The sequence below is a fragment of the Piliocolobus tephrosceles genome, chromosome 14, assembly GCF_002776525.5.
Source record: "Piliocolobus tephrosceles isolate RC106 chromosome 14, ASM277652v3, whole genome shotgun sequence".
Taxonomy (NCBI): Eukaryota; Metazoa; Chordata; class Mammalia; order Primates; family Cercopithecidae; genus Piliocolobus; species Piliocolobus tephrosceles.
Window position 1 is genome coordinate 101,601,831 of NC_045447.1, and position 144,179 is coordinate 101,746,009.

At 43.0% G+C, this 144,179-nt stretch overlaps 1 protein-coding gene across 6 annotated transcripts; it reads right to left on the minus strand.

Annotated features, from left to right (window-relative positions):
- Positions 1-6,177: 6,177 nt before the first annotated feature.
- SPIN1 (spindlin 1) lies at positions 6,178-101,977 on the minus strand. 6 transcript variants are annotated; one of them, XR_003306981.2, is made up of 7 exons: positions 101,765-101,977; positions 68,418-68,627; positions 47,727-47,775; positions 34,012-34,265; positions 28,197-28,430; positions 21,268-21,540; positions 6,178-6,235 (listed from the first exon to the last, which is right to left on the minus strand). XR_003306981.2 is itself a non-coding variant. In XM_026448552.1 (7 exons), the coding sequence occupies exons 4-7, from the start codon at positions 47,750-47,752 to the stop codon at positions 21,341-21,343; spliced, it is 714 nt and encodes a 237-aa protein (XP_026304337.1). In that variant the 5' UTR covers positions 47,753-47,775; positions 61,766-61,827; positions 68,418-68,627; positions 101,765-101,911; the 3' UTR covers positions 17,912-21,340. The 6 variants fall into 6 exon arrangements, 5 of the variants coding, with proteins under 5 accessions (XP_026304337.1, XP_026304338.1, XP_026304336.1 ...); XM_026448552.1 differs by lacking the exon at positions 6,178-6,235 and adding an exon at positions 61,766-61,827 and having other exon boundaries at positions 17,912-21,540; positions 101,765-101,911; XM_026448553.1 differs by lacking the exon at positions 6,178-6,235 and adding an exon at positions 61,766-61,884 and having other exon boundaries at positions 17,912-21,540; positions 101,765-101,911.
- Between the last annotated feature and the right edge of the window lie 42,202 nt (positions 101,978-144,179).

Sequence of the window (144,179 nt, forward strand, 5' to 3'; positions counted from 1 at the left end):
TCTCGCTAGTGCTTTGCCTGTACAGAGTGTGGATTCTTCAGCTGCCCTGCTGCTCACAGGGTCCAGCTTTCGAGGCTCCCACTGCAATGACTTCATCAGCTGGGGTGGTGACTTTCCGAACAAGAGAATGGGTGGCCCAGTCCCCTGCATTTGTGATGGCAAGTTCACATCCCTGTGAGGCCCTTGAATGAGGTGGCAGAGGGCATAAAGGGTCCTCTCTGGCGGACACAACTGCACGGTGTGACATAGCGGGGACACCTGCATGAGAAGACCTCGCAGAGAAGTCTGTTGGTGACAGAATGAAGACAAACACCAGTGCGTGTGCATGTATGCTGCGTGCATGTGCCTGTGTTTGACAAGGAGGAGAGGACACAAGGATACGAGCACGTATACATGACACACACACCACGCGTGACTCTCGCCTCCAGCGCTGGGTGAGGCCAGGCTCCCTGGGCTGGCCCTGCCCTTCTCCTGGCCCTCTGTCCCTCTAACCAAAGGAGCTACAGCTACCTGGCCCAGGGCCTCTGCCCCTTCCCTAACCCACTCCTCCCGCTCCCTGGGTCTCGCTGCAGTGTCCCCTCCACAGGTGGATCTTTCTCCCCAGCCTCTGTCAGGCCAGTTTAGCTCAAATGGTGCCCTATACTATTGGCACTCAGCATGTTTTGCATGTGGAGCGAAGCAGCCAAATCTCTGTTACATGTATTTGTCTAAGGGTTCCCACGTGTGCAGCATAATGAGGAGTGTGACATTCATCCCCCCATGGCTCTGAGCATCACGAAGGGCCTGGTGGCTGCCGCTCAGTGCTGGCCAGGTGGGCTGCTGTAGAGCCTTCGGTGAAAGTGGATGGGCCCCGCCCCTCCTTCCTCTGCCTGAGGACATCCAGGTAAGACCAGCTACAGAGCTCAAATGTTTGAAATGACCGCAGTGAGGATGAAGCAGTACACTGTCGCCCGGGGCCTGAGTCAGGAAGAGGTGAGAGCCTCAGACAGTGGCTTGGACATTCGTGTCTCTCTCAACTTTGCTGTTTCCAGAGAAACCGGCCCGTCACTCTGCAGTCCAGTCCTGCTGTGGCCCCATCCACACAGGCCTGCTTTGCTTCAAGCCTATCAATACATTGCTGCACTTAACTTTACCCCAGCTCCATCCTTCTCCCCAATCCTGGAAGGGTTGTCTCTTCCTGTTTCCTAAAGATGCCAGAGGTTCTCTTAGGGAGCAGTCTCCCTCAGTCTCACTGTAATGGGTCAATAAATCAGAGGATAGCCTTGTCCCAGAGCAAGCCTCTGGGGCTCCCAGTAAGAGTCTCAGCTCAGATGTCACCTCCCCAGGATGTTTGAGAATGCACATCCCAAAGTACCGTCCCCACCCTGGGCCCGCTGCCCTCCTGTCCATCTTGCTTGTGACTTGCTGACTTACTGTCTTCTTGCCAGACCATGAGCCTCAAGGGCCAGCCCACATCCCACTCACCGTGTACGCAGGACCAGAGCAGAGCCCAGCACACCGGAAGGCCCCAGTAAACCCGGAACTGTTGGGCACATATGAGGGTAAATGGAGCTGTGGAGTGAGGAACAAGGGGAGGAGGCGCAGCCTGGGGGACACAAGGAGTATGGCAGCCACCTGTGTGCTGACTCGGCTATCCAGGCCACAGTGTGAATCTGTTCAGGTCCCCAGGACACAGGCAGCACCAGGTCAGGATGCTGGCATGACAAAGGGGCTGCAGCCTTTGTCCTCCAGGCTAGATCATGGAGATCTTAAAAACGGAGAGATAATTGACACACTGTAAAATTCACCCACTGAGAGCATTATTCAATGAGTTTCAGTAGATTCACAAAGTCAGACTGCCGTCACCACCAATGATCTCCAGAATATTTTCATAGTCCCCAGGAGAAACCCCAGACCCATTGAACAGTTACTCTCCCTTCTCACCTGCCCCTCCCAGGCCCCAGAAACCACTAATCTACTTTCTGCCTCTACAGATTTGCCAATTCTGGACATTTAACATCAGTGAAGTTATATGAAATGTGGCCTTTTGTGACTTCTTTCACTTAGTACTTTTTTTTTTTTTTTTTGAGACAAGGCCTTGCTCTGTTGCCCAGGCTGGAGTATAGTGGCATGATCTCGGTTCACTGCAACCTCCGCCTCCCGTGTTCAAGAGATTCTCCTGCCTCAGCCTCCTGAGTAGCTGGGATTACAGGTGCACACCACCATGCCTGGCTAATTTTTGTATTTTTAGTAGAGATAGGGTTTCGCCATGTTGGCCAGGCTGGTCTCCAGCTACTGTCCTTAGGTGATCTGCCTGCCTCGGCCTCCCAAAGTGCTGGGATTATAGGCGTGAGCCACAATGCCTGGCTACACTTAGTACATTTTTAAAATGCATTTATCTTGTAGGATGTATCAGAATGTCATTCCTTTTTATGGCCCAAATAAAATTCCATGCTACAGATAAACCACATATCCATTCGTCAGCCAATGGACAGTTAGCTTGTTTCTGCTTTTTGGCTACTGTGGATAATGCTGCTGTGAACATTTGTGTGGATATGTCTTTTCATTTCCACTGAGAAGAATTGCTGGGTCACATGGTAATCCTGTGCTTCACTTTTTGAGGAACCTCCTGTTTTCCACAGCAGCTGCACCACTTTATTTTTATTCTTTGAATCTTTATTTTATTTTTATTGTTTGAGACGGAGTCTCACTCTGTCACCCAGGCTGGAGTGCAATGGCGCGATCATGGCTCTCTTGCAGCCTCGACCTCCAAGGCTCAAATGATTCTCCCACCTCAGCCTCCCTGGGACTACAGGCATGCGCCACCACACCCAGCTAATTTTTGTATTTTTTGTAGAGATGAGGTTTTGCCATGTGGCCTAGGCTGGTTTCCAGTCCCTGGGCTCAAGTCATCTACCCACCGTGGTCTCCCAAATTGTTGAGATTACAGGCATGAGCCACTGCACCTGGCACAGCTGCGCCCCTTTGCGTTGCTTCCCACCAGCAGGGCAGAAGGTGCCAATTTTTCTACCTCCTTGCCAGCGCCTGTTACTGTCTTTTTCACTAGAGTCATTCTAGAGGGTATGAAGCAAGTATGTATACATATCTTTTGAGAGCAAATCTCTCTCTCCTATCATCCCCAAATTTTAAAACTCTTTCAGTGACACATAATAATAAACAGCTTCCAGCCGGGCGCAGTGGCTCACACCTGTAATCCCAGCACTCTGGGAGGCCGAGGCGGGCAGATCATCTCAGGTCGGGAGTTCGAGACCAGCCTGACCAACATGGGAGAAACCCCGTCTCTACCAAAAATGCAAAATTAGCTGGACGTGGTGGCACATGCCTGTAATCCCAGCTACTTGGGAGGCTGAGGTGGGAGAATCCCTTGAACCTGGGAGGCAGAGGTTGCAGTGAGCCGAGATCGCGCGATTGCACTCCAGCCTGGGTGACAAGAGCGAAACTTCATCTCTAAATAAATAAATTAATTAAATTAAATTAAATAAACAGATTTGAATGCCCCACAAGTGTTGTGGCTCAAGAGGTGTAGACACATGGATGAGGCAGACCAATTCCTGCTAAAGTGACTGTGCTAGTTATTTACCATCCCTCTGCCTCAATTTCCACATCTATAAAAAGGAGACAGTAATATCGTTAAATGAGGAATTAATGAGATGACATACGTAAATCATCCTGAAAAGTGCCTGAAAACAGTAAACTGTCATTTCTTCTTATTACTTTGAAATAAGCTCCTATTAGCGACAGAGATACTTTTTTTTCTTTTTTCTTTTGAGAAAGAGTCTCACTCTATCACCCACAATGCATTCAGTGGTGCAGTCATAGCTCACTGCAGCCTCGACTTCCTAGGCTCAAGTGATTCTCCCACTTCAGCCTCCCAAGTAGCTGGGATGACAGGCACACAGCATCATGCCTGGCTAATTTTGCTCTGTTTTGTTTTTTGTAGAGACAGAGTCTTGCTGTGTTGTCTAGGCTGGTCTTGAACACCCGGCCTCAAGTGATCCCCCTGCCTCAGCCTCCCTAGTAGTTGGGATTACGGGCATGAGCCACTGTACCCGGCAGAGCAACTTCATTTGTTGCAGCAAATTAGAAACAGCGATCCACTGGCTATTGTGTGATCTTATCAAGGGATAAAGAAAACAGTGACAATCTCAAAGACAGCTGGTGGGGTACAGGGCCCCAGTCAGAGACCCTCTTATATATGTGACTGACTTCAAATCGTCGCATTGCTGAGCAAGTGGAGCAAGATGGCCTGGAGTGATCTGAACAGAAGCCACCGGAAAAGTCATACTCAGAGACTAAAGGGAGAGGCTGGAGGAGGCGGACCACAACCTTTCAAAGTGTGGGATTTCCCATGCATACTAAGGAGTATTAACATTTAGCTAAACAGCTTAAAGAACAGCAATAAACAGACGACCCCTAGGTTAAGACACGGAGTACTGCTGGCACCTCGCCTGCACTGACACAAGAGCTACTGGCCACACATGGCTATTTAAATTAAATGAAATAAATCTTGTGTTTTTTTTTTTGAGACAAAGTCCCGCTGTTTTGCCCAGCCTGGAGTGCAATGGCGCGATCTCGGCTCACTGCAACCTCCGCCTCTCTGGTTCAAGCGATTCTCCGGCCTCAGCCAACTGAGTAGCTGGGATTACAGGCACCTGCCACCACACCCGGCTAATTTTTCTATTTTTAGTAGAGATGGGGTTTCACCATGTTAGCCAGGATGGTCTCAATTTCCTGACTTTGTGATCTACCTGCCTCAGCCTCCCAAAGTGCTGGGATTATAGGCGTGAGCCACCACGGGGGAAATATAGAGGGGATCCCCAGTCACACCAGTAAAGTGAGAATATCCCTTGAATGGCAGCAGTGGAACCTCACATGGAGAAACCTTGTGACCAAAAGCACACACGGAAGGCATTAGAACAGCAAAAATAAGGTGCTCCCTCCAGCGAGGGATTCCAGTAGAAGAGAGCCTTGAAACCCACACGAATTGTTATCCCAAACAGCCTCCCAAACAGCCTCCGTAACATCTCGCCTGCAGACTATCCCCGCCAGCATCTGCTCCTGGATGGCATTCTGCTTCTCAAATGACTTTCCCTTTCCCCGCCCCAAAGGCCTCTGACATGTTTGATCTGTTTCTCCCTCAAAGTCCAGGGACTTTGGCAGGAAAGGATTAAACATACCTTTTGTTCCCTCCTCTCATCCATATCCATTTTGTACATGGGAAGGAGGCAGCACAAGGGAACGTGAAGAGCCAGGCCTGACTCTCAGGCGAGCCCCATGCGTGGTCTGGTGTCGGTGGACGTGCTAGGGAGTGCGCCCGGCCCGGTGCAGGACCTTGATGAGATATTTTTCCATATAAATTGACCCTGGTGCTGGGCTGACTTGTAAGATCGCCTCCATAGCTAATTTTTCTCAAAAAAAACTTTCAAAACACCCCACAGAACCACAAATGTCAGATGACCACCACTGTTTCTGGCCCTCCACACTGTCACCTATGTGCTCTCACATTTGCTCCAGCCAGCACATTTCAAACATGTGCGGGGCATATATGCACGGAGCAAGGACAAACGAGTTTCTTCCCATCCCCAAAGTGGGCTCTGGAAGGTTCTTTGCCAGAGCCGGATCCTCACAGCAGTAGCCTGAATTTTTTTTTTAGATGGAGTTTTGCTCTGTTGCCCAGGCTGGAGTGCAATGGCATGATCTCAGTTCACTGCAACCTCCACCGAGGTACTTCGTTGAGCGCTTGGTCACTCGTGGGCCTTGCTGCACGGTCTCGCTCACTCAGCCCTGTCCCCTGCAGTGCCCACAGGCCGAGTGACAAGCTGTCTCCTGGAGCGCATCTCCGTGGCTGTGCCCGGACGCCCAGCTCAGCCAGCACTTGTAGCTTCTTTTCTTGTGTTCCTGCTCTTGATCTCAGCCACTCCTCCTGCGCTTTTCTTTTTTTTTTTTTTTTTTTTGAGACGGAGTCTTGCTCTGTCGCCCAGGCTGGAGTGCGGTGGCCGGATCTCAGCTCACTGCAAGCTCCGCCTCTCTGGTTTACGCCATTCTCCTGCCTCAGCCTCCCAAGTAGCTGGGACTACAGGCGCCCGCCACCTCGCCCGGCTAGTTTTTTGTATTTTTAGTAGAGACGGGGTTTCACCGTGTTAGCCAGGATGGTCTCCATCTCCTGACCTCGTGATCCGCCCGTCTCGGCCTCCCAAAGTGCTGGGATTACAGGCTTGAGCCACCGCGCCCGGCCTGTGCTTTTCAACCAGAGCTTCGTAGCTCATGACAACCTCCTCCTCAGGATCTTTTGGTTTTCACCATTTTCTTTCCTAAAAGGGAAACCTTTAGCTTTTCAGGACTTCAGCCCTGTCACTGGTCACCAGATTTTACCCAGAGCACCATGGAGATCAGGGCCCCCCCCAACGGCCACTGCCTCAGGCATTCACCTCATTCAGACACAAGTGGATATCCTACCACACAGGCGCTGGGTCTAGCCCCAGGGCTTTGAATGGAAGCAACATGCCACCTGGGAGCTTGTTAGCAATACAAGTGCTAAGGCCCGGCGTGGTGGCTCACATCTGTAACCCCAACACTTTGGGAGACTGAGACGGGCGGATCACCTGAGGTTGGAAGTTTGAGACCAGCCTAGCCAACATGGTGAAACGCCATCTCTACCAAAAATCCAAAACTTAGCCAGGCACGGTGTCATGCGCCTGTAATCCCAGCTACTTGGGAGGCTGAGGTAGGAGAATCACTTTAACCCAGGAGGCAGAGGCTGCAGTGAGCTGAGACTGAGCCACTGCACTCTAGCCTGGGAGACAGAGCAGGACCCTGTCTCAAACAAACAAAAACAGAAAACAAATTCTAAGGCACCAGCCCATAACCACAATCATAAACTTCTTCCCACACTTTCCTTTTAGAATTCATGTCTCATCTCAGGATAAGCCTACGCACTCACTGAAGAGTCAATGTAAAAAAACAAATGCACAGCAAGGCCCCGTACTTTTGTGTCACCTCAGAGCTGGACAGGGGCTGACGCACCACTTGGACCAGTGCCCTCACTAAAAAATTAAGTAGCACTTAATACACTCCAGCCTGGGCGACACAGCGATACTCCATCTCAAAAAATAAAAAAAATAAAGACTGGGGAATAATTTGTATAAGAGAAAATGGTCATGCCAGCCAGCAGCTAATTAAGTTACATGATACCTAGCTAGTTGCCGACTCCCAACAAGCAACCTGAGGCTGGCTGACAGCTCTTTGCCCTGCAATCGTGTCTCCAAGAGGTGGTTAAAGTAGAAGCAACCAATTAGACCCTGACCGGCCTTCCCTTCTACCACTCATTCTGCTACAACATTAAACCGGGACAACGCCGCCAAGGCTATAAAGCCAGCCTGGTCCTGTAGGAGTCAGATTAGGCTTTTCTGTCTGTAAACCTGTGAGGACCTTTTCCACAGTCCTCCTGACCATCCACAACAGAAGGATAACCATGGAGAGGTCCAGCCTTCCGCTTATGCCTCAGTGAGCACCATTTCTCCCACTAGAAAGTAGCCTGAGGGGTGGCCGGGCAGCACGGGCTCCAGGACAAGCAGATACCTTGACTTTCTGAGGTTTAAGAGTCATCCTTGCATCCAGCTGATGGGTTGATTATCAATTAAGAACTGCATTTCCTCACCAGGGACTATAATCCTCGCTGGGCACCAGGCCTGGACTACTTCTTGGAGCTTACAGAGGCCTCTGTAGGTGACACCACCAACACTCAAGCGGCCTGTAACACCAATCATCACATCATAGGAAATGCTATTCTTAACCAACTCCACGCTCGGCCAGAGAACCACGATGGAGGGGACCTGGGGTGCCTTGATAGCACAGCTGGAGGTGCCCCTTAACCACAACCTGGGTCTCAGCACCTGAAAGTCTGATGTGGAGACCAATCTAAAGACTGACTGCTGAACTTGACAGGAACTTGCTCAGAGCATTTCTTCCATTGCTTAAAGGCACCTCAGGCACCATATCAATTAACTTCCTTGTTTTTTCAATTATGTACCGTCATACGTTTCTTTTTGGGGGATTTTCTTCTCAAACTCACTCAAACCCAGAATGTTTTCACTAGATAGTACTTCCCAAACACTGATGACCTAGAACATAATCTGAAAAAAATTCTTCATGACATGAGAGTCTTAAAATTGTTCCTTTAAAAACTAAAAAAAAAAAATGCAGCACAAAATTATACCATCACAAGAATCCTCAATAATAAGTACGACAAATTTACTTTAAGACATTCCGGTTTTGGCCGGGCGCGGTGGCTCAAGCCTGTAATCCCAGCACTTTGGGAGGCCGAGACGGGCGGATCACGAGGTCAGGAGATCGAGACCATCCTGGCTAACACGGTGAAACCCCGTCTCTACTAAAAAATACAAAAAACTAGCTGGGCGAGGTGGCGGGCGCCTGTAGTCCCAGCTACTCGGGAGGCTGAGGCAGGAGAATGGCGTAAACCCGAGAGGCGGAGCTTGCAGTGAGCTGAGATCCGGCCACTGCACTCCAGCCTGGGCGACAGAGCGAGACTCTGTCTCAAAAAAAAAAAAGACATTCCGGTTTTTACGAAGTGCAAAGGCAATTGATATTATGGTTAGTTATGAAAGGAACTTTAAAGTCCCATTTTAATAGTTTCCCAAAATTCTATGAACGTTTTTTGAAATCCATTAAATCCCACAATATGCCCATCGGAAAGATAAAGCTGGTATTTTTTCCATGGAAGTAGAGCTCAGAACACAAGACTTTTAAGTCGGTGATTCACCCAGTTCCTTTAAGACTGTGTCCAACCAGAATCACATCAGCACCTTGTTCCCCTGTTCTAATTTGACACTGTTAACTACAGCTATTTTTAAACGGTAGGTAGAAAAAAAAAAAAAACATAAAAATGATCTTAGGAAATTTTATAGTATAAAGACATAGAAACTAGGAAAGGTTTTGGATATTTTTCTGTGGAATGTGGAAGGAAACTAAAACTTCATCTTTCAATTCGTGATAAAACTACAGAATAGTGTGCGCATAAAACATAAGTAGTAGTAGATACAGTGCCTGACAAGCCAAAGGTCTTGACCATAGCTGAAGGAATCCTGCTGGAACACAAATCCTGTGCATTTGTGTGGTTCTGGGGCAGATGCAGAAACGGCCTTGGTGGATTCCAAAGTGTTAACATTCTGTCTGCTAATACTCAGCTAGGAGAATTATGACTGTAAACTGAGAATATGCTTCAACTGGTATTTTACTTTTTATTTTCTCTTCCTGAAAGCTACACCAAAATGGCCATCTTTAGACCTAAACTCCCCAATGGATCATCACAGAACACCACAAGACCTAATGCCTTCATCAGCTTGACGTTTCTAGTCCAAAGTCCAGATGTCATTATTAGTTTTAAGACACCAACAGTGCAAAGTGCCTAAACTAAGTGAGCAGCTGGGTGCGATGGCTCATGCCTGTAATCCCAGTTTTTGGGGGCTGAGGCAGGTCACTTGAGGTCAGTCGTTCAAGACTAGCCTGACCAAAACAGTGAAACGCTGTCTCTACTAAAAATACAAAATTCGCCAGGCATGAGGGCGCATGCCTGTAATCCCAGCTACTCGGGAGGCCGAGGGTGAGGACAATCACTTGAACCTGGGAGGCAGAGACTGCAGTGAGCTGAGATTGCACTAGTGCACTCCAGCCTGGGCAACAAGAGCCAAACTCTGTCTCAAAAAAAAAAACTGAACAATGGAAAGCTTATCACTAGTCATCCTTAGAATAGACACAAATGATTTACAGACAACAACATGTTAGTGGCTGGGCGCGGTGGCTCACTCCTGTAATCCCAGCACTTTGGGAGGCTGAGGCAGGCGGATCACCTGAGGTCGGGAGTTCGAGACCAGCCCGACCAACATGGAGAAACCCTGTCTCTACTAAAAATACAAAATTAGCTGGGCATAGTGGTGCATGCCTGTAACCCCAGCTACTTGGGGGGCTGAGGCAGGAGAGTCACTTTAACCTGGGAGGCAGAGGTTGCGGTAAGCTGAGATCATGCTATTGCACTCCAGCCTGGGCAACTAGAGTGAAACTGTCTCAAAAAACAAACAAACAAACGTGATTCGAATTATGTTGCTAGTTTTATGGGCAATGTACTGTCACTGAATGTGACAAACTTTGCAAAACCAAATTAATCTTTCCAAAGTGTTTTAAAAAAAAAACAGGAAATCACACTATTATTCTAAATAAAGAAATCAGAAGGTCAAACATGTTAAGAAAATCATGCAAGGAAAGAAACTAAGGCACAGAGACATTTTGAAAAAGAGAACAGAATGGACTCCAAAATCCCTGCCTAAGGCTAATTCTTATCGGAATCTCAGTCCAACTGTCACCTGGGACGGTACTCCCTAAATCCCCCCAAATCACAACCATCATATAACCTCAGGCTTTTTCTGTTTTGAGACAATGTCTCACTCCGTTGCTCACTCCTTTGCAATGGCACCATCTCGGCTCACTGCAACTTCAGCCTCCTGGGTTCAAGTGATTCTCCTGCCTCAGCCTCCTGAGTAGCCGGGATTACATGCACCAGCCACCATGCCTGGCTAATGATTTTTTTATTTGTAGTAGAGACAGGGTTTCACCATGTTACTCAGGTTGGTCTCCAACTCCTGACTTCAATCGATCCACCCGCCTTGGCCTCCCAAGGTGCTGGGATTACAGGCGTGAGCCGCCACACCCAGCCTGGCACATTTTTATAATGTAACAGTAACCACAAATTTTAGGAGCCATTTCTGCTAACTGCATCTCTGAAGATAGGTGGTGGAACACCACATCAATTTACATTTATCTAGGAAGAAAGAATTATTCAACGTGACAGTTTAAAAATTTGTAATTATTCCTTTTGGCCCCAACCACCATCTTCCAGTAATTTGCCAAAATTATAAACACAAAAGGGAAGAGGAGAGGCACCTGATATATTTCCTCTAAACCTTTTAGAAAACATGGATTTGTTCCTTCGCCCACATATACGCGTACCTGTAAGGAAAGGTGATACAGTAGACATTACGGGAATGGGTACTGCTCAAGGAGGAATGTCCACGTTACCATGGCAAAACTGGAGCAGTCTACAGTGTTACCCAGCATGCTGTTGGTATTGTTGTACACAAGGTAAGCGCAAGATTCTTAAGACAATTAATGTGTGTATGTATAGAGTATACTGAGCACTCTTAAGAGCCAGGATAGCTTCCTGAAACTCGTGAAGGAAAATGATTGGAAAAAAGGAGGAAGCCAGAGAAAGATGCCTGGGTTCCACTAAACGCCAGACTGCTCTACCCAGAGAAGCGCACTCTGCGAGAACCAATGGAAAGGAGCCTGGGCTGCTGGAACCCAGTACCTATGAATTTATGGCATAATAGATGTTTAAAAAATCATAATCAAATGGCAAAGAACTTTCTAAGGACAAAATTATTTATATCCACTTTGTTCCATAAAATATTTTAGGTGGGTTATGAAGTTATTTATATATACCCACATTTTAAAAATATACTAGAAGAAAACATACACTTTTGCTACTATATAAATAGCACTGAAGCCAATTTAAATTGGAACTGACTTGCTTATAAGTTACAATAAAAACTTGAATACCGAATGTGGGTGCCTCACGCCTCAAATCCCAGCACTTTGGGAGGCCGAGGTGGGAGGATCTCTTGAGGCCAGGAGTTGAAGACCAGCACGGGCAACACAGAGAGATCCTGTCTCTGAAAAATCAGCTGGCTGTGCTGGCACCTGTCTGTAGTTTAGCTACTTGGGAGGATCACTTGAGCCCAGGAATTCAAGGTTACAGTAAGGTGTAAGTGTACCACTGCACCCCAGCCTGGGACAAAAAGCAAGATCCTACCTCTAACAAAACAAAACAATGCTTGGAGATAAAACATGTGAAATTCCAGTCTAAAGAAGTTTAATTAAACCTTCACCTGCAGTTACACTTTCTTGTATTTTGTATTTTTGAGACAGGGTCTCCCTCTGTTGTCCAGGCTGGAGTGCAGTGGCGTGATCTCGGCTCACTGCAACCTCTGCCTCCTGGGTTCAAGCAATTCTTGTGCCTCAGCCTCCTGAGTAGCTGGGATTACAGGTATGTGCCACCACACCCAGATAATTTTTGTATTTTTAGTAGAGACAGGGTTTCACTATGCTGGCCGGGCTGGTTTTGAACTCTTGACCACAGGTGATCTGCCTACCTTGGCCTCACAAAGTGTGGGATTACAGGCATCAGCCATGGCACCCAGGCAACACTTACATTTTCTAGACTAGAGGTCTAGAATGTCCCTTAAATTGCTAACCCTTTAGGAAGGCAGCCTACTACCTTCACTTTCTCGGGACCAAAATATGCAAGTTTTCTTGCCATACTATTGACACCATTGCCATACTATTTCTTGCCATGCTATTGACACCCTCTGCCATGTCACAAAGCTCCACATGGTAGAACATACAATGATCCACTTGCCTTTAGAAATCACTCCTGCAATCTTGATAGTTATTTCTTTTGAGCATACATTAAGAGAATGAGATTCTGTTGGAAGTGATAGAGCAGCTAGCTTTACTTAGAATGTGAAGACCAATGTTATAAATCCATACCAGAAACTGAATTAGTGATGCAATGTCAAAAAAAACAAAAATTTTTTTTTTTTTGGAGACAGAGTCTTGCTCTGTTGGCCAGGCTGGAGTGCAGTGGTGCGATCTCACCTCACTGCAACCTCCATCTCTCAGGCTCAAGCAATTCTCCTGCGTCAGCCTCCCAAGTAGCTGGGATTACAGGTGTGTGCCACCACGTGTGGCTAATTTTTTGTGTGTATTTAGTAGAGACGGGGTTTCACCATGTTGGCCAGGCTGGTCTCAAACTCCTGACCTCAGTAATCTGCCCACCTTAGACTCCCAAAGGGCTGGGAGTACAGGCGTGAGCCACCGCGCCCGGCCAGGACGTCCAAAAGTTCAAGGTGAATTTTAACATCTGCAAATTTCTCCCCCTAGAAATATAATCAACTTTTAACACTTTTCCAAAGATCAACTATTTCAGGTTATATTTGAAAGAAAAAGACTAATTAAATACATCATGCATCTAAGGCTTAAAGGTAGAAACAAAGATAACGATGGTTACTTTTCTGTAGTATTCAACAGATAAACTTTATTGGGCACAACTGTCTGTTTTAAAAGAATGCAGCTTCCCTCTCTGCATGAACACATTCTGAAAGCAGACCTGCTATTTAAGTCACTACTCATCTAGTCATGAGCTTAGACTGCAAATTCCAGCCCCATGTTTTACAAATGAACTAAGAAGACAATTTAGTGCTCATGAACGCTAAGACAATGCAAAAGCAAACGTAAAACACAGATGTGTCCCTCTAGACTGGGCGCAGTGGCTCATGCCCACTGCACTTTGCGAAGCCAAGGTAGGTGGATCACCTGAAGTCAGGAATTCGAGACCAGCCTGGCCAACATGGTGAAACTGTTTTTATTAAAAATAAAAAAATTAGCCGGGTGTGGTGGCAGGCACCTGTAATCTCAGCTACTCGAGAGGCTGAAGCAGGAGAATAGCTTGAACCCAGGAGGTGGAGGCTGCAGTGAGCTGAGATCATGAAACTGCACTCCAGCATGGGCGACAGAGCGAGACTCTGTCTCAAGAAAAAACAAACAGATGTGTCACTTTATTCATAAAAGTTAGATGTACAGTCTTCTCAATCAGAATGAAGTAGAAAACGTGAAACATACTACTAAACTTTTAACACTGCTTATTACAACTTTTATGTATGCTAGAAGATGCTAGTGTTCTAAAAAGATGTAACAACTAAAATCTTCCTAAAAACAAACATTATATGACAAGCAAAATCGACTGCATGGAACTGAAAGTGTAATCTCAAACATCAAAAATAAAGCCAGCCGGGCGTGATGACTCACACCTGTAATCCCAGCACTTTGGGAGGCTGAGGTGGGAGGAACACTTGAGTCCAGAAGTTTAGGACCAGCCTGAGCAACACAGTGGAGAACCCATCTATGAAAAAAAGAAAGAAAGAAAAAACAAAGCAAAACATGGTAAGGCCTTAAGTGACGCCCAATGACGACAGGCCAGCTGAGCGGCGGCACGCCCTGGGCCAGGCATAGGCCTGCACTGTGCTCACTGGTCTTTGACACGCTGCCCTCCCCTAAAGGACTGCTCTGAAAATGACCACAGTTTTGTCCTTAGTAGCATCCATCAGATTTAGATTAAATTAAGAATCTAGTGGCTACTTTAGATTCTAGTGCTTAAAGCTACTTTACCACAGTATTACAGAAAAACTAGAAGTAACATTTTGTTAAAACCAGGTCCCCAGTACATAACACAGAGAGTAAACACAGTGCAGGATAAAGACTGACTTTAGGAACTGCTGATGTCATTTCTCTAACAGTCGTCAGACTTTTCTACGAGAAGGCCAGAGGCTCACACTTGTATACACAACGTGCAGGTGCAGGGAAGACCAAGGAAAGCAGCTATCCAATTTTTTACAAAGCCATACAGAGACAAGTTCAAGGAAAAAGCTTTAAGAGTTATTTTCACAATCTGTATGTGAAGACAATTCACAATGCTGCCACTCAACCCTGGGTTGTTAACAACTGTTAACCTACGTTAACATCAAGGTTGGTTTTGTTTTGTTTTGTTTTCTATTTTTTTAAACAGAGTCTTGCACAGACTCTGTCGCCCAGGCTGGAGTGCAGTGGCACGATCTGAGCTCACTGCAACCTCCGCCTCCAGGCGGCGTTCAAGCTATTTTTCTGCCTCAGCCTCCTGAGTAGCTGGGATTACAGGCGTGCACCACCACACCTGGCTGGCTTTTTTGTATTTTTAGTAGAGACGGGGTTTCACCATATTGGCCAGGCTGGTCTCGAACTCCTGACCTTGTGATCCATCCACCTTGGCCTCCCAAAGTCCTGGGAACAATAGGCACGAGTCACTGCGCCCAGCCCAACATAAAGGTTTTTAAAAGACTGTCCTTTCACATTATAATGTGCTTCAGTAATTCCAGCACCGAAACAGACAATTTTAAATGTATATATAATCTTCTTACCCTATTAAGGATTTTAGGTAGTTTGTGTGGTACACAAAGCTCTTAACTTTCCCCCCAGAAAGCATATATTGAAAATAATGAGAAAGAGGATGGTAAAAGCAGAGCCAGGAGTAAGCCTACGCACTCACTGAAGAGTCAATGTAAAAAAACAAATGCACAGCAAGGCCCCGTACTTTTGTGTCACCTCAGAGCTGGACAGGGGCTGACACATCACTTGGACCAGTGCCCTCACTAAAAAATTAAGTAGCAGCCAGGCATGGTGGCTCACGCCTGTTAATCTCAGCACTTTGGGAGGCGGAAGCGGGTGGATCACCTGAGGTCAGGAGTTTGAGACCAGTCTCAACATGGAGAAACCCCGTCTCTACTGAAAATACAAAACTAGCTGGGTGTGGTGGTGTATGCCTGTAATCCCAGCTACTCAGGAGGCTGAGGCAGGAGAATTGCTTGAACCTGGGATGCGGAGGTTGCGGTGAGCCGAGATCGCGCCATTGCACTCCAGACTGGGCAACAAGAGTGAAACTCTGTCTCAAAAAAATAATAACAACAACAACAATAAACAAAAATAAATAAATAAGCAGAAAGAATGCCAATGTCATGTTTAGGCAAACTTATGTGCCATGACATTTTTCAAAAACCGTCTGCTACTTGGTTTACCAACATCAATCATAGGGGAAGACAGAGACTCTAGGAATGGCTGGAGAAGTAACTTAAAGACTCAATGAATTCTCTCAACTCCACATGCTGCCTAAAAACTTACAAGTACATGACACAGAACAAACCAATTACTATAAAAATTAAGTATAAGATTGTAGATTATGAGCAAAAGAAATCTAGGCTTTTTAAGTCTCCTGTGTAGTTAAAAAAAAATAGGTTTATGAAGATATTACTTTCATGATTTATTGAAAGTGTCTTTAAAATATAAAGTTAGCTAGCTAGGTGCCATGACTCACGCCTATAATCTCAGCACTTTGGGAGGCTGAGGAGGGTGGATCGCTTGAGCCCAGCAGTTCGAGACCAGCCTTGGCAACATGGCTGAAACCCTGTCTCTACCAAAAATACAAAGATTAGCCAGTCCCATAAAGCAGTCTCAAAATAAATAAGCAAATGAATATACTTAAAAATTAAAGTATCTATATTCTTGTGATGAAACATTTTTTAAATTTCTTCAGCATACTTTCTCTCCAAAAAGACATCGTTTATTTACTTTTTTTAGTTATGGAAAAAAATTTTTTTTAAGTTCCGGGATACATGCGCAGAACGTGCAGGTTTGTTACATAGGTATACGTGTGCTATGGCGGAGACATTTATTTTTTAAGCACAAAAACAATTTTGGGTTATAATTCCTAGTATACAGAGACACAGATGCCTACATTCTAATGACTAATATAAAACCTTTTATTTGGCAATCTGGAAATAATCACTTTTTAGATATTAACTTATGAAATACGGTTACAGAAAATTATTCACAGAAAATATTACACTATAGATGGATTACTCAAATCACTCCAATGAAGTAATTTACTTGAGGTGTTCATAAAGCAGCTCAGAGTCTGGGCACAAAATAGAGATCTGAGTCTTCATTTCTCTGTAATGCTGCATGAGATACTCAATCTCTGCCCCTTCCTCAAAAGACTGTTAAGAACAAAATAAAATAGCGTGGAAAGTGTTTGGCAAGGTACTTATTAAGCATTTATGAATGCTTTATTAGTATCAAATGCTTTTGTCATCACAGTTTAATTGTACCAAGAAACAAAAATTCTCCAACAGAGTGATGACTGCTTTAAATAGGGGAGTTGATTCATTCGTTTACAAATACTAGTCATCAACTTTCAAACTTAACTTTGTTATATTTTTGGAGCAATGTTTACAGAGCTGTACCCATGATAGGTACCACAGACAGACAATGAATAATCTACCTTCAGCAAGGAAGGTCAGAAAATCCAGACTCAAGAGGGGCACCTGTGCTTCCCAATGGCTCATCTCCTCCCTAAACTACAGACTTCTTCCACCAAAGCCGAAGTAGACCTTGTCTTCAGTCCACCTCAGTAACCTCCACGGTCTTGGGGCATAGACACTGCACTGACACAAACCTAGAAGGCCGGTGTCCCACAGCCCAAGTTTGCACTCATCTCTCACCAAGTATCAACCATTCTCCCAAAAGCAGGCAAATATCCTGGACTTAAGCACGAGATCCTTTGGCCAAAATGAATTGGGAAACATTAAAAAAAAAAAAAAAAAAAAAAACACTTAATTAAAACATGCCATAAATTCCACTTTTTACCTCATTGATTAAAATAATCAAGAAAGATAAAACATACATAGGTGTTAATATTAGGATGGTGCAAAAGCAACTGCATATTTTGCCACACAAGCAATGGTAAAACTGCTATTACTTTTGCACAAGCCTATATTACTTTCATTTTTTTATATCTTAGCATTGAGAAATAGTGATTTTTCACTATAGAATCCCATTGTTTATTATTTAAATATGAGTAAAAGCATTATAAGAAATATTCAAAGGATATGAAAGTATAAAATACACATTATTCAATTCTATTTAAAAGAATTTTTTTTAAGATCTTGTAAAGTTGAATTTTATCAATGTCAAACTGCAAACTTCAATATTTAATATATGTGTGATATTGATGATTGCCTCCTCTTCTTTCAGGTATTATTGAATGTTATCAATCAAATAAAAATTCTATTTCTTTCTGTTTCTATGTATATCTGACATTTACATGTGGTGAAAAGGTTACTTGGCCCAAAAACTTCTCAGAATCAAGTTTAACACATCACAATTTGCTCATGAGCACAAACTTTACAGTCAGGAGTTGCACATAAAGGGTTTATTTTAAATGTTTTAAGGATAAGATAGAGTTACATCATAATTATAAAAATTACTTACAGAATTAACAGATTTATATTGTGTATACTTCTAAATGCAGAGAACAGGGAACTGTCTACACATTGTATAAAATAAAATTAAAATTAAAAATGAATTCAAGCTTGAAAGATGAGGTCATTTACCTAATTTTAAAATGTGAACACGAAGACCTCTGACCTGTACACATTCATTCCAACTGCACTAATGATGGAAAACACAAAGAGCGCAGCATTTCCAAGGAACCACAGACATTTCAACCATAATTATTTTGTTATAATAATTGTTCCTGTTTTGTCTTTGGAGAACTTTCATTTTTTTAAGACAATCAGCTTAAGAGTGTTTTCAGGCACTACAATTTGTGACAATCGGAACAGTCTTCTAATGGGTCTACAGTGTTCAGAGATTCAAGCCCAATGCACTTCGTGGTTTGGCACATAAAACGATAAAAGAAACGAAATCTGATTTAGAAGTAACTGTGATTTTTTTTTAAGAAAACACAGTCCCTTCAAATGCTGCATGACATTTACAACTGGAAAATCACCTTCTGTTGGCACTACATTTGCTTCACCAGTGCATTTTTATCCTAAAACCACTAAAACGGCACAGTAAGCAAATATACAGGAAACTGAAAACAAATAAAAATAAAGAAAACAAAAAAACCTAAATATCTTTAACATGCAATTTTAGTCAGTTACATTGAACATTCTACTTAGAATAGAGCATGCAAAAAAGGATGGTCTGCTTTTAAGATTTTTCTCTGAAGTTTTACGTGGCAGCCTGACATCACACACGCACGCACACACAATACAATAATACTAGAGCAGGTAAATGAGAAAGGCCGATAAATTTTATACATAGATTCATGTCTTGTGTTGTCACAAGTCCCATGATACTTTTGGAAATTAATGTTGAATTCCTGGAACAAGGAACCAACATTCAGATACCAGAAAAATGCAAGCAATGCATGCAGATCTGACACGTGAGCCTAAAATGAAGCCCAAGATACAAGGGCTTGGGAGCAGAATTAGTCACAGCGTCATTAAGTGTGGTGTAAGCCACCAAAAGAAAGACAGAACGGGGGAAAATGGGGAGAGAAAAAAAAAATCTTCCCTTTCCCTCAGCCCTAAAGGCAATAAATGGAACAATGATTAAACTCATCGTCATCATCACCATCATCATGTTGCATTCATCTAGAAACTGGGAGACCATGTGGTATAAAAAAAGTCATCGAAGTTGCTTGCAGAAAAACCACAATGCAAGTCATTAAGTAATGCTAGAAATGTCTCAATTGACCCAACCCTCAAGATACTTCAAAATGAACTTTATTTTTCCACCCAAAGTGACCGGCCAAGTTCTGCACAGTCCGTGCATGCTGGACACACTTGCAAACTCCTGCGCTGTAATGTCAGTCTGGACTCCGGGAGCCAGGCTCAGCTTCGAGATTTACATGCAGGGACTCTTAAAGAGTCAACAGGAAAACACATAGCAGATCTGCAGAATAATACCTGTTCACACACGAGAAGCACCTATGACTTGGGTATCACAACTGCTTTCAGAAGCTTGTCCCTGGCTGCCCACAGTGAAGCACCAGGGACAGAGCGACTGCAGATGTGGACAGAAAACTGAGGTACTGTGTTTACATGGTGAGTGGTCGTTACCATCCAACAGCACAAGGCACAAAAAATGGGCATCAAGCAAACCATGCATAACGAGGCCTGGAAACCATCAAGAACAGCCACAAAAGAGGTCACTCGGACCTCTGATTCAAACTTTTGGTGTCTGAGTGATACGCATGCACGTTTAGGCTCTGCCCAAATATCAGGGAGGATTTCCAATCTCCACAAGAGACTGGTTTCACATATGGCCTTTCTCCTGGTTGTCAAACCACCAGGGTTCCTCCAAAACAAAGTGAGAGCAGCTGTTTTGCTGACCAACCAATCACACTAGCAGTTCTATTTCAGTTTAAAACAACCTTGCAGGAATAAACCACATAAAGACTGCGTGGCTAAGGGCTGCTATTACTTACACCCACCAAGCGAACACAAACGGCTGGCTCTTTCTTCTATGGTAACGCATCACTGACATGCAAACCCCAAGGGGCCACTGAATGGAATGAATCCACATTAACAGCACACCTGGAGCAGGAACATGCACCCCACAAGGTGTCAGGAGACTAAGGTGCTATTTGTCTAGACATTCTTTGCGAGGAAAAGCCAGGGGGTAGGGGAAAGGGGTGGGTTGAAAGTTTCTGACCATAATCATACATTAGCAATGATAGTAATAAAAATTTAAAAGTCCCAGAGAGCTTGTTAGAAGGCAACAATGCCACTCAAAACTTATACTTCCAATATAAAAGCATTGTATTCTTCCAGAAACTTACCCAAAACACACAAACCAGTGATGTATTGTTGCCTTTTAAATTCACGTACTGAAATCCAGATTACTGATTTGTACACAATATACCACATGTGCTGTCCAAAATACACCTACATTACACTGTGTGGAACAAGAACCTGGGCTTTGCTAAAAAGAATTTATGATTAAAATGTAACCAAAAAAAAAAAAAATTCAAAGCTTAGAATTAAAGGTAGCCTTTTACCCAGATTTTTCACCAGATTGTAAAATTCTAATGAGTCATTAACTGTTCACAAGGAATTCGTATTTGGACTTATGGTTTAAGGGCTCCAGATTGAAAAGGTGCTCTGAACTTCTGATTTTTTGAAACAAGCTGAAATGTTCCCATATGCTTCCTGTGCCCAAAGTTTAATTTGAAATAAAGAGCAGTAATATCGTAACCATGACTGACTTGGGTAAAGCACTCCTGTTAAACTCAAGAAAATTACGTCACCCCCATACTAAAAATCCACAAAGAAAAGACTGCCAGTGGGGTGTGTGTGGGGTGTGTGTATGTGTGTGTGTGTGTACACATGTATCTGTGTGTATATATTATATATGTATACACACATATAGATATAGGTAGATACAGATACATATATCTCAAAAAAGGCAATAACGAAAACATCAAACTATGCTTGCATTGTGGCGGCAGAATAACAGGGTTAAGGTGAGGGGGAAAATGGTTAAGATCTATTACAATTTTAAATGACTATGATACTAGCTTAACTTTTACCAAACTTGCCTGTAACTCCCCTCCAAATAGACAAGACTTCTTTTAAAAGAAAGGGGTTCTCCTTACACAAAATGCTTTGTGTTCACATCAATCTGTACTATTCAGAACAAAACCAGTTCTGCTGGCAGAGATTGTGGGTTCGCAGGGACATGTAAGCTTTCATTAAACTGGAAAGCAATCAAGTCTTTATGTCTACAAATAATACATTTCATAGTTCCACAAATTTGGCAGAGTTTGTGATGACATCTAGGATGTTTTCACCAAATCGTAGACATAAATATGGAAATCATCATCAAACTTGATGAAATAGACGGAGGGCTTGGCTTCTACTTGATGAATGACCATGCCAGTCCTTTTGGAGCCATCTTCTTTGGCATATTCCACTTGTTTGCCTACCAGGCTGTCCACAACTTCTCCTGGTTCCCTTTCTGCTGGAGGTGAATCATCTATATTTAAAAAAAAAAAAAAAAGAGAGAGAGAGAAAATTTCTAAATCAATTTTTAGATATAAATCAACTCACATATTTATTTTCGTAACTTAAAAAAAAAAATTTAAATACTCTGAATTCAGGATTATCTAGACCAGGAGTCAGCAAACATTTTCGTAAAAGACACGGCAGTAAATATTTCAGGCTTAGGGGCATATGGTCTCTGTTCCAACTGCTGAACTCTGCGACTGCAGCACAAAAGCAGCCACTGATGATATGCATATAAACAGATGTGGCTGTGTTTCAATAAAACCTTTTTTCATAGTTTGCCGACCCCCATCTAGATATATGAACAATTTTAAAAATCATAACCAAAAATTCATTTGGTCCATGTTTAATTTGTAGCTGTAATTAAATGAAAATAAGTTTGAGTGGCTTTGAAATATAATTTGAAAGCAGACAATTCCTACAGGGATTACTGAGAATATGGTACATATTTAAAACGCCTAAGTACCATTGGTTTACTCTGAATCTTTAAAGCCTCTTCCCCCTCAACTTCACTGCATTTCACATCATCTTCCTAACTCAGTTCCAAAATTTAAGTTTTCCATGCTTTAAAAATTGGCACTGAATGAACTTCAGCCCAGGACAAGTACAGGGGAATCTGAGGATGGCCCAGGCATCTGTAGTGCCTAAAAGGTCCCCAAGATTAATGTACTGCTTCTGGCCTCTAAGAAAACACACAGCAACAGCAAATCACCACCACCAACAACAAAAAACAAAGTAAAAGAAAAAAAGAGAGGGGGCTTGCTAGGCAGTTACAATTCTATTTTAAGAAACTGCATGGGTTCTGAAAAACTCAAAGCTCTTCCTCACAGTAGCAGGTGGCCTTCAGGTAGGGAAACCAGAGGCTCCAGCTACATAAGACAGTCCACGTTATCCTGGCACAATTGGTAGCAACGCCATTTTACTCTCACAGGTATCCTGGTGTGGACCATATAACGTGCATGTATTAACAGAAGTCTGCCTCTTTGGTTACAATAAAATTCTCTCACTGAATGACAATCCAAAAACTGCTACTGTGATCTCTGGTACTAAGAGTCACAAGCAATAAAAATAAAACATCTGAGCATAATCAGTTCTTTTAAAAGAATAAAATATAAGCTGAACTCTTTTCTTTAAAAATTATCTTCCCTTAAGCAGTATCATCACATACTGTCATATTTTTATGGCACTTTCATGTTTACAAAGGAATTTCAAATACACGATCGCACATAAATTTTATAGTAACTGAGCTAATCAAGGGAGTCATGTAGAGGCCTGTTTTAGCATCAGAGCTGGCACTCGAACAAGACCCTTTCAGAACTCATTAGATCAGAGCACCACCACTGTTTCTAAAGGTAAATACGCTTCCACAGCGTGTACACGCGCGCACACACACACACAAATTTAAGTTTGGAGAATTAACGGAGAGGGAAGATCAAAAAATGGTTAGGAAAAGTGATGGAGAACTGCAGACACCCTTGCATTTCCTATGATTAGGTTAACAGTACTTACTCTACCCATAAAAAATGTTCAAGTTACCTCATAAAGGATGGAGAAATGCTTTTTAAAGAAATGTTCTCATGACAAATTCCTGAGTATATAATTTGAATTACCCCTTTATAACAAATGTACACATTTTTTTTTTCTTTTTGAGATGGAGTCTTGCTCTTGTTGCCCAGGCTGGAGTGAAGCGATATGATCTTGACTCACTGCAACCTCCATCTCCCGGGTTCAAGCGATTCTTCTGCCTCAACCTCCCAAGTAGCTGGGACTACAGGCACCCGCCACCATACTCGGCTAATTTTTTTATTTTTAGTAGAGACCAGGTTTCACCATATTGACCAGGCTGGCCTCGAACTCCTGACCTCAGGTGATCTGCCCGCCTTGGCCTCCCAAAGTGCTGGGATTACAGGCATGAGCCACAATGCCCAGCCCCAAAATTTTAAAAATATGTATCAAAGAAGTAGAAATTCAAGGCCAGATGAGCAAATTAGTACATTAACTAACTTCTTCCTAGGAAGAATTTTTTTAAAAAAAAGAAATAGAAATGACTGACACATGGCTAATGTATGGAGAGGGCGTATCAGTTACATCTGTCCAAGGCCAGAGGTTCATGTGTTTGAAAAAAGGCCACTGAGTAGTTTTTAAAGGAACAAACTTATCCAAAAGCGAAATTAAGAAAACAATTCAATTCATATGTATAATAGCATCACAAAGGATAAAATCCTTCGAAGTAAATTTAATAAAAGAAATGCGGGGCCGGGAGCAGTGGCTCACACCTGTAATCCCAGCATTTTGCAAGGCTGGAGGCAGGAGGATCACAAGGTCAGGAGATTGAGACCATGCTGGCCAATATGGTGAAACCCCATCTCTACTAAAACTACAGAAATTAGATGGGTGTGGTGGTACATGCCTGTAATCCCAGCTACTTGGGAGGCTAAGGCAGGAGAACTGCTTCAACCTGGGAGTCAGAGGTTGCAGTAAGCCAAGACTGTGCCACTGCTCACCAGCCTGGCGACAGAACAAGACTCCATCTCAAAATAAATAAATAAATAAATAAATAAATAAATAAATAAATAAATAAATAAATAAATAAATAAAAAGTGGCCAGGCACAGTGGCTCAACCTATAATCCCAGGACTTTGGGAGGCCGAGGTGGGTGGATCACCTGAGGTCAGGAGTTCAAGACCAGCCTGGTCAACATGGTGAAACCTCGTCTCTACTAAAAATACAAACATGAGCTAGGCGAGGTGGTGTGTGCCTGTAATCCCATCTACCCGGGAGGCTGAGGAAGGAGAATCGCCGGAACCTGAGAGGCAGAGGCGGCAGTAAGTGAGAACAAGCCACTGCACTCCAGCCTGGCTGACAAGAAGACTCTGTCTCAGATAAAAGGAAAAAAGGGGAAAGTGAAAGTGAAAGGAGAAAGGAAAAAGAAATGCAATGTTTTCAAAATACTGTTGAAATCAATCCACCAATCAATGAAAAAACACCCCATGCTCATGGATTAGAAGACTTGTAAAGTCTTATTAACATTGTTAAAAGGGCAATAATACTCTTCAAACTGATCCACAGATTCAACACAGTCACAGTCCCTATCAGAATCCCAGGGGACTTCTTTGTTCTGACAAGTTGATTCTAAAATTCATATGAAATTGCAAGGGACCCAGAATAGCCAAAACAATCCTGAAAAAGAAAGCAGGTGCCGGGTGCAGTGGCTTACACCTGTAATCCCAGCACTTTGGGAGACTGAGGCAGGCAGATCACTTCACTCCAGGAGTTCGAGACCAGCCTGGCCAACATGGCAAAACCCCATCTCTACAAAAAATACTAAAGTTCGCCGAATGTGGTGACACATGTCTGTAATTCCAGTTCCTTGGGAGGCGGAGGTTGCAATAAGCCGAGCTCGTGCCACTGTACTCCAGCCTGAGCAACAGAGTGCAACTGTCTCAAAAAAAAAAAAAGGAGGAAAAAAAAAAAAAGCAGGACTCAAACTTTGTCAACTGATTTTTTTTTTTCTTTTTTTTTGAGACGGAGTCTCACTCTGTCGCCCAGGCTGCAGCGCAAATGGTGTGGTCTCGGCTCACTGCAACCTCCGCTTCCCAGGTTCAAGTGATTCTCCTGCCTCAGCCTCCCAAGTAGCTGGGATTACAGGTGCCTGCCACCATGCCTGGCTAATTTTTAGTAGAGATGGGGTTTCCCCGTGTTGCCCAGGCTGGTCTCGAACTCCTGACCTCGTGATCCACCCGCCTGGCCTCCCAAAGTGCTGGGATTACAGGAGTGAGCCACTGCGCAACAAGGATGTCAAAACCATTCAATGGGGGAAAGAATAATCTTTGCAAAAAATAGTGCTTGGACAACTAGATAGGCAGTCACAAGAAAAAAAAAAAAAAATGAAGTTGGACCCTTACCTTGAACCACAAACAAAAATTAACTTGAAAATGCATCAAAGACCTGTAAGTAAGAGCTAAAACTATAAAAACTCTTAGAAGAAAACAAGGGTAAATCTTTATGACCTCAGATTTGGCAAACGATTCTTAGGACACAAAAAGCATTCTCAGCAAGAGAAAACGTAACTTGGACTTCAAAGTTTAAAACTTCTGCGCAAAGAACATCATCAAGAAAGTAAAAACAGCCCATGGAATGGGAGAAAATATTTGCAACATATATCTGATAAAGGTCTTATATTTTAAAAATTGTCACAATGCAATAATGAAAGATAATTCAATTTAAAAATGGGCAGGGGATATGAATAGACACTTCACCACAGATGATATAAAAAGGGTCAATAGGCCGGGCATGGTGGCTCACATCTGTAATTCCAGCCCTTTGGGAAGCCAAGGTGGGTGGATCCTTTGAGGTCAGGAGTTCGAGAGGAGCCTGGCCAATATGGTGAAACCCCATCTCTACTAAAAATACAAAAATTATCTGGGCATCGTGGCACGCACCTATAGTCCCAGCTACTTGAGAGGCTGAGGCAGGAGAATGGCTTGAACCCAGGAGGCGGAGGCTGCCAGTAAGCTGCAATCACGCCAATGCACTCCAGCCTGAACGACAGAGCAAGACTCCATCTCAAAAAAAAAAAATTTTTTTTTTTGTTTAAAGGGCCAATAAGCATCTGAAAGATGCTTAACATCATTACTCATCAGGGAAATGCAAATCAAAGCACTTCACATCCACTAGGATGAGATATCACTTCACATCCACTAGGATGGCAAGAATCAAAGTCAGGTAACAGTAAGAGTTGGTGAGAATGTGGATACATCAGAACTCTCATAACACTGCTGTTGGACATGTAAAATGGTCTTTTTGTTTTTAAAATTAGCCTTGCAGTTCCCCCAAACGATTAAACATAAAGTTACCATTACGACCCAGTGATTCCACTCCTAGGTATGTACCCAAAAGAAATAAAACATGTCCATACAGAAACTTGCACACACATGTTTATAGCAGCATTATTCATAAAAACCAAGAGGTGAGGAAACAACTCAGATGTCCTTTCCTGGATGAATGGCTAATCAAAATGTAGTATATCCATACAATGCAATTGTATTTGGCCATGAAAAGGAATGAAGTACTGATATATGCTACAGCGTGAATGAAATCTCAAAACATGCTAAGGGAAAGAAGCTAGCACAAAGGACCTCACACCATACAGTCCATTCACAGGAAAGTCCATAACAGGGAAACTGACACATCAAGCATTACTGGTTGCTTAAGGTTAGGGGGTTGGAGGAATAAAGGACTGACAGCTAATAGATACAAGGTTTTCTTTTGAGGTGATGAAAATGTTCTAAAATCGACTGTGGTGAGGACTGTACATATCTGTGCATATATTAAAAAGTACAGAATTGCACATTTTAAATGGACTAACTATATGGACTAATATAGCCGTAACGGCTCACACCTGTAATCCTAATACTTTGGGAGACGAAGGCTGGCAGACTGCCTGAGCTCAGGAGTTTCAGACCACCCTGGCCAACATGGTGAAACCCATCTCTACTAAAATACAAAACAAAACAAAACAAACAAAAATTAGCCAGGCGTGGTGGCTGGTGCCTGTAGTCCCAGCCACTTAGGAGGCTGGGGCAGGAGACTCGCTTGAGCCGGTGTGGCAGAGGCTGCAGTGAGCCAAGACCACACCATTGCACTCCAGCCTGAGCAACAGGGCAAGACTCTGTCTCCAAAAAAAATAAAAAATAAATAAATAAATAACACAATAAAACTTTTTTCTAGGCCTAACGAAATTAGCCCAGGTCACATCCTCTTCTACCTTACCTGTGCGAACGGACTAGTTGTGGAAATAGCTAATCATCTGTCTAAACACTGACTCTGTACTCCAGCTGGTACTGAAAAGTTCTCCCAATTAACTGTTTTCTGAAATCGATGTTCTCTAAATCAGGAGCCCCGGACACCTGGGCCACGCTGCACAGCAGATGGTGACCAGTGGCAAAGAGAGCACTGCCACCTGAGCTCTGCCTCCTGGCAGATCAGCAGGGGCATCAGATTCTCATAGGAGCATAAACCTTACTGTGAACTACGCATGTCAAGAATCTAGGTTGCGTGTTCCTTATGGGAAATCTAACGCCTTCAAAACCACTATCTCCACACCCAACACCCCCAATCCATGGAAAACTGTCTTCCACGAAACTGGTTCCTGGTGACAAAAAGGCTGAAGATTGCTGCTCTGAAGTTCAAGTATTTACAGATGAAATAATCAACGTCTTGGGGTTAGCTTCAAAATAATTGCATTGGGGGGATTAATAGATAAAACTAGACAAGCAATGAGACAATAACCGTTAAAGCTGAGCAGGGGTACACGGGGATGTATTTTACTGGTCCCTATTCCATCATGTTTTTAAATAAAAGCAATAAGTAATATGTAGTAGTGTTAATTATAAAAAAAACTTGTATCTTATTATAGAAGTCAAGCAGAACTGATTATCAAATATTTTATCTAAAATTCATGACAACCGGATGAAAAATTTCAAAGGCTGTCTTTGTGCATGACTAAAAGAATAATCATATATCCAGAAATAAAAATGTATCTGCAAAAGAGCCAATCAAATATCTTGCACTAAAGTTCAAATCCCTTCTAATTACCAAAAATAAAAGTTGCCAATATATACTTACTGGAATCAGGCATAATGCGAAGGTCGCCTTCTTTGTAATCATCTAAGAGTTGGTACATGTACAAGACAGGGTCTTTCTCATAGGTAATGTAAAACCATGTGTTCATGACAGGTGCACGTGCTAAGACCATTCCCCTCCACTCATCTTTAGAACCATCCTCTGTCTCAAACATATGTTCCACTGCTTTGCCAATCATTGTGTCTGCCAAGTGTGCATCGCTGATTCGAGATGTTGCTGGGGATTTAAAAAAAAAACCAAAAAAAAAAGTTGACAAAGCGTTTCACTGATTACCGACTATGAAGACTGAATCTACGAAAGGCGGCTACCTGAAATTTTGTCCATGCAATGTATTAGCAAGCATCAGAATCTGGGAAAGCTTTAAAAAGTACAAAAAAACCAAAGACAAACTACTGGGCCCCAGCTCAGAGATGGATTCAACAGGAATAGAAGTATTTTGTCCCAAGTCGGTTAATTGAAAAAGATATGATTTTTTAAAGAATTTTTCTGGACTCATCTGCTCTTGGTTCTGTACCCAAATCAAAAGTTTCAGTAACTGTTCATTCAAGGTACAAAATATTTTTTGGTACTGTTTACTTAACAGTTAAATTTTGAGATAATTTCAGACTTACAGAAGAATTGCAAAAACAGTAGAGTTCCTGTATACGGTTCACTTTGCTTCTCCTGTATTAGCATCTTACATAACCACAGAACGTTTATTTAAAACTTAGAAATTAATCTATTCAAGGCACAGAGGTTTTTTTTTTTTTTAAGAAAGTGGTGTTTGTTTTCCTTCAGTCTTATTTCCATTTTTTATTAAGGAATAGGTTTTTACTCTCTTGCTCCTACAATCTTATCCTTCGCTGCAACCAAAGTAATCACTGTGTCATTGATACCACATTGTGTGATTTAAAATGTTCCCATGCCTTTCCTTCGTAATTTGAAAAACAACCAAACTGCTCACCATGGCCCCCAAGCCCTAAGCCATCATGCCTCTGCCCTTAAGTTTTCCCATCTTCCTCCTCATTGCTCATGCCTTCTCTACTCGGCTCTTCTTCCTCTCCCATTAGGACACACTCTCCTCTGCCTGATGGCTCTTCCCCACATCTTCAGAAGGCCAGTTCCTTTTGGGGTTCTCCTCACCAACAAGGTAGCCCCACAAATGCCAGTCACATTACCCAATTTTACCTCTTAGTAACATTCACCATGATCTAAAGTTACCCCATTTTATGCATTTGTGTACTTGTTAGCTGCCTGTATATCTCAATGAAAGCAGAGACCTTCCCTTTCTTGTTTTATACCTAGATCATAGCAGGTCAGTATTTTGTATGATTTAATCAGATGCCCCATATTGGGAGCTCAGGTCTCTGAAATGATAGATTAACAGTCCTAGCCCTTAATACTTTTCTAATGAGGTGAAAATTATCACCTTCATCTTTTTAACACTGGAAAAACTATGAAGGATCCTATTGGTTTTAAGATTTCTCCAGTCCACAATTTTAGATAACTGTCTCCATACAAAATTAAAAGAATTTTCCTTAAAAAAAAAAAAAAAAAACAATTAGCGACAGGCACAGTGGCTCACACCTGTAATCCTAGCACTTTGGGAGTCCAAGGCGGGCTAATCACTCAAGCCCAGAAGTTTGAGGCAAGCCTGGGCAACATGACCAAACCCATCTCTACCAAAAATACAAAAAGTTAGCCAGGTGTGGTGGTGCAGGCCCCTAGTCCCAGCTACTCAGGAGGCCCAGGTGATGAATCACCTAAACCCAGAAGTCCAGGCTGCAGTGAGACAAGGTGGCGCCACTGCACTCCAGCCTGGGCTACGGAAGTGAGGCCCTGTCTTAACAACAACAAAAAAAAACCAGTTAGCACTCCTATTTTCCTCATTCAACAGAGTTCTATTTCTGTTAAATCAAAAGAAACAAAAAAGTTAGATTTTCTTGATAAATGTATTGCTATTCAATTTTATCAGCATACCCTAAACATACATGGTTGGTTTTCTTTAAGTATGCAGTAATAATAAAAAACTACATAGAATTCCCCCCATGTACGATACTAAAAAACCCCCACTAGTTTCTTAGGGCCAGTAGATCTCAAGACTACTAGATCTCAGAACTCCATTGCATTCTTAAAAATTACTGGCTGGGCACAGTGGCTCACACCTGTAATCCCAGCACTTTGAGTCCCAGGCAGGAGGACTGCTTGAGGCCAGGAGTTTGAGACCAGCCTGGGCAACATAATGAGATTTCATCTCTACAAAAAGTTAAAAATTAGCAGGGTTCTGTGGTGCATGCCTGTAGTCCCAGCAACTCGGGAGACTGAGGCAGGAGGACTGCTTGAGCCCAAGGTGTTGAGACAGCAGTGAGCCCTGATCATACCATTATACTCCAGCCTGGGTGACAAAGTAAGAAGTTGTCTCTAAAAAAATAATGAAAACATAAATAGAAATTACTACACACCTAAAAAAAGTATCTGTTTACATAGATAATGCCTACCAATATTTACTACTTCAGAAAATAAAAAAGATAGAAACATTTAAAAATACCTATATATCGATGTATTTTAAATTAAAAATAACTATTTCCTATCAAAAGATAGTAAGAAGAGTGGCTTAATTTTTACATTTTTGCAAATCTCCTAATGTCTAGGTTTTAAAAAGAACAAGCAGATTCTCATATCTGCTTTAGCACTCAATCTGTTATGATCTGCTCTTTCGGTTCACGTATAAAATCCAGCCTCTCAAAGATATGATACTGAAAAGAGTATTCTAATTGTCTTTCAGATAATTCTAGATATTCTTATATGAAACTACAAAAGTCAACAGTTAGCTCCTTAAAGGTTAGTTACAATGCAGAATCCGAAACCATTAATAAATTTGTCATACTATTACATTAAAACTCATGTCTCCAGAACATATAAAGAATTCCCACAACTCAACAAAAATCAAATAACCTAATTAAAAAATGGTGAAAGGACGTGAGTAGGCACTTCCCCAAAGATGATTTACAAGTGGCCAACAAGCACATAAAAAGATGTTCAACATCACTAATCACCAGAAAAACAGAAATCAAAACAAAATGAGGTATCATATCACACCCATCAGGATGACCACTACGACAAAAACAGTAAATAACAACTGCTGACTATGGGATGGAGAACTGAAACCCTTGTGTACTATAGGCAGAACTGGAAAATAGTACAACTGCTGTGGAAAACAGAGTTCTACCTAAGAAATCAGAATTACGACATTAAAATTAAAATTATAATTACCATATGATCCAGCAATCCCACTCCTGTGCCTATATCCAAAAACACTGAAAGCAGGATCTCAAAGAAATATCTGCATATCCATGTTTACAGTAGCGCTAGTCCCAATTTTACATGGTACAATTTTACATTCTACCAAGAGGCAGAAACAATCCAAATGTCCATTAATGGGTGAACAGATAAACAAACTGTGGTATATAGATACAATACAATGTTCTTTCCAGCCTTAAAAAGAAAGGAAATCCTGTCACACATTACAACATGAACGAACTCTGAGGACATTATGCTAAGTGAAATAAGTTATTCACAAAACAAATACTGTGTGATTCTACTTCCATGAGATATCTAGAGTAGTCAAATTCATAGAGACAGAGTGTAGAATAGTGGTTGCCAGGGGCTGGGAATGGGAGGAAAGGCATGTTGTTTTGTTTAATAGGTAGAGAGCTTCAGATTTGTAAGATGAAGAAGTTCTGGAGATCTGTTTCAACAATGTAAATGTACTTAACACACTACTGAACTGTACACTTAAAAATGGTTAGGACAGTAAATTTTATGCTATGTGGTTTTTTTTACAATTAAAAAAAGTAGTTAGTCTTGCACTTAGAATAGCTCTTTCACCAGTGCATGATCTGGTACCATGCACTGTTCATAAAGAAAATACTGTGTTCACTAAGTTATGCAAATATTCCAAATAGAAAGTGGGAAACTCCACTGTGTAACTGAGAAATAAAAGAGAGTGAAAAGCATGAATTACAACTTAACAATATGAAAATATTTCTGACCTTGCAAATCTCCTAAATGGGCTTCAGAGAACCCAAGGGCCCCAGACCTTGCTTTGGGAACCACTGCTCTGTGACATCACATGCATTCTGGCTGACTGACTTTTTCCTCCAACTTTAGCTTAAGAAAAACATAATTTTAATTATACTCTAATGTACTGTCTGAAGCAATTGCTTCCTATGTAAAACGTAAGTGAAGAGCAAGTAATTTTTTAGACTAAAGTAGGTTGATGCCAAAGTAACTGCTGTTTTCGCCATTACTTTCAATGTCAAAAACCGCAATTACTTTTGCACCAATCTAATACGATATACTAAAATTAATAGCAACTATTAGCTGAATGAGGCACATACATCGCTGATTTACATAAAAGCTCTTAGATTTCTTTTTATATTGCTTTACTGTTTACAAAATCACTATTGTTGGAAACTGAGATAATCCCAAACTATGAACAACATGGAACCCTTAGTCCCATCACCAGATACTTGTATAGTTTCTATCCTTCGATGACAAAAGGACCAACAACCACAGGTCACGCAGCAATATGCAGGAACCTTCAAGTGAGCTACCTGTCATCTCAGAAGGGGCAGAGACTAAAATTCTGCTGTTAAGATTCTTAATATGTTAAAGTTTCTTACGTGAGAAATGGATTAATGCCATGATCAAGAAGAAATGTAGGATGCGCATCAAGAGGAAGAGCAGGGGTTCAGTCACACTTAAGAAGAGATGAGAATGTTGAAAATAACAAAGATTTAATATCACTTTTAGGAGATCTTAACGGAAGATTTCTTTGAAAACTGAACCATATTTATACAGATGAGTAAAGATTTAGCAGTTGATATCTAAAGAGAAGATTAACAAAATAACTTGCTACTAAGGCAGAATTAACTTCCTAAGGAAACTCATTATATCCCAGGGACACAACGGCACAGTCTGAAGAAAAACAAAGCGAGGAGACTGAACTAATTTCTTCCTGTGACAATTTGATCCCAAAATTCCTACCTAGATATGCTGAAGCTTTATTATTTAATGGTATAGACTTCTAAAGACAATTCTAAAACTACAAACCAATATTTTAAACCAGAGCAGCATCACTGTAATAAGAAAATATTTCAAAATAAATGCTTCAAAAAAAGTAGTTATTAGTTTGGGTGTATCCCACCCTACTAATAAAATCAGTAATTTATTATTTACCTTAGACCTTATGCCTTAAGGAACACTTGCAAGGCAAAACTGACATTGCATGACATTTAAAAAGAACCATTCATTTCCACAAACATTCTTCAGTCAAGCTCTGTGTATAATAAAGATCACGTTTTGGTTGCTTAAATTTTGGCTCAAAGTCCAATTATCATTTACATTGTACACAATCAAAGATACACTTTCACAGAAAGATTCTAAAAGAAATGCACAGCATTCTCTTATCTTTTGTATCTGATGAGATTAACACACAGGATATTTGAGCTACTGATAACCTTAGCCATCAGAGTCCAGAAAACAGTGAGCAAAAATGTTAAAAATAACCATATTATAAATTATTAGGTGGCAAACTTCTTGGGGGGAAAATACACATCTCTATATCCCTCACACAGTTCCTTGAACCGCTTTGGATCAATTTTTGTGGTTTTCGGTGATTTAATATAATGTTTATCAAGAGGGGTGCTTGTGTTCCAATAAAAGTGAAGTATTAATAATGTAAAGTAATTTAAAAAGCATCCATTTCAATATCATTTTTAAAGCATATAATGCACAAATTATAAAAAGAACTTACCAACTCTATCAGGGAGGACTTCAAGCGCAGAAACTCTTTCATCTTTATTAAGTTCTAGTCCATAAACACAGTCAAATCCATCGTATTTTATAAGATACAAAGAAGGATTTACAGGCACCTGGTCCAGAACGGTTCCTTTCCACTGGGTAACAGGGCCATTCCCCTCTTTCCACCCATGCTGAATCCTGCAGCCTACGATGTTCCGCCGGGGCTGGGAAACAGGTTTGCTCGGACCCACACTGCTCCGATGTTTTCTGTATTCACACATATACACACATAAGGTATTATCTCAAAAGTATGCATGCCTAGAGCTAACATAACCACTGGCTAGCATGATCTCATTACAGATGGTCCCAACATATGTACAAACTCATGTTTGCCACATTCCTGCTTCAGGTGACTCAAGGTGGTTATCTTCTACCCCGTACCAGTGGTGGTGAGTAACATGGTATGTTAGTAATACCAGCTTGTTGTGCACTTCAACTGTGTACAGGCAGAAAAAACTACTAGTCAATAGCAACTTAAGCCCTACCATTAAGCATCAGGTTATCAGCTTTCTGAGTTTATTTTAATTCAATCAACTCAAAATTATCCAAGTTAATTAAAGAAGGACTGATCCATGAAATACATGTTATCAATAATCACACAGGTATATAGCTTTATATAATATCCACTTCAAATTAAAAAGAAATGTATAACTATTCAATCTCACCCATTCCCGTGCCCAAATAATTCTGCCTGTACAGGCCTAACTATAAAAATAAACTAGACAATTTTCTATTAAACTGAGGTCCAGACTAGCTTATATCAATGCACTACAGAAACATTACTTGTCTAGGAAACACATAATCTTAAAACTGAAGTTTATAACAAACAATGTAATATTACAAATTTTTGAAACATCAAACTACTTTTTTTTCTGGTTTATTATTAGCAATTGAAAAATCTACATAGAAAGTTTATAAATAATACACCTGGCTCTTGATACCAGGAAAAAAATCTTCATTTCACCTTGAAACCTTGGCTTCTTGGATGCAAGCTGAAGGCCAAAACCAAGACAACAGATGCTGATATATGCTGAGAATGAAAAGAGCTGAAAGGAATTCCATTCCCACAGTTTTATGGGTATAAAGCTCTCATTTCGTACACTATGAATAAAAGTGACTAACATCTGATATATAACACAAACAAGTTTTAAAGAAACAATTTATTGTAGGTTGTAATAGTTAAAACTAAAATTACGTATTTTCTAAATAATTTACTCTAGACCAGTAACATAAATTTAGCTAAGTCAGAGGGGAACAGGCTATGAGAGACAATAAGGAGTACTTGCCGCAGAAGGGAAGCTTCTCCCCTGGGGTGAAAAACTAAGCAAGGAGACCTGAACCTAATCAAGGAGACTGGGAAGGAGATTCACAAGGCTAAGTGCAAGACTGTAAGGCCAGAAAACTCAGGTCTGCCTAAGCCCCTCGGGACTGTGCGAAAACCCAGCAAACCTTCCTTCCAGAAAGTCAAAGCCCCTCTGAGTACACAATCCTCACTGACCAGGACAGGACCACAGGGTAAGGAAAGCAGGATTCAGGCAGAAATGAGGGTGGCAGGTCTCAGAAAGTATGACAGAGGTGGCTACATAGAGAGGTCTTAAGCTAGGAAAGCTTTCCTGGAATCCTCTCATTTACACGGGTCTGGAAGCATCACAGTTGGACAACATACGAAAGTATTTTGAGGAGGAAAGAGACTAACAATGTGACAGATGTTCTGACAGGCGGGAGAAGGCCTCAAAAACAGGCTCGTGAAGTAGATGAAAACTACTATCGAACACTGAGCAAATGACAGAAGCCACAAAAGAGAAACTGTGATGATTAATTTTATGTGTCAACTTAACTGTGCCACAGAGTGCCCAGATTAAACACTGTTCGCGGGTAGGTCGGTGCATTTATATCAGCAGACTGAACAAAGAAGACGTCCTCACCAGTGTGGGTGGCCATAATCCATTCTGTCAAGGGCTTCAATAGAACAAAAGGTAGAGGAGGGAGGAATTTACCCCTTTTTCTTCCTGCTGGCCTGCCGGAGCTGGGACATCAGTCTTCTCCTGCCCTTGGACTGGAACTGACACCACTGGGTCCCCTGGTTCTAGGCCTGCAGACTGAATTCCCCTTCCAGCTTTCCTGAGCTAGCACTCCATGGGACTTCTCAGCTTTCAAAATAGCATAAGCCAATTTCCTCTTAATAAATCTCCTTCATATTTTATCTATTTCCCAACGGTCCTATTTCCCTGAAGAACTCTAACATAAGAACATATATCAGAAACGGGAAAGATGAGAAATGAGATCGCTAGACAAGATGTGAGAACTACCAAAGTAAAGAATAATTTGAAAATTTTTTTTCAGAAATTAAGACTAGAAGAACATGAGAAGAAACAGACACCATGGGAGCATATGAGGAAAGTGGATGATGAAAAGGGGACAGATGTGGACAAAAGCAAAAAGAATTAAGAGATAGTAACAAATATTCCAACTTCTATATAATAGAAGAGCCTAAAAACTAAAATCAAAGTTCACAGAAGAGAGTACTAAAAACCGTAATTCAAGAAAACTTTCCTGAAACAAAACGCTTGAACATACAAATGCACCCCATGGGAAAACCCAGAATGACTGGCGCTAAGGCATATCCAAGTCAAATAAACGAATTTTAAAGAAAATAACACCCTTTGGGCATTTACACAAAAGGACCAAATCATGTGTAAGGGACAGACTCAAAATTTGACAGCAACACTCTATGCCAGAAGGCAACAGAGTAACAAACTTAAGGTTCTCAAGGAAAAGAAAATGTGAGCCAAGGATTTGTTCATCAGCCAAGAATGCACACTGACCTTCGAGTATGAAGGCCTCCAACAAAACTGTAATGAACATGTCAGAAGGCAGGGGACACTGTTTTTATAAAGTTACATGACAATGAGCTTCAGATAATCAAGGAACTCACAGAGAAGGTTCGGCACTGAGAGGAAGCAATGAATACATTTAACTGTACAACAAATGGTGACAAGGAGAGACAACAGTGTGTAACCGTTATCTGTTCTGATATTTCAAATTTAACACAACTCTCAAAAACAGGAGGAAAGAATATGTAAAGTAGAGTAAGTATAGTGAGTGCCTTATAAAACTTAGATCAAAAAAATAATTTAAATTAGGATTGTAGAGAGAAAGGAGATGACAAAGAGCTAAATTCAGTATTGTTCACAGTAAGGAACCTATATATATATATGTAAAACATAAAATAAATAAAAAGTCTGTAACTTTACTACTCAGAGATAGAAGAAAGTTGATTTCTAGACAACTGCATAATCTCTAGGAATATACAATAACATCCAATTGGCCTCTTCAGAAAAACAGCTGGTGAAGGAGATTACATTTCCACTTTAGAATACAAGAATCCTTTGTAGTAATACTTTTTTTCTTAAACTGACAACAAGTTACATATCTTCTTTTGATTTCTAAGCAGAAGATCCAATGAGTTACTCCCTGTACAAGATCGGGCTTTCTCCATATTTAGCGCAAAGGCTAAGGTTAGTTCCCAAACCTCACTAAGGATACAATTCAGTCATGTGTCCCATTTTGTAATTTACACAGACAATCCATGATTACTACCAAAATTATAAACAAATACAGCATCTTGACCCACATGGTAGTTAACTTTGTGTGTCAAATTTGGTTACACCACAGTACTCAGATATGTGGTCAAACACTACTCTAGATGTCTCTGTGAAAGCATTTCTTAGCTGGAATGAATGGGATTTGGATCGCAGACTATGAGCACCAGCAGACTGCCCTCATAATGTAGGTGGACCTCATCCAAGAAAAAAACTGGCCTCCCCAGAGAAGGGAGGAATTCTGCCTCCAGACTGGCTGTTCATGCTACAGCTTCAACTCTTCCCTGGGTCTCTAGATGGTTGGCTACCCTGCAGATTTTGAACTTGTTCAGTCTCCCAAATTGCATTAGCCAATTCCTTAACATAAATCTTCCCCGCTTCCCTCCCCATGTGTTTCTCTCTCTCTCTCTCTCTGAGGCATGAAATTTTCTACCCTTGATTTTCAAGAAAACCAACATAAACGTGACCTATGACAGCACAATTTTTTGTTGCCGCTGCTCCCTCCTACACTTGTTAGCAGCATTCCTCTGCAAATGGGAATTATCTGCAGTCGCTCCTGATAATGGCTAGAATCACATGTCAGAATAAGCAGTTTTTGTACTAGACATCTCCAAGGAGCAAATAAGGTCTCTTCCCTCTCGAGCATTATACAACGGGCTTGCATCTTGCCAGTCCCCCTCCTCAAACCGGACTGGGGTCCTTTAATTCTGAGGATGCATATTCCTCCCTTTTGAATTGATTTTATTTCCTCATCTTCTTATTAAGAGTTACCTTTTGCTGTAGTAAATGATACCATGAGTCTTATACTTAACATTTTGTTCTGTGTTGTCTACCTGTCTTCTGTTTTCCTCACTTTCCTCTCTTCCTATATCTGTGCCACTAGAATGAAGTTTCTTTTCACTAAAGCCTTCAATGCAAACGATGTATCTTATTTCTAGTCTTCCAGCAATTATCTTTAATGTTCCACATATTATACCTAAACTTTCATTTTTCTATTACAATCTGTGATTAATCAAAACCTATACTTTTCATCCCCCAACCAAAGCAACACTAAAACCAAACAAGAAAAAGTCTTTAGTAAAAGAAGAAAAACTTAAAACCTTACCTGCCTAATTCTACTGTATTGCTGAAATGTAGACTTTTCTTCCACAATGATATTTTTCATTTTGCTACTATAACTTTTTAATTTAGAAACAAGAAAGGTTTTTTGGTGGCTTTCGGCGTAGTATTTTCATTTTTTTCTCATGTATATTTTGTCTTTCTAGATACATCCTCTGGTAATTCTTTCAGGTAAAGTTCAGAAATACAAACTTGCTAGATTTTTGCAAGCCTCAAATTATTATTTTGCCCTCATCCCTGAATTGCCTATGTATACAAATCAGGTTCAAAATCTTTTTCCCCTCAGTACTTTGAGAGAGAAAAAAACTTTCACTGTCTTTTATAATCTAGAATTACAGACGATAAAAACCAATCTGATCCTTGTGTTCCTTTGAGGGGCAATTTTCTCTTCAAGGTATTTTATTGTTATTATTTTTGGAGGGAGTCTCACTCAGTCACCCAGGCTGGAGTATAGCGGCGCAATCTCAGCTCACTGCAACCTCCACCTCCCAGGTTCACATGATTCTCATGCCTCAGCCTCACTAGTAGCTAGGATTACAGGTGTGCACACCACACCCGGCTAATTTTTGCATTTTTAGTAAAGACAGGGTTTCACCATGTTGGTCAGGCTGGCTCAAACTCCTGGCCTCAAGTAATCCACTCCACCTCAGTCTCCCAAAGTGCTGGGTCTTCGAGGAGTTTTAGAATTTTCTTTGTTCCTAGATTCTAAAATGTCACAAAGACTTGAGACATGTGTTTTTAATTATCCCTCACAAGAAGTTGGTCAATCTAAAGACAGCAGAGCAAAATTTTCACCCATATGTAGTCTGGATTATTCTCCTCCTCCAATCCCTTTTGGACTGTCATTAGACAAATGCTAGCACTTTTAGATCAATCCTCCATGATTCAACTGCCCTCTCATATTTTTCATCTTGAAGAAATCTTTAGCTCAATTGTTAGTGAATTAAGTAAACTCTACTTTCAGCCTACTGAATATCTTGCATAATATTTTTAATGTCTAAAACCTAGTTCTTTGTCTTCATACCTTGAATGGTTTTTCTTCTCAATGAACATGCTTTCTGATATCTAAGTTTCATTTTTTCCTGATTCTTCTAGTAACTCTTTAGGATCAGGTCTCCTCTGTTTTTTACACATACATGGTGATTCCTGGCTTGTATTTCTGTTTTGACTAGTGACGGTCTTTTATGTGTTTCGTGCTCTAAGATGCCTCATGATTCTTGGTGTTCGTATTTGTAGATGCAAGTCAAGATGAAGTGGCATTTGTAGATACAACGTATGTCTTCAGTTCAAGTCAGACTCTCTGGCCTCTGAGCAGTAAATGCAGGTTCTGATGACAGAAGCCACGACCCTCATAGCTATACAGAGGCTAAGAAGTGACGGGTATCTTTAAGTCAGGAGGAGGTAAGCTGAGCATCTTCTGTTCCAATGTCAATTCTGTACAGTCAGTTTTCTTACCCTTTTAATATCTGGTGACTGTACCCAACCCATTCTATCTCTGATCCTGGCAGTAATCTGAATCTAGTTTATTTACTTTTTGGCACCAGAGTTCCTCAGTGGAGTCTTTGTTGCTATCTGCTTGAGATCTAGAAACTTCTTAGTGCTCTGGTCTGCCAGCAGGATGACCTTTTTATATTAACAGTAACAAAAACTTAGAATTTTGATAATTTCATCATAATTTTACTACAAATTATGATGAAGTACTATTTTCTATCTGCGTATAAAATGAATAAAACCTTTCTAGTGATTAGTTTGGCAATATCTGTCCGAAGTCTTACCATTTGGAGTTTCCATTGTTCCAGTGAGTCCACATCTACAAACTTATCCAAAGAAAATAATAACGGATGTGCACAAAGATATTACTAACGGGGGAAACTAAACATATAAAATGTTTAACAATAGGCCCCATTAATTTAAAAGTTCAGAGCGTATCTCTATGATGAACTATATACGTATTAAAAATCATGAAAAAGAATTTAATTTTAAAGAAATGAGGTCTTGCTATGCTGCCCAAATTGTCCTCAAACTCCTGGGCTCAAGCAATCCTCTTGCTTTGGCCTCCCAACTAGCTGGAACTACGTAGGGGTGCCTGCCACCATGCCCAGCTAATTTTTAATTTTTTGTACAGACAGGGTCTCACTATGTTGCCCAGCCTGGTCTCAAACTCTGGGGCTCAAGCAATCCTCCCACATTGGCCTCCCAAAGTGCTGGGATTAGAAGTGTGAACCACTGTACCCAGTCTTAAAAACTTTTCATTTTAAAAACCCACAGGTGTAAAACATATGGCCACATGAAAAATTTTTACACACAATCCTTACAGGTATGTAGGAAGAAGTTTTTAAAAATATACATTAAATCATTAACAATCTCTGGGAGATGGCATTATAAATAAGTTTTCTTCCTCTCTGTTTACCTGTTTTTTCAAAATTTTCTACAACTTAAGTATTTCACTTTTGCAGCCACATAAAACACAATTGTTTTTTCCGAGACGGCGTTTCACTCTTGTTGCCCAAGCTGAAGTGCAATGGCGCGATCTCAGCTCACCACAACCTCCGTCTCCCGGGTTCAAGCAATTCTCCTGCCTCAGCCTCCCAAGCAGCTGGGATTACAGGCATGTGCCACCACGCCCGGCTAATTGTGTATTTTTAGTAGAGATGTCATGTTGATCAGGCTGGTCTCAAACTCCTGACCTCAGGTCATCCGCCAGCCCTGGCCTCCTGAAGTGCTGGGATTACAGGTGTGAGCCACCGTGCCCAGCAAATCACAATTTTTAATTACTGCTACATTCATGCAATGTGTATACTAATTCGGCAAGAAATTTATATAAAAACAGATTTGCATATTTTAAGGATGGCAATTCCTACATTTATTTCTATTGCCTTTTTGTGATTCAAGAGCAATTCTTCTTTCAGAATGTAACTTTGTCGTTTCCAAAAGAAGGATTAAAGAATATCTGTTACAGATACTATTTCTGTCCAATTTTTTTAATGAATAACTACATTTGACTGAAAAGGCAAAGGAAACAAAGGTAATTTTCCCCTCAAGGCTGAAGGCAAAAAACGAGTTATTTAATAACATACTAATTGTTAAATCTGGAGTCCAGCTTTCCAATTACGGGACCTTGAACGCACAAGCTGCTGAGCAGCCAAAGTTCACAAGGCAGAGTGTTTAAACAAACCGAGACTGTGCTCACTGCTAAGAGCACTGAACTATGGAAGCCGTTAACAAATTTATTTCAGTTCTTCCAACTAGTACCTACTTGAAGACAGGTTTAGATACACTAACAATATCTGATATTTGATGTAGATTACTGAAGCTAGGTGAGGAATGCCAAGATTTATGATATACTATTATATATTTTTCTGTATATTTAAAATCTCCCACAGTAAAAAGTTATTTATATACGGAACAATTTCCTAAAAGATATTTTAATTTCTTATCACTTATTAGTTCTAAAAAATAATTTTAAAAAACTATTAATAACAAAAGTTAAAGCTTACTTACATGAGCTGAAATAGTGTATATAAAAGCAAACTACTAGGAATTACTAGAAAGGAAATAAAATGACCAAACACCCTTTGGTCATATCTGGATCATTCAGTCTAAGAATACCCCAAATAGAGTAAACTGATTAGCAACTTAAATGTGATTTAAAATGAAGGTTCTTTGAATATAGTGATTTTAATTTAAATACTCTCTGGATATGTATATTGTTAAAAGCCCTTCAGTCTGTTTTATTTTCTTGGAAAAGGTGTAAAATATTCTTACTCTCATTTATCAGTTACTAACATCCCCTCACAGGGCAATACTGTAAAACAAATATCAAGATACTTCATTCAACCTGGGACATCTTAAAATGCAGTCAGAATTAAACATCTATAACCTCTTTTATTGTTTCATAACTCCAGAAGCTATTTCTTGAAACAATTCAAGAAAAAAAATAAAGTGATTGAAAGGTATTTAGCATCATTAGGGATAAGCTGGTATCAGTGTAACAGCTAAAAACACTTTTCTTGTAGTTTCAATGTGAGTAAATGGTGAATAATTACACAGCACTACAACCACCTTTCACGGCTATAATTTTGTGTACTAATTTCCAACCACAATTTAACTTAGTTCTCCAATGTGCTTAAGATACCATTCCAGGGCGGGCACGGTGGCTCACGCTTGTAATCCCAGCACTTTGGAAGGCCGGGCGGGTGGATCACCTGAGGTTGTGGGTTCGAGACCAGCCTGACCAACATGGAAAAACCCTGTCTCTACTAAAAATATAAAATTAGCCGGGCGTGGTGACACATGCCTGTAATCCCAGCTACTCAGGAGGCTGAGGCAGAAGAATCCCTTGAACCAGGAGGCGGAGGCTGCAGTGAGCCGAGATCGTGCCATTGCACTCCAGTCTGGGCAACAAGAGCAAAACTCTGTCTCAGGGGAAAAAAAAAAAAAAAAACATTCCAACAACGATTTAGGCCAGTGCTCCTCAAATTTCAGCATGCATGTGGATCATCTGGAGATCCTCTAATGAGACTCTCCAAATCAGCCCCCAAAGCCTCTTGGATTCAGCAGCCTGAAGAGGAACCAAAGAATTCCTATAAGCTCCCAAGTGCCAAACTGATGCTGCAGTCAATCCACGAACCACACCTTGGGTAGCACTGATTTAGAACATATGTGTTCATGTTCCCAAAAAAGTAAACTGAGATTGTAGGAAACATTATGTACTCTTCTCAATACTTCAAAGTACCATCACTTTGTGCTGAAGTCTTGTGTTGAAAAACCTGTTTAGGAGTGCAAAAGGCTTATTGGGGAAAAAATAAGACAAATAAAGAAATGGAAAGGAAAGGAAAGAAAAAAGATCATCTTTTTACCTAGACTCCCTTAATGGCTTGAATTAATTCCTATTCCTAATCAGCATTTAAATATCTAATCTTGGTAGCCAATATTTACAGACATCATACATGTTAAATTTTCAACAATCACAATTCTACCACATACCTGTAAATGCCTGTCATACACTGTATACTAGGTTGTAAGACTTAATTCCTGATACTCTTGGTCTATTTGGTATTGTTATAAAGCAATTCTCCTACTCTGGGCTATGGTAGATTTTAGAAGAAAAGACCGGTTAAATCAAGATAACTTTCTTTTTGCAAGATGCAAACCAGAAAGAGAGGGAAAAACCTGCTTTGCTGGTAACTGTTATTCAATAAAAGTTCTATGCCAAGTACTGTCATTTCCCAGATTAAAATGTCAACAATAAAACAAGATAGATCCTAAAAAAGTCAGTTCTTCATCCACATTAGCATGGTTCCTTTCACTACTTTGTCTACACACTGTGTACTTCGGGAATACCAGAGATGTCCACGGCAAACATTCCAACAGCTTTAGGGCCTCCAAGTGCTACTCTCATTGCTGGCATGAATGACTTACTGCAAGGAGATTAAAAAGCATTCAATGTTCTGACCAACTTAAGACTGTAAACACCATGGTGCACATAGATGCCCGCACCAAGAGTTACCCAGTCTTCATGTTCACGACTGAAATAACCAATTTCTGAGAAGAGAAAGCAAAACGTGCAGTTCAGTAAATATGGCATGGTACTTAATAACATGGGCTCTGGAATCAGACTGTCCTATTTGAGTCCTAGCTCAATCACCTACTAGCTGCATGACCTTGGACAGGTTACTTAATGCCTTCATGCATCAGTCTCCTCATCTGCAATAAGGGGTCATAGTTCCTACTTGACAGGGCTATCATGAAAACTACATGAGAACACACCAGGGACAAGGTGGAGTACAACGACATTTTTGCCAGTGACTAGTATTTGTGTCTTATAAAATGGGAGGGAAAAAAATCCCTGGAAATACCTCTATTTAGTGTTTAGCAGATTCTAGTCCACTTTCTAAGTTGGTGAAAAATATACCAAAATCCAATCACCCCTCTCAACAGGTAGCATGGAATGGAAATCTATTCCCTATTCAAATTGCAGGATGGGGGAGGGAATTTACATTTGAAAACTGAAAAGTAGTAATAAATTTGTCTTAGACACCCCCCAACTACATTTTCCCTCCAAGATGTACTTTTAGGCTGGGCACGGTGGCTCACGCCTATAATCCCAGCCCTTTGGGAAGCTGAGGTAGGTGGATCACTTGAGGTCAAGAGTTCAAGACTGACCTGGCCAACATGGTGAAACCCCATCTATACTAAAAATTCAAAAATTAGCTGGGCGTGCTGTGGCTCGCCTGTGGTCTCAACTACTTAGGAAGCTAAGGCAGGAGAACCAGTTGAACCTAGGAGGTGGAGGTTGCAGTGAACCAAGATTGCAACATTGCACTCCAGCCTAAGCAATAGAGCAAGACTCCGTTTCAAAAAAAAAAAAAAAACCAGATGTATTTTTACTGCAAATGTTTGTCCCAAATCATGGACAGCCCAGAAAGGTGTATCCACCAGTTCCACCAAAAACACTGCAAGGTTCTCGGCCTATAGGAAAAAAACAAGCTTGCTTCCATTTTCTTAAAAAACAAAAACCCAGCTATATAATGTTTCCTGTGTGGTCTCAGTACTTCACACCAGACTCCCTGAACCTTCCTAACACCTTCAGGGACAGGTGCTACTGCTCACTCAGTGCAGTTCTGTGACTTTTCCCTCAAGCAACCAGAGGTTCTTTCTTGGCCCCCCAATACTGACTTGAGAAGAGACAGAAGGGGTGGCCACCGTCACTGAGCCCCAGTGTCAAGCCAGGTGACCCTTATTCCTTGCAACTCCCGTGAGTCAAAAGTGGAGAAAGTGAAGGGGAGAGGGATGCTATAGTTCTGTGTTTTTCTATATTTGATTTTCATAAAAATTGCATTTTAGAAAGGAATCTATGCTAAAAAGCTGTAAACCTCATTGTTCCAGTTCAATACCTTGATTTTAGACAGGATTAAGCCAACCTTAGATACATTAAGGAACTTCCACAGGCCTAACAGCCAGACTCCATCAGGCTTCCTAATTCGCCTGGGAGAGCCTGCCTCCCGACCAGGCAGCCTCTTCAAAGCTCCATGCAGCCATCCCTGCTCACTCCATGTGAAAACCATTCATAATCATCATTCATGAATGCAGAAACTTCTGTTTCAGCCTTTCCTTCTACCCATCTTCAGATTCACACTGAGAATAGGAAAACGGGACTCACAACTTTTCCTTTCAGTTTCTCCCTTTTGCTAGAGTGTAATATGCTCAAGGCTTCCAGTCCTCAAGACAAGTATGTGTGCCTGTGAAAGCACTAAATCAAGGTCCCCAAATGTGGAACATACAGGATGAGAGACTTTTTCAGTTACTATGCATATGAACTTCAGGTGTTTCGTTTCTTATGCTTTAGGGAATCCAACCTATGAATTAATGAACAGTATTGCCTATTAGGATGAGGCAGATGGAATCTTACTGCACAAATAACACGCCCAAGAGCTCAAACCTATTAATATCTGAAATCCTAAGTAAATGAACTTTTAATCATAGATGATTAGAAAGTATGGAAAAATGATTAGAATGCACAATAATATTCTAAAAGCCTTTAACTTAATTTGCAAAATCTATTTTGAATGAACTGTTCTGGTCTTGCAAAGTTAAGGTTTAACTTGCCTTTGTCCCCATTGTATTTAAGTTTTTCATCATTATCTAATATTTATGGCTTACATTTGTTTTTATTGTTATGCTTTATTTGTGGCAAGACACAGCTTAGCATTTATAGTAATTAAGTGATAATGAGCAGAAACATATCACTGGATATGGCAAAACCATGAAGATGATGAGCACATGGATAAAATTCGAGAGACTATTAAGCCTCAGAGATACAAGAACTTACGTAGCTTACCTCCACATTTTTACTTTCCAGGTAGTTTCTTATGCTAAATATTACAAATATTTGTATTATGTATCACGTACACATTTTGGAGACTTTTGTTTGGTCCAATCACTAACAATTACTGAAGGGCATTCATCCAGCCCTTCCCTGATACCCAAGAGGCCTCACATCCTCTTCAGCTATTACAGTGTGGTATCTAAGGGGCATACACTTTCAATACCAATATTTTGGGGAAACATGTTTTAAAGAGTGCCTCACATGGTGCTAGGGTCAAGGAGTGTCTTCTCCATATTTAATCATCTATGACTAAGAAGAGTCTTACAATCAGAACAGATTGTTAGAGTGACATTTCCAGTTTGTAATGGCATAGTCACCAGTATAGGCTAGACAGTTGTGAAATCAATTATATATAATAAAGTAAAAGTGAATATTATAATTGAAGACATTAACAGAATCTTAATTTTCTTTTTTGGATGTAACTATGTCACACACAAAAAAAATTTAGGGAAAAAAGTGGCTTCTGTAAGCTGGTATTTATAGAATTTGGGATTGAGAACACATTGTCAGTTTAAATACATGGCTACTGCATTATCTTTTAACATGGATATGCTTTCCCTAAATTCATAAGCTTTTCCTTCATATGAAAATGCTATAAAAGAGTGAGCGTGTGACCACATTAGGCAGGCCCTCCCAGCATAAGACATGGTCTCTGCCCAAAAGGAACTCCTTGTCAAACAGTGGACCAAGACCAGGAGAGAAAGCCTGCACACAAGGCCCACACAGGCATTACAAGAGAGAAGAGGGAAAGGTTCACCATGCACCTGCCACATTTATTACAACAGTTTTCCTTCCATTGGCCCAGTTCCCATTAAACTGGAGATAGATCATGTCCCAAAGGCTTTTAAAGGCTGAAGGGTAGAACTGGCACACTTCAGCCAGGCCAAGGGGAAGGGAACAGAGAAGATGACTACATACTATTCCTCATCGCACACTACATCTCCTGTGAGCTAGGAAGCCCCCAATCACAGGGGAGGGCGCCTTACCCAGGTGATCTTCTTTGCTGCGTAACAAAAGGTCACAAAACACTATTCTAGAACCAGTTTCAGAACTGCTTACTTGTGAGATGTCCTCTTCTTCATCATGTTGGCAGATACTCCAGCATGGCCTGTAAGAGAGATGCACATACAGTCGATGAAAACCAGATTTAAGAATACCTCAGAAGGCAGGAAATCTTAACTTCTGAAAAACTGCTATACAGAACATGAAAAGACACCATTACCAGCAAACATGTAAGAAAGCCATTTGTTTACTGAACTTTTAAAAAGGAGATACACACAAGAGATTCTTGAAAGACAAAATAGCAGAGGCAACAGTTCTCTAACCCCTCAAATCAGCCATAAAAGCACAAAACCAGAATTGCATGGACAAGAACTACAAGAAAAACTAAGTGTCAGTCTGGTGTGGAGGCTCATCCCTGTAATCCCAGCACTCTGAGAGGCCAAGGCAAGAGGGTGGCTGAGGCCAGGAGTTCGAGACAGGCCTGGGTAACATAGCAAGACCTTGTCTCTACAAAAAAAAAAGAATGAGCCAGGTGTAGTGGTACGCACCTGTGGTCTTAGACACTCAGGAGGCTGAGGTGTGGGGAACACTTGAGCCCAGGAAGTCGAGGTTGCAGTGAGCTGTGTTTGTGCCACTGCAGTCCAGTCTGGGTGACAGAGCAAGACCTTGTCTCAAAAAAACAAAAACAAACAAACAAAAAAACCTAACCGGGCACAGTGGCTCAGGCCTGTAATTCCAACACTTTGGGAGGCCAAGTTGGGTTGATTACCTGAAGTCAGGAGTTTGAGACCAGTCTGGCCAAGATGGTGAAACCCTGTCTCTCCTAAAAATACAAAAATTAGCCAGGCGTGGTGGTGTATGCCTGTAATCCAGCTACTTGGGAGGCTGAGGTGGGAGGACTGCTTAAAGCCAGGAGGCAGAGAGGTTGCAGTGAGCCAAGATGGCACTACTGCACTCCAGCCTGAGCAACAGAGTGAGACCCTGTCTCACAAAAACAAAACAAAACAAGACTAAGTGACAATCCTAGCCATAAAGTCCTAAATGGTACAGAACTGTCTTACTGTCATAAACAACTGAAAAACAGGATGAAATATATGAAACACCTGGTTTCAGATGCTGGCCGACAGGCAGCACAGGTGTGTGGGATCTGGGAGCAGAAAATACACATGGGGAACCCTGCACAGGCCCTGACCTCATTCCTGAAAGCAATTTTTGGGCATGGTGTATGAAGGGGGAACCAAGAACACTATCCTTTTACCATGTCGTGAGTCAGTCTGGAGTTGGGAAGGGTGGGCTGGCTGGAATTTGTGGAACTACACGTGGGCAAGAAGGGATCTACTCAGAAGGGAAGCTCAAGAAGTCTGCTTTTGGGGGTGGATGTCTTAAGTCTTTGGCTAACACAAACCTGCACATAATTCTGAGAAGTCACCAAGGGACAGTTGTCCACATTACATCGTCACCTCTTAACACTTGGGGCAATCAATAAAAATGGCAACAGATGGCCCTAACTAGGAACTATGAGGAAGCCTGGAACAAAAGCTCAGCACCTGCTTGCCAAAATAGACTCCAATACTCTCTAAAGGGCATCAACAAAGTCCCAACACTCAACAACACGAGGTTTCAAACGTTCAACACCAACAAAAATTATTAGACACAAAAAAATTAGCAGATTGTAATTACATAATCGAGTTGGCTATGAGTGAAATAAAGTATTTAGCAGGCAAGGACATTGAGAACATTAATAAATATGTTAAAATATTTAAAGGAAAATAAAAATACTTAAAATACAAAATGGAAAATATAAAGAAAACAAATGAAATTAGTGAAAAACACACAATCTGAAATTTAAAATTCACTGAATGTGAGATACAAAGATCGTTGACTTTGACACACAGCAATACAAACTACTCAAAATAGCACACAAAGAAAACCTGGAAGAAAATGAGCACAACCTCAGTGACCTTTAGGACAATATCAACTGGCCTAACACATAGGAAAGCAGAATCCAAGACAAAGAGTAGAGAGAGGAGTGAGGGGAAAATATAATGGTAGAAAGCTGTCCAGATGTGATAAAATGCATATAACCACAGGGCTAACAAGCTCAGCAAAGCCCAAGTAAGATCAAAAACAAAGGAAACCACACCAAGGCACTTCATCATCAAATTTCTAAAAACCAATGATACAAATAAGTTTTTTTAAATAGCTAAAGAACAGAAGATACATTAAATATAGGAAAACAAAAATAAAACTGGCTCCAAAATTGATGTCAGAAACAACGTAAGCCTGAAGACAGTGGAATAAATCTTTAAGGCGCTAAAAAATAAGCAAACCAGGCTGGTGCAGTGGCTCACGCCGGTAATCCCAGCACTTTGGGAGACTGAGGGGGGCGAATCACATGAGGTCAGGAGTTCAAGACCAGCCTGGCTAACACAGTGAAACCCTGTTTCTACTAAAAATACAAAAAATTAGGTGGGTGTGGTGGCGCACGCCTGTAATCCCACCTACTCGGGAGGCTGAGGCAGGAGAATCGCTTGAACCCAGGAGGCAGAGGTTGCAGTGAGCCAAGATTGTGTCACTGCACTCCAGCTTGGGCAAGAAGAGCAAAACTCTGTCCAAAAAAAAAAAAGCAAACCAACTTACCTATGGACTTAAAATGCTATATTCAGCAAAAAATACCTTCTACTTGCAACACATTGATAATTAAACTAAATGGAAACAGTCTAATTGTACCAATTAAGACTATAAAGGGAAAAGCCAAACAAATTAGCTTCAAGACAAACAATGTTACCACAAATCAAAGGACAATTCCAAATTCTAAAAGAGTGAATTAATTAAAAAGCCATAATAATCTTAAATGCATATGAACTCAATTACAGAATACTGAAACACATGAAGTAAATCTGACAGAAAGACAAAGACATATCCATAATTATACTTAATTATACAACTCTCTTCTCTCAGCAGTTGATATAACAAGTGGATAGGAAAATCAGAAAGATTATCATGAATATGCCAATCAAAAAAATAGAAAAATTTAAAAGAAAATCAAAAGGAATATAGAAGACCTGAACAACCTGAACAACCAACCTTACTTAGTAAAGAATACTAAACCATTAACACCAAAATAGTTTTCCAAGTTCACAGGGAAACATTCACTCAGATACATACTTCTGAATCATACAGGTCTCAGGCGGAGCATGGTGGCTCACATCTGTAATCCAGCACTTTAGGAGAGGCCAAGGTGGGCGGATCACTTGAGGTCAGGATTTTAAGACAAGCCTGGCCAACAAGGTGAAACGCTGTCTCTACCAAAAATACAAGGGGGGAAAAAAAGAAAAAAAAAAGCCAGGCATGGTGGTGGGCACTTGTAATTCCAGCTAAGGCAGGAGAATTGCTTGAAACTGAGATGTGGAGGTTGCAGTGAGCCAAGATCACGCCACTGCACTCCAGCCCAGAGCAAGACTCCATCTCAAAACAACAATAACAATAATAATAATAATAAAAGTCTCAACATGTTTAAGACAATACAATCTGAAATCAAAGTTTACAGTTCTTCCATGGAGACTAAAACTGGGAGATGGGCTGACTGCCAAGAACCGCTCTGCCCACTTCACCCAGCATGTTCACACGCACTGAGACGTGGACAGAAGCTCAATAATAGCTAATGGGTGAAGAATTAAGCATGTGATGGCCTCAAACAGCGAAGACAAGATACAGACTGGAAGCAGGAGCAAGTCTACCTGAAGCATCCCTGGAACATGTCTGGTCTTAGAGTAGACAAGGATGGAAGGAGGTAAGAAATGAAAAAAAGAGAAGTAAAAGTAAAAAGTCTTTCAAGAGCTATTAGAATTGCACCAGGTGTCAAGAACCCTTTTCAATCCCCAACATACACACAACCCCACACTGGATGTACTGAGTGGTGGGTTCTAGGAAAGGGTGCCTCAAATGCTAAACATCCCCCTATGTCCCCAGAGTCAACACTTCCATTTAGAAGAAACAGAATTTTGCTATATATCACTCAAGAAAAGGTAAGCCATTCATAATCAAAGAATTGAGAAAAATGAAAGTGAGCAGCACCACTACCCCTGAAATGATCTGAGATCTAAAATGATTATAAAGAATTGGCATCTCCAAGGAAACTGAAGATATTATAACAACAGAACGGGAACAAGAGTCCATGAAAAGGGAAAGCAGCTCCTGAAAATTAAAAAATAAATAAAGAGAATCTGGCATTTAAAAAGCTTGCAAGTTAACTAATTTGTCCATAAAAAGTTAAACAAACTAAAAAAAGCAGCAACTTCTTCGACTAGTCAGCGAACTAAGGTCACAAGACAAACTGTCCGCAAAACTGGAGAGACAGGCAGAGACAGAGAATCACAACTTACTAGATCAGAAACCTCCACACAGGAACCAGGGCCATGGTAAGAAAAACCTAAACTGCAACCGACATCGCTGGAGAATCAGCACGGGCAAGTCTGACAAAAACTTCAGGGGTTGGGGACTGTCTTAAGAGGACCCCCACACTTTCCTGAATTTTTCCTCTACAAGCTGGAGAAGCTGGTCAAGCCATCCTGTCCCACAAGGGGTGGGGATGGGGAGACTGAGAAGCACAAGCAAAGGTCACAACCCAGGGGTACAAGCCTCATGAAAAGATTGACAGGCAATCATAGGACTACAGACTGCTTCCCCTCCCCAGTACACCTTACCACCACCCTGCTAAAGACCTATTATTACCACAGCTCCTCTTACCCAGACATCATGTGCGCCTTTCAACAAGAAATCACAGGCTTATTGAAATGCAAAAAGTAGTATTAAGAGACAAAACAAGCATCAGAACCAGACTCAACTAGGCAGGGAAGTACCAACTAGGTCTGTTAATTCGACCCAGACCAGGAATTTAAATGAACTATAATTAATATGCTAAAGTCACTAACGAGTAATACAGACAACATGAAAGAATAGATGGGCAATATATACAGAAATGGAACTTCTAATATTCAAAGAAAGCTATGAATAAACACTTTAACAAAAGCGAAGAATGCCTTTCAGATACAGGCTTATTAGTAAACTGGACAGGACGAACCAAAGAACGTCTGAGTTTAAAAGCATGTTAATAGGAACTTCCAAAACTGAAAAGCAGAGAAAAACCCCTGAATATCCAAGAACTATGGGACAAGTACAAAAGGCATAACTTACACATTATGGAAATACAAGTAGGTAAAGGAAGAAAGGAACAGAAGCAATGTAAAGCAAAGACTGGGGTTTTTTTTTTTTTTTTTTGAGTCTTGCTCTGTCGCCCAGCCTGGAGGGCAGTGGGTATGTACCATCTCGGCTCACTGCAACCTCTGCCTCCCAGGTTCAAGCGATTCTCCTGCCTCAGCCTCCCAAGTAGCTGCGACTACAGGCATGTGCCACCCCAGCTAATTTTTGTATTTTTAGAAGAGATGGGGTTTCACCATGGTGGTCAGGCTGGTCTTGGCCTCCCAAAGTGCTGGGATTACAGGCGTGAGCCACCACGCCCGGCCAAGACTGAGATTTCCCAGAAATTAATGCCAGACACCAAACCACAAATCCAGGAAGCTCAGAGAATGCCAAGTTGAATAAATGGCAGAAAAAAACTACACCAAAGAGTATCATATTCAAACTGCAGAAAAATCAAAGGTAAAGAAAAAAAAAAATCTTCGCTGGGCATGGTGGCTCACACCTGTAAACCCACTGCTTTGGGAGGCCGAGGTAGGTGGATCACTTGAGGTCAGGAGTTTGAGACCCACCTGGCCAATAAGGTGAAAATCCATCTCTATAAAAATATAAAAATTAACCAGTAATTCCAGTTACTCAGGAGGCTACAGCAGGAGAACTGCTTGAACCAGGGAGGCAGAGGTTGCAGTGAGCTGAAATCAGGCCACTGCATTCCAGCCCAGGTGACAGAGCAAGACTGTCTCAAAAAAAAAAAAAAAAAAGAAAGAAAGAAAGAAAAAGAAAAACATCTTGAAAGAAACCACCTTACCACAGAGGAATAAAGAATTGTATAAGACTTCTCCTCAGAAGCCATGCAAAATAAGAAGATAGTAGAGGGAACTATTTAAAGTGTTGAGAGGGAAAAAACTACTAAACTACAGTTTTATATCCTGCAGAATTACTTCAAGGGAAGGAGAAATAAAATACTTTCTCAGACAAACAAAAAGTGATGAAATTTTTCACCAGCAGACCTGCCTTGTAAGAAATGTTAAAAAGAAGGTCTTTAGAAAGAAGGAAGCCTGGCGCGGGGGCTCACGTCTGTAATCCCAGCACTTTGGGAGGCCAAGACGGGCGGATCACGAGGTCAGGAGATCAAGATGATCCTGGCTAACATGGTGAAACTCCATCTCTACTAAAAATACAAAAAATTTAGCAGGGTGTGGTGACAGGTGCTTGTAGTCCCAGCTACTTGGGAGGCTGAGGCAGGAGAATGGTATGAACTCAGGAGGCAGAGCTTACAGTAAGCCCAGATGGCGCCACCGCACTCCAGCCTGGGCGAGGGAGCGAGACTCTGCCTCAAAGAAAAAAAAACAGAAGGAAAATTTAGCTGGGTGTGGTGGCAAGCACCTGTAATCCTAGCTACTTGGGAGGCTGACGCAGGAGAATTGCTTGAACCCGGCAGGCGGAGGTTGCAGTGAGCCGAGATCGCACCACTGCACTCCAGGCTGGGCAACAAAGCAAGACTCCATCACTCCATCTTTAAAAGAAAAAAAAAAAAGAAGGAAAATATAGGTCAGAAGCTCAGATCTATATAAAGGAAGGAAGAACATTAATGAAGAAATAAGTGAAAATAATATAAAATCATATAATAACATACAATATACAATTACAATAAAAACATATTTATAATAAAAATAGAATATAAAAACTTTTTTTCAGACAGGGTCTCACTACTCTGTCACCCAGGCTGGAGTGCACTGATGTGATTATGGCTCATTGCAACCTCAACCTCCCAAGAGTCAAGTAGTCCTCCCACCTCAACCTCCCAAGTAGCTGGGACTATAGGAATGCACCATCATGCCTAGCCAAATTTTTTTAATTTTTCGTAGAAATGGGGTCTCACTACATTGCCCAGACTGGTCCCGAACTCCTGAGCTCAAGTGATCCTCCCACTTAGGCCTTCTAAAAGGCTGGGATTATAGGCATGAGCCACAGCACACTGGCCTGGCCTATTTTTCTTAATCGAGCAACAATGTACGTACACACACACACACACACACGCACAAAATGAATGGCAGTGATGATGATACAACCAGACTAGAGAGAGAATTAGGAATACAGCCATCCCTCCGTATCTATGGGGGACTGGTACTAGGACCCCCTTCGACACCAAACTCCAAGGATGCCCAAGTCCCTTACATAAAATGGTGTAGTATTTGCATCTAACATAGGCACATCCCCTCCCATATACTTTAAATCATCTCCAGATTACTAATAATGCCAAATACAAAAGCTATGTAAATCATTGTTACAATGCATCATTTAGAAAAAAATGACAATAATGTCCTTGTTTATAGTATAGGCATAATGATATTTTTCTGGATATTTTCAATGTGTGTTTGGTTAAATCCACAGATGTAAAACCCACAGATGCAGAGGGCCAACTAAATTTTATCATTATAAGGTACAAGGCACTACCCCTAAAGCAATATAATGTTATTTCAAAGTAGGTTTGGGGAGGCAGAGTTTTTTTTGTTTTTGTTTTTTTTTTTAAGGAAAAAGAGGCCGGGCGCGGTGGCTCAAGCCTGTAATCCCAGCACTTTGGGAGGCCGAGGTGGGCGGATCACGAGGTCAGGAGATCGAGACCATTCTGGCTAACACGGTGAAATCCCGTCTCTACTAACAATACAAAAAACTAGCCGGCCGAGGTGGCGGGCGCCTGTAGTCCCAGCTACTCGGGAGGCTGAGGCAGGAGAATGGCGGGAACCCGGGAGGCGGAGCTTGCAGTGAGCTGAGATCCGGCCACTGCACTCCAGCCTGGGCGACAGAGCGAGACTCCATCTCAAAAAAAAAAAAAGAAAAGAAAAGAAAAAAACGGAGAGGAGGGGAGGGAAAAGGGAAGAAAGGGAGGGAGAAAGAAATGGAGAGGCCAGGCGCGGTGTCATGCCTGTAATCTCAGCACTCTGGGAGACCGAAGCAGGTGGATTACCTGAGGTTAGGAGTCCAAGACCAGCCTGGCCAACATGGTGAAACCCCATCTCTACAAAAATACAAAAAGTAGCTGGGCGTGGTGGCGTGCACCCTGTAGTCCCAGCTACTGGGGAGGCTGAGGCAGGAGAATTGCTTGAACCCGGGTGGTGGAGGTTGCAGTGAGCTGAGACCACGCTACTGCACTCCAGCCTGGGCAACAGAGCGAGACTCTATCTCAGGAAAAAAAAAAAAAAAAGACAGGTAGAAAGGAAGCGAGAGAGAAAAAGAGACACAGAGAAAGAAAAGAAAGAAAGCAGACTTGGATTACTTGTAAATGTATATTGTGAACTACAGGGCAATCACTAAAAAAGTTTAAAAACTTAACTGGCTGGGCACGGTGGCTCACGCCCGTAACCCCAGCGCTTTGGGAGACCAAGGTGGATGGATCGCTTGAGCTCAGGAGTCCGAGACCAGCCTTTGTAACATGATGAAACTCTATTTTTAAAAAATTTTTAAAAATTAACAAAAAGTGGTCGGGCGCAGTGGCTCAAGCCTGTAATCCCAGCACTTTGGGAGGCTGAGACGGGTGGATCACCAGGTCAGGAGATAGAGACCATCCTGGCCTACACGGTGAAACCCCGTCTCTACTAAAAAATACAAAAAACTAGCCGGGCGAGATGGCAGGCGCCTGTAGTCCCAGCTACTCGGGAGGCTGAGGCAGGAGAATGGCGTAAACCCGGGAGGCAGAGCTTGTAGTGAGCCGAGATTGCACCACTGCACTCCAGCCTGGGCGACAGAGCAAGACTCCGTCTCAAAAAAAAATAAAATTAACAAAAAAATCCTTGATATGCTAAGAAATGGAAAAAAAGTGGAATAATATAAAATGCTCAATTAAAACCACAGAAGGCAGAAAAGAGTGGAAGGCAAAAAAAGGAAAAAAAGGACAAGGGCAAAGAATAGACAACAGTAACATAAATATGACACAGTATTACTCCACCTACATAAATAATCATTTTCTATGTTACTGATCTAAATATACCAATTAAGACAGACTCAGAGTGGATCAAAAACAAGATGCAACTTCATGCTAGATACAAGACATTCACTTTAACTATAAATACACACACATTTAAAGTAAATGGATAAAGAAAAGATACAGCTTGCTACCAATAATCAAAAGAAAGTCGGAAGCTATATTAATTTTAGAGAAAGCAGAGTTTGGAGGAAGAAAAGTTATCAAAGATAAAGAGGGGCATTACATAAAACAAAGGTGTCAACTCTCCAAGAAAACAGAACAATCCTTAACGTGCATGTGCCTAAAAATGGGGCATCAAAATATGTGAGGAAAAAAACTGACAGAACCATAGGAAGAGACAGATTAACTCCACTAAAGGTTAACTCCACTAAAGGTTGAGTATCTCTTATTCAAAATGCTTGGGACCAGAAGTGTTTCACATTTCAGAATATCTGCATATGAAATGAGGTATCTTGGGAACGGGACCCAAGTTTAAACACAAAATTTGTTTCATATAAACCTTCTATATACCCCCTGAAAATAATTCTACGTAATATTTTAAATAATTTTGTGCATGAAACAAAGTTTATACTCACTGAAGTATCAAAAACCAAAGGTGTCACTAGCTCAACCCATGTGGACAATCTGTTATCATCATCATTCCTGACACTGAATTTATATGCTACCAACAGCAACCATTCTCTTACACTAATTCACATACAAGTTCTTAACAGGAAAAAATATAGCATACCATTAACACAGTGAAAAAATAATGTGTTCAGGATACCTAAGCAGCACAGTAGCAGCGCCAGAATACCTATGTCAGCTATTAACAGCAACAACAAACAACAGCTTGCCTTTACTCTCCACCTACAACGCTGTGTTTTGTGTGTTTTATTTTTTTAGATGAGAAAAAATATCAGAAGCAGTTGAGGCACCAGAAAGTGGGTCCTTAGGAATGAGCAAGCATTCTACTGGATGGTTTTTCAAAGTGCTTCCTCTAGTCAACTGCCTCATGAACAAGTTTTTATCTTAAGTTTCTCTTTGATAGTATAAATTGACATGGTTTCTTGCTGTGTTACAAATGCACCCTGCTCTAGTCCTCCAATAAGCCCATCACACATTTTCCCCATGTCGTCAACAGGCACTTTTTCTTTAGTATTAATGTCATCTTCATCACCCAATTGTGGAATCACATGAGTTACTCAGAAAGTTTCAGATTTTGAAGTATTCTGGATATTAGGTTTTTGGATTAGGGATGCCCAATCTATATTATGGTTATGGACTTCAACATCCTTCATCAATAATGGACAGATCCAGAAGACATAAAATCAGTAAGGATATGGATGAACTCAACAAGCACCATCAAATCTATCTGACTACAGATCAAATCTAATCTATATATTTGATCTATAGTCAAATCTAAAGACTACTTCACCCAACAGCAGAATACAAACTCTCTCAAGTTCACATGGAAAAAACACACCAAAACAGACCACCTTATGAACTGTAAAACACAGCTTCACAAAAAAATACAAATCATATAGTATATGCTGTCATACGACAATGGAATTAATCTAGAAATCAGTAACAGAGAGATGCCTGAAAAATCTCAAAATACATGGAGATTAAACAACACATTTCTAAGCACATGGGTCAAAGAAGAAACTGCAAGAGAAATTTAAACATATTTTGAAGTAAGTGAAAATGAAAACATAACTTACCAACATTCAGCAAAAGCAGTGCTTACAGAGAAATTTACAGCAATTAATGCATTAATTTATAGCAATTAATAATCTTTTCTTTTTTTTGAGACAGCGTCTCGCTCTGTGGCCCAGGCTGGAGTGCAGCGGCATGATGTTGATGCGCTGCAACTCCCACCTCCCAGATTCAAGTGATTCTCCTTCCTCAGCCTCCTGAGTAGCTGGGATTACAGGTGCACGTCACCACGCCCAGCTAATTTTTCTATTTTTAGTAGAGACAAGGTTTCACCATGTTGGCCAGGCTGGTCTTGAACTCCTCACCTCTGTCTCCCTTAGCCTCCCAAAGTGCTGGGATTACAGGCTTGAGTCACCATGCCCAGCCAAAGAAAGATCTAAGGTCAATAATCTAAGCTTCTTAGGAAGCTAGAAAAAGAATCCACGGTGAGGAGAGGAAAATCAAATTATAAAATTATAAAATAAATTTTATTTTTTTATAAATAAAACTATAAAAATTAAAGCAGAAATCACTACAATTGAAAATCAAAATCAATAGAGAAAAATCAATGAAACCAAAAGTTAGTTGCTTGTGGAAATGCAAAATGGTACAGCTGCTCTGGAAGACAGTTTGGCAATTTCTTGCAAAGTAAACATACTTTTAACCATAAACCAGGAGTTGTGCTCCTTGATATTTATCCAAGCATTGAAAATATCCCTACACAAAAATCTGCACAAAGATATATATAGCAGCTTCATTCATTTTGTTGTGTTGTTTCCTTTTTTTTTTTTTCTTGAGACAGGGTCTCACTCTGTTGCCCAGGCTGGATGAAGGGTGGTAGCATGATCAGTGCTCACTGCAGCTTCTCCCTCCTTGGCTCAAGCCATCCTCCCGCCTCAGCCTTCCAAATGGCTGGGACCACAGGTGTGAGCCACGGTGCCCCACTACTTTTTGTATTTTTTGTACAGATAGGGTTTTGCCATGTTGCCCAGACTGATCTAGAATTCCCAGGCTCAACAGATCAGCCTACCTCGACCTCCCAAAATACTAGGATTACAGGTGTGAGCCACCACCCCAGGCCTATAGCAGCTTTATTCATAACTGCCACAATTTAGAAGCAACCAAGATGTTTCTTCAGTAGGTGAATGGATAAACAGGTGCATCCAAACAGTAAAATATTATTTGGTGCTAAAAAGAAATGAACTATCAAGTCATAAAAAGACACAGAGAAAATTTATGTGCATATTAATTACTAAGTGAACAAATCCAATCTAAAAAGACTCCATACTGTATGATTCCAACTGTATGCCATTATTCTGGAAAAGACAAAACTAGGGAAACAATAAAAAATCAGCACTTGCCAGGGGTTAAAGGTGAGAGAGAGAACAATGGGAAAACAAGGGATTTTCAGGGTAGTGAAACACCAAGAATGAACCTTAATGTAAACTATGGACTTTGGGTGATAATGACACGTCAATGTAGGTTCATCAACTTTAACAAATATACCACTCTGTGAGATGGTGGGGGGGGGATGGGGGAGGGTATGCTGCAAATTTGTGAGGGAAAGGACTATATGGGAACTCTGTTATTTTCCTGAGTACTTAAAACTGCTCTAAAAAAAAAAAAGTCCGTTATCTCTTTGCAACTCTAAAACTGTATCAAGCAAGATCATAAGTTTGAAAACTGTTAGTCTAGACTTATTCTTCTGTCATCAACGCTGAGCTAGAAAGTCAGGCGCTGTGGGGCACACCTGTAGTCCCAGCTACTCAGGTGGCTGAGGCAGGAGGATCACCTGAACCCAGGAGCTTAGTCCAGCCTGGGAAATACAGTTAGACTCCTTCTCTTTAAAACAAACAAAACTGGGCCAGAAAACAGTAAGACAAGAGAGTAGTATTGTCAATATTGAAGCAAAATGATTTTGAACTCTGAACTTCATACCTGGTTAAGTTATTAACTGACAGTATACACACTTCTATACACATATGGGCTAAAAATTATATTTCATATACATCTTCTTTGGAAGTTACTGAAGGGTACATTTCAGGAAATAAAAAAGTAACATAAACACACAGGATCTGAGAAACCATAGATATAACCTAGAAGAGCAGAAGGTTCCAGTAAGACTTATGTGATACAGGCTGACAGACCCATTCAGGTGGGAGTGAGACACCAGGGACTCGAGAAAGGCTGTTTCCAAGAAACTGACTCCACGCAACGGAAGTCTAAGAAGGTAAATGACCCCTATCACAGATTAAAGGTTAATAACTGATGTTAAAAAAAGTTTATGCAAGTAATGAAGAAAAATAGATGTAATATCAGAGAAAGGAAGGCCAAGTAGGCCCTTACAAGCCAAGATCACAAATAAAACTGCACACAGACACCGTTTCTCACCCACAAGACAGACAAAACCACATATTTGACAACATATGTCACTGGCAAGACGGTGAGAAGACAGAAACTCTTTACATATTTTATTACTGGTAAGAATGCAAAATGGGCCTGGCACCACGGCCCACAAAGCTCAGGAGCTCAAGAACAGCCTAGTCAACATGGTAAAACCCCATCTCTACAAAAATACAAAAATTAGCAGGGCGTGGTGGCATATGCCTGTAGTCCCAGCTACTTGGAGGTTGACGTGGAAGAATCGCTTGAGCCCAGGAGGTTGAGGCTGCAGTGAACCCTGACCATGCCACTGCTCTCCAGCCTGGGTGACAGAATGAGATCCCATCTCCAAAAAAGAAAAAAAAAAAAGAATGCAAAATAATACAGAATTGATGGAGGGGAATCTAGTGAGCTCTCACAAAATTATACGTGAATTGAAGATCTGACTCAATTCTATTTCCAGAAATTTATCCAGTGACACAACACCAAGACACACTGACAAAGGTAAGCTTTTTTTTTTTTTTTTGAGCTGGAGTCTCACACTTTCACCCAGGCTGCAGTGCAGTGGTGCGATCTTGGCTCACTGCAACCTCCACCTCCCAGGTTCAGGTGATTCTCCTGCCTAGCCTTCCAAGTAGCTGGGATTACAGGCACCCACCACCATGCCCAGCTAATTTTTGCATTTTCAGTAGACATGGGGTTTCGTCATGTTGGCCAGGCTGGTCTCAAACTCCTGACCTCAAGTGATCCACCCGCCTCGGCCTCCCAGAGGGTTGGGATTACAGGTGTGAGCCACTCCGCCCAGCCCATTGTAGCTATTATCTGTAAGAGCGGAAGAGTAGAAACAACTCACATGTCCAGTAATAACGGATACCAAATGAATATGGTACAGCCACACAATGAAGTACTATTCATCTGTAAAAAACAATGAGGAAGAGCTCTACATACTGCTAGAGTGGTCACCAACACACACTGTTAAGCAGAAAAAGTAAAGAACAGTAAGTTAATGGGTACTTATTAACTGGATACTGTTATCAGTTTGTCACTAAAAGGGGAGTTATATCACCCATCACTGACTTCCCAGAGGAAAACAGAAGATCCTTTAATATATAGCTTTATTATATCTATTTGTTAAAAGAAAACAGAACCGTAATTTATAAAATAAACTATTCTATGACTCTAAAACAGTTAAACGATACTAAACCATAATATGCAAGAAACAAAATACAACCAAAACTGTTTAACAGAGACTTACTCAGGCACATGTTCCAAAATAAGACCAACTGTTTTAAATGAACTTTGTGTACACTCAGATGCTCCAATGATAAAGACCAATGTCTGATCCAGCAGCTCATCTGGATTAGAAATTCTAAACCAATCCCCATCTATATCATACTTCCTGACTTCCAACCCTATGACTCACTCCTCCCCTTGAGTTCTCACTTAACTATTGATAAGTTCTTGGAAACTGAGACTTTACACAAAACAACATAAAGCAGGTCCTCGAACACTGTCAGTTCAATGTTCAAAGTTGTTTCCTTGTAACACTGGAAAAACTGGTTTTGTTTTCCTTAAAGTCACAGTTTGCAAGAACTTATGGACAACATTAAGTGAGAACTTACCATATCTTTCTTTCTTTGAAAATTTCACTGAGAGTCCACCAAGGTGATACTCTCCTTGTTGCTCACTCAGCTCTGTATGACAGACAGTCGTCTCTGGGGATGCAGCAGGTAAAGAAATATGACTACATAAACTTAAAAGAGAAATAAGAAAATATGAGAGATGAGTGATCATCATCTATGGAGGACACGTGATAATCCATCTCCAAAGAAAACACTTCACAGACTCCCCAGTAAGGCAGGAGAAGTCCAGGCAACAAGAGCCATATCCTCGCAGACAGCTTGCCATCATCTTGGTGCCTTCCTAGAGGAACATCCTAGGATCAATAGACTCAAGGAAAGCCTCCAAATGAAACAGAAACTAATAGCAGAGACACAAAGAAACTCATAAGCAACAAGGCTAATACTAGAAAGGCTGTTTAAAAAGCAATTTATCAGCAGGCACAGTGGTTCATGCCTGTAGTCACAGCACTTAGGGAGACCAAGGCCAGTGGATCACTTGAGCTCATGAGTTCAAGACCAGCCTGCACAACATGGCAAAACCCCATCTGTACAAAAAATACAAAAATTAGCAGGGTATGGGGGCACTCACGCCTGTAGTCCCAGCTACTCAGGAGACTGAGGTGGGAAGATCTCTTGAGCCTCAGAGGTTGAGGCTGCAATGAGCCAAGATCATGCTACTGTGCTCCAGACTGGGTGACACAGTGAGACCCTCTCTCAAAACAAACAAAAAGTAATTTATATCCCCAGAAACATAAGCTACTTGTATCTATGAAATAAACAAGTATGAGAATAAAAAAGCTGGGTGCAGTGGTACATGTGCCTATATTCCCAGCTACTTGAAAAGCTGAGATGGGATGATCTCTTGAGCCCAACAGTTTGAAACCAGCCTGGGTAAAAGCAAAAGCGGGAGGAAGAGGGAAGGCACTTAGAAATTAAGTTGCTGATTGAAATAAAAACACAAAACAAAACAGAAAAGGTGGGAAAATATAAAGTCAATAAGCTTCCCCAGAGAATGGGAAAACGTGCCGGGTGCAGTGGTTCACGCCTGTAATCCCAACACTTTGGGAAGCCGAGGCAGACGGATCACAAGGTCAGGAGTTCGAGACCAGCCTGGTCAACACAGTGAAACCCCAACTCTACTGAAAGAAAAAAAATAACAAAAAAACAAAATTAGCTGGGCATGGTGGCATGCACCTGTAATCCCAGTTACTCAGGAGGCTAAGGCAGGAGAACAGCTTAACGGGGGAGGCAGAGGTTACAGTGAGCCAAGATCATACCACTGCACTCCAGCCTGGGTGACAGAACAAGACTCTGTCTCAAAGAAAAAAGGGGGGAGAAAAAAAGGAGCCAGGGTGGCTCAAGCCTGTAATCCCAGCACTTTGGGAGGCAGAGGCGGATGGATCATCTGAGGTCAGGAGTTTGAGACCAGCCTGGGCAACACGGTGAAACCCTGTACTCTACTAAAAACACAAAAAAGTTAGCCGGGTGTGGTGGGGCATGCCTATAATCCCAGCAACACGGGAGACTGAGGCAGCAGAATCGCTTGAACCTGGGTTTCGGTGAGCCAAGATCGTGCCATTGCACTCCAGCCTGGGCAACAAAAGCAAAACTCCATCTCAAAAAAAACAAAAAAAGAAAGAAAAAATGTATCATAAAAGGAAAATACTGCAACCTTAGCTAAAATACTAAAAATGGAGGTTAACACCAGTGGAAAACATGTGAAAAAAATTTTTTACCATATACCTGAATAGTACTTGTTACCCAATGTCATTAGGCATAAACTGCGACTTAGCAACCAGTTAAATTTCAACATAATTATAGATAAACAAGTTATTTTCAAAATGAAATTCCTGATATGGTGAATGAGATAAAGAAAATATAAAATTATTACTTTCAAATTTTTCCTCAATCATTCACCCTCTATGTTAAAGACAGGTACTGGGGGTCATGGCAGATGTTGGAAGTTGCCTATCCAATCTATTTACCACTGTAGCAGTTTTAAAACATAGCCACAAATTCTTTGCTACTTCTCCCATCAAGTATAGTGTCTATGCTCCCTCCCTGGAAACTTGGTGAGCCTTTGTGACTGCCTCAATGAATAGAATGCAGTAGAAGTGAACCTGTGTAAGTTCCAAGACCAGATAAAGGCCACACAGCTGTAACAGTTTCTCTTAGGGATACTATCTGGAAGCCTCCTTTAAAGGTCCCCATAAGAAAAGAGATGCCCCAGGAGGCCAGGTGGCTAAAGCTCCAGGCTATTTAAGTTCTATCAGGCTATGTGAGTGAAGAAACCTGCCTGAGGGCATAGCTGAGCCACCTAAATCAACTCTAAAATGCCTACCTGGGCTTCTTGCTGCCTGAGACAAAACCGTTTTTTGGTGATTTTTCTTTCATTTGCAAACAGACACATTGGTAACTGATACAGGGACTTAAAAGCAGCAGAGCATTTGCGTATGCTAACAGGAAGAATTATTAAGACTCTATTTTACAAACAATACGGATCCCGGGGTCAGCAATCTTTCCAAAATAGGGTATACTTCTGTAATACTGTGAAATATATATATTTGGCCTTCCTCCTCCTCTTGACTTACAGTTTCCAATACCCTTGGCAACTCCAGAGTGGTAAGTGTCTTCCGTTTGCTAATGGGATAACCAAAGACAGCTTCAGGATGGCAACTGGTCTCTAGTAGGACCAAGGAATGACTTTAGGATCAGAACTTTCAACCACCCACTGTTACAGGACAGGGGCTGAAGGCTGAGTTGATCATCAATGACCACTGATGTAATCAATTATGCCTACACAATGAAGCTTCCATAAAAACCCCAAAAGACAGGGTTTAGAAGAGCTTCCAGATGGCGCAACACTATCTGGAGGTTCCTGGAGGGTGGTAGATGCGCCAATGCCCCTTTCTGCATGCCTTGCCCTGTGCATCTCTCCTTCTTCCATCTGGCTGTTCATCTGTATCCTTCGTAATATCCTTTACAATAAACTGGTAAAAGTTATGTGTTTCATTGAGTTCTGTGACTTGCTCTAGCAAATTAATTGAGCCAGGAGCAGGGCTGTGGAAACTCCAATTTACAGCTGTTCAGTCCAAAAGTTCCAGAGGCCCAGATATGCACCTGAACTGGCATCAGAAGGAAGGAGCGGTCTTGTGGAACTGAGCGCTCAACCTGTGAGATTTGATGCTGTCTCCAGGTGGACAGTATCAGAACTGGATTGACATGAAATGGTCTGCTGCAGAACTGCTTGGTTGCTGATGGGAAGCAACTCTTCCCCTTCGCACATTTGGGTGACCAGAGGTACTGTGTTGTATTGAATTACATAAGAGAATAGGTGGAGGCCGGGCACAGTGGCTCTTAAGTGTAATCCCAACACTATGGGAGGCTGAGGCAGGAGGACCGCTTGAGCCCAGGAGTTCAAGACCAGCCTGGGCAACACTGCGAAACCCCGTCTCTACAAAAAAATCAGCCAGGCTTGATGGCACACACCTGTGGTCCCAGCCAGTCGGGAGGCTGATGCAGAAGGACCGCCTGAGCTCAGGAGTTCAAGGCCACAGTGAGCTCTAATCGAACCACCATACTCCAGCCCATGTGAGAGAGAGAGGCCCTGTCTCTTAAAAAGAAGAGAGAGAGAGAACAGGTAGGAAAAAGCACTTTGGTTTGTTTTTCTTGTATCTTCTTACACAACATTAAAAAATAAACTCACGGTCTCTTATGCTAAAATATCTAACACGCCAACTAGGATTTACACAGAACCTATTTTGTCTTTACGCCTATGCCATATGCTATTTTTAAAAAATTAAACAATAAGAAAATTTCAGATCAAAGTACTTGTTAGGATTAACAATCTCCCCCTTAAAAAAATAAAATCTCTTGGTTACTTCCTTCAGTTACTTCTGCCATATTACACTTCACTTTACTCAGCCTGCTAGGTTTCTCACAAGATGACTTCAACATCGATAAAGAAAATAACAATGTTCACAGCCATGAAAAATGATGAAATCATGTCCTTTGCAGCAACAAGGATGCAGCTAGAGGCCATTTCCCAAGTGAACTAATGCAGAAAGAGAAAACCAAATATTGCATATTCTCACTCATAAGTTGGAGCTAAATCTTGGGTTCATGGGGACATAAATATGGAAACTATCAATACTGGGGACTCCAAAGGGAAGGAGGGATGTAGTAAGGGCTGAAAAACTTCCTGCTGGAACTAGTATATTCACTATCTGGGTGACAGGATCAATAGAAGCCCAAACCCCAGCACCATACAATATACCCTTGTAATAAACCTGAACACAGACCTCCGAATCTAAAATAAAAATGGAAATTTAAAGAGAGAAAGAATGTTGAATCTCAAATGCTGTATGCTTACATAATATGAACTTTGGAAAAGGAATTACTATTTCAAATGACAGAGACCTAGGAGGTTTCACAAGTCAATAAACACCTGACAGCAATTTTTTCAATTAATGAGAAGAAATAAAAGTATCTTATTCTAAACATTATGATCAATAATAATACTATTAGAAGTGCCAGGGAACTACCTAAACATTTGACTCACATCTCATATAGTCCTTAACCCCAATAGGTACATTAATAGTCCTATTTTTTGGCCAGGCGCGGTGGCTCACGCCTGTAATCCCAGCACTTTGGGAGGCCAAGGCAGGAGAATTACTTGAGGTCAGGAGTTCAAGACCGGCCTGGCCAACATGGTGAAACCCCATCTCTACTAAAAATACAAAAAATTGGCCAGGCATGGAGGCGCATGCCTGTAATCCCAGCTACTGGGGAGACCGAGGCAGCAGAATCGCTTGAACCCAGGAGGCAGAGGTTGCAGATCTCCTGGAGCCAACATTGCCTGAGCGACAGAGCGAGACTCCGTCTCAAAAAAAGCAAAAGAAAAAAAAAAGTCCCATTTTTTTAGATGAGAAAAACTAAGGCTCAAGAAGACTAAGAAATGTATCCATCTTTATACAGCTAATAAGGGCTAGGATTCTGAATAAGCTCTCATATACCTTAAACATCAGTCATCACCAATCCAAATTAATCTTACTGACAAATATTAAATACTTAAATGAATATTATCTTTGTAAAACAGAATCTAAAATAAAGACAAGGGGTACTTAGAGATCTTAATTCTCGTGGTTTTTCTGCAACGGAACTCTCAATACTATAGTAAATAAACAGAAGAAATTGTTCTAAATCACTTAAGTTTGTACTATTAATAATAATTTTTATAGAATAATTCTGATTCATTTGTCAAAGAACCCTAAAACGTTACGACAGACTTTTTTCAACATTCAAATGTATGTCTGAAATGGAGAAGAATGCTTTTCAAGTCCCAAAGAAAGTGTGACTTAGCTATTTTATAGGGTATCCTATAAGATTTTGTTTATCTTTATGGGGGGGGGTACACTAAAAATCAGGAAAAGACTAACTTCTATTCGAGTTATGCTAGCTATGTGCCACAAAAATAAGATTAATGTAATTTTTATTAAAATTTCCATACCAGTACACTTCTTTCAAATAAACACAAGAAATTCCAAGTTTATCTTTCTTCCTTAAAGCTGCTCCAACTCATGTCACCTCACTTTAACTCTTTCGAAAAGAACTCCTTTTACTATATTCCTATTAACAGATATTTACAATTCATTTGCTAAATTTACTAGACATTTACAACCTGCTAGAAGATTATACAGAAATTTCATGTGACTACTTCCCTTTCAAGAAACTTAAATCTGCTTAATATATGCATATGTGTATAACATACTAGAAATGACAGTTTTTCACTAGCTATTATATGAAAGTACCCAATTTTACACTTGTCTGAAATGTATGATATTAAAATATATATTTAAGTATGTGTAGAACCGCAATGCCTACCTGCATCAGCTCTGGACCGCTGGCCAGGTGTCTTTCCGAATGGGGTCTTCATTCATCTGTATTTAAGTGAGCAGCAGAGCTGCTGGACTAGGGTGAAAATTCAATATTCTCCAATTTGAAACTTTTCACAGAATGTTAGTGTTCTCATTAATCCACCATCCAAGTGTCTCTTTTACAAGTCCAGCAAAAATACGTGAAATCACAAGCACTCTGTAAAATAGTGAAACAGTTCATTACTAGAGTATCAAGAGAGCAAAATTATGCCTAGTGAGCCATTAAACATAAAATTTTAAGCAAAAGTATTAGCTGAAGTGCATTTTGTCCCAAAGCAATTAACTTTATTTCCTAAGACCTGGGTTCTTAGGACATGACAAAGTAGAAAGGAGAAAAAGAGGTGATAGACTCTTTAAAAAAAGAAGCCTGGGACATGTGCAAGACCCAAAAGTGAAGTTCTTCCAAGATCAACTGGAATACAATACAGCTGCTGTCTGGCATCCTCATTATTATCCTAAAGCATCCTGCTGCTAGAAACCAGAAAAGGGTGGATGCCGGGATTTCACAGAAGATTTAGACAGCATGGCCCACCTCTCTAATGGAACACCAAGAACCGGAGTATGGGGGTGGGAGACGGGGGTGTGAGGTCACTGGGCAGGCAGAGTGGAAGGACAGCATGGGGGCAGCACAGGAAATCATGTTCAAGACAGAGTAACAGCAAGGCTGAAGATCAGCAGGCCAGGGTCTTGGGCAAGAGAAAGAATTCTAGCCAAACACGTCTCTACGTTTCCCTTTCTGCTCACAAGCTTCCAGAAACTAAAGAAGATCCACGAATTTCAGAGGAGTCTCAAAGAAAGTTTCTCACCCATGCAAATGTCAAAGTCATTTTATGGAAGCAGTGTTATCTTTTATTTATTTTTATTATTATTTTTTTGAGACTGAATCTTGCTCTGTCGCCAGACTGGGATGCAGTGGCGCAATCTTGGCTCACTGCAACCTCTGCCTCCCGGGTTCAAGTAATTCTCCTGCCTCAGCCTCCGGAGTAGCTGGGACTACAGGCTTGCACCACCACGCCCAACTAATTTTTGTATTTTTAGTAGAGATGGGATTTCACCATGTTGGTCAGGATGGTCTCGATCTCCAGACCTTGTCATCCACCCGCCTCAGCCTCCCAAAGTGCTGGGATTACAGACATGAGCCACTGCGCCCGGCCAGAAGCTGTGTATCTTTTAAACCAAATTTAGTTCCTAGAGATATAGCAGGTCTGTCTCACCACTCAATGATCTAGAGAGACTAGGCCTAAGATGAAGGCTATCAGGACAACTGGTTGCTTACTTGCCTTTCCCTGAGAGCCTATCCAGCTGCCACATCAAATCTCATATCCCTCTTTTCCCTCATTCAACTCTCTTCCCACTCAGACCTGTCGAATGGGCCCCTATCACTCTCTTGCCCCAGCCTATCCAAACCTCTCCAGAAGGTAAAGTCGTTCTTCAGTAAAGTGCAGTCTACTTTGACCTACCACCAATAGCTCCCCGCAAAAGACGGTTGTATTTCTCACCGCATACCCTGGCACAATCTCTCCTACCCCAATCCTCACCCTAGAAGCACATGTCATAACACTAGTCATAATAGTTATCCCTTTTTGTTACTTTTCTACCTGTTAATCTTCCACCAGTCATCTGCACACATTTGTTGAAGATTATGTTATCGGCTTTACTTCTTTTCCTCCATGATTCTCATCAACATTCTTGGCAACCTCAACGTCCACACATATGATTCATTCAACCTCCCCTCTGGCTCTTAGACACCCTCCCTTTAAACCACTTACCCTACACTTCATCTATGCTCACAGTCCCAACATAGACCTGCAATAACCCCAAAACCTTTATTTCAAGTATCTCATACTCAAAACCATCTCTGATCATTCCAGTTTTCTTACACTGACACTCCCATTCCAACAATTCTTTGATGCAACCAGTACCAATCTACAGCTTTACTGTTTTTCCAGTATCGCATTACCTCCCTCAGGGACTAACTTCCCTCATTACTCTGCTTAGATTTTCATGGATGATCAATCACATTATGATGATGATTATTCCATTGCTTTTCTCAATTCTCTTGCCCTTCTCTTCTTGTCACTGTTGTATGGCAAAACCCTAACCCAAATCCCCTGCTAGAGTGATTACAACGTAAAGTGGCTAAATGTGGATGAAAAACATACACAAATTTCACTTCAAATTTGTAATCTCATATCTCAAGTGAGTATTCAACAATACTAACCACAGCCTCAGCAGATAGGCTTGCTACTGGCTAAGAAAACAGAAGCAAAGAGAACTACTCAACTACTCATAACTTCACCACCAAACTGACTGATCAGTACCCTTCGTCTCCGTAATAAAAGATGCACTATCTCTGAGCCACGTTCAACCATGTTACTTGCCTAATCAATCCCATCCTTTTTCTCTGTATACATTTACCACTAGCATAGTTCCATCAGCATACAACACATGATGTGAAGGCCAGGCGCAGTGACACACCTGTAAACACAACACCTTGGGAGGCCAAAGTAGGCAGATCACTTAAGCTCAAGAGTTCGAGACCAGCCTGGCCAACATGGTGAAATCCTGTCTCTACAAAAAACAAACAAAAAAAATTAGCCAAACGTGGTGGTGTATGCCCTTAGTCCCAGCTACTCGAGACGCTGAGGCAGGAGAATCACTTGAACCCGGGAGGCAGAGGTTGTAGTGAGCCAAGATCACACCACTGCACTCCAGCCTGGGTGACACAGTGAGACCCCATCTCAAAAAATTACAATAAATAAGATCAAGAGCTTTTTATAAAAAAAAAAAAATCATGATGTAGGCCGGGCACAGTGGTTCACGCCTGTAATCCCAGCACTTTGGGAGACCAAGGTGGGCGGATCCGGATCACGTGAGGCTAGGAGTTCGAGACCAGGTCTCTACTAAAAATAAAAAAATGAGCCAGGTTTGGCGGTGCACACTTTTAATCCCAGCTACTTAGGAGGCTGAGGGAGGAGAACCGCTTGAACTCGGGAGGCAGAGGTTAGAGTGAGCCAAGAATGCACCACTGCACTACAGCCTGGGTGACAGAGCAAGGCTCTGTCACAAAAAAAAACAACACCAACAAAAAAACCATAATGTAGTATTTCCCAATTTTAAAAAACCATGACTCTACTCCCTTTCTGTGCTCTTTAGAGAACGACTTCAAAGATTAAGAAAAAAAAATTTGTTTGAGATTACAGGCATGAGCCACTGGGCCCGGCCAAATTAAAGAAATTTTTAAACTACATAAAATCAATTTATCCTAACAAATTCATTCGATCAAATGAGAATTTTAACTTACTGATATTCTGAAGTGTGCACCTTTCTATCAGATTTAAGCTTATCTTAGCAATATTTTCTGCTGCTTTCCACTTCATTAAAATTTCAAGTTGAACTTAATAAACTAAAAATTTAAGACAGGAGTTGAAGGAAGAGTTGCAGTGGGGGAAGGATACAAGGTGGCTATTTAAATAACATTAGAATGCAAAACTCCAGATAAGAGCCCTTCCCTCGGCTGGGTGTGGTGGCTCCCGAATGCAATCCCAGCATTTTGGGAGGCTGAGGTGGACGATCACCTGAGGTCAGGAGTTCAAGACCAGCCGGGCCAACATAGTAAAATTCAGTCTCCTCTAAAAATACAAAAATTAGCCGGGCATGGTAGTGCGCGCCTGTAATCCCAGCTACTCAGGAGGCTGAGGCAGGAGAATCGCCTGAACCCGGGAGGTGGAGGTTGCAGTGAGCTAAGATGGTGCCACTGCACTCCAGCCTGGGAGACAGAGCAAGATTTCATTTCCAAAAAAAAAAAGTCCTTCCCTCATGATAAGATGTAGTCTAAAAAATAATAATAAAATAATGACCCTGGTTTTGTTTTAACAGCTGCCACGTAAGGCTTTCAAAATTCAGATGAACTAGAGCTTTCCTAAAACCAATCCCACTCTCCTTTGACTGGAAAAGGCTAAACTTAATTTGCTCAGGTTTGTTTAAAGATATACCATATCTTTAGCTTAAGTTATTCTACTAAGTGATTAACTTCGTAGATGAAAACTGAAGGAAACAAAAAAAAATTAGGTTCAGAGTTAGCATTATTTCTAGGTTAGCAGAACCTTCAAGTGTTACGGAAAATACTGTCAAATGGAGCTTAATTATAAGACCATTAAGAAGAAGGTCCTGCATTCAGAGAGACCCATCAATAGTTCCTAAAACCATCAGGAGAAAGGCTGCTGGAGAACAATAACTGTATGGTATCAAAGGATCGCTCCATAAGTTACCTGTTAATTATAAAGGGGAAAATGTTGTTGCTTTACAATTGAGCAATCTTGACCCTTCACTACAATAGAACGGAAAGATAAAACAATTGGGCATCATTAAAAGGGAATCAACTTCCCTTTATCCACTTCTTGTGATATGACAAAGCAGACTACATCACTTATAAAATACTCTTGTTTTACCTCCAGGTGAAGTGTGGCAATATATTAAAAAAAAAAAAAAATCTAGTCAAGCTTTTAGATCGAATTTCTAGTTTATATGAAATACAGGTGATGCAGAAGCAACTTAGAACAACACCATGAGGAAACAGACAAATTAGTAAAGTGGACTTCGCACATGAAAAGTGGGCCATACTCTTCAAAAAGTCAGTGTCAAAAAAGAAAAATGGTAGACATACTGCCCTAGACTAAAAGAGACTAAAGACTCAACAATAAGACACAATGAATAAACCACATGGTTTGGTTGGGGGTTGGGGGTATGGCAAAAGCTACAAAAGACACTTAAGGCCAGGCACAATGGCTCCCGCCTGTAATCCTAATCCTTTGGAAGGCTGAGTGGTGGATCACTTGAACCCAGGAGTTCAAGTGATCAACACAGTAAAGATAGCTGGGTGTGGTGATGCACATCTGTAGTACCAGTTACCAGCTATCGGGAGGCTGAGGCAGGAGGATGACATGAGACCAGGAGGTCAAGGCTGCGGTGAGCCATGAGCGAGCCTGGACAACTGAGGCCCTGTATCCAAAAAACAACAACAACAACAACAACAACACACACACATATATACATTTAAGACAACTGGGGAAATTTAAATGCAGACTAAATATTAGATATTGCAAGCTTATCGTTGAATTTTAAAAGCACAAGGACATTGTGGTTATGCCTGAGAACGTATTCTTTGGAAACACATGCTGCAATGCCTAAAGAGGTAGACTTGCAATTTCTGTAAGTTAACTTCAAATAATTCAGGGAAAGAAAAGAGTACATACATGAGGGTTAACATAAGTATCAAAAGACAAAATTACAATAATGTGGTTTAAGGATCTTAAACAGCTTTATTTGCGATTCTAGAATCAAGCAACGCTTTGTTCCATAAAATAGAATGAGCATTCCAGTGAGCAGAGTAGAGGCTACATGTACAGACACAACAGGCCTGAAGAAAGCAGAAACAAAGAACTGTGAAAATAATTCAAAATCAAATCTGCTGGAAGTTTTTTAATTATTTTCAGCCTTAAAGAAATGTGATAATGGGACCTGAGTCACATGACAGGCAGCTTTAGTCCTCCGATTATAGATCAGCCTTTTACCTACACTGTTTTGTAAAATGTTGGAAAAGACTAATGGGCTCCAGAGAAGACCCCCATCCCTCTAAACTTAATCTTCACTGTAGATTAACTTCCTTCTCTTATACAAAGACACTAAGATGGAATGTTAAATAAACTCTTTTAAATTGGAAAAGGAAAAGAACTGTAACTAATCAAATTGCTATAACTCATAAACCAACCCTGTATGGAAAATGTGGCAATCCTGTTAAACTTGTTTTCTGCCTAAATAAGCAAGACCTTAAACTTTTCGGCTTCAGAGGACTAGCTGGCTCTATTCCTCTGGATTCTGTGTTACCCAGTTGGCTGCTCTCAGTTTTGCATTTGAGTAAAACTCTTGTTTGTTTTTTTGTTTTGTATTGCTTTGTTTTTTTGAGACGGAGTCTTGCTCTGTTGCTCAGCCTGGAGTGCAATGAATGGCACGATCTCAGCTCACGGCAACCTCCGCGTCCCGGATTCAAGCTCTTCTGCCTCAGCCTTCCGAGTAGCTGGGATTACAGGTATGCGCAACCACATCTGGATAATTGTGTAATTTTAGTAGAGACGAGGCTTCTCCATGTTAGTCAGGCTGGTCTCAAACTCCTGACCTCAGGTGATCCGCCCACCTCAGCCTCCCAAAATGCTGGGATTACAGGCATGAGCCATCGTGCCCGGCCTGAATAAAACTCTTTTAAACTTGACTGTGATCCTTTTGATTATTTCAGGATGGCAGAACAAAAAGCAGATTGGTCATTTCAGTTACTTTCCTTGTAAGGAAGGAATGAAAACACAGGACAATAGAGAAATAACTGATTGGGAACTGCATTATCATGCCAACTGGAACTGTCTGGTTTGAGAAATTAAGGCTATTCCTCTCTCCTGATTTCTGGGAAGGTCCAATAACACCTCAGTTTGGTAGTCTGGAACCATGAGTGGCTCCATTTAGATTTTAGTCTGGTCTATTGTGGCCTAGTGCAGGAGATTAGCTCAAAACAATGGCACCACCTACAATTTTTAATCAACATGAACATGGCAAAATCTTTTTTAATGTAGGTAAAGAGCACATTAGTGTTCACTAATGTTATTCTTTGTACTTTTATTTCAGTTCAAATTTTTTAGAAATTAAGAGAAAAAAGATGCTGGATTTTCCTTTGCTAAGTCTATCTTCATTAAATATAGTTAAGTACTGTTATAAAGTTTCAGTGCCGCAAAATAAATAGCACTCGTATATAAAATTTTCTTTTTCTTCTTCTCAGCAAGGCAATTTACTCCTATAGAAGGGTGCGCCCTCACAGATGGAGCAATGGTGAGCATACTACCTGGACAAGGGAGGGGAAGGGGTTCTTATTCCTGATGTACGTGGCCCCTGCTGCTGTGTCGTTCCCCTATTGGCTAGGGTTAGACCACACAGGCTAAACTATTTCCAATTGGTTAATTTAAAGAGAGTGACGGGGTGAGTGGTTTGTCGGGAAAAATGGTTATGGCAGAGCAGGAAATCAGAATGAGTCAGGGCGGAGAATGAGTCAGGGTGGAGAATGAGTCAAGGCAGAGAATGAGTCAGGGTGGAGCAGGTAATCGCAATGAGGGTGGGAAAGGTTGCTTTAAGAGGAAGTTAATTTTAAAAGCAGAAGGCAAAGAATTGAACATACTGACATATTGATTCTTTGAGGAGAAATTCAGAACTCATATCTAACAGTATCCAGGCTTGCAATTTTTCTAATCTTAAAAATGTGTCATGAACTTAAATTCTGAAACTCAAAATTCTCATTCTATAATAATCTCAAAGGAGATCAAAAAATTCTCCAACTACTTACCAGAAAAATGATCGTTCACTGAGCACTCTCTATGTGTCACGCACTCCTCACAACCGTGAGGAGGATACGTACTATAACTATTCCATCTTGGAAACTGAAAAACTGCAGCACAGACATTAAAGTAACTTGGTCAAGGTCACAGACTGCAACTAGCATTGTCGAGATACACTTCCTATTTAAAAATAAACACTTAGATTGCTTCAATAAAGGAATATGGTTATCACGAAATCAATGACCATGTATTGTCTCCAAAAAGGCTAAAACATGAACATTTCAACATTTCAGATATAAAAGCAGTAATCTCAGGAAGTAGAGTCATATCAAAGTATTTGTTGCCTGCTGCTATCACTGAACAGTGTTATTTACAAAGAAAATAGATTCCTAAAACTATTTACGCAAAAATACTAAGTTCCCAAATCTTAACACCAGAACCACTAATGAAAAAGTATATAGGAGCACTAATAGTGAAACATGTCAAGCCCAAACTGAAGCTTGGGCTGTCAACAAGTTGTCCTAAAACTGCTGTCTCGGTATGTAACAAGATCTAAAAAAAAAGAAAAAAATGGTTGTCACACAAGGTTAAACATGTGAAGAAATATATACTTTGATTTTCCATTTCCTGGCACCCAAATTCCTAAAACTCTAGGAATCCCAGTGTCTTTTTTATGCTAATGAGATGAATGATGGCTGATGGCTTCTGGATAGCCTCAGGAAGTGGCTTGATTGCCAGGGGAACCCGCCCGTGGTGAGAGGGCTGGAACTTTCAGCCCTACCCTGGGAAGGGGGGCGGGTAGAGCAGAGGGCTAAAAGCTAAGCTGATCACTAGTGGGCAATGACATAATCAATCATGCCGGCTTACTGAAGATGACAGAAAAACCCTAAAGGACACGTGCAGAGAAACTTAAGGTTAGTGAACACATGGAAGTACTGGGAGGGTGATGAGCCCAGAGTAGGCAGGGGAGTTCCACACTCCTCCTTTGCCTTATGCATCTCTCTTCCATCTGGCTGTTCCTGAGTTGTATTCTTTATTATATAATGGTAATCTAGCAAATACACTGTTTTCCTGAGTTCTGTGAGTGATTCTAGCAAACCTGAAGGAGGAATCACAGGAGCCTCCAATTTATAGCTTGTGTGTCAGAAGCACATAACATAACCTGGACTTGGCTGGGGCATGGTGGCTCATGCCTGTAATCCCAGCACTTTGCAGGCCAAGGCCAGCAGAACACTTGAGGTCAGGAGTTCAAGACCAGCCTGGCCAACACGGTGAAACCCCGTCTCTACTAAAAATACAAAAATTAGCTGGGTGTGGTGGCATGCACCTGTGGTCTCAGCTACTGGGGAGGCTGAGAGAGGAAAACTGCTTGAACCCGGGAGGCGGAAGTTGCAGTGGGTCGAGACGAGATCACACCACTGCACTCCAGCCTGGGCAACAGAGTGAGAACTCCATCTCGCAAAAAATAAATAAGTAAATAAATAAAATGAATAACCTGGACTTGGGATTGGCATGAGAGGGGGGATCAGTCTGGTGGGATGTGATGCTATTTCCCAGTGGACACTCTCAGAATTAAGTTAAACTGTAGGACAACCCACTGGAGTCATCAGAGAAAATGAGACACAGATAATGTAGAGAAAACCCACACACATTTGATCACAGAAGTGTTGTGCTGAATACAAGTATAGAGAATAAGAATTTGCTTTTCCTTTAAAACATAGTGGGGATTACATGTATTATCACAAACATACGAAAAAAAATATAGCTAAAATCTGAATACAGGACATAGATATTAGATATGAAGGGCTAATTAGCTTTCTTAAATATGGTATGTAGTTACAAAGAATAACAACCTTACTCTAAGAAGTGTCATGATGTTTGCAATTTAATGAGACTTTCAAATGGTTCAACAGCAAAAAACAGAGCAAAATGTAAGCAAATTAAAATATTGATACTGGGTATACAGGTTGGGTCACTGTGCTATAGTTCCAACTTTTCTATGTGTAGAAAATTTCATTTACGGCCAGGCGCAGTGGCTCACACCTGTAATCCCAGCACTTCGGGAGGCCGAGGCAGGCAGATCACCTGAAGTTGGGAGTTCGACACTAGCCTGACCAACATGGAAAAACCCCGTCTCTATTAAAACACAAAATTAGCCAGGTGTGGTGACGCACTTATAATCCCAGATACTCAGGAGGCTGAGGCAGAAGAATCTCTTGAACTCAGGAGGCAGAGGTTGCAGTGAGCCGAGATCACGCCACTGCACTCCAGCCTGGGCAACAAGAGCGAAACGCCATCTCAAAAAATAAAAAAAGAAAAAGAAAGAAAATTTCATTTAAAAAGTTTGGGAAAAAAACAGCAGGGGAAAGGACTAACTAAGTTTAGACCTAGCAGCAGCATCACAAGAGTTTACCAGTTAAGTTTGTAACTAAGACATCATTATTAAAAGTAGACAAATGCCAGATGTGGTGGTATGCATCTGTAGTTCCAGTTCGGGAGGCTGAGGTGGGAAGATTCCATGAACCAAAGAATTTGATGCTGCAGAGAGCTATGATCAAGCCACACTGCACTCCAGCCTAGGTGACAGAATGAGACCCCATCTCTAAAAATAAACAAATAAAACAAAAATAGGGTAAGAAAGGATGGTTTAGCAGAAAAGAAATTTTAAAAATAAAGAGGAAAAGACAGCAAAATATCTGCAATTCCTGAATGTAGATGTTGAGTTCAGATATTAACTGCCTGTTTCAACTTTTCTATGTTTGAAACGTTTCACAACAAAACTTTAAGGGTCAATGGTTTTAGGTTTTATAGTTCTGGAAAGAAAAAACACTCAAAGCACAACTCAAAACCTTCCTAGGTAACTACAAGAATTTATTAGATATTCTTGGGCTGGGCGCAGCGGCTCATGCCTGTAATCGCAGCACTTTGGAAGGCCAAGGCGGACAGATCACAAGGTCAGGAGATCAAGACCATCTGGCTAACACGGTGAAACCCCATCTCTACTAAAAAAAAAAAAAAAAAAAAAAATTAGCCAGGCATGGTGGCGGGCGCCTGTAGTCCCAGCTACTCAGGAGACTGAGGCAGGAGAATGGCGTGAACCCGGGAGGCAGCGCTTTCAGTGAGCTGAGGATGCGCCACTGCACTCCGGCCTGGGGTACAGAGTGAGACTCTGTCTCAAAAAAAAAAAAAGTTATTAGATATTCTCATTTAAAATGTTACAAGGGGCAGGGAGGGGCTCACACCTGTAATCCCAACTTTGTAAGAGCAAAGTGGGAAGATCACTTGAGTCCAGGAATTCCAGACCTTCCTGGGCTACACAGTGAGACCTCATCTCTATAAAAAATTTTTTAAAAAATTAGCCAAGTGAGGTAATGCACGCCTGTAGTCCCAGCTAACTGGGAGGCTGGGGTGGGAGGATCACTTAAGCCTGGGAAACAGAGGCTGCAGTGAGCCAGGATGGTACCACTGCACTGGGTGACAGAGCAAGACCTTTCTCAAAAAATAAATGTTACAATGGATGAAGCTAAGGACGATGTTCTAGGGGCCTATGGTGTAGGTTCTGCCTTTAGCTGAAACTTCAAAGATTAAAATAAAGGGCTCAATCCTTACAAAGTATTGCTAATTACACAATGTTCAGCAACTTAAGGATCCTGGCAAAGCAGCTATCATATATACCAAGTAGATATCTGAAGGCCTTCAGAGCCCAAATTCTCCTATCAATATAAAAATTATTAGGCCAGGCGCGGTGGCTCACACCTGTAATCCCAGCACTTTGGGAGGCTGAGGCAGGCGGATCACAAGGTCAGGAGATCGAGACCATCCTGGCTAACACGGTAAAACCCCGTCTCTACTAAATATACAAAAAATTAGCCAGGTGTGGTGGCGGGCACCTGTAGTCCCAGCTACTCAGGAGGCTAAGGCAGGAAAACTGCCTGAACCCAGGAGGTGGAGGTTGCAGTGAGCCGAGATCACGCCACTGCACTTCATTCAGCCTGGGTGACAAAGCGAGAATCCATCTCAAAAAAAAAAATTACTGAACACCCTAAACCACTAAACATCTAAACACCAAGTTTTAATACAAGTGTAATACATGGTCAACATTTATAAGGACCATGGATTTGGACAGGAGAAAAATTTTATCTTCATCTTTCCTAACTTCTACCTGAAGTACAGCAGTTCCTTCTATCATGAATGTAAACAAACCACAGTATCAGTAGTATTTCCAACTTCTCAACAATAGAAATCACATATATTTCCATCCCATTGAATTTGTTGTAGCTCCAAATACCATTTAAACTCATCAACTGACACTTGACTAGACTTGCCACCAGAACAGACAGAGCACAGACTCTTCTCATGCAGGCGCTCAGGCACAGCTCAGGTCAGCCATATGGTTATCACTAGGCCTGGTCCTTATGCATCAAATTGAAAGCAGAATTGCTGACTGTGGTATAACAAAGAGCTTGGATGGCCTTTGTCCCAGCTCCAGTTGGTGCCCTTTAAATCCCTGAAATGTCCTGAGAGGGACAGGGCATCTCTGTGATTCACGGTGAGCACCTAGTTTATACTAACAAGATGTCTCAGGATGTGGGGCTGGGGAGCTGGCCAAACCGGAAAGACCAATCATGGCATCAGAAGGCTGGGGCTCTGAGCCCCAGGACAGCAGCCCAAAGTCCAGAGAAGGGAGCTAGAAATTGAGTTCAAGTTCAAGGCCAATGATTCAATGGATCATGCTGATGTAATTAAGCACCAATAACTCTGGACACAGGCTCACGTGAGCTTTCCTGGTTAATACTCTGTGTGTATAGTCACACTTGGAGACACCAAGATGATCCACCCTGTCTCCACAGGAGGGCATGAACACTTCACATCTGGGACCTTCCCAGACACCGTTCTATATGTCACTTCTGATGGTTGGTCCTAAGTTGTATTTTTTTTGCTACAATAAACTGTCAGTACTGGACTTTCTTGAGTTTTGTGAGTCATCCTAAGTGAATTATCAAACTTGAATGTGACAGAAACCTCCACATTTGTACTCAGTCAGAAATAAAAGTAACACAGGAGCCCCTCAAGTTTGCAGCTGGTATCCAAAGTGAGAGGGCAGTCTTGTGGAAACCTATTAACTTTGATCTAAGTCGAACTGTATCGCAATGATACATTCCCCATCAACAATTATTTCTTGATGAATATATAAAAGGAGATAAGCCAAAGACCACCACACAACTGATTTTTATTAAACATCAAAACCTTAATTTTGGCCCAGTGCAGTGGCTCACACCTGCAGAGTGTGAGGCCTTGGGAGGCCAACACTTTAGGAGCTCAACTGCAACTTATCTTTATCCCCAAAACTGAACAAAGGTGATCCCAAACTGCCTATTCCCTAAGATGCCTGAGGTAGAAAGAAGCATAAATCTTCTCTGGATATATCATCCTAGACCCAATATTATTCAAATGATATTTAATATGTGATCTACTAGATGTGCACATGTATGTACACACACACACACACACACACACACAGAGCCAACAAGGAGAAAAAAATGAAAAACCAGCAGAAAAAAAAAAACAAGAAAAAAGAAAAGCAGGCCGGGCACAGTGGCTCACGCCTGCAACCCCAGCACTTTGGGAGGCCGAGGTGGGCAGATCACCTGAGGCCAGGAGTTCGAGACCAGCCTGACCAACATGGAAAAACCCCATTTCTACTAAAAATACAAAATTAGCCGGGCTTGGTGGCGCATGCCTGTAATCCCAGTTTCTTGAGAGGCTGAATCAGGAGAACCTCTTGGACCCGGGAGGCGGAGGTTGTGGTGAGCCAATATCACGCCATTGCACTCCAGCCTGGGCAACAAGAGCAAAAATCTCTCTCAAAACACAAACACACACACACACACACACACACACACACAAAAGGGCTGGGCACGATGGCCACGCCTGTAATCCCAGCACTTTCGGAGGCCAAGGCGGGTGGATCACAAGGTTGGGAGTTCAAGACCAGTCTGCCCAACATGGTGAAACCCTGCCTGTCTGTATAAAAATTACAAAAAATAGCCACGCATGGGGTGGCTCGGGCCTGTGGTACCAGCTGCTCAAGAGGCTGAGGTAGGAGGATCATTTGAGCCTGGGAGGTCGAGGCTGCAGTGAGTCGAGGTCGTCCAACTGCACTCCAGCCTGGGTGACAAAGACTCTTGTCTCAAAAAAAAAAAAAAAAAGAGAGGGAACGATTCCAGTCACAGGAATGAATTTTAAAACTGACAGTGTGCGTCTTACATAAAAAAAAAAAAAAAAAAAAAAGGAAAACTAAAGAAACAATTCAATAGCTTCTTTTTAATTTAAAAAAATTAGAGATGAGGTCTCACTATGTTGCCCAGGGTGATCTCGAACTCCTGAGCTCAAGTAATCCTCTCGCCGTGGCCGCCCAAAGTGCTGGGATTATAGATGTGAGCCACTGCACCTGGCCACAATTCAATAGCTTATTTTAACACTTAGAAGAAAACTGACAACTTAGAATTCCGTACACATCAAAAGTATCCTTCAAAGGGGAAGATCGGGCCAGTGGCTCACACCTGTAATCCCAGGACTTTGGGAGGTCGAGTGGATGGATCACTAGGGATCAGGAGTTCAAGACCAGCCTGGGCAATATGACAAAACCCTGTCTATACTAAAAATACCAAAAAAATTAGCCAAGCATGGTGGCACACACCTGTAGTCCCAGCTATTCGGGAGGCTGAGGCAGGTGCATGGCTTGAACTGGGAGGCAGAGTTTGCAGTGAGCCGAGATCACGTCACTGCACTCAAGCCTGGGCAACAGAGTAAGACTCCATCTTTTAGGGCCGGGCGCAGTGGCTCAAGCCTGTAATCCCAGTACTTTGGGAGGCCAAGACGGGCGGATCACGAGGTCAGGAGATTGAGACCATCCTGGCTAACATGGTGGAACCCTGTCTCTACTAAAAAATACAAAAAAAAAACTAGCCGGGCGAGGTGGCGGACGCCTGTAGTCCCAGCCACTCAGGAGGCCGAGGCAGGAGAATGGCGCAAACCCGGGAGGCAGAGGTTGCAGTGAGCTGAGATCCGGCCACTGCACTCCAGCCTGGGCGACAGAGCCAGACTCCGTCTCAAAGGAAGATCAATTTGAGGCATGTCTAGACTAACACATACTCAGGAAATTCACTACCAGAAGTTACACAAAAGGTGGGAAGCATAAAGGGTGTTCTTCAGGCAGAAGAAAATGTTCCAAGATGGAGGATCTAGTTAGGAAATGAAAAAGATAAATTCTGTGGGTAAATCTAAATGGTTATTGAAAACACAAATTAATCACATCAAGATAAAATACAGACAGAATTAAAACAACACAATAATGACAATGTGAATAAAAATGAGCTCAACAGACTATCCAGGAGAGGAGGATAGTATCAAATAATATTAGATTTTGATAGTAAAAGATTCATGTTTAAGTAACTTCCAAGTTAGAACAGCAGAACAAACATAAAAAAAATAGCATCTAAAACAAGGCAAGAAAGGACAGGAAAAGGTACAAAACAGGCTTGACAGGTAGAAAGTACTTATTAACAGATTTGAACCTAAATGTCAGTTACTTTGTCAAATGCCAATAGACAGATGCTGTAATCACAAGAAACACACAAGATTTTTAAAAATTCTAGTATATACTGACTGGGCATGGTGGCTCACGCCTGAAATCCCAGCACTCTGGGAGGCCGAGGCAGGTGGATCACAAGGTCAGGAGATGGAGACCATCCTGGCTAACACGGTAAAACCCCGTCTCTACTAAAAATACCAAAAAAATTAGCCAGGCATGTGGCGGGCGCCTGTAGTCCCAGCTACTCGGGAGGCTGAGGCGGGAGAATGGCGTTGACACGGGAGGTGGAGCTTGCAGTGAGCTGAGATTGCGCCACTGAACTCCAGCCTGGGCGACAGAGCAAGACTCCAACTCAAGAAAAAAAAAATTAATTCTAGTACGTATTGTTGGCAACAGAACCTTTCAAGACGTTAAATACAGTCATGCCCCATACAGTGACGTTTCAGTCAACAATGGATCGCATACACAACGGTAGTCCCATAAGATTATAACAGAGCCAGGCACAATGGCTCACACCTGTAACCCCAGCACTTTGGGAGGCCAAGGTGGGCAAATCACTTCAGTCCAAGGGATGGAGACCAGACTAGGCAACGTGGCAAAACCCCGTCTCTACACACACACACACACGCCAGGCATAGTGGCAGGCACCTGTAGTCACAATTACTAGGGAGACCGTGAGGATCACTTAAACCCAGGAGGCAGAGGCTGCAGTTAGCCAAGATCGCACCACTGCACTCCAGCCTTGGCCACAGAGTGAGACCCTGTTTCAAAAAAAAAAAAAAAATTATAATGGAGCTAAAAAATTCCTATTGTCTAGTATTTCATAGCCATTTGTGGTGATGCTGGTGTAAACAAACCCACTGTGCTGCAAACAAAACTACTGTGTTCAAAGTCATATTATAGTACAGGCCAGGCACGGTGGCTCACGTTTGTAATCCCAGCACTTTGGGAAGCTGAGGTGGATGGATCGCCTGAGGTCAGGAGTTCAAGACCAGCCTGGCCAACATGGCAAAACCCTGTCTCTACTTAAAAAAAAAAAAAAAAAAAAAAAGAGCCCGGCATGGTGGCAGGCGCCTATAATCCCAGCTACTCAGGAGGCTGAGGCAGGAGAATCGCTTGAACCTGGGAGGTGGAGGCTGCAGTGAGACAAGGTCACACGCCATTGCACTCCAGCCTGGGTAACGAGGGCGAAACTCCATCTCGGTGTGGGGGGTAGGGGGAGTACAGTACAGGGCGGGCACGGTGGCTCACGTCTGTAATCTCAGCACTTTGGGAGGCCAAGGTGGGTGGATCATGAGGTCAGGAGTTCAAGACCAGCCTGACCAACAATGGGAAAACCCATTTCTACTAAAAATACAAAATAGCTGGGGATGGTGGCACGTGCCTGTAATCCCAGCTACTTGGGAGGCTGAGGCAGGAGAATTGCTTGAACCCGGGAGGTACAGGTTGCTGTGAGCCTAGATCGTGCCACTGCACTCCAGCCTGGGAGACAGAGCGGGACCCCAGCTCAAAAAAAAAAAAAAAGTATAGTCCAATTATGTACAGTACATAGTACTTGACAATAAACAACTATGTTACTGGTTTATGTATTAACTATATGTTTAATCATTAGTTTAGACTGTACTCATACTTACTTAAAAAAAAAAAAAGTTCAGTGTAAAACAGCCTCTGGCAGGTCCTTCAGGAGGTACTCCAGAAGAAAGCACTGTTATCACAGATGACAACTCCAAATGTGTTATTGCACCTGAAGACCTTTCACTGTGACAAGGTGCTGAGCTGGAAGACAGTGATACAGATGATCTTGAGTATTCGTTTTCTTTTTTTTTTTTTTTTGAGACAAAGTCTTACTCTCTTGCCCCCCAGGCTGGAGCGCAATGGCACGATCTCGGCTTACTGAAACCTCTGCCTTCCGGGTTCAAGCGATTCTCCTGCCTCAGCCTCCCGAGTACCTGGGATTACAGGTGCCTGCCACCACACCCGGTTACTTTTTGTATTTTTAGTAGAGATGCGGTTTCACCATGTTGGCCAGGATGGTCTCGAACTCCTGACCTCAGGTGATCCGCCTGCCTCAGCCTCCTGAAGTGCTGGGATTACAGGCGTGAACCACCGCGCCCGGCAAAGTATCTTAGCTTTTAACAAAAAGTTTAAAAAGTAAAAACAAAAGTAATACACTTTTAAAATAGAAAAGGCTTACAAAATAACAATACAGAGGAAGAATTTCTATACATCTGTACAATATGTTTGTGTTTTAAGCTAAGTACTGTAAGAATCAAGAAATTTAAAAATTATGAAGTTAATAAAGTAAAAAAGCTACACAGTTTCTAATATAGATGCGAGAAAAAAGTGTCTTCGCTGTCTGAGTGTAGTAGCAAAGACTAGATTGAAGAATTGGGGGGGTAGGCCGGGCGCAGTGGCTCACACCTGTGATCTCAGCACTTTGTGAGGCCGAGGCGGGTGGATCACAAGGTCAGGAGATTGAGACCATCCTGGCTAACACGGTGAAACCCCGTCTCTACTAAAAATACAAAACTTAGCCAGGCATGGTGGTGGGTACCTGTAGTCCCAGCTACTGGGGAAGCTAAGGCAGGAGAACTGTGTGAACCCAGGAGGCAGAGCTTGCAGTGAGCCGAGATAGCGCCACTGCACTCTAGCCCAGGCGACAGAGCAAGACTTCGTCTCAAAAAAAAAAAAAAAAAGAATTGCGGGGATAGGGAAGAGTAAGCTAACATTAATTTATTATTGAAGAAAATTTTTTCTATAAATTTAATGTAGCCTAACTGTACACCGTCTACAATAGTGCACAATAATATCCTAGGCCTTCACATTCACTCACCACTCACTCACCCAAAGCAACTTACAATCCTGCAAGCTCCATTCATGGTAAGTGGTCTATACAGTTGTACCATTTCTGTATCTTTTATACCATGTTTTCACTGTACTTTCTCTGTGTTTACACACATAATTACTTACAATTGTGTTCCAACTGTCTACAATATTCAGTTCAGTCACATACTATACAGGTTTGTAACCTAGGAGCAAATAGGCTTATACCATTTAGCCTAAGTGTGTCAAAGGCTACACTATCTAAGTTTTGTGCAAATACATGCTCTAATGCTCACCTAACAATGCATTTCTCAGAACATACTCTCATCATTAAGCAACACATGCTTGAAAAATAAGTAAGACTGAAATTAAAGAGTAAAAAAGGATATACCCTGCACATACTAACCAAAGGAAAACTCTGCAGCAACATTAATATCAAGCTAAATAAACTTTACCTCTAATAATACTTCTCCCTTAAAAAGAACGCCTAATAGTGGTTTTCTACTTTTTCCCCCGCTTTGGAGACAGGGTCTTACTCTGTCACCCAGGCTAAATGCAGTAGTAAGATCAGGGCTCCTGAGTGCATCCTTCATCTCCCAGGCTCAGTGATCCACCCACATCACCTTCTCAAGTGGCTGGGATTACAGGTTGTGCCACCACACATAGCTAATTTTTTTAAATTCTCTGTAGAGATGGTGTCTTGCTATGTTGCCCAGGCTGGTCTCAAACTCAAGACTCAAGTGATCCTCCCGCCTCAAGCCTCCCAAACTGCTGGGATTACAGGCATTAGCCATCATACCCAGCCAATAGCGATTTTAAAAGACCTGGTTGATATACAGCTCTAAATACCAATGCATCTAAGAACATACCCTCATACTATGACAATGTATAAAGCACAAAGTACCGGAGCTAAGGAGAAACTGACAAATGCAAAATCAAAGTATTAACATATCTCTTTCAATAACCAATAGAACAAGCTGAAAAGCTTCTGCACAACAAAGCAAACAAATGACAGCGTGAAGAGACAACCTGCTGAATGGGAAATGATGTGTGCAAACTATTCATGACAAAGGACTAAAATCCATAATATGCAACGAGCTCAAATAATCAACAATTTAAAAAAAACAAATAATCCCACTAAAAAGTGGGCAAAGGCCATCAAAAAACATACAAATGGCCAAATGATATACGAAAAAATGCTCACATCAGTAATCATCAGGTAAATGCAAATCAAAACTACAATGAGATAGCACTTTATCAATTAGGATAACTATTACTAAAAACACAAAGAACAGACGCTGGCAAGGATGTGGAGAAAAGGGAATTCTTACACACTGGGAATGCAAATTAGTAAACCTATTACGAAAAACAGTACAGAAATTTCTCAAAACACTAAAAATAAAACTACTACATGATCCAGCAATCCCACTATTGGCTATTTATCCAAAGGAGAAGAAATTAGTATATCAAAGGGATACGAACACTCACCTGTTTATCATAGCACTATTTACAAAAGCAAAGATACGGAATCAACCTAAGTATCCATCGATGAGCAGAGAGAGAAAGAAAACGTGGCGTATAAACACAATGGAATGCTATTCAGCCAGAAAGAAGAATGAAATCATGTTTGCAGCAACATGGATGAAGCTGGAGATCATTATGTTAAGTGAAATAAGCCAGGCCAGGCATAGAAAGACAAATATCATATGTTCTCACAAATACATGGGAGCTAAAAAAAAAAGTTAACCTCATGGAAATAAGAGAAAACAATGACAGGCATCAGAGGCTGGGAAGGGATGGGGGGTGAGGAAGAGAGGTTGGTTAATGGGTACAAACATACAGTTATGTTCTACAGCAGAGTAGGGTCACCATAGTTAGCAAATATATACTGTATATTTCAAAGTAGCTTAAAGAGAAGGCTTGAAATGTTACCAGCACACAGAAATTATATATACTCAGCCAGGCATGGTAGTTCACACCTGCAATCCCAGCACTTTGGGAGGCTGACGCAGGTGGATCACTGAAGTCAGGGGATCCAGACCAGCCTGGCCAACATGGTGAAACCCTGTCTCTACTAAAAACACAAAAATTAGCCCAGCGTGGTGGCACACACCTGTAATCCCAGCTTACTCGGGAGGCTGAGGCGGGAGAATTGCTTGAACCCAGGAGCCAGGAGGTTCCAGCAAGCCGAGATCACACCACCGCACTCCAGCCTGGGCAACAGAGTGAGATTCCGTCTCAAAAACAAAAAAAGATAAATACACAAGGTGATGGATGCTCCAGGTACCCTGACTTGATCATTATACATTCTATGCATGTAACAAGTATTCCCATAAAGATGTAAAATATTATGCAATAAAAAGGAAAAGACAAGAATTTAGCAATGTATTTCTATGCAAAGGCTTAAAACATATAACATCTCAACATAAGCGAGAACGTACAGTCCCACAATTTGTGTCTCTCACTTTTCGTGTAATAAAGTAGGCCCTTGGCCCTCTTATCCCTTGAATTCCACTTCTGTGGATTCAACTAACCTCAGATTTTAAAAATCGGGGGAAAAAATGGTTTCATCTGTACCAAACACAAACTTTTTTCCTTGTAGTTATTCCCTAAACAATACAGTATAACCATTTGTATAGCATTTACACTGTATTACATACTATGAGTAATTCAGAGATTAAAGTATACAGAAAGATGTGCATAGATTATATGCAAATACTACACCATTTTATATAAGAAACTTGAGCATCCATGGATTTTGGTATCCAAGAGGGGTGGGGGGTGGGGGATGAGAAGCAGGTCCTGGAACCAATTCCCTAATACGGAGGGATGGCTGTATGAATTTTTTTTCCTATCAAACTCTTATTGTTAACAGTGGCAGAATATTCCAATGTATGTGTATGATGGTCATTTACTCTGTCTTAACTCCATTATTGGACAGTTGTTTCTGATTTTTCTCAATTACAAACACTGATATAATGAAAAACCTTACACATACATATTTGTATACTGTCCAAATTTACCTATACAATAAAATCCTAGCAGTGCAACTGCTGGATCAACAGAGTACATACATTTTAAATTCTGTTTTAGTGTAGCTATCCTCCAAAGAGGTCCTAGCAAAGTACAGTTTCACCAACGATGCAAGTTATTTATTTAAGGGCTATGCATTTACGTGAACCTTTCCTTATGAACTAATATTTTATTAGTCTCACTCTGCTGCCCAGGCTGGCTCACTGCATTTAGGTGAACCTTTCCTTATGAACTAGTATTTTATTAGTCTCGCTTTGTTGCCCAGGCTGGCTCACTGCAGCCTCAACTTCCCCAGCTCAACTGATCCTCCCACTTCAGCCTCCCACGTAACTGAAACTACAGGCATAAGCCACCACATCCAGCTAATTATTCTTTTTTTTTTCTTGAGGTGGAGTCTCACTCTGTCACCCCAGCTGGAGTGCAGTGGCACGATCTTTGCTCACTGCAACCTCTGCCTCCTGGGCTCAAACAATTCTCCTGCCTCAGCCTGCCAAGTAGCTGGGATTAAGGCATGGGCCATGATGTCCGGTTAATTTTTGTATTTTTAGTAGAGATGGGGTATCGCCATGTTGGCCAGGCTGGTCTCAAATTCCTGACCTCAGGTGATCCGCCTGCCTTGGCCTCCCAAAGTGCTGGGATTACAGGTATTAGCCACCATGCCAGGCCAAATATACACTCTCATACAAGGTGAGTGAGTGTTCAGTGGAGTTTCTCGTTAGGCGGGAAAAAATATTGAGGCATCAGGCCTTGTGGGATGGGCCTCAGCCATCAATCCAACTGTTAAGAGCCCTTTCTAAGCCCTTGAACTATAACACTGAATCCAGAACCTCTACTTAGTGAGCCCATATCAATAAATTCTGCCTGACCCAACTTAATGCTCCTTCCTCTATTATACTACGCTCCTAAGCTCCATTGCCACAAATACTCCTCCAGGCTCCTGACTACATAGTGGCAAAACTACACAATCTTTCGGAGTGTAGCATACCTTTCTCATGGATCACCTCACTCTCCGGGGCCTGCTGCCAACTACAGTCCAGTCACAGATCCACAAGAAAGAAGGATTACAGGGCAGATTATCAGAAAGACAGTACCGTGCAGAACAACTACCCAAAGGGAGGCCAATTACAGGTTTTTCAGGCAAACGGAGATTAAGTTCCTCTGAAAAGGGTTGGAAACGCTGCTTCTCTAGCAAAGGCAGCAGAGCCGCATTTAAGGATTGAAGGTTTCCAGTTTAAACAGACTGACCATATGCCTCCAGTCCAATTTTCAGGATTCCATTCCTACCAATCAATGATCTCACCCACAAATTGGGAATTACATTTGCATTTTTAGAGCAGTCACAGAAAACATCAGGTCCCTTGCATGCAACCTGAGCTAAAAATTCAAAAGCCTGAGCTCATCATTCTGTTTTATCTGGTTTGAACTTGGCTGAGCTGAACTATATTCCCCCGAATTTCCTTTCCTTTGTCTCCTTGCATGGCTCACAGAGATTCTGGTGCAGCAGGGAAAGGGTGCAGGAGATGAAGCAACCACCCCGCAGCCTGCACACACTGTTGCTGCTCATCTTCTGACTCACCCCATTCATATGAGGCAGTGCTTGGCCGAGAATCGCAGCTGCATCCACTCCACCTTCCTCTGGGTTCTCCTTAAGCTTCTCTGCTCCTGGGCTACATGTACCAAGGATCCAACTCTTACAGGCCACCCACCCAAGCAGGAACAAAGGCAACTAGAACTAGCATGGTTTCCATGTACCTTGCCTGTGGCCTCCTGTGTCATCTTCTTCCCCACTTCACATCTATCGTTCTTTCTCAAACGGCTGCCCTGTGGACTTCAAACTCCAGCATCAAGCACAAAGACAACAGCCTAATAGAAACTGCTTAGCCAGCTTCTACACTGTGTGAACTCAAGTCACTGTAACACATGCCCTAATACATACACAGACATATTCCATGTATGTTTTTCTTTATCCAACCTAGTGGTTTCATTTTTCTAAACCTTATGAGGTCCTGAAAAAAAAATTACAATTGCAAATCAACAAGGCCAGGTTCAGTGGCTCACGCCTGTAATCCTAGCACTTTGGGAGGCCAAGGCAGATGGATCACCTGAGGTCAGGAGTTTGAGACCAGCCTGACCAACATGGAGAAACCCCGTCTCTACTAAAAATACAAAATTAGCCGGTGTGGTGGTACATGCCTGTAGTCCCAGCTACTCAGGAGGCTGAGGCAGGAGAATCGCTTGATCCCAGGAGGCGGAGGTTGCAGTGAGCCAACAATGCACCACTGCACTCCAGCCTGGGCAACAAGAGCAAAACTCCCTCTCAAAATAAATAAATAAAAGTCAACAAACTGCTACTTAATAATCACTGTATGACAAATACCTGTGCAGCAGACAAGACATTTAACCAACTGGACAGCCTCAATTTCCTTATGATTTAATCCTAGCTACTGCACAGGGTAGCTTGAGTCCTCACAATTCAGACATTGAGCTAGATACCAGAAAAGTAATTACGGGCAAAAACAGGAACGGTTCTGCTTTCATGAAACTCAGCCTTTGTGGGAAAACTAAAATTAATTAAATCACACAAACTAATATAACACTGTAATTCTGATAAGCACCAAGAGGACTTGACTGCAGAAGGGTCAAGAAAAAACTTCAAGAACTTCAGACAGCCGGGCACGGTGGCTCATGCCTGTAATCCTAGCACTTTGGGAGGCTGAGGCAGGTAGATAGCTTGAGTCCAGGAGCTCGAGACCAGCCTGGGCAACAAGGCAAAATCCTGTCTCTACTAAAAATACCACAATAAACTAGCCAGGCACGGTGGCACATGCCATAGTCTCAGCTATTCAGGAGGCGGAGATGGGAAGATAACCTGAGCCCAGGGAGGTCGAGGCTGCAATGAGCCAAAACTGTGCCACTGCACTACAGCCTAAGCAATAGGAGTGAGACCTTGTTTCAAAAAAACAACTTCAGGCCGGGCACAGTGGCTCACACCTGTAATCTCAGCACTTTGGGAGGCAGAGGAGGGCAGATCACTTGAGGTCAGAAGACGGAAACCAGCCTGGCCAACACGGGGAAACCCTGTCTCTACTAAAAATACAAAAAATTAGCCGGGCGCGGTGGCAGGCGCCTGCAGTCCCAGCTACTCAGGAAGCTGAGGCAGAAGAATCGCTTTAACCGGGAGGTGGAGGTTGCAGTGAGCCGAGATCGCACCACTGCACTCCAGCCTGGGCGATAGACTCCATCTCAAAAAAAAAAAAAATTAGCCAGGCGTGGTGGCACACACCTGTAGTCCCAGCTACTTGAGAGACTGAGGACGGAGAATCGCTAGAACCTGGGAAGCGGAGGCTGCAGTGAGCTGAGATCGCACCACTGCACTCCAGCCTGGGCAACAGAGCAAGACTGTCTGGAAAAAGAAAAAAAAACTTCAGGCAACTGATGCTTGTTGGAGTGGGTGATGAATATCAGTATACTCCAATCTCTTTACCTTATGAAAATTTGCAAGCATGCACACAGAAAATTTCATTAAAAAGTGATGCTTGAGCCAAACTCTAAAGACCAAGAATAACTGTTAACAAAGAAAGGCATTCCAGGCAGAAGAAAAGAACAAGTGCCAAGATTCCTGGTGGAGAAGATGGAGGAGAAGATTCCAGGAGAATGAAGGAGGCCCCATACAGCTGGAGCAAAGAAAGCAAGGGGGAAAATAGTAGAAGATGAGGCTGAGGCCCAAAAGTAATTAGTCATGCACCACCTAATGACGTTTCTGTCAACAACAGACCCATAAATCAGTGGATCCATATCATGAGGCTGTTTTAAGCTAAGTGTTATTTAAAAAGACAAAAAGTTAAAAAAAAAAAAAGTTAAAAAACTTGTTAAAAACTTACAGTAAGCTAGAGTTAATTACTGAAGAAACTGTTTTTATAACTTCAGTGTAGACTAACTGTAGTGTAGACTAACCGTAGTGTTTACATACAGTCTACGGTACTTAACAGTAATATTCTAGGCCTTCACATTCACTCATCACTCACTCACAGACTCAACCCAGTGCAACTTCCAGTCCTGCCAGCTCCATTCTTGCTAAGCGCACTACACAGGCATTCCATTTATTTTTTATACTATGTTTCTACTGTACTTTCTCTGTGCTTAGGTATGTTTAGATATATAAATACTTACCACTGTGTTCCAACAGTCTCTAGTATTCAGTTCAGTCACATAATGTACAGGTTTGTAGCCTAGGAGCATTAAGCCATACTACATAGCCTAGCTGCCAGTAGGTTGTCCCATATAGGTCTCTGTAAGTACACTCTATGAGGTACACAATGAGGTTCTCTGAACGTAACCCCATTGTTAAGGGATGTAAAACTATATGTACACCAAATATATGTGTACTCTTGAGGCTACTTTATAAACTTTTGTCCTTAAGGCACTGGAAAGCCATTCGGAGTTTTTTTTGTTTTGTTTTGTTTTCTGACATGGAGTCTCACTCTGTTGACCAGTCTGGAGAGCAGGGGCGTGATCTCAGCTCACTGCAGCCTCCACCTCCCAGGTTCAAGCAATTCTCCTGCCTCAGCCTCCTGAGTAGCTGGGATTATAGGCAAGCACTACCATGCCTGGCTAATTTTTGTATTTTTAGGAGATGGAGTTTCACCATGTTGGCCAGGCTGGTCTCAAACTTCTGGCTTCAGGTAATCCGCCCACCTCCGCCTCCCAAAGTGCTGGCATTACAGGTGTGACCCACCATGCCTGCTCGGCCACCATTTAGAGTTTTAAGTAAAAGGCTGACATGGTAAGATCTGCCTTTTAAAATGTAATTGTTTTTTTGAGATGGAGTCTCACTCTGTCACCCAGGCTGGAGTAAAACAGCGTGATCTCGGCTCACTGCAAGCTCCGCCTCCCAAGGTTCAAGTGATTCTCATTAGGAGTAGCTGGGATTACAGGCGCATGCCACCATCCCTGGCTAATTTTTGTATTCTTAGTAGAGACGGATTTTTGTTGTTGTTGTTGTTTTTGAGATGGAGTCTCCCTCTGTCGCCCAGGCTGGAGTGCAGTGGGGCAATCTCAGCTCAGCTCACTGCAGTCTCTGCCTCCCGGTTTAAGCGATTCTCTTGCCTCAGCCTCCCGAGTAGCTGGGATTACAGGCACGCGCCACCACGTCCGGCTAATTTTTGTATTTTTAGTAGAGATGGGGTATCACCATGTTGGTCAGGCTGTTCTCGAACTCCTGACCTCATGATCCACCCACCTCAGCCTCCCAAAGTGCTGGGATTACAGGCATGAGCCACCACGCCGCCCAGCCTGAAAATGTTATTTTTTAAGGCTGTATTGGTGCCTGACGCCTGTAATCCCAAGATTTTGGGAAGCCCAGGTGAAAGGACTGCTTGGGGTCAGGAGTTCAAGATCATCCTGGGCAACACTGTGAGACCTCATCTCTACAAAAAAAAAGTTTTAAAAAGAAAATGTAACTGTTTTGCCACTAACAAAATCACAAATGTGTTTACCTTTCACCCCACAATCTATCTTAAAGCTGTAAGTGCACAAATACGAAACATTATACCCACAAGGTTATTCATTGCTGCAATATTTATAACAGCCAAGAGAACATAAACAACCCAAATGTTCATCAGTAGGAGATGAGTTGCAAGCACAAAAGAATGCACTTCTATGAAGCGATCTCCGGAATATATAAAAATAAAGCAGAGCAGTGTGCATAGAATGCTGCCTATTGTGTAAGAAAGGGACATAAAAATATACACATACACTTACATTTGCAAAAATGAAATATCAGAAGAATAAAGCAGAAACAACTGGGGCAGGAGAGAAATCAGTGGAGGGACAGAATTAAAATGAAGCTGTGAACATAACTTTTTAACACAGATCGGATTTTTTAACTACATAAATGTTCACATAAATGTTCTACATGTTAAAAAATACATTAAATGAAAAACTAAAGCAATTCTTAAAGGAAGAATTTCAGGCAAACAAACCAAATTCATTATCAAACACAAAATCAGAGAAATGCTTTTCAAACAGCCTTACAAATCAGAATGTCAACTGTACATGCTTATATGGATACATTTTAAGAACAAAAAGAACCATAACCAAACATAAATCTAGAGTTGCTTGTTATTAGTGTTATTTTCAAACTACTACATTCTTACTATAAGATAATGCAATTACATTAATGCTGCTAAGAATGTAAATTTTCAACGTTAGGAAAAAAAGGATAAGCTCATAGTAAAAACTCTGTGATGTTCAATTCGAACTGGAAATACAAATATAAAAATCAAAATCTGTATGTTTCCCGTGGCTGTCCTATAAAAGCATGGGCATCCTAACAGTAAGAACATATAACAATTTAGATTTTTGTATCTAAATTCTACTCCTCAATAAAACAAGCTGCAAGAAACGGCTGATAGGTATTTGGCAGGAAAAGCACAAAGTGAACCTCAGACTTCTCGTGTCAGAAAGCAAGAAAAGCTTCAGAGATTACGTGTCACGTCAAAGCAAAGAGAACTAGGTTGAAAGGACCTCAACACGTCCAAGTTGTGACAAGTTACGGAAAAACATGAGTATTTGATTAAAACATATTGGATAAAGCCAGATGTGGTGGCTCGCGCCTATAATCCCAGCACTTTGGGAGGCTGAGGTGGGAGGATTACTTGAGATCAGGAGTTTGAGACCAGGTGGACCTACAAGGTAAAACCCCGTCTTACTAAAAACACAAAAAATTAGCCAGGTATGGTGGTGCATGCCTGTAATCCCAGCTGCTTGGGAGGCTGAGCCAGGAGTATAGCTTGAACCCAGGAGGCGGAGGTTATAGTAAGCCAAGGTCCCACCACTGCACTCCAGCCTGGGTGACAGAGCAAGACTCTTTCTCAAAACTAAAAACACAAAAACACACACTGCATGCATAAAAACTCATGGGTCTACAATGATGCTCAAGAGAGAAAGAAAAAAGAAAGTAATTCAAACCCCTACCTCCAAAAAAAAAAAAAAAAAATCAGGCCAGGCGAGGTAACTGACACCTGTAATCCCAGCACTTTGGGAGGCCGAGGTGGGCGCATCACGATGTCAAGACATCGAGGCCATCCTGACCAACATGGTAAAACCCCCATCCATACTAAAAATACAAAAATTAGCTGGGTGTGGTGGCGCACGCCCGTAGACCCAGCTATTAAGAGGCTGAGGCAGGAGAATCGCTTGAATCCAGGAGGCGGAGGTTGCAGTGAGCCAAGATTGCTCCACTGTACTCCAGCCTGGCAACAGAGCGAGATTTCGCCTCAAAAAAAAAAAAACCCCAAAGTACGAAAAAGGACATCCTTTTCTCTCCTTGTGGCCTGTGTCAGGTTAAGTAATAGTAACTCACACATATGATGTGTTAAATAATTTAAAGACAGGCCCAAGCATAAACAACTGCAAAGAAACATAATCTAGTTTTTAAAAAAAATCTGCCTATTTTGTTAACATGCTACTATAATCTAACATCTCAAATGGTATAAAGATGCCTTACTAGTCTTTTCACCTATTCTCTCAACCTTTGGATAAAATATTCACATTGAATAAATCCTTCCTCCTCCCCTCCCTTCAGGGGAAAAAAAAAAAAAAAGCACATTTAACATAACATTAAATATTCTGAGTTCAGACCAATACCCCATGTCTCAAATGACTTCACCAGCTTCTCTAACAGACTAGACTCTGGAGATTAAAGATCCTACGCAGGCAAATTCCTCTAACTCACCTTTCAAACTGTTCTAAAACACAGGTCCAATCCTGTCCCTGCCTTTCAATGGCTTCCCCCACCTATAAATTCAACACCAACCACCTTAATGTTATATGCAGAATTTAAAATGTGGCCCCCAAATTCACCCCTAGACAGATCAGCCATAGGAAAAAAACTACAGGTGGTGTAGGCAGTGGTGACATCATGATCAATATCAACTGGGCATTTACTGTATACCAGCAGCCTACGAATCACTTTACTTCATTTAAGCTCACCCCAATGAGGTAGGTGTTCTCGGCCCCTGCTATACGTAAACACACTCACAAAAGAGGATAGAAGATAGATAGTAGGTAAGTAGGAAGGAAATAGAAAAAGAAAGATGAGGGAGGGAGGGAGGGAGGAAGGAAGGAAAAAGATTAGAGAACAGAAGAGAAGAGAAAAGAAGGGGCTAACTTTTGGCTGGGATTGAAATCCCCGATGGCCTCTTTAACTCCTAGCCTCTGCCTCTGCTTTCCTGTCCATCCAGACGTCTTTCTCTCCCATTCTGATATTCTGTAGAATCACCTTCTCTTCCCAGATACCCTTCAGCACAGAATTCCCTCATTATATGCATGTGTATCTCCTCTATCAGACTATAAAGTCTGTAAGGATACATCTGTGTTTATATATTTAGCCAAACACGACTTGCTCTATAAAGGATTTATGTCAATTTTAAGGTCATGAATAGGTTCCCAGTAAAGGTGTAATTTACAATTAAATTGGACTGAATACTGATGCACAACTAAGCCAACTGTTTACTTCACATTAAAAAAAATGCTAACAATGGCCAGGCGCGGTGGCTCAAGCCTGTAATCCCAGCACTTTGGGAGGCCGAGACGGGCGGATCACGAGGTCAGGAGATCAAGACCATCGTGGCTAACATGGCGAAACCCCGTCTCTACTACAAATACAAAAAACTAGCCGGGCGACATGGCGAGCGCCTGTAGTCCCAGCTACTCAGGAGGCTGAGGCAGGAGAATGGCCTGAACCCAGGAGTCGGAGCTTGCAGTGAGCTGAGATCCGGCCACTGCACTCCAGCCTGGGTGGCAGAGCGAGACTCCGTCTCAAAAAAAAAAAAATGCTAACAACTACAGCAAAGTTCAAAAGCAAAAAGGAGAAGGAAATCAACATCTACTGGCGTCAGCTGCTGTATTTCAGGAACTGTACTGAAACCTCTATAAATCCATTTCACGTAATTCTCAGAAGAGACTTACACCATAGATTTTATCCCAGTTTATAGTTAAGAAATTGAAGGTTTTAAAAGGCTTTGCGGGTTGGCTCTTTCACCATTATTTGCTGGAGTTTGGGTTTGCAGGCTTTCTGGATCATAGATTTCTTTCCAGGCTACCTTGCAGCAATTTGTGAACTGGCATCACTTTCCGCTGGGTCCCAAAGATCCAGGAAGAGCTTAGTGCTATTGACTAGACCTCGGATGGACCCACCACAAAAGTTTAACCCAACCTTGACCCCAGAATCTTCACAAATGCTCATTGAAGAAAATTCCCAGGACCACTCAGGGGCCTTTCTTCTGCTCAGATATGTCAATAAAGAACTTCAGTAACATGACTTTCAACCCTAGGACCTTCCCTTCTACCAGAAGCTTCATTCCAAAAACTGGATACGAGAGAAACGCCCTTCCAGGACATCAGAGATGGCTTGCCTTAGGAGTAGAAGAAAGAATACTGCTATCTATGCAGAAAGAAAGTATGGTAAAATTGAGATACCTGTTACTCAACAGATGCTCTTGGCTTGAAAAACAACTAGACACCGGGCCAAAGGGAGAATTCAGAATGAATCAAGAAGGGAACCATTCAAATGAGCTGCAGTTTCTGTATCACAGATAGCCTGAGAATGCTAGAACAGGGAATCATGACACCAAGCCAATTCAACCATAAACTGTCATTCTTGTACTTTTTTTCTTGCTGATAATTTTATGCATTCGGTTGAGAAACCTACTCTATGCTAGAACAGCCTGTATACCAGTAATTTTGATGAAGAGTTGTGATTTTTTTTGGTGTATTTTCATTTCTGCCATGATACCAGTAATTTATAAGAGATCCATGTAGCTTGAAAGTATTTGAGTAACTTCTACATACTTTAGCTCTCCTCTCTGATGTGACCCAAAGAGCCAGTAGGTCCTAAATGTCCTTTGTGTGTCAGAAGCCTGAAGTCAGTGAGATGAAGCCCAACATCAAGAATTTAAGTAAAGCAACTTGTGGGGCAAGAATGTAAAGAAAACACTGAGTAGTTTGGCAAGAGTATAATTATTGAATTTTCTGGTTTTCAAAAATGTGAACTCCAATAAAAGGATCTTCAATGTGCTATTTTTGCAATTTTCAGTAACAAATAAATGTGTGTATAGAGAAAATAAAACTGACATATTCGAGTAGCTTTAAAAAAAACCTTTTTTTAAAAACAAGGCTGCATGATGAATCAGTTATGTGGCTTTGGACCAGTAAGGAGTCAATTTCAACCCAGATTGTTCTGACTTGGAAGGCCATTGTGACTCCATGTCAAACTCCAGACTACACTGTTTTCACAATACCATAATATCTTCTAAACTGAACAAAATACTTGCACGAAATAGTTGATTCTCTTCTTCCAGTTTCTTTTCATTCATGGAAAGGGAAAGAAGACACATTAAATTAAACGTCCAGCAAATGTAAATACAGTATTAACATTTAAATGCTTTCTCAGCAAATTATTTTAAAGGATAAACCAAAAGAATTGTATATCGAACATACTAGAAAAAAGATGCTAGCAATTAAGGAGTGCAACCAGTAACGCTATAACTAAGTGCAATCAGGTAAGTCACTCGGAAGTGAAAACCACCTAAATTTCTGGCAATAAAAACCAAATTAATAACTCTCATCAATATGATAGCCAAATTTGAGACACTACCCACAAAATGCAGAGGGGCACACATTAGCCACATCAATATTGTGATCCCTCAGTTCACAAGGCAGACATACAATTATCTGAGATACACTGTAAGGACACCAACGACCAACATAGGGCATCGCAATGGCTGTTCCAGGGAACATCCATTTTCACTGTTCCCTGGATTTCAGGCATAAAAAGATGACTGAAGACATATACTGGCCCTTTTGCCTTGACCCAATTCATAACCATTGTTATAAAAGTAACCATTTCGCTACTCAAAAAATTATAAAGAGATTCTGTTTTTCGTAAGAATCTACGATCTACTAGCATACACATACTGTACCTTAATATGTAATTATCAAATCTGATAACGAACGTTCTGCAAATTACCAGCTACTACAGTATTTTGGTGTTTGCCTTTTAACTAAAGCTGAGGGGGGGAGTAAGGAGGTTGGAAGAATACTCATTTTACTTGCCCTTTCCAAAATTTCACTCCAAAAGAGTGTTTAAAAACTCAGTATGCCCAGATATAAATCTCCAAGCTTAATTTTCACTGCTTAACAAAAGCGATATAGAAAGCCATTACTGTACCCTCCATCAATCCTTTCGGATTGCATAGAATTCCTTCCAGAAAATTCCAATAGAAAAAAAGTTAGACAGGTATTTGCGTGTTGGTGCGTAAGCCGTCTTTGGCATACGTCACGTAGCGTGAAATCCTTTAAGACGTTTAAATGTTCCTGGTATTGTTTTGTGATGAACGTGATAAAATAGTCAATCCATATTTACCAAGAGTAAAAACACTTCCACCACGCACGGAAAATCTCTCCAAAACACAAAATCTGATTCAAAAATTATAAATTAAAAGGGAATAAATGTAAAAGCAAATGCATAAACAAACTTCAAAATGCATATGCGATGACATTACTGAAGCCATTACTCAAAACGAACCTCTGTAAAATCGAGAACGCACAATCAATGCAATAAGATGCTCGAGAATGCCAAACCCGAGGCGCTGCGCAGTTCCCGCATCGCACAATTCATTTCAACACATTCCTTGACGAATACATCCAAGGTCACTCACGATGGAGAGGAAAGTGCCTGTCTCTCTCCAGAGCACGCAACCCGTTCGCCGCGCCCCCACGGAGGGCTGCGAGGAGACGGGCGCATCAGGAAAGGGGCTGCGCGGGCGCGAGGACTGGCCGGTGGGCGTTCCGGCGCCGCGGAAACCCGCGCATCCGCAGAGCCTGCAACTTGCAAGGTCCGCGGCCATCCCCCCGGGCCTGGGAGGGGTGGCCCGAGGGCAGGCCCGCGTCCCCGGGGTGACCCGACCCGCCGCGCCGGGGTCCCGCCCCTCCCCCCGCCCCGCCCCCGTCGCCGGCCCGGGATTATGCAACTCTCCACCTCCCAGCCCGCATTCTGGCGCAGCGCCCCCTCCCCGCGCCCGACTGCGCAGCGCCGCCGCCCCCTGCCCGCGGGCCTCCCTGCCCGGCTCCAAACAAAGCGCGCGCTAAGGGGCCGGCGGCGGCCGGGGAACTGGGGACGGGAGGGTGGCGGCCATGTTGGCGGGGGGCGGCGGAGATGGGGGGACTGAGGAGTGGGGGCCGGCGAACAAAGGAGCGCGCGCCCGCCCGGAGGCCCAGGCCCGCCCCGCCAGGGTCCCCGCCGTGGCCCGGCCGGCAGGGGGCGCTGTGCGGGCGCCGCCCGCTGGACAATGCTCCGCCGGGCCCCGCGCGGGCCGCGCTCACCTGCGCCCCCGGGCAGGCCGCCGCACCCCTGGCCCGCCGGCAGCCCGCACCCGCTCACGACCCACGCCCGCCCTGCGCGGGCCTCACCTGCTGGCCGCCTAAGCTGCAGTCCACAGGCCCACAGGTTCCGCCGTCGCTCGTTCGCGCTCCCGCCGGCCCCAGCCCGAGCCAGACGGCGCCTCCCCGCCCCCGCTCCCTCGCCGCGGACGCCGCCCGCCCCCCAGCAGCCAGGGCGCAGGCGCACTGCGCCCGCCGAACTGCGACGGCCGCGCCGCCCCGGCGCCTGGCGCCGACGGCCGACTGCGCAGGCGCAGTGGGGCGGGGCGGGGCCGGCGGGGGCGGGGCCCCGTCCCTCTCACCTGGCTGGCAGCAGGGCGGGGCACGAGACCGGGAATGCCAGGTGCGCGAGGTGAATGGGCGGTGGCAGGCGCGCGGAGCCCAGGCGCCTGAGGGGGCGCAACTTCTCCCGGAAGGCACGCAGCCTCAGAAGGACTTCGTTTTTGCGCAGTAGAACGTTGAAGAAAGAACAAGCCCCCTTTGTCCTGGGACGTAAGCCGCAAGTGGTCCTGAGTAGTGCACACCGCGAAGACTGAGGAAGCTGGATCACAGGGCTGGGCCGTGAGCCCTGAACCTTGGAGAACGCCGCATTACTGCTCCAGCGCGCCCGTTCAGGACCGCGGGACGCGAGCCCTTTAAAAGGATGGATTTGCTTCCTGTGACTCCCTAGAAGAGACGTCTTCACCACCGCACTGCGTAGAGGCCGGCGTCGTCGTCCGCTCACCTCGCTTGCTGCCTCCCCGCACAAAGCCCAGCTCAGGTAGCTCAGGTTAGCTGGAGCCCCGGAGCCTCACCTACAAATACCTGGCCTGGCCTAGGTTGTGTGGGGACGGGATGTGGCTTCTGCAAGCCCAGAAACCTGTTTCCACTCCCCCACCAGAAATGGAAGTCACGCAGCTCCACTCGCAAGGTTAGGAGCCAAAAATTCCCATGATCGCACGCGAATTCATTTGACTTCCGTTTCAGTTAAGATGCCTTTTCAGCATTTTGTTGCTTGTTTGCAGGAGAAGGGAGAGAGGTAGCGTCAAGAATAGTTTTTACTCTTGCAGAGTCGAGTGCAGGACTTGAAGGCTGAGTTCAGGCGCTCTGCCCTCCCCGCCAGCCCCGAGTCCTGGAGCAGGTCACTGACCCGGTTCCTCGAGTGCGACAGCGCAGCCTCATCGTAGTAAACCGCCTCCCAAAGCGTTGTCAGATCAAATTTCAGAACATGTTATTGGAAAGCACCTTAAACACTCTAAACTGCAGCACAGTTATTAGTTAGCAATACTCTTTGGGGTTTGACTGGCACCTTTTCTTCCAAATAAGATTGATAGATGCCTACTCAAACAAATTGGAGTGCTTGTCTCAGATGACACACTTGGCAGGCATGGGACGTTCACAGGCCAACTAGAGGGCTAATTTCAATACTGAGATATAAAAGTGTATTGCTGTACTTACAAGTTCCCAAGTGTTGAGAAATTACTCACTCATTTGTGTATTGTCTTTTTTGTGTGTTTGTTTAGACTGAGTTTCGCTCTATTCCCAAGGCTATAGTGCAGTGGCATGATCTCGGCCCACTGCAACCTCTGCTTCTTGGGTTCAAGCAATCCTCATACCTCAGCCTCCCGAGTAGCTGGGATTACAGGCGCGCACCACCATATCCAGCTAATTTTTAAAAATATTTTTAGTAGAGACGGTATTTCGCCATGTTGGCCAGGCTGGTCTCAAACTCCTGGCCTCAAGCAATCCGCTGGCCTCAGCCTCCTAAAGTGCTAGGATTACAGGCGTGAGCCACCGCTCCGGGCCTGTTTAATGTCTTATAGTGGGATTATCTCAGAAACAGGGATGGGAAGAAGGTAGGTGCCAAAAAGTCTGCTGGTTGGAAGATTTCATCTCGTTGGTGAGACCCCTGGGTTTCTCCACCTCAGCACTGTTGGCTTTTGGGATGGGGTAATCCTTTCGTGTGGGGTCGGTTCCATGCTTTGTAGGATGTTTTACGGCATCCCTGGCCTCCACCCACTAGATGCTAGTAGCACACACGCTCCTCCAAAATTTACAGAAAACGTCTTCAAAGTCAAATATGTTGCCCTACCTCCATCTCCATCCCCCAACCCCTCATTTAAAATGTGCCACTAGTAATGATCACATTGGGAGCTGTTGAGAATACACAGGACTGTGGCTTACACCTGTAATCCCAACACTTTGGGAGACTGAGGCTGGAGGATGGCTTGAGCCCAGGAGTTCGGGACCAGCCTGGGCAACATAGCAAGACCTCAACTCTAAATTAAAATAAATAAAATTTTAAAAAATTTTACAAAGGCCAAGAACAGTGGCTCACACCTGTAATCCCAGCACTTTGGGAGGCTGAGGCAAGTGGATCACTTGAGGTCAGGTATTTGAGACCAGTCTGGCCAACACAGTGAAACCCCATCTCTGCTAAAAATACAAAAATTAGCCAGGCATGGTGGTGCACGCCTGTAATCTCAGCTGCTCCAGAGGCTGAGGCAGGAGAATTGCTTGAACCCAGGAGGCAGGGGTTGCAGTGAGCCGAGACTGTGCCACTGCACTCCAGCCTGGGTGACAGAGTCAGACTCCATCTCAAAAAAAAAAGAGAGAGAGAATACACAGCATTGTGGCTCATGCCTGTAGTCCCAGCACTTTGGGAGGCCAAGGTTGGGAGGATAGCTAGCTTGAGCCCAGGAGTTCAAGACCAGCCTGGTCAACATAGCAAGACCCCCAACTCTACAATAAGTAAATAAAATGTTTTAAAATTTAAAAAAAGCCAGCTGGGTGCAATGGCTCACGCTTGTAATCCCAACACTTTGCGGGGGGCCGAGGCAGGCAGATCACTTGAGGTCAGGAGTTCAAGACCAGCCTGGCCAACGTGGTGAAACCCCATTTCTACTAAAAATATAAAAATTAGCCAGCCGTGGTGGCAGGTACCAGTAATCCCAGCTACTTGGGAGGCTGAGGCAGAAGAATTGCTTGAACCCAGGATGCAGGGGTTGCAGTGAGCCGAGATTATACCACTGCACTCCAGCCTGGGCATCTGTCTCAAAAAAAAATTTAAATTAAAAAAAAAGAATGCACAGTCCAGTAATGTCACCCAGACCTATATCAGCAAAGGTCATACTCCAGAGGAGTACATATCTCAATTGCATCTAAGGCTTTGCTAAATTAGCTCATTAGAATGTCACAAATGGGTTTTTATATTACCCATGTATAACTGCCAAAAATGTTTAAGTGAATCAAGTTGGGAAAAAAAATAAGAAAAATCCAGATTGGAAGACATTCAGCAAAACAATTTCCCTGCACTGCAGTCTTCAAAAATTCAAGCTAGGGAATTGATCTAGACAAATAACAACTGGGTCAGTCCATCGAGTGACCCCTGATGCAGCACTACATTGAAGGCAAAAAAGTTGTGAGAGAGATTTGAGGGACAACTGAGAAACTGTTGTTATATATGGACTATATATTAGGCAGTATTATTGTGTCATCATTAGATTTTTCAGTGTGACAATGGCTGTTTACAAGAATGTCCTAGTTCTTAGGATGTTAGTGCTGAATCATTAGGTAAGAGTCCGGATGGCTACAACTGACATATAAATGCCTCAGAGACTGATGTATTTTATATGGAGGTAAAGCAAATGTAACAAACTGTTAATAGTTGGTGGATCTAAGTGATGAGTCTAGGTGGGTTCACTGTGCAGTTTTTTTCAACTTTTCTGGAAAACAAACTTTTCAAAATAAAAAATTGGAAAAATAGAATTCAAGTTAATTTATGAATTTCTAGGATACTAAGATACATTGATTCAACTTGCCAGGCAGCTCCTGCTGTCCTCCAACTTGCTAATGAAATATTTTGAGAACTTACATATATAGCAAATTTCTTTTATTTTGCTTTTGTTATATTTTGGAGAAGGAGTCTTGCTATTTCGCCCAGGTCTGCTTGAACTCTCCATCATTCACCTTGGCTTCCTGAATAGCTGGAGCTACAAGCATGCACCACCAGCCCTGGCATATAGGTAATCTCTTACAGTTTCTCAACCATACTCAACTTCTAAGATTGGATCAGAGGTGCTACATATGTTTTTCCTCCTATAGCAAGCTTATTAAATACAAATTGGCATGTTAAAAACCTTGGCCGGCTGGGCCCGGTGGCTGATGCCTGTAATCCCAACACTTTGGGAGGCAGAGGTGGGCGGATCACCTGAGGTCAGGAGTTAGAGACCAGCCTGGCCAACGTGGTGAAACCCCTTCTCTACTAAAAATACAAAAAAATTAGCTAGGTGTGGTAGCGGGTGCCTGTAATCCCAGCTACTCAGGAGACAGACAGAAGAATCACTTGAACCTGGGAGGCAGAGGTTGCAGTGAGCCGAGATTGTGCCATTGCACTCCAGCCTGGGCAACAAGAGCGAAACTCCATCTCAAAAATAAATAAATAAATAAAAGCCTTGGCCTATACTAGATGTATGTCTCTTTTACCTCTGGGTTCCTGGGCTCCTACTTGGGAGGATTTCTGCCCTAAGGATGAGTATACTTGTGATTTGGAGTGGAAGAAGGAAGAGATACCAAGGGCATGAGGGGTGGTTAATATCTACAGTGAACCTTGATATGTTCACCCCACTGGCATTGATGTAGTAATTGGGAACTGACCCTAGGGATCCTTTTCAAATTAGTATATTTATTATAGAATTATTCAACACAGCAAAAAGTATTCAGTATCTAGTATATACCCCAGGCCCATGGATAATTATTTGATTGGCTTAACCTCTAGGTGGGTGAGCTTGAAGATCCACCTTTAGGAAAGGATGCTGTCTCCCCAGTGCTTGCCTGTGTCATACGCAGATTGGTCAGGCAGCGGTCATCCAGCTAGGACTGCTCAGGTTCTCCCACTGAGTGAATAGTAACATGTTGGCCCTCAATATGAGGGCTTGAGGTTCATGCTGGCTCTCCCACTCACACTCGTAGCTATAGACATATGGATGTGCTGATTAGGCAATTCTAAATGCTATGGTTTGAGTGTTTACCTCCTCCAAACTCATGTTGAAATTCAGTCCCCAATGTGGCAATATTGAGAGGTGGGGCTTTTAAGAGGAATAGTCCATACATGGATTAGTGGATTAATGGGTTATTGTGAAAGTGGAACTGATGGTTTTATAAGAGGAAGAGAGACCTGAGCTAGCAAGTGAGCTCACTCAGCCCCTTCTCCATGTGATGCCCTGCACAGCCTCAGGACTCTGCAGAGAGTCCCCACTAGCAAGAAGGCCCTCTTGAGCTTGGACTTCCCAGCCTCCATAACTGTAAGAAATAAATTTCCCAGGCCGGGCGCAGTGGCTAATGCCTGTAATCCCAGCACTTTGGGAGGCTGAGGCGGGCGAATCACAAGGTCAGGAGATCGAGACCACGGTGAAACCCCGTCTCTATTAAAAATACAAAAAACATCAGCCGGGTGCGGTGGCAGGTGCCTGTATGTAGTCCCAGCTACTCAGGAGGCTGAGGCAGGAGAATGGCGTGAACCCGGGAGGCGGAGCTTGCAGTGAGCCGAGATTGCGTCACTGCACTCCAGCCTGGGCGACAGAGCAAGACTCCGCCTCAAAAAAAAAAAAAAAGAAAGAAATTTCCCTTGTGGCTGGGCATGGTGGCTCATGCCTATAATACCAGCACTTTGGGAGGCAAAGGAGGGCGGATCACCTGAAGTCAGGGGTTAGAGACTAACCTGGCCAACATGGTGAAACCCCGTCTCTACTGAAAATACAAAACTTATCTGGGCATGGTGGCACGTGCCTGTAGTCCCAGCTATTTGGGAGTCTGAGGCACAAGAATTGCTTGAACCTGGGAGGTGGAGGTTGCAGTGAGTCGAGATCATGCCACTGCACTCCAGCCTAGGCAGCAAAGTGAAACTGCATCTCAAAAAAAAAAGAAATTCCCTTTCTTTATAAATTACCCAGTTTCAAGCAACAGATAATACACTAAGACACCTAACACGTGAATCCTGATAAGATGGTGGCCTCACTGAGACAGAGGCAGCTCTTCTGTGTTGGATGTGATGAGGCATTGGGGCCGAATCTCTGAGAGCCACAACGGATACAGACTGTACATGAGGAAGTGTGGAGTCCATCCAGGCTGTCGGTCAGAACCGAAGTGACCAGCACCTGCCTGGATGGTCAGCATTAGGACCAGAGGAGGGGAACAAACAAGGAAAGCACAAACGGAGACGGGGCAGAAACAAACTGAGCACACACAGCCCTGCTGGGTGCCTCTCCGGGTGTTGCCTGCTCACCTGGGTTCCAGGAGGCTGGCAAGGATGGGAGCATGCTCCATGCCTCCTCTAGCTCTCTATCACATTATCATAGTCTTGTAAGCTCCCAGAGCATACATCCTTTCCTCTATTCTGTGCTGTATTTCCACTGCCTGCACAAAAGTCTGGTGAGAGTAGGGGGTCAATAAAGACATTAAAGGGTGGGCACTGTGGCTCACCCCTGTAATCCCACCACTTTGGGAGGCCTAGGCAGGAGGATTGCTTGAACCCAGGAGTTCCATACCAGCTTGGGCAAGTTCCAGAATGGCTCAGGGCTTATTGGCAGTTTAGAGCCTGCGGATGGCTTCCCCATGTTCGTGCTACAACTTCAATACAGAAGTTATTCTTCCATGGGAAGTAATTGGTTTAAAAAAAATAAAACTGGGTGGTCTCTGAAGGAGCCACACCCAGTCCTAGGCCCAGCCCCCATCCTCTGACCCTTTCTCCCACCATCCCGTCACCTTGCTAGAGTGTGAGTCTTGAATGGTGGGGGCCTGTTTAGTTTACTTCTCAGGAACCCTCAGACTACTGGACTCCACATCAAAGCTTCTTCCTGATAAAGAAAAATATCAGACAAGATAAGTTTAACGGAGTTTCTTTGACCAAAGAACAATTCACCATCATGCAACCCTCAGAACAAGAAGAGATTTCAAGCGCTCATCTCTGCAATGTGGGCAGTGAGTATTTTGGATGGATATGTTGAGAGTAAACCTTTAAGAGATTTATTCTTAGCCAAATGAGTGACCATGGCCTGTGACACCGCCCTCAGATGGTCCTGATGTTAGATATGAGTTCTAAATTTATTTTCAAACAATCAATATGTCAGTATGTTCAATTCTTTGCCTTCTACTTTTAAAATTAACTTTCTCATAAATCAACCTTTTTGGATTACCTGCTCCACCCTGACTCATTCCGTTTACCTGCTCTGTCATAACCATTTTTCCCGCCAAACCCCTTACCCCGTCACTCTCTTTAAATTAGCCAATCAGAATTAGTTTATCCTGTGCCCTCTAACCCTAGCCAATAAGGGAACGACACAGCAGCAGGGGCCATGTGCATCAGGAATAAGAACCCCTTCCCCTCCCTTGTCCAAGTGTGCGCTCACCATTGCTCCATCTGTGAGGGTGCACCCTTCTATAGAAGTACCTTGCCTTGCTGAGAATTAAAAGAAAATTTTATATTCGAGTGCTATTTTTTTGTGGCACCAAAACTTTATTATAACACTGAGAACATGCGCCCAAGGTGGTTGGGGCACAGCTTGATTTTATATTATTTTAGGGAGGCCTGAGACATCAATCAAATACATTTAAGAAATACATTGGTTTGGTTCTGAAAGACGGGAGAACTCCAAGAGGGGGCTTCCAGGCTATAGGTAAATTTAAACATTTTCTGATTAACAATTGGTTGAGTTTATCTGAAGACCTGGGATCAGTAGAAGGGAAATGGTCAGGTTAAGACAAAGGATTGTGGAGACCAAGTTTTATTGTGCAGAGGAAGCTCTCAGATAGTAGACTTCAGAGAGAGCAGGTTGTGAAATGTTTGTTATTGGACCTAAAAGGGTGCCTGGCGCTTAGTTGATTATCTCCTGGATCTGGAAAGGGAGAAAGGTTAAAAATAAATAAATAAAAGGGGGAAAGGGGATTCTCTGTAGAATGTGGATGTTTCCCATAAGACATGGCTTTGCAGGGCCATTTCAAGATATGGCCGAGAAACATGATTTGGGGTAAAGTATTTTGATTTTCTTCCTTGTTACGCCGGAGTCAGATTGGAAAGTAAGTCACAATATACAAGGTTAAATAAAACCCATCTGATATGATTTGTAGGGCATGATTCCCCAGACCCCTTAGATAGGAATTTTGGCAAGATAAAAAAAAAAAAAAAAAAAAAAATCAGAGCTTAGTCCTTAGGTAAAAGGATGAAGAAAGCAGAAACAAAGAACGTAAAAGCAAATTGGTAGGTTCAAAGTTGCTTTCCTTATAAGGGTTAAAGCAGAAGAAACTCCCTTATCAAGCTAGCTAAAGCTGGCCTGTTTGGGAATTTGACTTTTCTTTCTCTCTCTCTCTCTTTCTCCCCCCTCGCCCCCCGATTTCTCAGGTCAGCTAACTTAGTTTCAGTTTGGTGACATCAAACTTTAACAGGAGGGACTCCATCTTGGATTGGTCTGTTAGCGCTGGTGCAGGAGCTAAGTGGAGATCAATGGCCTCCTAGGAATGTTACATTCCTATTAAAGGGAGAGGAAGCCAACGGTGGAGTTCAGCACACGCCACCTCAAAACATGTCTGTAGGAGACCAGTATATGCCATTCCAAATATGCCTCTTTGACATCAGATTATTTTAAACTGATTATTTTGGGAAACAACAGACACAGGAGAAACTGAAAACAGTCAACAGTTATCCTTTTGTAAGAGAAACTTATTCTGTAAAGAAAATCTGCATTTGTAATGGTGCTTTCCTCTCTGTACCAGGAAGACAAGGATGACTAAATCATTGCAAATTCTTATTTTATTTTATTTTATGTTTTTGAAACAGAGTTTCGCTCTTGTTGCCCAGGCTGGAGTGCAGTGGCGCTATCTCGGCTCACCACAACCTCCCCTTCCTGGGTTCAAGCGATTCTCCTGCCTCAGCCTTCCGAGTAGCTGGGATTACAGGCATGCGCCACCACACCCAGCTAATTTTGTGTTTTGTTTTGTTTTGTTTTAAGTAGAGACAGGGTTTCTCCATGTTGGTCAGGCTGATCTCAAACTCGCGACCTCCGGTGGGCCGCCCGCCTCGGCCTCCCAAAGTGCTGGGATTACATGTGTGAGCCACCATGCCCAGCCTTGGAAACTCTTATTAATGCAAAAAACACAAGCTCAATCTGCATCACAAACCTGGCTTTTGTTTACCCTGCACCTCTTGGCCAGGTAGTCCTAGCAGAGGATGAGGGTAGTCTGGCCCACGCCTTTCATTATTTGTGTCAGGGAATGATGGTAGGGAAGTCTGAAGCTACCTCTTTAAGATCTACTCTTGAGATTGTCTCATTTCTCTGAGTTATCTCCCATGTATTTATAAGGTAGTCATGTTAATAAACTTGTTTGCTTTTCTCTTGTTAGTCTGTCTTTTGTTCTAGCAGTCCATCTCAGTGAAGAACTCAGAGAGGGTTGAGGGAAAATATTTTTTTCTCCCCCAAACTAGCCTGCCACTGTCTGCTGGAAGCCAGACAGCAGTGGGACTACAAGGGGCAAAGAGAACCCAGGAACTGTGTCTCTTGGAAGGCATCCCCTCTCCAGACTCATTTATACTGTGGCTTCATGCCATGCTCCTGGAGCCTCAGCAAAATCACAAATTGTAGTGCCACGCCCTTCCAGGCTTCTCTCAAACAACTGTCCCTGTCTGTATAAAGAAAACCACCAAAGGCCGGGCACGGTGGCTCACGCCTGTAATCCCAGCACTTTGGGAGGCCGAGGCGGGCGGATCACCTGAGGTCAGGAGTTCGAGACCAGCCTAACCAACATGGAGAAACCTCGTCTCTACTAAAAATACAAAGTTAGCCGGGTGTGGTGGCGCATGCCTGTAATCCCAGCTACTCGGGAGGCTGAAGCAGGAGAATCGCTTGAACCCAGGAGGCGAAGGTTGCAGTGAGCCGAAATCGCACCATTGCACTTCAGCCTGGGTGACAAGAGTGAAACTCCACGTCAAAAAAAAAAAAAGAAAGAAAAGAAAACCAAAACAGCCCTTCCATTCCCTAGTTCAGCAGATACCATTGTTCATTAGCCTCTGGAGGGGGCACAAAGTCTGTATCCACAAGAACATTTACACATCACAGGGTTGGGGAGCAGGGAGACATCACATGGTACTCAGGAAATGTTTACTCAATGAAGGACTTGAAGAGAGAAACAGCAGGAGCAGAGTTCAGCCATCTGGTCAATTTACCAGGCTTCTTTCCATTTCCCTTGGCTGATTCCCCACCTCCCTATAGGTCATTTTCTGCACAGCAGGCAAATAAATGCTTTTGAATATCACCTCCTCAGAGAAGCCTCCCCTGACCACCTGCTCAAGTAGATTGCCCACTATTACTCTCTTTTACTTACACCTTTGTTGTTTCCACTTGTAGCATAGATCCCTTTTTGTAATTGCATAGATATCAATTTGTTTACTTGTGTATCCTCTGTTCTCCTAGCCCATTATAAAGTCCAGAGGGAACAACAAACTCTGTTTTCTTTTTTTTTTTTTTTTTTGAGACGGAGTCTCGCTCTGTCGCCCAGGCTGGAGTGCAGTGGCCGGATCTCAGCTCACTGCAAGCTCCGCCTCCCGGGTTCACGCCATTCTCCTGCCTCAGCCTCCCGAGTAGCTGGGACTACAGGCGCCTGCCACCTCGTCCGGCTAGTTTTTTGTATTTTTTTAGTAGAGACGGGGGTTTCACCATGTTAGCCAGGATGGTCTCGATCTCCTGACCTCGTGATCCGCCCGTCTCGGCCTCCCAAAGTGCTGGGATTACAGGCTTGAGCCACCGCGCCTGGCCAACAAACTCTGTTTTCATTGTCAGTATACTCCTAGAGCACAGTAAGGGTTCAACAACTGTTAATTATGAATAAATGCATGACATGGTCTGGGAGTACTTGGTCACGTGGATTTATTAGGACACAGGGGTTGTGAAGCGCCAGGATATTGCGGAAATTTAAACTCTCATTGCCCATTCTTACAGAGTTATGTCAAGGATCAAAATAAGTTATATACAGAACTACACTTTTATAAAGGAGTTTCACCATACAGTTGGAAACCATTTAAGTTGTTCGGTCAGGTTTGTGGGGTAAACTTTGCTGAGTCAATCTGGTGCTATCTAGAGAAAATGGAGAGGAGGAATTTTGAGATATAGGAGACCATGTAGAAGACTGTAATAAACTTTTGGGGACAGGATTTGACCTGATGGAGTGCTCATGAAAAGGATAGTATAATAATTGTCAGGCTGGGTGCAATGGCTCACCCATTTAATTAAGATTGTGAAACCCCGTCTCTACTACAAATACAAAAATTAGCCAGGTGTGGTGGCGGGTGCCTGCAATTCCAGCCACTCAGGAGACTGAGGCAGGAGAATCCCTTGAACTCAGGAGGCAGAGGTTGCATTAAGCCAAGATAGCGCCACTGCACTCCAGCCTGGGTGACATCAGTGAAACTCCGTCCCAATAATAATAATAATAATTGTCAAACAGCAAGTATACTGGGTACTTGAAGATCACAGATAATTATTTTATTGGGGAGTGGGATGATGGTGACATTATGGTTATGTTGAGAAGGAGGATATTTTATAAATGTATAACCACCTAAAAGGTTCACCTTGCCTGCTGGCTAGACAGAGCCAATTTAAAGAGTAATTCGCACAGAGCCATACGGAGATGGGAATTTTATTATTACTCAAATCGGTCTCCCCAGGCATTTGGGGATCAGAGTGGGGTTTTTTTTGTTTGTTTGTTTTTAAGACGGAGTTTCGCTCTTGTCACCCAGGTTGGAGTGCAATGGTGCGATCTCGGCTCACCGCAACCTCCGCCTCCCAGGTTCAAGCTATTCTCCTGCCTCAGCCTCCCAAGTTGCTGGGACTACAGGTGTGCACCACCACACACGACTACTTTTTGTATTTTTAGCAGAGATGGGGTTTCACCATCTTGGCCAGGCTGATCTCGAACTCCTGACCTCATTATCCACCTGCCTTGGCCTCCCAAAGTGCTGGGATTACAGGTGTGAGCTATCGTGCCTGGCCGGGGATCAGAGTTTTTAAGGATAATTTGATGAGTGAGGGGTGGTGCCAGTGATTCGGGAGTGCTGATTGGGTTGGAGGTGAAATCATAAGCTGTCCTCTTGTGCTGAGTCAGTTTCTGAATGGAGGCCACAGAATCAGATGAGCCAGTTGATCAATCTGGGTAGTGCCAGCTGGTCCATCAAGTGCAGAGTATACAAATGTCTCAAGCAGTGATCTTAGGTTTCACAATAGTGTTGTTATCCCCAGGAGCAATTTGCGGAGGGTCAGAATCTTGTAGACTCCAGCTGCATGACTCCTAAACCATAATTTCTAATCTTTTGACTAATTTGTTAGTTCTGCGAAGACAGTCTAGTTCCCAGGCAAGAAGGGAGTTTGTTTTGGGAAAGAGCTGTTAACATCTTTTCTTCGTAGGCCGGGCACGGTGGCACAAGCCTGTAATCCCAGCAGTTTGGGAGGCCGAGACGGGCGGATCACAAGGTCAGGAGATCGAGACCATCCTGGCTAACATGGTGAAACCCCGTCTCTACTAAAAAAAAAAAAATACAAAAACTAGCCGGGCGCGGTGGCGGGCGCCTGTAGTCCCAGCTACTCGGGAGGCTGAGGCAGGAGAATGGCATAAACCCGGGAGGCGGAGCTTGCAGTGAGCGGAGATGGCGCCACTGCACTCCAGCCTGGGCGACAGAGCAAGACTCCGTCTCAAAAAAAAAAAAAAAAAAAAAACTTTGCTTCAAACTCTAAACTAAGTTATTACCAAAGTTAGTTCAGCCTACCCCCAGGGATGAACAAGGACAGCTTGGAAGTTAGAAGCAAGATGGAGCTGGTTAGGTTAGACCTCTTTTACTGCCTCAGTTACACTTTTGCAATGGTGGTTTCAGAATTCTGAAGAAAAAGTATGAGTATTTGTCTTAATAGATACCACACCTACACAATGATATCATCTACACAATGATATCAAAATTTTAGATCTTTGCCAATTTAGTAGGTGAATTTATCATATCCTGTGGGGGAATCTGGATTCGCATTTATCTTATTATTATAGGAGAAGTTGATCTCTTTTCATATATTTACAAGTAATTTGTTCCTAAGGAATCCACTAAAAAAACTCTTAGAACTAACAGTCTGGGCGCAGTGGCTCATGCCTATAATCCCAGCACTTTCGGAGGCCAAGGCAGGTGAATCACCTGAGGTCAGGAGTTTGAAACCAGCCTGACTGACATGGAGAAACCGTGTCTCTACTAAAAATACAAAATTAGCTGTGTGTGGTGGCGCATGCCTGTAATCCCAGCTACTCAGGAGGCTGAAGCAAGAGAATCGCTTGAACCCAGGAGGTGGAGGTTGTGGTGAGCCAAGATAGTGCCATTGCACTCCAGCTTGGGCAAGAAGAGCGAAACTCTGTCTCAAAAACAAAACCAAAACAAAACAAAACCTCTTAGAACTAATAAATGAGTTCAACAAGGTTTTAGGATATATGATCAATATACAAAAATCAGTTGTATTTCTATACAGTAGCAATGAACAAACTGAAAATGAAATTAAGAAAAGAATTCTACTTATAACAGATACCAAAAGAATAAAATAATGTTGAAGGTAATTAAAGGCCAAAATAAGTTAAAAAGCATCCTATGTTCATGAATTGAAAGACAAATTCATGGAGACAAATTATATTGACGCCTAGGACTGGGGGGAATGGGGAATTGAGGGGTGATGGCTAAGGAGTGCACTATTTCTGAAACTGCCTTTGCAAAATCACTTAAATGGTTATCCGACATTAATCCAGAGGTCACAAGATTAGCAACTTCCCCAATTATTCCTGTAAATAACATCACTATTGTAGAGCCTAAGATTGGCCTTTTGAAATGTCTTTCCAGGGTTCGCATTTTTTACTACTAGATGGCCCCACCCAGGCCCATGACTCAGCCAGTCCTGGGACACCCACCAAGAAGCCGACTCAGACATAAGGATCCATTTTCCATACCCCTATGGTTGAATCCTCAACTAATCATCAGCACCTATACCCTAACTCCCTGCCCACCGAACTATCTTTAAAACACCCCTAACCTTTAAGCCTTTGGTAATATTGATTCGAGTAGTAACTCCGTCTCTCATGTGGTGTGACCAGCCTCACATCAATTAAAGTCTTTCTTTACTGCAATTTCGTGGTCTCAGTGAAGTATGATAATTTCATCTTTGCAATTGAAACCACCTTTGTAAAATTATGACTGAGACAGTGAAAGAGATCTGACTTAACCAACTCCATCTTGCTTCTAATCTCCAAGCTGTGAGCCACCACACCTGGACAGCAATTTTACTATATTGTGCTTTGGTGTGATTTTCTTCATTTTCCTTCTGCTTGTGGTTGTTGGGTTTTCTTTTTTGTTTGAGCTGTGGGTTTATAGTTTCATCAAATTTGAAAACACGGGCCATTATTTCTTCAAATGTTTTTGGCCATCCCTTCTTCCACCCCATCCCGATACATCTGGACCTCAAATTACAAATATATTAGGCCATTTGATGTTATCACACAGCTCACCGATTCATTTTTCAGTTTATTCTTCTTTTGAGTCTTTCCCTCAAAGACTATTTCTTTGTCTCACACATTGTATTTGTTCATTTATTTTTTTCTTTTTCTTTCTTTCTTTTGAGACAGTCTTGCTCTGTTTCCCAGGCTGGAGTGAAGTGGTGTGATCTCAGCTCACTGCAACCTTCACCTCCCTGGTTCAAGTGATTCTCATGCCTCAGCCACCCAAGTAGCTGGGATTACAGGCACCTGCCACCATGCCTGATTAATTTTTGTATTTTTAGTAGAGATGGGGTTTTACCAATATGTATTCCTCCCTGAACATTGGGAGGATCTTTCTTTCTTTCTTTTCTTTCTTTCTCTTTCTTTTTTCTTTCTTTCTCTTTCTTTTCCTTTCTTCCTTCCTTTTCTTTCTTTCTCTTTCTTCCTTTCTTTTCCTTCCTTCCTTCTTCTTTCTTTCTCTTTCTTTCTTTTCCTTCCTTCCTTTTCTTTCTCTTTCTTTCCTTCCTTCCTTCCTTCCTTTTCTTTCTTTCTCTTTCTTTTCCTTCCTTCCTTTTCTTTCTCCTTCCTTCCTTCCTTTCTTTCTTTCTCTCTCTCTCTCTCTCTCTCCCTCCCTCCCTCCCTCCCTCCCTCCCTTCCTTCCTTCCTTCCTTCCTTCTCTTTTTTTCTTTTTTTTTGTTTGAGATGCAGTCTTGCTCTGTCGCCCAGGCTGGAGTGCAGTGTCGCAATCTCGGCTCACTGCAGGCTCCGCTTCCCGGGTTCATGCCATTCTCCTGCCTCAACCTCCCGTCTTCTCTTGTTTTCTTTCTTGCCTTTTGTTGTTGTTGTTGTTCTTTTTCTTTCTTTCTTTCTTTTTTTTTTTTGTATTTTTTTTAGTAGAGACGGGGTTTCACCGTGTTAGCCAGGATGGTCTCGATCTCCTGACCTCGTGATCCGCCCGTCTCAGCCTCCCAAAGTGCTGGGATTATAGGCTTGAGCCACCGAGCCTCGCCTTTTCTTTCTTTCTTTTATTTTTTGAGACAGAGTCTCACTCTGTCGCCCAGGCTGGAGTGCAATGGCGCAATCTTGGCTCACTGCAACTTCTGCCTCCCAGGATCAAGCAAGTCTCTGCCTCAGCCTTCCAAGTAGCTGGGATTACAGACATCCACCACCACACCCGGCTAATTTTTTGTATTTTTAGTTGAGACAGGGTTTCACCATCTTTTCCAGGCTGGTCTTGATCCTGATCTCATGATCCACTCACGTCAGCCTTCCAAAGTGCTGGAATTACAGGTGTGAGCCACTGCACCAGGCCCTTGAGTTTTTCTATAAAGTATGAGACTTGGCTGAGATTTATTTTTTTGCTTTTTAATGTCCAATTGTTCCAGTACCATCTTTTGAAGAGGCTGTCTTTCCTCTGTTGAATTGCTTTTGCCCAATCGGTTGGGCATATTTATGTGGATCTATTCCTGGGTCTTATGTTATGTTATGTTATGTTATGTTATGTTATGTTATGTTATGTTATGTTAATCTATGTGTCTATCCCTCTACCAATACCAAACTACTTGATTACTGTAGCTATATTATGAGTCTTGAAATCAAGTGAACTGATTGCTCCTACTTTATTCTTTTTCAAAATTGCTTTAGCTATTCTAGTTCCTTTGCCTTTCCACACACATTTTAGAATAATATTACATCTATATCTACAGATAATCTTGCTGCAATTTTGATAGGAATTGCATTATACGTGTATATCAACTTGGAAAGAATTGCCATTTTTACTATGTTCAGTCTTTTAGTCCATCAGTATAGTGTATCTCCTTATTTATTTAGAGATTCTTTGATGTCTTTCCTGAAATTTGTGTAGTTTTTAGCAGGTAAGTCATCATGTGCATATTTTGCTGTGTTTATACCTGAGTACTTTTTGAGTGATTTTAAATGGTACTCCATTGTTAGTCTTGATGCCTTCATGTTCATGCTAGTATGTAGAAATACAATTGACTTCTGCATTACTTCTAGGAAGTTTTTTTATTTTTTTTACTTTGAGATTTTCTACATAGAAAATTATGATATCTGGCCAGGCACAATGGCTCACCCCTGTCAGCACACTGTGGGAGGGTGAGGTGGGTGGATTGACTGAGCTCAGGAGTTCAAGACCAGCCTGGGCAACATTGTAAAACTCCATCTCCAATAAAATGTTAAAAATATATGTGCTGGGGCAGATCACGAGGTCAGGAGATTGAGACCATCCTAGCTAACCCGGTGAAACCCCATTTCTACTAAAAATACAAAAAAAACCCAAAATTAGGGCGTGGTGGCTGGTGTCTGTAGTCCCAGCTTGGGAGGCTGAGGCAGGAGAATGGCGTGAACCCAGGAGGCGGAGCTTGCAGTGAGCCGAGATTGCTTCACTGCACTCCAGCCTGGGCGACAGAGCGAGACTTTGTCTCAAAAAATATATATATGTATATATAAAATGTATATATTTATATGTACATATATGTGTATATAAATATAAGTATGTATAAGTATATATACACATATACAGATATGTATATCTATATATCTTTATATATGAAGACATATATAATTATAATTAATTATATATGATTAATTATATAATTATATATTATAATATAATGGTAAAACATATTTAAATATATGTATATATGTATATATAAATATATAAGTATATATACATATATTTAAATATATTATATATATATATATATATCTATGCTATCTGCAAATAGGGAAAATTTTGTTATTGTTGTTGTTGTTATTTTGAGATGGAGTCCTGCTCTGTTGCCTAGGCTGGAGTGCAATGGTGTGACCTCGGCTCACTGCAACCTCTGCCTCCTGGGTTCAAGTGATTCTTGTGCCTCAGCCTCTTGAATTGCTGGATTACAGGCATGTGCCACCATTTCCAGCTAATTTTTGTATTTTTAGTAGAGATGGGGTTTCACCATGTTGCTCAGACTGGTCTTGAACTCCTGACCTCAGGAGATCCACCCACCTCAGCCTTCCAAAGTGCAGGGATTACAGGGGTGAGCCACCATACCCGGAAATTTTTCTTTTTTTTTTTTTCAGATGGAGTCTGGCTCTGTTGCCCAGGCTGGGGTACAGTGGTGCCATCTGGGCTTACTGCCACCTCTGCCTCCCAGGTTCAAGTGATTCTTGTGCCCCAGCCTCCTGAATACCTGGGACTACAGGTATGTGCCACCACACCCAGCTAATTTTTTGTATTTTTAGTAGAGATGGGTTTTACCATGTTGGCCAGGCTGTACTTGAACTCCTGAACTCAAGTGATCCTCCCATTTTGGCCTCCCAAAGTGCTGGGATTATAGGGGTGATCCACTGTGCCCAGCCATGGACAAGTTTACTTCTTCCTTTCTGATCCATATGGTTTGTATGCCTTTCATTTCCTTTTCTTGCTTTATACACTGCATAGAACATTCAGCATTATGTTGAATAATACTGATAAGAGTTGGCCGGGCGCGGTGGCTCAAGCCTGTCATCCCAGCACTTTGGGAGGCCGAGACAGGCGGATCACGAGGTCAGGAGATCAAGACCATCCTGGCTAACACGGTGAAACCCCATCTCTACTAAAAAATACAAAAATCTAGCCGGGCGAGGTGGCAGGCGCCTGTAGTCCCATCTACTCGGGAGGCTGAGGCAGGAGAATGGCGTAAACCTGGGAGGCGGAGCTTGCAGTGAGCTGAGATCCGGCCACTGCACTCCAGCCTGGGAGACAGAGCAAGACTCCGTCTCAAAAAAAAAAAAAAAAAAAAGAGAGAGACTGATAAAAGTTGATACCCTTTCCTTGTTCCTGATCTTATTTTTTTTTTCCTTGTCGCTGGTCTTAAAGGGAAAACATTACGTCTTTCACCATCAAGTATGTTAGCTGTAGGTTTGTTTGTTTGTTTGTTTGTTTTGGAGACAGGGTCTCACTCACTTTGTCACCCAGGCTGGAGTGCAGTGGTATGATCACAGCTCACCACAGCCTTGCCTCCCAGGCTCAAGTGATCCTCATGCCTTGCAGAAGCCACCATGCCCAGTTAATTTTTTTAATTTTGTTTTTTGTGACACAGGGTCTCTCTGTGTTGCCCAGGCTGGTCTTGAGCCCCTGGGCTCAAGAGATCCTCAAAGTGTTGCAATTACAGCCATGAGTCACCGTGCCTGGCAGCTGTAGGTTTTTTGTAGATGGAAGAAGTATTTTTCTCTATTACTTTTTTTTTTGAAAGTTTTTATCATTAATGGGTCTTAAATTTTGTCAAAAGCTTTTTCTGCATCTATGGACACGATCATGTGATTTGCTTCTCTTTACGCTGCTAATATGATAGATTACACTGATTTTCAAATATTAAACCATGCTGGCATCCTTGGAATCAACCCTATTCAGACATGTTGTATAATTTCTAAAGATATATTGTTGAATTCTATTTACTAATATTTTATTAAGGAGTTTTGCATCTCTACTCATGAGGGATACAGGTTTATAGTTTTTTGTTTTAATTAATTAATTTTTAAATAGAGATGGGATCGCACCAGGTTACCAACATTAGTCTCTGGAACTCCTGGGCTCAAGCAACCCTTCTACCTCAGACTCCCAAAATGCTGGAATTATAGATGTGAGCCACTGTGCCTGGCCTGTGTTTTTAATACTTTCTTTGATTTTGGCATTAGGCGGATATTAACTTCATAAAATGAGTTGGGAAATATTCCCTTCTCCCCTATTTTCTAAAAGAGATTGTGAACACCAAACTTTTTAAGCATTTGGCAGGAGTCTGCAATGAAACCATCTGGCCCTGAATTTTTCCTTTTTGAGAGTTTTAAAATTATGAATTCAATTTCTTTAATAGTTACGCAGCTATTCAAATGATCTGTTTCATATGTGTGAGTTGTGGTAGTTTCCTTATTCCTCATACTGAGTACGACTAACAGTCCTGGGTATTATGTATGAAACGAACATCACAAGATTTGAAGGACAGAAGACAGCCGACTGACCAGGAACCTCAGGACCACAGGGATGACTGGGTGGTGAGTTCCCTGGATTTTCTTTTTGCCTCATAGTCAACAAACTATTATTTAATATTTAAATTTATCCAAACTTTCTTAATTTTTTTGATACAATGTTATATCCAAGAAAAGTATGTCTTTGTGTTTAGTTTAATCACATTTAAATAACTCTTCTGGGCTCATGTACCATGCCAGGTATACACACTACACAATCTCGAAACTACGTTTGCAAAATTATGACTGAGACAGTGAAAAAGATCTAATTTAACCGACTCCATCTTGCTTCTAACCTCTAAACTGTCCTTGTTCATTCCTGAGTGTAGGCTGAGCTAACTTTGGGAGAAATTTATAGTTTAAAACAAAGATGAAAACTACCCTTTTGCAAAGCAAACCTCCTTCTTGCCTGGGGACTAGGTTGCCTCTTAGGACTAACATTAGCCACAAGATTTGAAATTACGATTTAGGAGTCAGGCAGCTGGAGGCTACAAGATTTTGACCCTTCCTAAACTGCTCCTAAGATCAGTGATTGAGACATTTTGCAGACCCTGTACTTGACGGATCAGCTGGCTCATCTGATCTTGTGGCCTCCACTCAGGAAGAGATTCAGTCCAAGAAGATAACTTGGATTCCCTATGATTTCACCCCTGACCAATCAGCACTCCTGGCTTACTGGCTTTCCCCACCCACCAAGTTGACCTTAAAAACTCTGATTCATGGGCTGGGTGCAGTGGCTCATGCCTGTAATCCCAGCACTGTGGGAGGAGGCCAAGGTGGGCAGATCACGAGGTCAGGAGTTCAAGACTAGCCTGGCCAACATAGTGTCTCCACTAAAAATACAAAAAAATTAGGTGGGCGTGGTGGCTCACGCCTGTAATGCCAACACTTTGGGAGGCTGAGGTGGGTGGATCACCTGAGGTCAGGAGTTTGAGACCAGCTTGGCCAACACGGTGAAACCCCCTCTCTACTAAAAATACAAAATTAGCCAGGCGTGGTGGTGCGCACCTGTAATCCCAGCTACTCAGGAGGCTGAGGCAAGAGAATCACTTGAACCCGGCAGGCGGAGGTTGCAGTGAGCTGAGATTGCACCATTGCACTCCAGCCTGGGCAAAAAGAGTGAAACTCCATCAAAAAAAAAAGAAAAAAAGTTTCAACTGAATTATTAGGCAACCTGCTCGGGTCCCCTCGCATGCTGTGGAAGCTTTGTTTTTTCACTCTTCACAATAAATCTTGCTGCTGCTAAAACAAACAAACAAAAAATTGCATAATGTAAGTGGCCCCTGGGGCTTAGGGGCTGTCTCTTAGTTGTCTGGTACCTGGCTCTGGGATGATTAGGGCAGGAGTATGGTAGCCCAGAGTGTGAAAACCCCATAGAGGAGGTGATTGGGACTGTCAAGCGGCTGGTTTTGTCTACCAAAATTGAGGCTGTTGAGACAGAAATAATTTTACAAGGGATTATTGAAAGCTGAACATGAGAATTGGCCCAGGAAGACCCACCAACAAACTTGCAGTTGTTCTGGAGTCTGTCACTAGGTGAAAGGTTTTGTTTGTTTTTGTTTTGTCTTTTTTTTTTTTTTTTTGAGACGGAGTCTTGCTTTGTTGCCCAGGTAGGTCTCAAACTTCTGGCCTTAAGTGATCCTCCTGCCTTGGCCTCTGAAAATGCTGGGATTAACAGGTACGAGCTGCCACACCCCACCATGGGGAAAAGTTGTTTTTTATTTTTTGTTTTTTTCTGAGACGGAGGCTTGCTCTGTCACCCAGGCTGGAGTGCAGTGGCGCAGTCTTGGCTCACTGCAACCTCTGCCTCCTGGGTTCAAGTGATTCTCCTGCCCCAGCCTCCTGAGTAGCTGGGATTACAGCTACAAAAATTAGCCCAGCTAATTTTTGCATTTTTATTAGAGATGGGGTTTCACCATGTTGGTCAGGCTGGTCTCCAACTCCTAAAGAGTTTTTTATAGGAAATTTAAAAGAAAGGAGGAGGACTTCTCAAACTGGAGTTGTTCTCTTTTCATAGGCGGGTACAATACAGAAGTCGCGATCATTAGCTACAGATTACATCATGCGGGCTAAAAAATGCCTACATGCAAGACAATCAGTAGAACTTCATGCTTCAGCTAATCTTAAAATAAATCAGCGTCCTATTCAGTGTCAGCAGGCTATGCATTCATCAGTACATCAACAATTTGCAGTACTTTCGATAAGATTCTTTACTCAGAGACAGAATGTCACCATCAAGTCACAAGATCTTCCCCAGGGGGATTAATTTGTAAGCCTGCTTACTTCTAAGGTAAACTGTCAAATATGACCAGAAGGTTATCAGTTTTTATTTGAAAAGTGTGGTCGGCCGGGTGCAGGGTGGCTTATGCATATAATCCCAATACTTTGGAGGCCGAGGCGGGTGCATCATTTCAGGAGTTTGAGACCAGCCTGGCCAACATGGTGAAACCCTGTCTCTACTAAAAATACACAAAATTAGCTGCGCATGGTGGCGCATGCCTGTAATCCCAGCTGCTGAGGAGGCTGATGCAGGAGAATCGCTTGAACCTGGGAGGCAGAGATTGCAGTGAGCAGAGATCCATTGCACTCCAGCCTGGCCTGGGTGACAAAGCGAGATTGTCTCAAAAAAAAGAAAAAAAAGAGAGACTGGGTGCAGTAGCTCACGCCTGTAATCCCAGCACTTTGGGAGGCTGAGATGGGTGGATCCCCTGAGGTTGGGAGTTCGAGACCAGCCTGACCAACATGGAGAAACCCTGTCTCTACTAAAAATACAAAAAGTAGCCGGGTGTGGAGGCACATGCCTGTAATCCCAGCTACTCGGGAGGCTGAGGCAGAAGAATTGCTTGAACCCGGGAGTGGGAGGTTGCCGTGAGCCAAGATTGCACCATTGCACTCCAGCCTGGGCAACAAGAGCAAAACTCTATCTCAAAAAAAGAAAAAAAAAAGAAAAGTGTGGTCACAGGAAAATAGGAGGTGGACTCCTCCTGTAAGGGGCTTGGGGACAATAAGAGAGGTAGGAGGCCAAGGCAAGGTGACTCACACATAACAGGTTGTCCAGAACAATGCATATCTGACATATGCAGATGTTAAATACAGATTTACAGACACTAGAAACATGGCTGATACATGTACACATGTATTATCACTACAAATGACAAGTGTTGTGTTTCTCTGTTTTCATTCTGCTGATAAAAACATACCCGATACTGGGAAGAAAAAGATATTTAAATGGACTTAGAGTTCCACATAGCTCAGAGGCCTCTGAATCATGGCAGAAGACGAAAGATACTTCTTACACAGTGGCTGCAAGAGAAAATGAGGAAGAAGCAAAAGTGGAAACCCTGGCCGGGTGCGGTGGCTCACGCCTGTAATCCCAGCACTTTGGGAGGCCGAGGAGGGCGAATCACAAGGTCAGGAGATCGAGACCACGGTGAAACCCCGTCTCTACTAAAAATACAAAAAATTAGCCGGGCGCGGTGGCAGGCGCCTGTAGTCCCAGCTACTCAGGAGGCTGAGGCAGGAGAATGGCGTGAACCCGGGAGACGGAGCTTGCAGTGAGCCGAGATTGCGTCGCTGCACTCCAGCCTGGACGACAGAGCGAGACTCCGCCTCAAAAAAAAAAAAAAAAAGTGGAAACCCTGATAAACCCATCAGATCTTGTGAGATTTATTCACTATCATGAGAATAGCACATGAAAGACCAGACTCCATGATTCAATTACCTCCCTCTGGGTCCCTCCCACAACACATGAGAATTCTGAGAGATACAATTCAAGTTGAGATTTGGGTGGGGACACAGTCAAACCATATCATTCCACCTTTGGCCCCTTCAAATCTCATGTCCTCACATTTCAAAACCAGTCATGCCTTCCCAACGGTCCCCTAAAGTCTTAACTCATTTCAGCATTAACCCAAAAGTCCACAGTCCAAAGTCTCATCTGAGACAAGGCAAGTCCCTTCCACCTGTGAGCCTGTAAAATCAAAAGCAAGCTAGTTATTTTCTACATACAATGGGGGTACAAGTATTGGGTAAATACAGCCATTCCAAATGAGAGAAATCAGCCAAAACAAAGGGGTTACAGGGCCCATGCAAGTCCAAAAATCCAGCAGGGCAGTCAAATTTTAAAGCTCCAAAATGATCTCCTTTAATTCCAGATCTCACATCCAGGTCATGCTGATGCAACAGGTGGGTTCCCATGGTCTTGGGCAGCTCTGCTGCTGTGGCTTTGCAGGGTACAACCTCCTTCCTGGCTGCTTTCACAGGCTGGCATTGAGTGTCTGTGGCTTTTCCAGGTGCACGGTGCAACCTGTCAGTGAAACTACCATTGTGGGGTCTGGAGGATGATGGCCCTCTTCTGACAGCTCCACTAGGCAGTGCCCCACTAGGGACTCTGTGTTGGGGCTCCAACTCCACATTTCTGCACTGCCGTAGCAGAGGTTCTCCATGAGGGCTCCACCCCTGTAGCAAACTTCTGCCTGGGCATCCAGATATTTCCATACATCTTCTGAAATCTAGGTAGAGGTTCCCAAACCTCAATTCTTGACTTCTGTGCACCCACAGGCTCAACACCATGTGGAACCTGCCAAGGCTTGGGGCTTCTACCCTGTGAAGCCACAGCCCGTGCTCTATGCTGGCCTGTTTTTTCCATGTTTGGAGCAGCTGGGACCCAGGGCAACAAGTCCCTAGGCTGCACACGGCATGGGGACGCTGGGCCTGGCTCACGAAACCACTTTTTCCTTCTGGGCTTCTGGGCCTGTGATGGGAGGGGCTGCCATGAAGGTGTCTGACATGGCCTGGAGACATTTTCCCAATGGTCTTGGAGATTAACATTAGGCTCCTCGCTACATATGCAAATTTCTGCAGCTGGCTTGAATTTCTCCTCAAAAAATGGGTTTTTCTCTTTTACTACATCATAAGGCTGCAAATTTTCTGAACTTTTATGCTCTGTTTTCCTTTTAAAACAGAATGCTTTTAACAGCACTCAAATCACTTTTTGAATGTTTTGTTGCTTAGAAACTTCTTCCATCAGATACCCTAAGTCATCTCTCACACGTTCAAACTTCCACAGATCTCTAGGGCAGGGTAAAAATCCTACCGTCTCTTTTCTGTTTTTTTTTCTTTTTTGAGATGCAGTCTTGCTCTGTCACCCCAGCTGGAGTGCAGTGGCGCTATCTCGGCTCACTGAAAGCTCCGCCTCCCAGGTTCATGCCATTCTTCTGCCTCAGCCTCCCAAGTAGCTGAGACTACAGGCGCCTGCCACCACGTCCGGCTAATTTTTTTTTTGTATTTTTAGTAGAGATGGGGTTTCACCATGTTAGCCAGGATGATCTCAATCTCCTGACCTCATGATCCGCCTGCCTCGGCCTCCCAAAGTGCTGGGATTACAGGTGTGAGCCACTGCGCCCAGCCCACCAGTCTCTTTTCTAAAACATAACAAGAGTCACCTTTGCTCCAGTTCCCAACAAGTTCCTTATCTCCATCTGAGACTACATCAGCCTAGACCTTATTGTTCATATTTCTATTATCATTTTTGTCAAAGCCATTCAACAAGTCTCTAGGAGACTCCAAACTTTCCCACATTTTCTTGTCTGCTTCCGAGCCCTCCAAAGTGTTCCAACCTCTGTCTGTTACCCAGTTCTAAAGTTGCTTCCACATGTTTGGGTATCTTTTCAGCAACACCCTACTTTCAGTACCAGTTTACGACATTAGTCCATTTTCATGCTGCTGGTAAAGACATATCTGAGACTGGGAAGAACAAGAGGTGTTTCTTGGTTTTTTTTTTTTTTTTTTGAGATGGAGTTTCCCTCTTGTTGCCCAGGCTGGAGTGCAATGGCGTGATCTGAGCTCACCACAACCTCCGCCTCCTGGGTCAAGTGATTCTCCTGCCTCAGCCTCCCGAGTAGCTGTGCCACCACTCCAGATAAGTTTGTATTTTTAGTAGAGACGGAGTTTCTCCATGTTGGTCAGGCTGGTCTCGACCTCCTGGCCTCAGGTGATCCGCCCACCTTGGCCTCCCAAAGTGCTGAGATTACAGGCGTGAGCCACCGCCCCCGACCCAGAACAAGAGGTTTGATTAGACTTGCAGTTCCACATGGCTGGGAGGCCTCAGGATCATGGCAGGAGGTGAAAGACACTTCTTACATGGTGGCAGCAAGAGAAAATGAGGAAGCAAAAGTGGAAACCCCCGATAAACTCATCAGATCTCGTGAGACTTATTCACTGTCATGGGAATAGCATGGGAAAGACCAGCCCCCATGATTCAATTACCTCCCCCTGGGTTCCTCCCACAACAGGTGGGAATTCTGAGAGATACAATTCAAGTTGAGATTGGGATGGGGACACAGACAAACCATATCAAGTGCTAAGTCAACTGTAGATATGGCAGCCAGGTATTGGCACTGAGCCCAAACTGGTAGTGTCTGAGTTAGCTCTCTCTTTTTCTGATATGTTAACTCCAGGATTTTTGCAGATGGTATTTATCGAGTTGAGGATGATCCCCTCTATTCCTAGTTTGCTGAGATTTTTATCCTGAATGGGTGTTTAATTCTGTCAAAAGATTTTTATATATTAACTGAAATGATCACGTTTTTCTTCTTTTTTCAATATAATATAGAGAATTATAATAATTGACTTTTGAATGCTAAACCTTCTTATTTCTAGAATAAGCCCACTTGGCCGTGATAAACCCAATCCTACAAATGTATTGCCAAAGTAGATCTGCTAATATTTTATCAAAGAGTTTTGCATCTATATTTGTGAGGTCTATAATTTTCTTGTAATGTAATGTCCGTTTTTTGTTTGTTTGGTTGGGTTTTTGTTTTGTTTCGTTTTGTTTTGAGATGGAGTCTTGCTCTGTCACCCAGGCTGGAGTGCAGTGGCGCTATTACAGCTCACTGTAGCCTTTACTTCCTGGGTACAAGCAATTTTCTTGCCTCAGCCACCTGAGTTGGCTGGGATTACAGATGTGTGCCACCACAACTGGCTAATTTTCGTATTCTTAGTAGAGATGGGATTTTGCTATGTTGGGCAGGCTGGTCTCAAACTCCTGACCTCAAATTATCCACGTGCCTCGGCCTCCCAAAGTTCTAGGATTACAGGCATGAGCCACCACTCCTGCACTTAAAAAAATATATATATACACGTGTGTATATAGATATATTGTATGTGTGTATATGTGTATGTATATATATGTGTGTGTATATATATACATATATGTGTGTGTGTGTGTGTGTGTATATATATAGTCTCTGCTTTGTCACCCAGCTGGAGTATAGTGGCATGGCATGATCATGGGTCAATATAACCTCAAACTTCTGCTCTCATGTGACCTACCTGCCTCAGCCTCCTGAGTAGATGGAACTACAGGAGTGCAGCACCACACCCAACTTTTCTTGTCTTAATCAAATTTTTGTTCCACAATCACACAGGCCTCCTAAATAAAGCTGTGAAGCATTTCCTCCTCCTTTATCTTCAGAAAGAGCTTGTCTAGTATTAAAGTGATTTCTTCCTTATTTGACAGAATTCACTAGTAAAATCCTTTCTATAGGGGGAAGATTTTTTATTGTGAATTAAGTTTCTTTATGGATATCGGACTCTTTACATATTCTATTTCATTGGGTCAGCTTTGCTAATTGTATGTTTCAAGGAATCTGTCTAAGTTTAGTAAATTTTGAAAGTGAGTTGTAGGCCAGGCATGGTGGTTCTTGCCTGTAATCCCAGCACTTTGGGAGGCTGAGGTGGGCGGATCACCTGAGGTCAAGAGTTCAAGACCATCCTGGCCAACGTGGTGAAACCCCGTCTCTACTAAAAACACAAAACTTTAAACTTAGCCAGGTGTGGTGGTGGGTGCCTATAATCCCAGCTACTCAGGAGACTTGAACCTGGGAGGTGGAGGTTGCAGTGAGCTGAGATCACGCCACTGCACTCCAGCCTGGGCGACAAGAGTGAAACTCCATCTAAAAAAAAAAAAAACAAGAAAGAAAGTGAGTTGTAGACTAAAAGACAGAAAAATAACCATGTGGTCAAAGATGTGGCATGCAGCTGTGTGTGTACACACAAGCTATTTGTTGCAAGAGCATAAAGGGTGAAAAGTGGTAGCAACATAGATCGGAGGCTGAACCTGAGTCAGGCACCTCTGAATCATCTTTTCGTCTAGGCCTCATTCTGGGTCCTGTCTTTAGCCGGACAACTCCAGTGGAAGCTGTTGAGGCCAAGGGAAAACTTCCCCTTCACTCTCTGAATGTAACTGCCCCATGGGTTCACCTTGCCCACTGCCTAGACAGAGCCAATTGATCAAGACAGGGGAATTGCAATAGAGAAAGAATAATTCACACAGAGCCAGCTGTGCGGGAGACCAGAGTTTTATTATTACTCAAATCAGTCTCCCTGAGCATTCGGAGAGCAGAGTTTTTAAAGACAATTTGGTGGATGCGGGGAAGCCAGTGAGCCAGGAGTGCTGACTGGTCAGGAATGAAATCTTAGGGAGTCAAAGCTGTCTTCTTGAGCTGAGTCAGTTCCTGGGTGGGGGCCACAAGATCAGATGAGACAGTTTATTAATCTGGGTGGTGCCAGCTGATCCATCAAGTGCAGGGACTGCAAAATATCTCAATCACTGATCTGAGAAGCAGTTTAAGGAGTGTCAGAATCTTATAGTCTCCAGCTGCTTGACTCCTAAACCATAATTTCTAATCTTGCGGCTAATTTGTTAGTCCTACAAAGGCAGTCTAGTCCCCAGTTGAGAAGGAGGTTTGTTTTGGGAAAGGGTTGTTATCATCTTTGTTTAAAACTATAAACTAAGTTCTTCCGAAAGTTAGTTCAGCCTATGCCCAGGAATAAACAAGGATAGCTTGGAGATTAAAAGAAAGATGGAGTTGGTTAAGTTAGATCTCTTTCACTGTCTCAGTCATAATTTTGCAAAGGCGGTTTCATGAAGGTTTGCTGAAAATCACTGACAAGATGCAGATTAACAGGACAATAGGCATACAAATTTATTTGATTATAGCTTTATGCGACATGTGAGTCTTCAGAATGAGGACCCAAGGATACAGGGGAAAGTGTCCATTTTTATGCTTAGGTTCCTCAGAATGCACAACCATGCAGAAATATGATAGGACAGAAAGAGTATGGTCTATTGCGATTAGACGGAGTGGGGAAATCCAGCAAGGCCTGTCTATTTAGACTCTTCTTGCCTTCTCTGAGCAGCCTTCCTTCCTTCTGCGTGTGGGGCAGGATGCTCTCTGGAATGAGGGTCTTATGACATACAGTCAAATAAGGTAGGTCACATAATTTATTTTTTAAAAATCGTTTTAATTGGCTGGACACGGTGGCTCAAGCCTGTAATCCCAGCACTTTGGGAGGCTGAGATGGGTGGATCACGAGATCAGGAGATCGAGACCATCCTGGCTAACATGGTGAAACCCCATCTCTACTAAAAAATACAAAAAAACTAGCCGGGCAAGGTGGCGGGCACCTGTAGTCCCATCTACTCTGGAAGCTGAGGCAGGAGAATGGCACAAACCCGGGAGGCGGAGCTTGAGTGAGCTGAGATCCAGCCACTGCACTCCAGCCTGGGCGACAGAGCAAGACTCTGTCTCAAAAAAAAAAAAAAAAAAATCTTTTTAATTAAAATAAATATTTTAAAGAGACAAGGTCTCACTGTGTTGCCCAGGTTCAGTTGGAACTCCTGGGCTCAACCAGTCCTCCTGCCTCTGCTCCCCAAAGTGCCAGGATTACAGGCATGAGCCACCACCCCCAGGCCCAGATAATTTCCTTCTAACCAGTTTTTACACAGGAAGGTGGGTTGGTGATGGGAGAGTTAGAATAATATTCTTAGGTTTTATGACTGGCTTTGGAGAAACAGGGTTCAGGTTTCTACGACCCCCTTGGGGAAGATGGATTTTTTTTCTATGGCTAGCCTTGGGGGAGAGGGAAAATGAGAAAAAGAGGGAAGGAGAAGGTCAGAGAAAAACTTGCTTCTGAGGCCTTCATTTTGGGGAATTGATTTCTGAGTCTCAATATAGCAAAAATACTACCTCACCAGTTGGGAAGGAATTAATCCTCCGCTCTAGATATCTGATTCTCTGGCCTGCCTTCAGCTAAAATCTTAGTAAATCAGTTTAGCAAGAATTCCTGCCCCCCCACCCACTCCAGTTCCCCTCTTAAGTAATTTTCCATCCTCTGACCCCCTCACTCTGCTCCTTAGCTTTTCTTGTTTTTGCTGTATTGAGAGTTTTTTGTTGTTGTTTATTTTTACTTTTTTTTGAGACGGAGTCTTGCTCTGTCGCCCAGGCTGGAGGGCAGTGGCACAGTCTCGGCTCACTGCAACTTCCACCTCCCAGGTTCAAGCAATTCTCCTGCCTCAGCCTCCCAACGAGTAGCTGGGACTACAGGCACGTGCCACCATGCCCAGCTAATTTTTGTATTTTTATTAGAGGTAGGGTTTCACCATATTGGCCAGGCTGATCTCGAACTCCTGACCTTTTGATCCACCTGCCTCGGCCTCCCAAAGTGCTGGGATTATAGGAATGAGCCACCATGCCCGAACAGAGTCTGTTTAATTTTTACTATTTTTTTTTTTGAGACAGGGTTTCGCTCTTGTTGCCCAGGCTGGAGTGCAATGGCATGATCTTGGCTCACTGCAACCTCTGCCTCCCAGGTTCAAGCAATTCTCCTGCCTCAGCCTCCTGAGTAGCTGGGATTACAGGCATGCGCCACCAGGTGCAGCTAATTTTGTGTATTTTTAGTAGAGACAGGGTTTCTCCATGTTGGTCAGGCTGATCTCCAACTCCCAACCTCAGGTGATCCGCCCGCCTCGGCCTCCCAAAGTGCTGGGATTACAGGTGTGAGCCATTGTTCTCGGCCAGTTATTTTTATTTATTTATTTATTTTGAGATGGAGTTTCACTCTTGTTGCCCAGGCTGGAGTGCAGTGGTGTGATCTTGACTCACGACAACCTCCCCTCCCAGGTTCAAGTAATTATCCTGCATCAGCCTGCTGAGTGGCTGGGATTACAGGTGTCAACCACCACACCCCACTAATTTTTGTATTTTTTGTAGAGACAGGGTTTCTCCGTGTTGACCAGGTTTGTCTTGAACTCCTGACCTCAGGTGATCCACCCACCTCGGCCTCCCAAAGTGCTGAAATTCCAGGTGTATTCAGAGTTAAACTTAATCTCTCTCCCTGATTGCGGCCATCTTGACACCAATATCAATAGTCCTGAATAGTCTTTCTTCCTGTTTTAACAAGTGTCTGAATAATTTTTCACTTAATGAGGCTGCAGTCCTAAGAAATTTGGATTGGATTTTCTATGCTTTCAGAGCTTAAAAAAAATCTTAAGGCATGATTAGATTTTTCAGTATGAGACTTAACTTAATAATGACTTTCTTAGGATAAATATATTGAATTTTTTAATTGTAGTCTAACTTACACAAAAGGATTTTTTTTTGAGACGAGGTCTTGCTGTTTCACCCAGGCTGGAGTGCAGTAATGCCATCTTGACTCACTGCATCCTCCATCTCTGGAGCTCTAGTGATCTTCCCACCTCAGCCTCCTGAGTAGCTGGAACTATAGGCATGTGCCACCACACTTGGCTAATTTTTGTATTTTTGGTAGAGATGGCATCTCGCCATGTTGCCCAGGCTGGTCTTGAACGCCTGGGCTTAAGCAATCCTCCCACCTTGGCCTCCCAAAATGCTGGGATTACAGGTATGATATGGTTTGTCTGTGTCCCCATCGAAATCTCAACTTGAATTGTATCTCCCAGAATTCCCATGTGTTGTGGGAGGGACCCAGGGGGAGGTAATTGAATCATGGGGGCTGGTCTTTCCCATGCTATTCTCGTGATAGTGAATAAGTCTCACGAGATCTGATGGGTTTATCAGGGGTTCCTGATTCCTCCTCATTCTCTCTTGCTGCCACCATGTAGGAAGTGTCTTTCACCTCCTGCCATGATTCTGAGGCCTCGCCAGCCATGTGGAACTGTAAGTCCAATTAAACGCCTTTTTCTTCCCAGTCTCAGATATGTCTTTATCAGCAGTGTGAAAACAAACTGATACAAGGTGTGAGCCGCTGCTCCTGGCCACAAAAGGAAATTTAGTGGCCGTATGTTGTTCCCAAAATGAAAGGATTAGAGAACCGGGCTTAGAAAGGATGAGGAAGGAGGCAAGCCTCAAGGGACCTGGAGCAGGAAGATGGGAAGTCTCTTAAAGGTGAAGTCGGGGGCCATTGTTTTTGGTGTCTTTATAGTTCTGTACAAGGCTCCGGTTCCATCGGCAGTGGGTTTGTCTGTTGGTTTCTTTGGTCCTCCCAGAGTGGCAAACCCCAGCTATGCCTGCACACTGGAATCACCTGGAGAGTTTAAACATTTTTTAATTTCCCAGCCCTACTCCCAGAAATTCTGACTGAGGGTAATTGGCCTGGGGCCCCTCTGGGTCTTCTGGAGATGAAGTCTCTGTTGCTCAGGCTGGCGGGCAGTGTTACAATCTTGGCTTACTGAAATCTCTGCCTCCCGGGTTCAAGAAATTCTCCTGCCTCAGGCTCCTGAGTAGCTGGGACTACAGGTGCACTCCACCATGCTCGGCTCATTGTATTTTATTTTTTCACCGTGTTGCCCAGGCTGGTTTTGAACTCCTGAGCTCAGGCAATCTGCCCACCTCGGCCTCCCAAAGTGCTGGGAGTACAGGCATGAGCCACTGCTCCTGGATGGTCTTGGTCTTTTCTGGAGCTCCTAGGTGCTTCCAGGACGCAAGAGGAAAAACAGCCCACCCCCGGGGCCCAAAAAAAGTGCACTGGGGGCTGCTCCGGGCCTGTGCTTTGAAGATGGAATTAAAAACAAAATCCCCTTCTAAGCTAGAAAACCTCTCCACAAAATAGAAGAGAAAGAAAACAATTTTATTAGCGAATAAGCATCAAATAGAGTGATGTCCATCACAGGCAATCTGCTAAATGATTGCAAAGACTGAAAGAAATTTCCCTGTTTTGTACAGGCAAGTGGCTGCAACACATTGCAGTAAGTAGGTTTGCAGTGTGGAGTCAGGTGGTAAGTAAGGCCCATCTCCTCTCTGCATACTGGGAGACGGGGCCGTTCTCTTCCTTGATGACTACATCTCAAGGAGATGTCTCTTGGGTCCTTGCGGAAATATTCCTGGCATTGGGAGGCAGGAAAGAGGCTTGTTTGGCCATTAGTAGATTTATATACATTTGAAAAGGACAGAGATGCTGGGGGCGGTGGCTCAGGCCTGTAATCCCAACACTTAATGGAAGGCCAAGGCAGGCAGATCACCGGAGGTCGGGAGTTTGAGACCAGCCTGACCAACATGGAGAAATCTCATCTCTACTAAAAATACAAAATTAGCTGGGCGTGGTGGTGCATGCCTGTAATCCCAGCTACTCGGGAGGCTGAGGCAGGAGAATCACTTGAACCTGGAAGGCAGAGGTTGCAGTGAGCTGAGATTGTGCCACTGTATTGCAGCCTGGGCAACAAGGGCGAAACTCTGTCAAAAAAAAAAAAACAGAGAGAAAAAGTAGCAGGGGTGTGGTGGCTCAAGCCTGTAATCCCAACCCAGCCTTTTTTTTTTTTTTTGAGACGAAGTCTTGCTCTGTCATGCAGTGGTGCAATCTCAGCTCACTGCAACCTCCGACCTCCGCTTCCCAGGTTCAAGCAATCCTCCTGCTCCCAAGTAGGTAGGAGAACAGGCATGAGCTGCCACACCTGGCCAATCCCAACACTTTCGGAGGCCGAGGTAGGCAGATTGCTTTGAGCCCAGGAGTTCCAGACCAGCCATGGCCGACATGACAAAACCCCATCTCAGCTGGGCATGGTGGCTCACTCACGCCTGTAATCCCAGCACCTTGGGAAGCCGAGGTAGGCAAATCACTTGAGGTCAGGAGATCAAGACCAGCCTGGCCAACATGGTGAAACCCTGTCTCTACTAAAAATACAAAAAAAAAAAATTAGCTGAATGTGGTGGTGCATACCTGCAGTCTCAGTTATTCAGGAGGCTGAGGTGGGAGGATGGCTTGGGCCCAGGAGGCGGAGGTTGCAGTGAAAAGGTAGAAATAAAGAAAAGGTGAGAAAAAGAAAAGGTGGCTGAATATGGTGAGAGGCTCACACCTGTAATCACAAAGCTTTGGGAGGCCAAAGTGGGAGTTCGAGAGCAGCCTGGGCAAACATAGTGAGCTCCCAGCTCTATTTTTATTTTTATTTTTTTTGACACAGGGTCTTACTCTATCACTGAGGCTGGAGTGCAGTGGCATGATTACAGCTCACTGTAGCCTTGAACTCCTGGACTCAGGCAATCCTCCCACCTCAACCTCCCAAATAACTAGGACTACAGATGCATGTCACCAAGGCTAGTTAACGTTTTTGCATTTCTTGTAGAGATGAGGTCTCTCTGTGTCACCCAGGGTGATCTTGAACTCCTGGTCTCAAGTAATCCTCCCACTTTGGCCTCCAAAAGTGCTGGGATTATAGATGTGAGCCATTGAGCCTAGCAAGACCCCCATCTCCACAAAAGATTTAAAAATTAGCCAGTCATGGTGGTGTGTGCCTGTGGTCCCAGTTACTTGAGAGGTCAAGGTGGAAGGATTGCTTGAGCCCAGGAGTTCAAGGTTACAGTGACTTTTGATTGCTCCACTGCACTCCAGCCCAGGCCACACAGCGAGATGAAAGAAAAGAAGAGAGAAGAGGAGAAAAGAAAAAAGGCTGCAGGAGTCTCTTATTTTCTAGGGGAATATTAAGCCTCCTTATTTCTCCTTTGTATGTGCTTTTGCACTGGGAGCCAGGACCCTCATGTGCCTGTCATTGGAGCTGCTCGGTAGGTTCCTGCTGTGCAGATTCCTGTCCTGTTGGACACAGGCTCACTCACCAGCCTTCCCTGGAGAGGCTCCATTCTAGAGACACCAGCAAAGGGCCACAGTGGAAATGTTCCCACCGGAACCATTGGGTTGATACATTATTGGAATGCAAGGCTCATCCCTGTGGTCAGAGGACTGCTGTCTCCCTAGGGTTTGACACAGCAGGACCCTGGAGCACAGCTCTCACTGTGGCCTAACGTTGGGATATATGAGGCACCAGTGCCCTATCTGATGCCCTCTGGGACTGAGAGGAGCTTCTGGGTAAAAGCATAGAGAACTTTTTTTTTTTTTTTGAGACAGGGTCTCATTCTGTTGCCTAGGCTGGAGTACAGTGGCCTGATCCCTACTCTCCGCAGCCTCAACTTTCCTGGCTCAACTGATACTCCCACCTCAGTCTCCCTAGTAACTAAAACTACAGGCACAAGCCACCACCACACCCAGCTTTGTGGTTTTTTTTTTTTTTTTTTTTTTGAGATAGAATCTCGCTCTGTCAAAGAGCCCGGAGTGCAGTGCTACAATCTTGACTCACTGCAACCTTTGCCTTCTGGGTTGAAGCAATTCTCCTGCCTCAGCCACCCCAGTAGCTGGGATTACTGGCATGGGCCACCATGCCAGGTTGATTTTTGTATTTTTAGTAGATACGGGGTTTCACCATGCTGGCCAGGCTAGTCTGGAACTCCTGACCTCAGGTCATCTGCCTGCCTTGGCCTCCCAAAGTGCTAAGATTACAGGTGTTAACCACCACACCTAGTCTAATTTTTTATTTTTTGTAGAGACGGCATCTCCCTATGGGTTTGAGCCCCAGGCTTATCTTGAACTCCTGGGCTCAAGCAATCCTCCTGCCTTGGACTCCTGAAGTGTTGGGATTCTAGGCATGAGCCACTGCCCTTGGCCAGCTGAGAACTTTGGAAGCCAGCAGTGTGCTTTGTGAACGAAGGCTGTTTTCTTTTTTTTTTGAGATGGAGTCTTGCTCTGTCGCCCAGGCTGGAGTGCAGTGGCCGCATCTCAGCTCACTGCAAGCTCTGCCTCCCGGGTTCACGCCATTCTCCTGCCTCAGCCTCCCGAGTAGCTGGAACTACAGGCGCCCGCCACCTCGCCCGGCTAGTTTTTGTATTTTTAGTAGAGACGGGGTTTCACGGTGTTAGGATGGTCTCGATCTCCTGACCTCGTGATCCACCGGTCTTGGCCTCCCAAAGTGCTGGGATTACAGGCTTGAGCCACCGCGCCCGGCCTATACGAAGGCTGTTTTCATTGGTTTACAGCTGTACTTCAGGATTCAGGTGTTCTTATCCACCGGCTGCTTGTGAGCTCCCCTGCCCTGGCGGGGAAAGTCGTGAGTGGCAATGGACAGGCACTGTCTAAGGTTTCCACGTTTGGCCTTTGATAAGGGCAAACATTTTGTCTCCTGTAATGGAAGAACTTGACAAGGAAGAAAACCCCCAAGTGCTCCTGAGAAACATCCTCCTATCCTTAAGAAAAATATCTTGGCCAGGCGCAGTGGCTCACACCTGTAATCCCAGCACTTTGGGAGGCTGAGGCGGGTGGATCATGAGGTCAGAAGACTGAGACCACCCTGGCTAACACGGTGAAACCCCGTCTCTACTAAAAATACAAAAAATTAGCTGGGCATGGTGGCAGGAGCCTGTAGTCCCAGCTACTCAGGAGGCTGACACAGGAGACTCTCTTGAACCTGGGAGGCAGAGCTTGCAGTGAGCCAAGATCGCACCACTGCACTCCAGCCTGGGTGACAGAGCCAGACTCCGTCTCAAGAAAAAAAAAAAAAAAACTATCTTCACACAAGTAAAGTGGCACCAACTTCTTTCACCTTATAAACCCTTTTCCTTGCAATTTACCCATTCAATAAGCACCAGACCTGGTTTTCAGAGACTCAGAGAAATTTAGAACAACATACCAATGGTAGGAGATGTATGGGGAAAGAAATAACCTTTTTTGGCTTAGCTCAGTGGCTCATGCTCACACTCCAAGCACTTTGGAGGCCAAGGGGGGAAGATCATTTGAGCCCACAAGTTCAAGATCAGCCTGGGGAGCATAATGGGACCAGTCTCTTCGAGAATTTTAAAATTCACCAGTCGTGGTAGTATGCACCTATGGTTCCAGCTACTCGGGAGGCTAGGATGAGAGGATCGCTTGAGTCCAGAAGGTGGAGGTTGCAGTGAGCCGAGATTACACCATTGCACTCAAGCCTGCGGGACAGAGCAAGACTCTACCTCAAAAAAAAGGAAACCCAACCACCTTTCTTCCCCATCAGTCAGTTCATATCTGAAGCCCCTATAACAAAAGACAGATTAAGAAGAGAAAAGCATACACATTTATTTTACATAAGTTTTATGAAACACTGGAGGCTTCAGAAATGAAGACCCAATGAAACAGGGAAACCTATGTGTTCTTTTTTGTGAGGGAGTCTCACTGTGTCACCCAGGCTGGAGTGCAGTAGCACAATCTCCACTCTGCAACCTCCACCTCTCACGTTCAAGTGATTCTCCTGCCTCAGCCTCCCAAGTAGCTGAGATTACAGGTGTCCGTCACTGTGCCTTGTGAAACCTATGTATTTTAATGCTAAGTTTGATGAAGACTGGACAGGTGTGCAGAAATGTGATTGAACAGAGGGACATGACCTAATGGTAATAGACAGGGGACTTGCAAGACATGTTTGTTCAGATTCTTCTCTGTGTGCTTGTGTCTTCAGGCATAAGGACATTCCTTTCCTCCGAGGGCAGAGAGGATACCTAAAAAATGAGGATTTAATGTCCTGCTTCAGGGGAAAAGGGTGAAGGGGAGGGTGAGGGTCACTTTCCTGCCTGGGCTGTTTTCTCAAATGTCAAGGGGCCACAATTTGGGGTAGCATGTCCTGACCCCTATGAGAGACTTAAAGGAAGATATTCAGTATGCTCTTGTTATCACCTCATCTCTTGGCATCTGAATAATCAACAACCAGAAAGGTCTTGCATGCTTATGGTGGATTGCCCAGATGGTCACTGTCTACACGGAGTGCTGTTGACAGGATTCAGGGTCTTCCCACGAGAGCGTATGGTGAAGCCTTGCTCCATGCCATCTGATGTTCAAACCAGGGTAGAGGACAATGAAACAGCAGTTTCTTTGTGAGGAGATGGACCCCAAGAGGGTAGCTCTGATAGGTACTGATATAGTTTGGTTCTGTGTCCCCACGCAAATCGTGTCTGGAATTGTCATCCCAGTGTGTCCAGGGAGGGATCTGTAATCTCCACATGTGGAGGAAGGGAAGTGATTGGATCATGGGAGCGGTTTCCCCTGTGCTGTTCTGATAGGGAGTTCTCACGAGATCTGATGATTTTATAAGAATCTAGTATTTCCTCTGCTTTCACTTCCCTTTCCTGCCGCCATGTGAAGAAGGTCCTTGTTTCCCCTTCACCTTCTGCCACGATTGTAAGTAACCTGAGGCCTCCCCAGCCTCAGAGGAACTGTGAGTCAATGAAATCTCTTTTCTTTAGAAATTACCCAGTCTCAGGTAGTGTATATATATATATATAAAAAGATAATAGTATATATATATATGAAGATAATAGTGTGTATATATGCATATATATATATATATATATTTGAGATGGAGTCTTGCTCTATCACCCAGGCCGGAGTACAGTGCCATGATCTTGCCTCACTGCAACCTCCACCTCCCAGGTTCAAGTGGTCCTTCTGCCTCAGCCCCCTGAGAAGCTGGGACTTCAGGCATGTGCCACCACGCCTGGCTAATTTTTGTGTTTTTAGTAGAGATGGGGTTTCGCCATGTTGCCCGGGCTGGCCTCAAACTCCTGGCCTCAAGTCATTCCCCAACCTCAGCCTCCCAATGTGCTGGGATTTCTATGTGAGCCACTGTGTTTGGCCAAAATGTGGGATTATTAAAAGCTAATAATACTGCTATAGTCTGTTTGTGTCCCCCCCCCAACATGTATAAGTAGAAATCCCTAAGGTGATAGTTTCAGGTGGTGGAGCCTTTGGGAGGTGGTTAGATCATGAGTGTCTTTGTTATTTATTTATTTATTTATTTATTTATTTATTTATATTTTGAGATGGAGTTTTACTCTTGTTCCCCAGGCTGGAGTACAATGGCGTGATCTCAGCTCACTGCAACCTCCACCTCCCAGGTTCAAGGGATTGCCCTGCCTCAGCCTCCCGAGTAGCTGGGATTGCAGGCATGGGCCACCATGCCCAGCTAATTTTGTATTTTTAGTAGAGCCAGGGTTTCTCCATGTTGGTCAGGCTGGTTTTGAACTTCTAACCTCAGGTGATCCATCCACCTCGGCCTCCCAAAGTGCTGGGATTATAGGCATGAGCCACCACGCCTGGCATGAGTGCCTTTATTAAAGAGACCTCTCGGAGTCAGTTTGTGAGAATCCCTCTTCCTTGAAATCTGGTCACCCTTGATATTTCATCAAGTCTGATCATCCTCCACCTTTGATAAGGTGATGCTTTCTAAGTCTAAGTCCCTTGACTGCCTTTAGCAAGAGTCCCACTAGGCTGGGTTAGCCAGAATCTCCTGACCCTTGATGCCTCCTCTTAGTAATTTTCCACCTACTGACCCTACCCTGCTCTTTGGCTATCAGTCCCAGCTGTCTCTCCTGCCTTTGGGGTTCAAGCCTGATCTCTCTCTCTTCTGTTGCGGTAATCTTGGATAAAGCCTTCCCAATCATTTTACCAAGAGTCAGAATAATTTTTCTTTAACATGGTTGAGAAGGAAATAGAGAAGTAGCCTGGTGGCTGTTTCTGGTTCTGTTCCTACAAGTAACTGGACTATGGCTAGTGTGACTTTGGGGAAAGAGTTATCAGTTTCTTGATGTGAATGAACGAGTGGGCAGTGTTTTCAGATTCTTGTCATCGCTTACTCCCTGGCCACAGAAGTACACAGTGCGGGGAAAGAATGTGCTCAGGCGAGCAGATGTGGTTACTCCCTGGGGGGCTGGTGGAACAGTGTAAAGTTGAGAATGAAATCTATTGTTTATCTCTTCATTCTCAGAGTTAAGGGAGAACTGCCATGCACTATCAACCAGTCTCTGGTGTTGGAGGGAACAGGGGTGGAGACTTCCAAACCAGGAAGAAGGCCTCAGAGGGGGCATCTGCACAACACATCTCCGAATTGAAGTAGCACATTAGTGGATACTGTAAGATCACTCCATTTATCTCAGCTAATTTTTATTTATTTATTTTTTATTTTTTTGAGATGGAGTCTCACTTTGTCGCCAGGCTGGAGTGCAGTGGCATGATCTCAGCTCACTACAATCTCTGCCTCCTGGGTTCGAGTGATTCTCCTGCCTCAGCCTCCCAAGTAGCTGGGTCTACAGGTGCATACCACCCTGTCCAGCTAATTTTTGTATTTTTACTAGAGACAGGGTTTCTTTTTTTTTTTTTTTTTTTGAGATGGAGTCTTGCTCTGTCGCCCAGGCTGGAGTGCAGTGGCCGGATCTCAGCTCACTGCAAGCTCCGCCTCCCGGGTTCAGGCCATTCTCCTGCCTCAGTCTCCTGAGTAGCTGGGACTACAGGCGCTCGCCAACTCACCTGGCTAGTTTTTTTGTATTTTTTAGTAGAGACGGGGTTTCACTGTGTTAGCCAGGATGGTCTCGATCTGACCACGTGATCCGCCCATCTCAGCCTCCCAAAGTGCTGGGATTACAGGCTTGAGCCACCACGCCCGGCCAAGAGACGGGGTTTCGTCATGTTGGCCAGGATGGTCTCGCTCTCTTGACCTCATCATCCACCTGGCTTGGCCTCCCAGATTGCTGGGATTATAGGCATGAGCCACCATTCTTGACCTATTTTTTTTTTTTTTTTTCTTGAGACGGAGTCTCACTCTGTCGCTCAGGCTGAAGTGTGATAGCTTGATCTCAGCTCACTGCAACCTCCGCCTTCTGGGTTCAAGCAATTCTCCCTCGCTCAAGTGATTCTCCCACCTCAGCCTCCCAGTAGCTAGGACTACAGGTGCACACCACTACAACCAGCTACTTTTTGTGTTTTTTGTTAATCACTTCTCAAAAATGAAACAGGGCTGGATGCAGTGTCCCACGCCTATACTCCCAATGTCTTGGGAGGCCGAGGTGGGAGGATTGCTTGAGTCCAGGAGTTTGAGACCAGTCTGAGCAACATAAGGAGACACGTCTCCATAAAAAAAAAAAAAAAATTAGCCAGGCATGGTGGTGCATGCCTGTAGTCTCAGCCACTCAGGAAGCTGAGGTGTGAGGATTGATTGAGCCCTGGAGGTCGAGGCTGCAGTGAGCCATGATCTCGCCACTGTGCTCCAACCTGGGCAACAGAGTGAGATCCTGTCTGGAAAAAGTAAAAATACATAATAAAATAGTAAATGAAAGTGCTTTTGATATATACTGCTGACTTTTTTGTTTGTTTGTTTAGACAGAGTCTAAAGAGATAGGCTTTCACCATACTGGCCAGGCTGGTCTCAAACTCGTGACCTCGTGATCCACCTACGTCGGGTTCAAGTGATTCTCCTGCCTCAGCCTCCCAAGTAGCTGGGATTACAGGCACCTGCCACCATGCTGGCTAATTTTTGTATTTTTAGTAGAGACGAGGTTTCACCATGTTAGCCAGGCTGGTCTCGAACTCCTGACTTCAGGTGCTCCACCTGCCTCAGCCTCTCAAACCGCTGGGATTACAGGTATGTGGCACCGTGTCCAGCCATCAAATACAATTTATAGGAAAAAGATTAATCAAAGTGTCCATCTAAGTCAATACAATTTTCATTATTGTTTTTAAAAGTTCTGTATGAAACCCAGAATAGAAAATGTATAAAATTTTACATTAAGTAGATCCGCTTACTGGATCCGCTTAGTAGCATGTGATTTCTTTTCCACCTATAGACTGGAGAAAAGGGGCAATTGTCAAGGAAAAAGAGAAAGAGAAGGCAAGTAATAGTAGATGTAGGAAGGGGAGTGGCCCTTAAAACCACAGCCCTCATTAGGGAGAGACCGTTAGAACTATAAATACCAGATCAGTTCACAACAAAGAAAACAAAGTACAGTTAAGCATCCACATTTGGGGATGGGGAGTGCAATGATAGTGAATGTGTAGTTATCTGGGAAGAATATCAAATTATCCATTTTCGTTTTAGACATTAAGAGCATTCCAGGCCGGGCACGGTGGCTCAAGCCTGTAATCCCAGCACTTTGGGAGGCCAAGACGGGTGGATCATGAGGTCAGGAGATCGAGACCATCCTGGCTAACAGGGTGAAACCCCGTCTCTACTAAAAAATACAAAAAAAAACTACCCAGGCGAGGTGGCGGGTGCCTGTAGTCCCAGGTACTCGGGAGGCTGAGGCAGGAGAATGGCGTAAACCTGGGAGGTGGAGCTTGCAGTGAGCTGAGATCCGGCCACTGCACTCCAGCCTGGGCGACAGAGCGAGACTCCGTCTCAAAAAAAAAAAAAAAAAAAAGCATTCCAAGCATGAATTTTTTTTTTTTTCCGAGACAGTTTCACTCTTGTTGCCCAGGCTGGAGTGCAATGGCGTGATCTTGGCTCACTGCAACCTCCATCTCCTGGGTCCCGGTTCAAGCAGTTCTCCCGCCTTAGCCTCCTGGGTAGCTGGGATTACAGGCATACGCCACCACACCCAGCTAATTTTTGTATTTTTAGTAGAGACAGGATTTCACCACGTTGGCCAGGCTGGTCTCAAACTCCTGACCTCGTGATCCGCCTGCCTCAGCCTCCCAAAGTGCTGGGATTACAGGCATGAGCCACCGCGCCCGGCTCAAGCATGAATTTAAGTTCCCAAATTAGTTGCCAAATATTTAGCTTTTCCAGCCCCAAGCTTCTAATCTCAAAAATGAAAGTGGACAGGCAACTTGAGTATTCGTTCTGTGCTTCTATGACCTGTATACTTCTATGACCTTAATAGATTTTTGTTTGTTTGTTCGTTTTTTGAGACAGAGCCTCACTCTGTCCCAGGCTGGAGCGCAGTGGTGTTATCTTCACTCACTGCAACCTCCGCCTTCTTGGTTCAAGAATTCTCCTGCCTCAGCCTCCCAAGTAGCTGGGATTACAGGCAAGCACCACTATGCCTGGCTAATATTT

Coding starts and splice junctions, on each gene's coding strand:
- SPIN1 (XM_026448551.2), bottom strand. CDS start 68,469: ATGAAGACCCCATTCGGAAAGACACCTGGCCAGCGGTCCAGAGCTGAT. Junction 34,266..47,726: donor AAGAAGAGGACATCTCACAA/GTAAGCAGTTCT, acceptor GTGTGAATACAG/AAAACATCGGAGCAGTGTGG. Junction 21,541..28,196: donor TCGCATTATGCCTGATTCCA/GTAAGTATATAT, acceptor TTTTAAATATAG/ATGATTCACCTCCAGCAGAA.